At 38.8% G+C, this 134,898-nt stretch overlaps 1 protein-coding gene across 7 annotated transcripts; it reads left to right on the forward strand.

Moving 5' to 3' along the window:
• Positions 1 to 65,517: 65,517 nt before the first annotated feature.
• SFSWAP (splicing factor SWAP) lies at positions 65,518 to 112,942 on the forward strand. Of its 7 annotated transcripts, XM_075770208.1 has the most exons (19): positions 65,518 to 65,944; positions 68,408 to 68,577; positions 69,105 to 69,242; positions 72,337 to 72,422; positions 76,489 to 76,714; positions 77,088 to 77,203; positions 78,059 to 78,194; positions 80,894 to 81,131; positions 81,491 to 81,622; positions 81,987 to 82,080; positions 84,363 to 84,537; positions 87,719 to 87,952; positions 89,479 to 89,669; positions 100,281 to 100,546; positions 104,000 to 104,155; positions 105,544 to 105,669; positions 109,327 to 109,497; positions 110,078 to 110,150; positions 112,524 to 112,942. In XM_075770208.1, exons 1-19 carry the CDS (start codon positions 65,682 to 65,684, stop codon positions 112,587 to 112,589), a joined length of 3,057 nt encoding a protein of 1,018 aa, XP_075626323.1. In that variant the 5' UTR covers positions 65,518 to 65,681; the 3' UTR covers positions 112,590 to 112,942. The 7 variants fall into 7 exon arrangements, with proteins under 7 accessions (XP_075626323.1, XP_075626317.1, XP_075626319.1 ...); XM_075770202.1 differs by lacking the exon at positions 104,000 to 104,155 and having other exon boundaries at positions 65,522 to 65,944; XM_075770204.1 differs by lacking the exon at positions 104,000 to 104,155 and having other exon boundaries at positions 65,801 to 68,029; positions 68,408 to 68,530.
• The last annotated feature ends 21,956 nt before the right edge of the window (positions 112,943 to 134,898 follow it).

Genomic DNA, 134,898 nt, shown 5'->3' on the forward strand with positions numbered 1-134,898 from the left:
GCAGTCTAAGATTGAATACAATACTCTTGGGCTCAATTCCAGCCTCTAGAAGATTTCTGGGGACAAAATTCATTTATGCACAGACAGCTGTCATGAAGCATACACACCTTTTACATTCCTACATAAATGAAAAAAAAGAGTTACATGATGCATTGGCCAACTGCCCTGTACACTGAGGGCAAAACTTTGCCCGGGGTGTTGATAGCCTGTGCTTCTGCTCCCCCTGCCCAACTATAAGCATGGTATCAAGATAGATAGCCTGACATTCTGTGGGATACATTGCAGATCGTTGAAGGGGATCAGTGAGTGTGCAACCAAGAGCAATGTAATGTAATGAAACCAAGAAAAAGACAGAAATCTTTAAGCTGAATTTCAGGAAAAATTGTCTAAGGTCCATATGACTATGAAACAGACCCCAGGAGAAAACAGTGGGAAGTCTCCATCACTATTTAATTAACAGGACAAAGCAACAGGAAAAAAAAACTCACTAGGAATAATGCTTCATGCAGAAGGGAATAAATAATTTGACTCAATTCCTTCTTCCATCTCTGCTCTCCTATGTTTGACAGAGCTGGTAGCCCTGGTGCTGAGGCATTTCTCACTATGCCTGTTAGGTAGCTACCTGCAAGGAGGGACAGCCCTGAAGTGCTCTGTCCAATTAACTGCAAGTTTGCAGAAGCAATCAAGGTAGTAGTGGGCAAAGTGGTGCTGCTTCTGTCCAAGCCTGGGGGGGGAAAACTGCTCATTGCCAGCCAGGCGACAATGCAACGTGAGTAAGAGGTTGCCTGCAAATCCCAGGCTGGGGAAGGAAGGAAGGAAGGAAGGAAGGAAGGAAGGAAGGAAGGAAGGAAGGAAGGAAGGAAGGAAGGAAGGAAGGAAGGAAGGAAGGAAGGAAGGAAGGAAGGAAGGAAGGAAGGAAGGAAGGAAGGAAGGAAGGAAGGAAGGAAGGAAGGAAGGAAGGGACTTCTTTAATTTATAAACCCCAGCTGTAAGTTTCTAGTCATATATGCATATTCACAGCAACTCTTTAAAGGCAACATGATAATGCAAATAGTTTTAAATATTACTAATACATGACATGTACACACCTAATGATATCAGCTAGTTAGAGAAAACCAAGAAGTCTCTTCCTAGCAGATGTCCTTGAAATTTCCTCACATGCTTAAACTCCATTCTAATAGTTTATCTTATCAACTCTGTCTCACAGAGCAAAGAAATGCATTTTTCAAAGATTATTGACGTGCTGTAGAATAGAAATCTAAAGGGGATACTGTCAAATTCATATGGTTAGAAATAAATAGGGTAATCTTCATAATGCTGAAGTCACTGAAACAGATGTGATACTTTTATCTGTGGCCACATATATATACAGTTTATCAGTGCAATTACAGGTAGGGAAGATTATGTTTATCTTTACTTTCCTGTGAATTGGAAAAAAAAGAAATTATTTGTCTTCTAAAAGACTTGAATTGAGTGGAAATTGGAGACCTACCTGTTGTGATAAATAAACTATTTTTTTCTCTGAACTATCAAGAGAGGAATGGTAAACAAACAGCTACAAATTATATCATTAAACTATGCAAATCAAATGCATTTAAAAATAAATAAATCCAAACATATTTAGGTATTAATTCTTTTTTAATTCAGACAATAAAAATGAACATATTTCTAGTGCTTAGTAAAGTATTCAGCCATTGCCTTTTCCAAAATTCTGCTAACACAAATGACTTACAATTGTGCGCCAGGGCAAGAAAGGAAGTTTGTCCCTTACCAACCTGACAGCAACTGCAGCTGGCCACTAGCAACTTTGATATTGCTAGCTTGTTTTAGCCACTGCCTTGAGACCACTTCTCATTCCAGAAGAGCCATCTGTCAGTATAACCTACCCACCTCTATAGCCAAACAGGCTACATCATGTTCTCTTCTTTTAGAGGTCAGCATAAAATTTGTGGAGAGCTGTTAGGGGAAATGTTGCATTCCCAGTTCACTGCACATCAATATATTGGATGCTAAGGTCTACTTCTTTGAGTAAGTGGTTCTTCTTCCATCAGAAAAGCCTGCAGACTTGCTGCTTTCTGCTGGCCAGTGTCTCCTTTGCCATAACACATCTATTCTCCTCATTATGATCATTCTTCTCTGCATTATTTTCAAAGATTACAATACCTGCATTTCTTCCCCTCTTCCAAGTGGATATATGTGGATAAAACTTATGTGGGAGAAACTATACCACTGAGGCACTATGAGATTCATCTTCCTGGTAAGGATAGCATAATCGAAGAACAGAAAGCCCAGAGGAAGATGAGAAAGAAAAATTAGTCTTTGTATCTGATGGATAGACTACTAATCTTGCTGTGTCTATACGTAGGGGCATCATATAGGTCTGCCGTATGTGTAATCAAATAGATCCATCAGGCTCTTCAGTTTATTCCACAAAGCATTAATGGCACTTTTCAGATGAAGGTTGCTCATCAGCTCTTGCAAATGTGCGTTTATTCATGCAACCTAATGCCAAAACAAATACCATTATTGTGTGCTTAAATCCAGCAAAATCAACACTGAGTTTTTACAACTGACTTCACCAGATAACAAAAGATCACAAACCTGTTAGGAAAACCATGTGAAAGAGAAATTCTCCAAGGACCTCTGGGAAAAATAGTGGTGAATACGAGGTGTCTACAATGGAAATATTTCAGCAGGGATGTTGATGTCAGAAATGGTGGTAGCTGTGTGGCATACGCTTTCCCACCATTCAAAGGTAAACAGAGCAGGTGATCAGACTGATCAGTCACTTCCTTAAGTTTTCAGGCATCTGCTCATATGAATTGCAAAAGCAATGCCCAAATGTTTTTAGATATCCTTTCAACTCCTTTTAGTAATGGAAGTGATATGTTAATTTATGGCATGATTTTATAAAGCATGTTATTCAACCAGGTTTTTAGAGTGCTTTAAATAGCTTTTATCAAAGAATTGCTAGCCTAATAAAAAGACCTAAGAGCCACAAGTGTTTCAGTGTAAATACTTTTCACCTTCCCTGCTTGCATCAGAAGAGTCATGTAAGGCTCTGTGAGTTTGGTGTGTCAGTCTGCAAAACCTCAGCACATAGGTAATGCATTTGTTTACCATTCTTGTTTCTTTCGAAGTCAGTCATTCCGTGGCTTCCCTGCTATTATATATATTGTAGGTTTTGTCCAAATGCATTTAGGAGTCAACTTGCAAAGACAAATGCTTTCTGCAGGCGACTTGCATTATGTATTCCTTTATAAACTGTTTTTTTAAGAAGTTCTTGAAGCTGGCGTTAGCCAGGGATTCTGAACTCAGTCTCAGAGACTCCCTTCAGGATTTCCTCACAATGACCTTCTTCAATATACCTGAAATTCATGACTATGTACACAGGGTTGCCTGAGGTTCAGACTTAAAAGGTGACTCCTTCTTTGATGCCTGAGGTTAGACAGCTTGGGACGAAACCTTAAAAGATCTCCAGATTTCAAGGCATTCTGGGGTTCTACTTGTTTATAACAATTAAGTGACCAGATTTTCAAGTAAGTTTACAAGGTCAAATGATCACAACAAGATAAAGGAATCTAGATCGAAGCTTATGAGCTTAACTGCACGGGGTTTTAGGACAGTCCTATGCAGAGGGAGCAGTGTTCATACCACTGAGAATTTGTGAAACGGTACATTGGGCACGTTTGTGAAAGGTACATGCTAGAAAGGATTTGGGGCTTTCAGCTGTTGTACATAGGAATGGTCATGCACCAGACACTCTAGAGAGGCTTTTGAGCTAGGAGATGGGAAACTTGCATAAAAACATGTCAGGCACGGATAACTTAGGAAATTCCTGTGATATATAAGTTGCCCTATGTTTCTAATCAGTATGACTCAGGACTGTTGCAAAACTTGAAATCTAGCTAATGGGAAAGAAGAATAATACAGAAAGGGATTGTTCCACTTCCCTGGAATGCTTTCTGTGAGGGTGGCAGCAGAGATGTATGTTCATGGCATCACTTTTAAGTGTCAGAAGTTGATGCTATTGAAGAAGTTTGCTTCTACACCAGTACATTATTAATCTCCTGGATATTCAAGATTTGTTTGCCCCTTGAGCGCACTTGAGGGAAATATGACTGATGGCAATAAAACTACTTGCAGAAATGTGTTATTGCCAGCAGACAGTAACAGAGTTGCCTATCTCCCCACAGACATTTGCCATATATATCAAGATGTTTGTTATGAGCAACTGACTTCTCTAGAGGAGCCTAAATTCTTTCTGTAGTCCTGTCGGGAGATGTTCTGCCATACCAAGAAAACTGACACACACGCTAACAGACCTCATTTTAGAGAATCACAGAACAGTGGAGGTCGGAAGGGACCTCTGGAGATCATCTACTGCAATCCCCCTGTTCAAAGCATGGTTGAACAGAGTGGCTCACTCAGGACATTGTCCAGCCTCTGGCAGGGATCACTTGCCCTTTGATCTTAGGTTTAGCTCATTGTTCTATTTCTCCATACAGAATCTCTGCCTGGAAATCTTTATGGTGAGACAGCTTACAACTTCCCAGTGCTGGTCCAGCACCGGGTTATGCATCTGCTGCAGTCCCCTGTAGGGAATAAGTGGAAGAAAGCCCTGAATATACTTGGAGGTGGAGAACGAGAGAGGCTAATAAAGCATTCACAAGTGAGACGTTTCAGTGGTCTGTCCTGACAATATGCACTAGAAGGTGCCCAGTGGGATCACCTTAGAAGACTGATTTTATTGCTCTGATCACCGGAGGGCTAACCATGACTCGGTAAAACCTTTTCCCCTTCTACAGGAATTATGTGCTGTTCAGGCAGGGGTATCCACACATCATTGGTTTTATATTCTTCACTCAAGCTGACTGCATAATTCCCACTGAACAAATTTCTAGCATGTCTCTCACTCTCCCTCTGCCCCAATACTTACAGATTTTATTTGGTTTCTTATTGTCATGTTTAATTCCACGCTGTCAGATTTATTTTGTCTTAATTTCCAGGGATTTCTATGCAGATATCTTCACTGCACCCTTCAGTTTGGGATGTGCCATTTTAAAAGTGATTTTTGTCTGTGTAGTAGTTATTTACATCAAACCTGCTATAGGATATATCTTGTAAAGGGGTAGAAGACTTCACACTGAAAATTAGTTGCTACACATTCACACGAGACAAAACTCTAAAATGATAATCAGAATATTTAAAATTAAAATAGCTGAAGCACAAGAATACTTAAAATGTTCATTTCAGTAAAGAAAATTTATTCAAAGTAGGTTTGTATCTATATGATCCACTCTAATTTTATAGCTGACACAGCCTTCATACACCCATACAAAAGTCTTTTATGAAAAAAGTATCCTTCTGGTACACTGTCATATTTCTGGGCCAAATTATCAGCTGGTGTTGGCAAAGGAAACTCCTTTAACTTCAGTGCTTAAGTATGATTTCAGTGGAGACACTAATTTACATTATTTGAGACTAGAGCAAGAGACCACCCATTAGTCCACATCCAGCAACAGAATTGCAGTGGATAAGAGATTGCTGCAGGCTCTGACAAGCATTAATTACACTGTGATGTCTGGACCAGGTCAGATCAAAGCCCCACTTAGCCTAGGATTCTGTCTCCAGCAGTGAATGCCTAAGGAAGTCTAGGAGAACAAGGTACATACCTCACGATACTTATCTCAGCCTTCACTGATCTGCAGCCCAGGCAGTTCCGAGGTCAGAGGTGTTATCTTTGGTTTTAACAACCTCAGATGAATTTTTTTTTCCATAATTTTTTCTCATTCATTGATTACACTTTGTATTTCCTAGATAACTTCTAGCCTGTAGCCAAAGTTACCTAGAATACTTCTAAGCATCCTCTGGAAGGGATACTCTTATTTTACAGGTTAGTAAATGGAGGTCCAACCAGGAAGAGAGCTTGAATTTCAGAACTATGATCACCAGGAAATCCTACTGTTTGTGAACAGATGCAAAACAAAACAACAACAGAAACTAAACCATAACCAACACAAGCAAGGTGGGCAGAATTCAGATTCCAGCCTCCTTCACACCAAGCATGTGCTGAGGCTGACAGTGTTAGATCATGCTTAAAGTTACCAACTAATCACAACCAAACTTGTTCATGAAAACAAATCTATTCAACACGTTTTTCAACTCACATGTGTCATTTAAAACCAAACTCAACCCTTGAGAGAGGGAGGCTTTTGGATCCTCAGTGGGTCTTCCTTACTATAGGAAGGGTTGAAGAATCACACTCATGCTAAAAAGGGGTTCTGCAGTGAGTGTCCCTCTAGTCTTCTCGAATAGATTTCCCATCGGTATTTAATTATATTTGAGCGCAGACACTTGAAATTAATATGCCTTATTTACGATTAAAGTACTTTTTCAACCGGCAGTCTTCGTAAACAATATATTAATATTAATTTCTAAACTTACTTCTAGATCAGTTAAGCTGCATCAACAAATTTGACATTAATGGTAGCAGATCTATGAAATACATGTGTTGAATATTTTATAATGTTGATATAATATCTGGAAATTAAAGAAAATGAGTTAAGCTGTGACTGGGTATAGAAGTAGGCCATATCCTGTATATTTTTAACTCATTTTCCACTAATTAGAGCAGAGGGTATGCTTAGTTAGGCATATAATTAAGCAATAATACCCTAGTGGTTCAGTAAGCACTATTGGTAGTTTGTTAATTAACAACTTCATGAAATCTAATAGTAGTTCTCTTATCACTTTGATCAATGAGTTGTTGATCTTATAACAATATGAACATATTTGAAGAGATAACTGTCACCAACTGCACTCATATAACCTCATTTCAAACAGAGCCTAATCATTGTTTTTCTGTAAGAGAAACTTAGTATTTTTTTATATAGCATTTTCAACTATATATAGCAGTGTATAATTCTGTCACATTATAGTTAAGGTTCTGAAAAGTGGCATCAAGACAGACAATCTGCAAAAGCAAAAAGCAAGAATACTAACCTAAATTTATTCTTTTTGGAAACCTTCCATTCAAAGAGTAAGAGATTTAAAAGGCCTATTATATCAACCAGATTCTCACCTAATCAATAAAAACATTACACACTATGCAGGATTAAGTCAGATGAGTATTGATGCTTACTCCTGTTTCTGGAGCTAGACTATCTTTTAGGTACTGTGCAGAATTGAGTTTCTTGGGGGGTTTTGTATGTTTATAAAAGCTGTCCAAGAAAATACAAACAAAATGGGAATACTCAGCAAATCTGCCCCTCAGTGCTGACACAGCTCCTAACTCATCCTATACCTGAAGGCAGTGAACAGTGAGCATTACAAGTTTTCCTGATAACAAGACAAAAATTAACAATGACAGTACAATTTCCTTTATAATTATTCCAGTAGCAGAAATAAATACAAGTCAGACATCTCTCAGGATGAGATTGATGCACTTGATTTTGAACAATAATTTAGTTTCAGTTAATGAAGCCTGTAATATTTAAATAGTACTCTTCTTTGCTACATTAAGTGGTGCAAAAAGTCTAATGCGTGATTAATTTTTTAAAATTATAATGGTTCCAGAATATTTCATCATTGAATGATTCATTGGACAATGCCAGATTTAAATATCTGGCAAAGATTCCTTCTTATAAAGGATTACACTCTACTAAACCCTGAATATAGCAGGCCAAAGATGACCATTAATTTTTTTCTTCAGTTTCAAAGTGATTTGTCATTAAATATTAATCTCTACCCCAGAGGAAACAAAGTGCACGGCCTTAGGCATTGAAGCAAAAGAAGTGATCCTTGTGATTGTTTTCAAGACCTGGGCAATCTCCAAGGGTTGAAAGGAAAGTAAGGAAAGTCTCTATTATCCTCTCTTGCCAGCCTTGTTAATGAAAACCCCATTTTGTCCAACACAAAATCCCTTCTCCAGTGTCTTTGTCACAATACACAGCTGTGGAGTTTTCAGAGGAGCGATGCCATACGCAAGTGCAGCACATCAACGCTGGACTGCAAAACCTACAAACCCTTTGCGCCCAGGGAAAGCCTCCACGCTTCCCGAAGAGCAATTACTTCCTCCTGCCTCAGTTTAATCTTAAAACTTTGCTTTTGCATTCTGCCCAGCCAGCTCAGATCGAGCCTTCATCTTTCCATCCACACAGCCTCAATCCAATCATATATTTCTGCCTAGGGAATTCTAATAACTCTCTTATCAGTCTTTTCAACCAAAGGAATCCCTTCAGATCCCAAATGGATTATTCGAACAAGCCATGTATTCCACCAAGACAAGTCAAATATTTATTTTTTATTATTTTAGCATTTTTCTTTTTTCCAGGGCGCAGCCTCTAGCTTCCTATCAGTGCTTTCCCACCACATATTGCTCCATATTTTACCAAACTATCTCTTTCTTATCCCTGGGCTGCACAACTTGGTTTTACCAATCACTGCGTGAAAGTTCACCAGAACAGAAACAGCTTTAAAATATTCTTCCTGAGGAAGCAAATACCCTGAATTTTTCCAGAAGTGCTGAAGGAATTGTTCTCACACCTTTATGAAAAAGAGTAGCAGACCTTATTTCCAGCAGGATGTTTGTGTCTAACCAGTCCTCTTCCTCAAGCCAAACTTCAGAAGATGAAAAACTAATGCCTGCTTCTGGAAGAGCCATGTTCAGGGGTGCAAAGGCAAATTGCGCATTAGGGAGAGGGCAGCAGAGAACAAATGCCCTGTCCTGCAACACATTCACATTGTTCCTTCATGTATATGTTAAGGTAAACAGCAGAAACATAGCCAGTTTCTGGGTTTGTGTCTGCAATATAAAACAAAAGCAGCGGAATTTCTCTTGCATGCTTAAGAGAAAAATCAACCACCCATCCTAAGTACCTGGAACTACTGGGGCTTAAGTGTGGTGATGATGCCCAGTTCATAAAGTTCATAGGTGAATTGGACCGTGAAGAGGAATTTCCTCATTTATGTTTGAAAGATCACCTTATGTCCATAACAAAAGAGTAGTTTTCTCTTAATATGCATAGGGGGATAATGGTATAAATTTCATACATCCAGAGAGAGATGTAATTCACACTGCCATTTCATAACCATATCAAAGACCAGCTACAGCTAGCAACATGCATAAAAATGAAGAAAACACCACAGTAAAGGTGGTGAGCTGAATTACAAAGCACTGTATTCCCTGCTCTGAGTGGAAGGCGGCATGCTAAAAATTAAAAGGGAATGCAGCTGCTATGGTCCATTTATTCCTCCATCCTTCTGAGACAGCAAACTAGCTGGCTGTGTGCAGCACCAACCCACTTACAGAAACAAATAAGAGTGAGCACAACCCTAACTGAGGAGTGGACCAGCAACTAAAAGATTAAATACTCCACAGCGTGTTAGCGGCTGTGTAAATAACCCACTCCTAAATAATTGGTTAAGAGGCAGTTTAAAGACCTTTTGGGTAATTACTGTATTTGGTTCCAGGATCAACATAGCCTCTTGCTAATGAATTACTTGTATTAGGAGTTAGATCCTGTATTCTTCAGCCTGCTGTAAAAGAAAGTAAATTATATTGCATCTAAAGATTGCAAAGAAAAACAGTTAGGTGGCCATATGTTGAGCTTTAGACTGTGCAAATCCCAGCAATGATGCTACAAATTTTAGGTTGGTTAAATTATCCAAAGAGACGAGCATCATGAAATGTTGTTTCTTCTTTCTTCTCCCTAAATCCAAATGGTAAAAAATAGCAAAGGATGTTGCAGGAAATTGTTAAAAGCTGACAGTTTCAGCCCAATTAAGGGGATCATTTAAGTCTGGCCAAGGACAGTTAATTCTAAGGCCACATCTAAAAATCAGGAAGAACTGGAACAAAAGCAACCATAATTATCTTAAAAGTGCCTCATTAATGTAGTGTTAAGCATCAGAATATTGTAAGGAGGGGAGGGTGCAAGAATTAATAGTTTTATTGTAAAAATTAATTGCTCTGTCGTCCTTCTTTTTGTATTTCTATCTAAAGCTTCCACTAGTAATTGAGCTAGCTAAATATATCCTTTGTTGGATGAAAATGTGGCCAGGCTGTTAGCTCCCTTTTCATCTGACAGCTTAATAGAGTAAAGCTCGCCTTAGAAAAATGAATACTGCAAAGGAAAATTAAGTTGGAAAAATTTACTAGGGATCACACCATGTTACTTTTTAAGGCAAGTCCTTTTTAATGGAGTTCAATCAGTGCTACTGTTTCTTTTGGTTTTAATAGAATCCATATATTTATATATTACGTATAAAATCATGATGATGGGATTCCTTGTACAGAGTACATTAAATTTATCACTGACACACAATGAAATTGATAAAATGTGCTGTGGCTCTGTTGTAACATGTGGCTGATTTTGTAATGACTGGTGTAAGAGAAAAGTAATTGGATAGTATATTCCTCCTCAGTGATCTTTTTTATGTGTTGTAGACACTGACCATTTATGATACTTTACTGCACTGCTTTGTAAAGTTGAAAAAAGATATGTATTATACATGCTAAGGGTTGATTATTTTTCTACATCAATGCTGATCAGTACCCTACTTTCATGATGTTGTAGGTACAATAAAGACATTGCCCCAAGCACGCAACGGACTACACAAATCTCAAGAAATTCACCCAATACAAACCACATTCTGTAAAGCACATGCTGGCTGAGAATATTCAGTCCCAAGTCCTCTGCCTGCTGTGTTGTTATGCACATTTGTCAAAAAAAGCCTGTTTCAAATGCTAAGCACTGAAGTCAAGCACAGAATTTCCCACCTGCTCTAAAAAAACTCTTTCTTTTGTGGTTGATGTTCCCTTTTTGGGTTGAGAGGTAGAACTAAGAAAGGGATAAGTTGCAGGGATTCTCGTTATACCAGTGGCAACAGATGAAGACCTGTGAGTGGTAAATACCTCTGCTCTAATACACAAGACGATGAAATTTGCCTTCTCCGTGCAAAGACGCGCCATACACATTTATAGAAAATAGATGTCAGCACTGAAGAAGACCTGCAGGTGCTAAAAGTTCTTTGTAGATCCAAGTTACCTTGACCCATCCCACTGAGGGATCAGCATCTTGGGTTGCAGTGGAAGTTTTCTTCGGAAGACCTATAATGGGGGTAGGGGGGTGTAAAGAAGAGCAACTCCCCCCAGTGTAAAGTTATGCTGATGACCACATGTTTCCTTCTGAAATGAGCAAAGAAAGCAAGCCTAGCAGCAACATACAGAGATTTAAAGACAAATAAACATGCACTTTGGGATTGATCTATTTTGCATTTTAAATAAAGTGCATTCTCTCCGCAAAGACACCAGAGCCCCATTCTCACTTCTAAACCTGAATGTGACGATAAATATTTTTAGCCTAATACTAAATAATTTAAGTTTATACTTGAACCATCATTACCTGCACCAGGACTAATACTAAGTCCTTGTCTGTCAGACAGAGCCTGTCATGAATCCAGTGAAAGGCACTGACTGTACTTTTCAGTTGTTTCACATTTGTGTTAGATATAGTCTAACATGGCTAGCAAGCTCCACAAAAGCTTTCAGGTCTCCCTTCATCCTTAATGGACACAGCAAGAGAAAGCAATACACTGGAACAAATTCCAAAAGAGCTTTCATGGAAAAAGTCTTCCTTATGCCATATAATTAACAGTTTTCTGATAAACCTCATCACATGTGCTTTACTTTAAGTGAGCATGGAATGTTAATGGAGTCAATGGAATTACTTAGAACCTAAAATACTGGTGCATGCTCAAGCAGTCTACTAAATCAAGGCTTTCATCAGTTAGAAGTCTATGCTTTACTACTTCTCGGAGTCAAAATGAAGAGGGAGCTTTTACAGCTTTTATATTTTCCTCTTTTATATAATAGTAAGTCCTTATGTCACCTAATTCGGCACTTCTTCCAAGAAGCAGGAGTTATTTATATGCTGTGTATTAAGAGCATTTTCTTCATTGACTTTTGAATTTGTCATCTTCAATTTGGCTCAAAGTCTCCTGACTCTGTATTGGGACAAAGGTGTATAATATGGTGCAAATATGGGGTCTACCAGTGCCCCTGAATATTACTCTGCTTTCTAGAACACTTGCAGTCTCTTCAGTCTTTCCTCAATTCATGTCACTACATGCCTGTAAGCATTAATTGAAATTACATTAAATGAAATAACTGTGTGCAATGGAATTGAGCCAGAACACAGGGAACAGCGTGTATAAAGTACATGGAATAAAGTGTATATGCTATATAAAGTGCATGGAATTTTCAGTGTATATGCTGACATAAACCACGATTCTGTCTATCAACAGAAACAAATGTCCTGTAACTTATTATTGAGACGGTGGCTGAGTTCTGACCTCAAGGACGAAATATTTGCAGAATGATTTGAAGGAGTGGGGGAGGAATCGGTCCCACTTGGCACACAGAATCTGCCTCTTCTTCCAAACAGGGACCAAGAAACATTTTCAGGTAACCATCCACAATCACCTGGCAATGCCACAAGGTTTCTAAGCAGAACAGATGTAACAAGGCTCCTCTTTAGGATAGCCCACATAATGACAAATGTGAGCTATATATCCTGCATGTTCAGTGTCAGGTAAATGTGCATTACTAACAGACTCCTTTCCTATCCTGCCATAAGAAAAGTCACTGGCTGTGTTCTCCACCAGAGAAGAAGCTGCCACATTGGAAATGTGATACCTGGTACCTCTTCACACACACAATGGCTCATTCTGCACCGAAACAGCAGCTGCTGCACTATGGTAAGCAGTTCTAGACAAGCAAAAGGCACTTGAATTATTGTTCATATAAATTAATGTCATTGAAAAATTATTCATCCCAGTCACTCACTATGGAAATTGGAAGACATGACTGTGATTTAGACACAAAATCTGACTAACTTCCTGAATGCTTAGTCTGAATTACACCACGCAACTTGCCACACCATCGTCTCTGCACATCTCACAGGTTTAGAAAGTGTTTATTCTTTCACAGAAAAATGTGAAAAGAATTTTTTTCCATGTCAGTGTTAGAAATATGGGACTGATCCCCATGAAACCCAGTTGCTATTCTAAAGTTATGAGAAATCTGTTGGAGACTTGAGACTCTTTCTCCCAAGCTGTATTCCTGTGCTCTAAGCTTTGGGCTATTCTCTCTCTGCCTCACGTTTGCAGGTAAACCCTTTCAGCAATTCAGGACCACAATGATCCCTTTGCTTTCAATTTGCTACATAACTTTACACATTTCAAACTTTCTTGTTCAGCTCAGCTTGTTTCTCTGTTTCATCTTCAAGGCTTGTGAAAGATGAAGATAAACTCAAAGTGAGGTGGAGGAACAGAACCCCAGTGTCAGTGTTCAGGAGTTCAGCCCTGCCAGGTACCAAACACTCAGGAGCTGCTCAATGTCTTGCAGAGACACAGCTTCACCTTCTTTGACTTCATCCATACGTTGTTATTTTTAGACTTGTTACTGCCTGTCTGCTGCAGTGTCATGACGATGCAGTCTCTCTAGGCTCTCTCTCTTCAATTCCTACCCTAACACAATGGCACTATCAAGAAAAGAAGCATTTTTAATCATCTTTTGATTCTGAGCTGTCTTTTCCATTGCTAATAATGTTTCCTATTTCTCTGTGACTAGAGCAAAAGAAAATTATATATATGTGTGTGTCTGTATATATATACTAACAATCATGCAGAAAACTGCACATACAATCATTCACATTTCTTATTCATTATTGACAAGAATTTTAACTGGCTAATTTTCAGTTTTATCAAAACACTAAATTACAACTGCAACGACTTCATTGATTTTCAAGGCAATTTTTTCCCCCAGAGAGATGGTTTGCTTTCAACAAACCATGAAAATTCATGTATTTCAGAACCAAGTCTAACAATTGATATCTTCCTATTGTTACCTTGCAATTGGAGCTCTGTAGTTTACTCCTCGCCATTTGAATAGTGATTAACATAATAATTAGATTTCTACATAAAACCTTGATCATCCCAAAGGAACTGCAGATATTTAGCTAAATATGAGCTATTCAATTCTTCTTTTAAAGAAAGGACAGAATTTACAAGTAGCTGTATTAGGTCAGCTGATTTGGTTGGACAAATCAAAAAATCTTCTAGTAACACAAGTTTTTCTTAACATCCCTTGTCCAGACATAAGACTCATTTCTCCCACTTCATCACCTGGTCTATTAAAAGATTTTAACTCTGTTACAACCTTCTTTCTTCCTGTATTTTTAAACAAAGAAAATGTCTAGTGCCATTTCCATAACCTGAAAACTAGACTCCAGACTCTTCACAGTAGATTTTCTACATATTTATTTCATGTGATGACTCTTTCTTTAAAAAGACTTCTAAAAAATGCATGGTGATGTAAGGAATTGTAGAGAAACTATTAACAGCATCAAGCCATATTGCAGTGGAGCAATGTGACTGCCTGTCTGCACAGCTCTTGACAAGGAGAGGTTTTACTGAGTTCTATGAAGAGTTCTGGAAATCCAGGATTTCAGAGAGATTAGGAAAATCCTCCCAAGATAGATTTTAGGGGATAAGGGCAGACACAGTCTCCCCAAAGCCTCATCATTTGCGATGATGTAATCCTCACAAGAGATTTGGAACTGTACTCATCTATCTTGTTTGATAGAGTGAACGTTGAACGCCTGAAACAAAAACATTGGGAAAAAAGTTTTCAAGCGTTTATCACCAGTGCAGCTTTCAAGACGTGGTAAGTTCAAAGACTGCCATGTTGATCTAGCTACTCCTAAGCAATTATTCAATAGCTAGTGTCACTACGCAGACCTCTTGTTTATCTGCAATTAATTCAAAGAAGAAAAACTGGTATCCTTAGAATAAAATACACATAAAATCCTTGTATGTCAAGGTAGGAAGAGAACCTGGGCTCATGTTCTGGAGAGAGAGTGAATTAGAAGAACAGCTCTGTTTGGGAATAGTAAATTTAATGCTTTATCACTGAATTTCTTCAATGCTTTAAGCAGCAAATATTAGCACTGTCAATGCAGCAGATCAGTACTCTACATGACACAGTACTGACTGCAGAATAAATCATACTTCTGATAAAAGCAGTGATGTCCCAATGAAGTCAATGGCAAAGATCTCTAAGGTCTACTTTCATTTCTTTCCTGTCCACATTTGTGTAAATAATTTGATAGATGGCTAATAACCTAGAATTTGTCCATTTGAATGGTCAAAGTAAGAGAACTCTTGTTATTTTTCCTTCCTATATTAAGATTTTAATGAAGACATGACTATACCATTTTGAATTATTCAGTGGGATAATGTAAGAAATAGAAATCAACACAGCCTTACTCAGTGCAAAAGTTTAATTTTTCTCTTTTTCCTGAACAACACCAAAAAGCACATGAAAATGGCAGAAAAAGTTTAGCAAAGTTACTAACCTTATTGCTATTTGTACTGTAGCTAATAACACTTTCCTACCTTACTTTCAAACTATAATGAGTTACCTTGAACATTTGGTCAAAGGAGTATTTTGGATGACAACTTTCGTGGGAATTAATTAATCTGAAACTTGCTCCTGGGTAGCTATTAATTACTTATGCTAATTAGAAAGAAAAGCTTGAATGGCTGTTGCAGTTACAGTGTGATGTCTCGAAACATGTTTAACTACATCATTGCAGTTTTAATAACTGTTTCCCCTCTTTCCTGACCTAATGAAATGACAGCAAAATAAGCTGAGGCTGAAGGAAAGGGTAGCATAGAGGGAAGGAGACAACAATTGGAAAACCTGGGAGACGAAGGAGGTGTTAAATCTTTGCAGATATTCCTAGTTAGTCTGTTGGCATTGCTGTTGATCTCGCTATGAGAAAATTGTAGATATAGATATTCTGAGCAACTGGTAGGGAGAAGGACTTCATCTTCCTAGTCTCACTTTGGATGGATTCAGTGGGGAACCTTGGCAAGATTGGTGGCAGCACCATGTCCTAGGGAACAAAATGCCTCACCACGGTTCATGAGAACTGTTATTGCAGTAGAAAAAAGTACCAACTATAAATTATTTTACTAGTTGGCAGGCTATCCTGACATGGAAATTGAAATAAAAGCCAATGACAAGAGTACACTAAAGAAACATGGTTGATATGGTTGGAAACATAGGAAGGAGGTTAAGTAAAGTTGAAAAAACCAGTTCATCATCCAGGGAAACCACGTCAAATGTAAAACTCAATGGATGAGATGCAGGGAAAGCTGTTCCAGTGAAAGAAATGCAAGAGCATAAAAAGACAGCAAATTAGATACAACATTCAGTTACACAACAACAGAAAATATTGAAAGAATTTAGGGCTACAGAGTGAGGTTTCAGTCACATCACTTCCCTCTCTCTCCAGCCTGCTGTAGAGAGTTTCATTATCATCATTATCATTATTATTATTCATCACCACAGAGGTGCTGAAAGACTGTAAGCAGTTCAGGAAACAGAAAAAAAAAATTACAGGGGACTGAAGGAAATTCATTTTTGAGCAATGAAGTAGTGTTTATGGGGATAAAAGGCTTTATTAATTGAAAGTAAACATCAAAGAGAACAAATAATTATTTACTATGAAGCACAAAGCAATATGGACAAATTAATGTATGGAAAGAATAGCATGAATAAAATGGAACACCTCTAACACCTTCACTGTGTCTATTCCCCTCAAGAATTTGTAGAGACTCTGTTATATTGTTATTTTACCTGAAGATCAGGTATTGGGCTTGCCCTCAAGTGCATCACTGCTTATTATCTAGCTACTGATCTCCTCTCGACAGCAGAGATGGTAGAAGGAGTGATTCGTTCTGCTAGTGAAACAACCAGCCAGGGAAACATTAAAGGGAGATCACAAATAGCTGAAGAGGAGGGCATGAGATGCTTGCCTTCGCCAACCATTCTCATTGTCAACAAATAACTCCTGAAGCAAGCACCCACCTGGGGAATTCACTCATTGAGGTGGTTGCAGCCAGCAGCCCTGGGCCAAACGCGTGACCAGGGGCTGCCCCGTGTCCCCTGTAGGCACAGTGCCACTTGCCTTTCCCACCAGGGAGGCCCAGCCACAGATCTTCACTGTTCCCTCGATGGTACAGGAGGGGGGCTGCAGAAGTGCCTCATTCAGCAATCTGTGCCAAGCTTCACCACAATGTGATCCTGGACAGTGGGCAAAAGAGCTGTTGGGCAGCTCTCCTGGAAAAATATACCACCTTATATGGAGGTCAATATGGCATTATTTATTATCTGGAGCTATAGGCTATTTGGAAGGTGTACAAAGCACTGACTGGTGTTTTCATACTGGTTCCTCCTCACTGCTCCACAAAATCAGGCAGATGGTATTTAAATTGATTTTTTAAAAACGTAAATAGAAGATGCTCAGTCATTTTCTGGTTAATGTTCAGTGTTTATGTTTTAAAGTGATTATGAGTTTAGGTTGAATGTAGCTTTCACTTGAAACTAAATCCCATCTCTGTGTATGATTAAGTTATTTAATAACTTTTGCACAGGACCCAATTATCTTTGCTTTGTTCTAAAATACTCCCAACTCTGTGCTTTTTTTACAAAAATTGGCTCAACTTCCTGCCCTGTCATCTATTGTCCTCACAATTTCATTAAAAATTGAATTTAGTTTTAATGCCAAAAAACATTTGTGTTGTGTGTCATCTCTTTAATCTTAAAAAGCCTGTGTACCCCTGTGATATCTTTGGAATCCCTGCCCAAAAACCTAGCTTCAATGAGCTGGTGAATCTGATGCTGTAGTAATTTCCTAGCAGCCAAGTCTTGTCAGCTCCCACTTCAGAGTCATCTACTGTGATGAAGCATGTGATTTTGGTTAATTCTCTTTTATGCCAGAGACTTCTGACTAGCAATAGCTGTCATTCAAATACCCCAGATAAGGAACAGGGATTATGTTGAAGCTTCAGGACACGTTCATCTCTCCTGCCTTTTGCTAGCTGTTTTCGGTGTACCTCTCCATCCATGAATCCTCGAGGAAGAATTAGCAGAGGAAAAACAAGACCCACAAAGACAGCTGCTATTTTCAGAGCACAGAGGATAAGAAGGAGAGAAACCTCCTTCCCTATGGTGTCCAGGAAAAAGAACAGCACACACCAATGGAGGCTGACATAGCTGGATTACAGGTAAGACTTCACAGGCTAAGCAATACCTGTAACAAGCACATATCTTTAATGTGGGACAGAAACAAGCCACCCTTTTATCCTTACTTCTGGGACTAGACTACTGAGAGCCACAAGAGAGCTTTCTTCACTGTGAAACTAAATGGGATGCTATGTGGAATAAACCATTAATGTAATGGAAAGAAAAAAAAATATTCCCCAGTTAACACACATGAAAAGCCTAGTGGTATGTTCTAGAAGTAAAAAAAACCCAAACCTCTCAACCTTCTACAACCAATCCAGCTGACCCTAATCTTGAAAACACATCCTTGTCTTTGGTGATGGATTTTAAATATATTCATGATGTACTTCATGTAGAAGTAATTAGCATTTGTTTTCGTGATGAGACTAGAGCAGCACAACATCCTTTCTATCATTCTACTATTGACAGAGGTTTTTTGAAAGATCAGAAGCAGCTGAATGCAGAAAAAGCCTCCAGAGACATGAAAGCAGCCACATGACTTTCATTCCAGGGTCCACAGTTAAAGTGAATCAAATGTCTGAGGTGTGCACAGCTGCCTGTGTCAGGCTGAAGATGGATGTGAGAAGTTCTCATGCATATGCAGTTGTCCAAAACCTCCTTCTCTCTCCTCAGGGTGCTTTATGTTATTTTGACATCACATTCACAGCAAAAACAGAACAAGAGCTGGTGATTCATATGTCAACATGTAATAATAATCTTTCTGACAAACTGACATTTGCCTTATACTCCCCAGCTACCTGTGTTCCCACTTACACACCCACAATGGAGTCCTCAAAACCGACCAGGAGGTCAGTGGAAGGTGGGCAACTCACCATACAGAAGCCCTGCTGTACTGCATTTAGACCACAACAGTCTGGATCATCTGTGCACACTTGGTGCCCGGGGGATAGGATGGACTTTTTATCCAATGTTGTGGTCAGCAGAGATTCCTCCATCCACAGCAGACACTAAAAGGGAGAGAAAGAGGGACTTGCCAGTCAAGCAAAAGCACAACACTTCCCAACACTGAATTGCACGGACATGCCCCTTCAGTTTTGGCTGAAGAAAATTCTGTTTTTCTTCCCCTTTGCCTGCATCCCTATATTCAAGAAGCTGGGTGGTGCAAGCCAGCAATGAGGCCTGCAACTGGATCTTGCAAACTGTAGTTGAAAGAACTTGAGAAGACTAACGGCAGAGATTGCATGTCAAAAAAACCCCAAAAAAGCATGTCATTGAAGATTCATAGCTTGAACTGATCCTTACTTTATTTTCAGGGAGTTATTCACACTGTCCTTGTCAAACTCAGAGTAGAATTTACTTTAAGAAGTAATGATTTTACTAATACTATAATTTGTATCAGAGTAGTTCAAGCCCTCACTCCCATTAAACCAAATAAAAAATGGTCCCAGCCCCTAAGATCCTACAGTTGGATCATTTGTTTCTATCACCAAGCCCTTAGGAAGGTTGTTAGCTCTTTATCATAGGAAACACTCTCAAAGCAAATTGATCTTCCCAAGCTTGCTACCAGCGTTTTCCTTTCTTCGAGTGCTGCTATTTTTAAGCTATTATTTTGCACAAAACTTACAGAGTTTGATAAATCTTTGGATGCTATTCAAGAACAGTCATGAGCCTGTGTGGGCACATTTCTCTCTTAACCCTCTCCTAAGAAAGGTCTTCCTTTTTTTTTTTTTTTTTTTTTTAATTTTTCCTTTTCTTCTATTTTAAAATCTTTTTGTTGTTTGGAGGAGCAAGCATGAGTAGTAATCATCATCCCTGTAACTTGCATTTTGTGCTTAGAGGGACCCAATATCAACCACCTAATACCTGCAAGGAGGTCATCAAGAAGACAGAGACAGGCTCTTCACAGTATTACATGGTAAGGAGGACAAGAAACAATGGACATAAATTTAAACAAGACAAGTTCAAATAGGATAGAAAGAAAAGTTTTTTCATGACCAGGACATTCAAGCAATAGAACAAGTTGCTCAGAGAGGAGGTATGGTCTCCATCCTTGGGGGTTTTTAAGATCAGACTACCTAAAACCCTGTGTAACCCGGTCTGACCTCACAGCCGACAATGCTTTGAGCAGAAGGTTGGACTAGAGACGTCCTGAGGTCCCTCCTAACCTGAATTATCCTATGATTCTATACCTCATTCTCCACATCCCTTTCTAACTGAAGCTTTTGTCCAACCTTCTCACCTCCACATGCATCAGATCCTAAACATGTTTTCAGCATTTTGACTAAGGGATTCCAAGACCTTTTCAAATAGTTACTGAAAGCATTTCAAAACAAACAGAAATAATTTATTTTATAATGATTTGGAAGACAGGATTTTTTATCTCTTGTTAACATTCATACATGGAAAAAGTGACCCTCAAAGGTTAATCTTTTCCTGAATTAAATTATGGCACTTTGGGAGTTAAATATAACTACTCACAGCCATTTCATACATAAATGGACTAAATTATAGACAGAAATTTTAAAATAGCGAGGATCACTTACTGCCAAATGAAATTTAGGAGCATAGTGGGAAGCAAAACAGAAAATGAAAATCCAGTAATAGTCCAGGCTTTTTCAGGTACAGCTAGAAGAAGCAGTACCCATTACTAGGCAACACTTTCAATTAATTTGCTTCAAGAAGAGTGAGGAAGACAGCCAGGGAGAGTCATATTATGCAAAATGGGTTTTCAGCTAAGTTGGTTGCCCTCTGTTTGTTCAGTATGTTCCAGGCTGGCTCAAGATACATGCTGTAAAAACATTCTCTAAGGCAGATTTCATATATAATATACAAATGTCTCCTCCTGTGGGACCCAGGCTACATAATCAGACATTTTCCTAAACAATATAAAATGATCAGTCAAAAATATCCACTCTAGAAGCAAGCAGTAGTCACAGTGTGAGCAGCACAGATCAGAAAATTATATTATCATTAACTTAACAAGAAACAGTTTCCCATAAACTAAAGTTAGAGCTAATGTCTCAGTAAAATGGAACATCTTTTACCTGAAGAATTACAGAACAAAACACAAAAAATCAGTAGAGTGCTAATTCTATGCATTCACTGGAGTTTCTTACAGATGTATTTTTTACACTATCCCCCTTCCCTCCTCAAAATGAGAAATTCTATTAACAGCGTTATTAGCTCTCCTTTAAATAGCTAATTACACCTAACTCCAGTCATAATGTCTAATTACTGGTCTATTCACTCTGAGTGGTTTATAACATGATGAGAAATTACTGAGATTAAATTAGATCAAAGGGTAACATAAATGTATTTGCGTTTCAAACTGCCTTCAAAGGCAGAGGTGGAGCTGGAGGGGGGTTGGGGTGGTGGAAGAGAAACAGCAGGATGAAGGTACAGCTACATTTCCACGAGCATCCAGCATCTGTTCCCTTCAGAGCCCTTCTTCATCCATGTTCACGTATGCCTGTGTGCTGTATACCTTGGAGAAACATGCCAGGCCAAAGCAGTGAGAGCATTTACTAGGGCTTCAGAGATGGATGCAATTACTGTTATTGCCTTTAGAAGATCACAAAAGGAAACCTGAAGCAAAAGGCTGCAGGAGAATCATGGGGAGCTACATTAAACCAAGCCAATCCTGCAGTTTTCAAGGGCCTCTGTAGTGTTACCATAATAAATCTCTGGTACCCAAAATGTATGTACAACAGATGGATAATAAGTTTTACCTCATTATCTCACTTAAATTGTTTGTCAATCTATATGGGAGCTGATGGTGGAATAAGGATGGAAACGGTATTATGTCAGGAGATGGGTGGGGTGGAGGGGTTTCATAAGGCACTAGTTTAAAAGTCTGAGGAGCCTTGAAATAAAACAGGGGAAAAAGCATTCCTCATAAACCTCTCCCATCAATACTTTCTCACAGTGTTCTCATTTGCAGTCATACTAAGTGACAAGTTTTCCTTTTTACAATTACCAAAGTTGTATAAAAAGCATCTCATCAGCAATGAAGTAACTTCAACCCAAAATTATTTTCTATCTTGGTTGAAAGGATAACATGAACATAGCTCAATTGTTCATTATTTCAGAGTGGTATGCAATGTTAATTCATGTCACTGAGAAGATTCCAGCAAAATTCTGTGCTGTTTTTAAAGCCAGGTAGGTTAAAAAGTGATTTACCTTAGTTCAGAAAGACAATGCTCTTAGTCTTCTGCAAAGACTTTTGTCTCCTTCAGCAGCATGGGATGTTTAATGCGAATACTTGTTACACCAGATTGCACTTTCATAGGAAGACTGACTTAAGAACCAACTCCATTCTAATCAAGACTCTGATAACATCTTGAAGGCAATTGCTTATGCAAGCAGTATCTCTTTTGTTCATGATTTAAAACAAGGGAGACATTGCACAATAGTTTAAGAACATTTTGCTCATCTCATTCTTTGTCACAGCGTACAACATCCTCATCCTTCGTATCTCTGTCCTTTCAAAGACACATCAGTATAAACACTTTTTCAATGACTGATAGGAAACAGGGGAGTTGAACTTCATGCATGATGGCATCAAATTAACAGAGACAGGTCATGAATTATACAGTTAGTTTTTCATTTGTTTCCTTTAGACTGTACAGCTAATTAAGAGCTGTATTTTTCATATGAATTCTGTACTCTGACATACAATAACCAAGCATCCCTGGCTAGTATTGTGCTCCATTACAGAGTAAAAGTTAATGGTGGCCTGTGGTTCTGTCTTTAGTGTGAACCATAAAAACTAATAGCTGAAACTCCTTGTTATTGGTGATCCTCTTCTGTGACCTCTTGCTTACATTTGTTAAAAACACACATTCCTTTGTGAGAAAGAATGAGTCCATTTGAAAGAAAGTCCCATCTCATGGCTAGTTGGGAAGGCCATTTCGTCAAAAAAAATCCTTTTGCCTATTAAAAAAATATGCAGACAAACTGCAGAAACAAACCTACCGATCTGAGACCTTAGATTGTTCACCTCCCCTCACGTTTGAGCATCTCACAGTGTTGTAGGTATGTTTACTACATTATAGACAGGAAGCATAGAGTAGTTATAAACATATAAACAGAAAGAGTTATATCGTGGCCCATTGCACCCTATAGTCATCAACTATGTCAATGACTATTAATTAACCCTCCACTGCACAAACAAAACAATGCCCTTAAGACAAAAGACTGAAGGGCTGAGGTACAGATATAGTGTAAGAGAAGCAGGATTTAGGCTGGAACACTTTTTTCTAACACAAGTGACATGTATCAGAACCGCTTTTCCTTTATTTTTTCCAAAATTATTAGAGGAATTACTGAAGAAGGAAAAGCTTACTTCCCCTCTATCACTACTTCTCTGTTAAAAAGATTGCTATTGCTCTATCAAAATAAAATTTAACTTTGTTTCATGCATGAATGAGGGATTTCAGGACCTGAGCTGCAAGAAGTCACATGGGACTATATCTCATCCTAATTCATGAGTTATAAGCACGAATATTGAGCTGATAACATTATCAGTATGATGTCAATACAATAACTGAGGAAAAATAGTTCTCTTTTGTGTGTTTGTAGTTTCTGGGCCCTCTACACGTTACTAGTATATAAACATTGAGAAAACACAAAACCCCAGAAGTTGCCCAACAAGATTTTGCTGGGAAGCTGCTGAATGCAGGGCTTAAAGAGGCAGAGACAACATCAAAAACTGGAATTTTTTTTCTCAGTTGTCTTCAGCATAAAACCATTGAACTGATCCTCTGCAATTGTACCTGTTCCTTTTACCAAGCTGTGACTGCTCACAGAGATGTGTAGATGTAGAGAGAAAAACTTTACACTCATAATCTCTATTTATCCAAATAAATGAGTCCATCTGAAAGGATTATAGACAAATTAAGAGTGGAACTGTTTTTTGCTAACACATATTATATATTTTTTATATCTACAACTGAGAAAAAGAAAGCAAGGAATCTAAGTGCGTAAATTACACCATTTATTTCTTAATCTCCCTTTTAAAAATTTATTTCCGAGTCAGTTATATCTCAGTATCGCTTTTTCTCTAACATGGATCAGTCACTTTAAGAGAGGACACAGGAAGAAAAGGAGAAAATTGTAAGGTGAGGAGATGGAGATGTATGTTTCTCATTTGACCTTCTAGACAAAGATAAGGCAGAATCTATTAAGCACCTCTACAAAACATCCCTTATTCTTTTCACCACTCTTTCCCATCTCTCTCATTTTTGTGTGGAAGAAGATTTGCTGCTCTCCCACAAATCATTATCTCTCCTTGACACACTCTGGCCTAAGCTCTGCTGTGACTTTCAATAACCATCTGCATTCTACTGGAGCGTAGACTTTTGGGGACAGCGGGAAGGAACTGCACATCATTGCCACCTAATGTCCAAAGTAATGTCAAATTGTTCGAGGCTTTTCATATTTTGATGATTCTTTCCTATTTTCTGGCTTTTCCTCAATGTGGCCACCAAATCCTCCTTCTCTTTGAGAAATTATGACTATGACCTTAATTTCTCAGACCTAGGTGTAAAGCCAGATTCACAAATATTTTGCCAAGGACTGTACACACACCACTGTATTAGAGATAATAACACCTCAGCACACTGTTACTATTAAATTTACACAAAAACATTATATTGCATATGGAAACATCTCTCACGTATGTAGGAAAAGTGGGACAAGGAATATCAAAATATATCCATATTTTGGCCTTTCTAATTGTTTACTATCAGTTCTGCCTGCACAATTTTCCCACGGTTGCACGGAAAGATGCCACTTCCTTTGTGTCAAAGAAGGACACAGGCTGTTTGTTGCCTAGCTTTATTTATTAGCTGAAAGACAGACATTTGATAATTGTCACAAGACAGAGCAAATGGGAGTTTCAAAGAAGCCTAAGGGAATTGCTGTCCCTGTCCATCATCCACCGACTTTCAAATAGAACTAGGCATCTGATTCTTTAAGTATCTTAAGAAAAAAAAAAAGTGAAAATTTCAAGAAATGGCTAAATCACATAAAGAAGCACCATCACTTACACTTGTGCTCAATGGCTAGCACTGAGTGCTATGGTTGAGCAAACAAGTGCAAACAAAAGAGGAACTGATTCAGACAGAACACTCACAATATTCTGCATTATTTAGGTTCTACTAGCTTTTAATAGGCAAATTACTTAACTACAAAATAGTTTTCAAACTTTGGGAGTTGATTGGAGTCTTTTTTCTACTTCATGTATCATGAAGGACACTAGCAGTCTCCTCTCTTTGTGCATAATTTATCTCAAAAAGATGAGTTCTTAGACAATATAGAAGCAGCAACAGATCTGATTAATGCCTCTGTCACCTTATGCATTGCTGGTATTCCTCTAGTTGTTAGTATCCCTAGAAAAACTCCTCAGAAGATGTAATTAGTTCCAGGTGCTATATCCTATGTAGCAATTACACCAACAGGGCATACAGACCTCACTTCACTGTATTTGAAGGGAGCTGCCTATCACATATAGTTACACTAATTGAACAGGTCAATCGTAACTGCTCTGCAGTCAGCGTGAAAATCCACATCCAAGCAAAGATGTCAGTAAATGGTAGGATGAAGACATTGCTTCTCTCTTCAGATCATATGTGTGAGACCTTTAGGATAAACAGCCAACTTTTACTGTGTTCATACAAAATTTTCCACAGTATAATTTAAACTGATATTTAAATCCCTGGTCTTTGCTATAGTGCAAGCAACAATCCATCATGATCACTAGTAGGGAAAGCAAGCATCTCAGGTGTGCATTTATGATCCTGATGATCAGCTCTGTTTGCTGTGGTGCCATACAGTCAGAGCTAGCTCTCCTGCCTGGGAGGTGGCAGAGCAGAAATCAGCAGTAACAAGTCATTTAGACACACTAAGGACCATGCTCAGGCTAAGGAAAGTCATACTCTGTATGACCTTGAGCCACTCACCTCATGCTCGCACCCCTCTGGGCCTTAGCTCCCAAACACAACATGGAGATAAAACTCATTTCAGGTCATAAGAACAGTGTGCAAATTAACCTTTCCAAAATACAGCAAAAGCTTCTAATATACTGCTAGGTTTCTTTAGAAATACAGTCTCATAGCTATTGCTGTTTAAGAATGGGTGGGCTTTTTTTGGCTGTTCTGCTTGTTAATAAGGAAAAAAGGCGAGGTGAAATTAGAAACAATTTGCTATTCATTTCACTTATTGCCTTCTATCCCTTCCTCTGTTGACTGCTTCTCATTACTCAACTTCCATCAGTGAATATGATCTCCTATCATTGCTCTTTGGCGCTGTGACGATTCACCTACCCCTTTAATCTATTTTTGGAGGCTGTCAGTTTTGATTTCTTGCCTCAAAATGTCATCTTCATCTTTGGTGTTCTGTCATTCTTAATTCGCAGTGAATTTAAACATACCATTCTGGAAAGCATGCTTCAATTTTAAAATAAGCAACCATTATTTTATGTTACAGTCTCACTCCCACAGGACAACTGATTAATCCAGACTCGCAGATAAGAAGTCTTCATGGTGAGCATTTAGCAGTCCATCACAACCAACCCACAAGGCAGGTAGTATGATGCACATAGGGCTTGAAACAAAACTGGCATAACATGCATATTGCCTGAGAGCCCAAGGGCTTCACATGACTGTACAAACTGCTGTCTTAGTTGATTTGACATACATCTAGTAGCCTGACTGCCAAGGAAGTAGAAAGACAGTTAATCAAAACACTGATCATGAGTACATCCCAGGATTCTGGAGGATAATTTCATTCCCCAATGTATTTCTTCTGTGCATGTAAGAAGGAAGCACATCAGACATTTGAACAGAGAATCATCAGAGAGGAAAAAATAGCTGTTGTAACATACAGCCCAATGTGAAGAGGAATCAGCAGTTTGGGAGACCTAATCTGGGCTCCTAATTGGCAACAGAAGCTGCAAAATGTTCAAGGAAGTTGTGAGGCAGGAGCAATCTGTTCATGATTCATTTGGTTGGCATAATACAAGCAAGGTGGCTGATGGCCTGACCTTTCTTCATGGAGAGTTGATAGACACTGTCTCTTCATTTGAAACAATTCCCTGGAAAGGTAGAAGAGAAGTGATAGTGCATCTTTAACTAGATATTGCTTCTTATCAAAGAGCTGCACCTTTTACTTTAACAAAGATTACGAAAAAAAGGACATACTACTTCAGTAATGAGAACAGAAGGCTCTTAAAGTGTCTACATTCCCTCTTTCCCCCATTAATAAAAGCTTTAGTTAATAACTTAGCCTATCTGTTGTTTCAAGGGCAAAACAGCAGTCATGTTTTCAGGTGTGTAGACAATGATGAATTTTGGGAAGTTCCTATGAATAAACTTTTTCAGCCCTTGCCATATTCTCCTTTTCAGATTTTCCTAGTATCCTTTCTAGTCTCTCTTTTTAAGATAAAAGCCTTTGCTAGAAAACAGGAGAGCACAGTGACTTTCAGAGTGCCTGTCCAATTCTAGATACCAGCTTAGAAACAGCATGGAAAGACAATTTTTGTAGATTAGATGGTCTATGCTTTCAAAGTACCTGAATTGGAGTACCACAGAGTCAGCAATCACACTTGAACGTCTTGTCTGCAGTCCCCCATTTCCCACTGTTTTGTCTCTTTATGTCATCATTTACTGTTCTATGAATGGTACTGTGCATGATATGATGTTGAAATATCCACGGCTTGGAATACTCCAGCATCTTGGGGCAGATAATCATTTAAAGTGGAAGAGAGAAACTTGCGCATGAAATTAAGCAAAGGAGGAAGCAAAGTAGCAGCAGAGGCCTGTTTCAGCACAGTCCTAATAAACAGTCCCTGTGAGATGGATGCATTCCTCGGAATGGAAGAGAGCAGCTGTACTGAATCTTTACTTGGAATAATTTTTTTTCACACGAGATTCCTACCACCTACTCCTCTTACCTACCAGATATAACTGACATCACGGCTCAAAGATTAGCCTTCTTGCTCAGTCAAAGAAATGAACACAGAAAACCATTGCAAGTTTTAACCTTTTTCTTCCTCCTTGTGCCCTTCAGAAGATGAAGTCAAATAAGAGAGAACAGTGAGCACTAAAAGGATGAAATTTCTTGTGTCTTTGTCCTAGTATAGCTCAGCAGTGTAGGGTAATGACTGCAAGGTTACCTTCTGAGCACACGGTTAAGGACTAAGAAGTCTTAACAAGAGTTGTGTCCTTTTGGCAGGTAACAGTTATTCTCCAATGTTTCAGAAGTGTCCGTTGACTCGAAAGGCACGTACCGCAAAACTACTGACAAATCAAAATAGTTTCCAAGACAGCCTAGAAGTCGTTAAGTGTTCTTATTTCTAGAAGGTGTCAGCAATCCAACGGCAGGTTTTATACCATGGAATATAACATATGAAGACTGTAAATAAGAACACCTCTACGGCTGGCATTTTACACTGCAGAAGAGAGGACTATTGCATCGGCAAGAAAGGTTTTACCTGGTGTGTTCTATTTAATCTCTGTGGAAAATTTTCTTACAGGTTTTCACAGACATACATTGACATCAATTTTCTCCTCCATAATCCATCCAGGCCTCAGCCACAGGTGAATTAATTGATTTGCAAGAAATCTTGTGTTGCCAACATATCATCACGTGTCAATGGCCAAATGAGAACAAGAACACAAGAACTTCCTGTGTCAGACCTGTACATTATTTATTGTTCCTCTCATGGCAAGTTGATGTCCAAAACACAGGTTTAAAAAGTTGATAAGGCTTGCTAGCCCCAGGGAGATCTAAGCTCTCATGGAAGAGCAAACACATTTGGTAGCACTCCACATACACCGAGGAATTGTTGAGTATATGTTTTCAGGATGACACACCATTTGTCAAAGTCAGTTAGGAGAATATTAGCAAAGACTGATTCTTTCACTGCATTTTGGAAATGTTGTCTCGTGATGTGAGCAAACTGAGCAAAGAAGCCAGGTGGGATACTGAGTTATTCATCCCTGAATTCTATGATCTGTGTATTAAAAAAATATATATATACAGAGCAGCTGTATATCTGTGGCATGCATTTCTCTGATATTTCTATCATATCAATGCAGTGTCAAATCACTCTGCTTCCAGTGTGTTGGGTATAAGGAAGCAGAAGACAGGTGGTGTGCCTTGTACTTTTTGCAGAGATTTTTGCATGACTGTTCCAGTCAAATTTTGAAGTCAGAACTGCTTTATGGTCAGGTAGATATTTCACAGATGGGTTAAATGAATTCCATTTTTCTCTCCTATTGTTCACCTGAATTTAAAAGGTTTTACCTGATTAGATCATGTGATGGGCTATATTTAAAACTAGAGCTCTCGGTGTGATGTCGACACAGGATCAAGATATCCTTTTAAATTGAGAGTGGAAAGGGTCGCTTTCTGGAAGGTAAAAAATTCTATCACAGAGCATGTGTTAACTTCAGGCACAAGGGAAAATCATACAGGGGAAATGAAAAAGAGAGATGGAAATGCTAACCAAAATCAGATTATTTCTGTTGACCTTCTGCATTACCCAGAGCACGTCCCTGTATTTCTTAGGCAGAGAGGCACTTCAGTAGGGGCGGAAGAAGTTAGCTGTTATACAGACATACATGCAAAGGAGCTTGCAAGAGTGTTATTAAAGTAAAAAAGCCAAGCATTCAGGCATTGGGAAATGCCAGAACCAATGCTATTTATGCAACCTTAGTTAAATCATCTTGTACAAATGCATTATGTCAGTGCCTCTAGTTATGTGACCACTTACTGCTTCTCCACAGCACTCCAGCCTCATTCAGTGCACAGAATGGGCGGCAGCATTCAGTTTGACTGACATGCAATGTTTGTTTTATTGCCTAGTATTTAACCTTTCTTCCTGCACCACAGGTAAATCCTAGTTTGAAGACAAAATTCTGTTTCTTTGTCACCTTTTCAGTAGCACTTCTTACAAGATTTTGTGAAGTTAAATCTACAGTGCTGACAGGAGGTAAGAGGTAGTGCTATTCCCATTTCACAGATGGGGAATGCCAGCACAGAGGCAATGCTAAATTTAGCAAAATGTGAGTCACTTAAGTTACAAGCTTTTTTTAGTATATGTATTATTCACACAACACTTAACTATGCACAAAGACTAAGGCATCGCATTGAAGTTTCGGCCATTTACAGAAGTTTGCTTTGAATGATTTCCCATTAAATGTTTCTAAACTGCAAGTTTCTGATGGAAAACTGTGTCTGGTTTCCCACAGGAAATGAAACATATACAGTTGTGCCATCTGCCCATTCATGTGCTGTTAATACTCCTTCCACCTCATTTCTGAACCTTTTGGCTGGTTTCAAACAAAATTGGCAGAGGAAAAGGTCTCTAAGTGAATGCCTCTAGGCCTAATAAAAACTGGCAGCTAACAGGGAGTGAGCCCCAAATTACAGCCTCCATTGCGAGAAACGAGGTTACACATGTCCCTCATCCCTGTCCTGCCAGACAGTGACAGACTCCGACTTGGCACACACAGCTTTCAACTACCTGCTTGCTAGGGGACTCTGGGCACAAATGCGTGGCACTACTATCCATGTTCCCTTTTAAGAAGCTATGTTCTCATCTGGTAATACAAAACAGAGAAGTGAAAGAGACTAAAATCATCTCCAAGATACACAGTAATGAGCACATCTCTGTAATGATCGCTCACCGCAGGCTGTGCTGTGCTGCCAGCCAAATGTCGCCCTCTTCTATCACTGCCAGAAGAGGCGCTTGGGTCAAGCACAGTTTTCACTTCCAGAAATGCCAGCACACTTTTCAAAGGATGCTCTGATGCTCATCTGACAGGACACTAGCATAAAGATTTGGCATTGCTTAGCCAAGAATAAAATGGACCTGCCTCAAAAGAGAAGCCACGTCCCAGTCCTTTCCAAAAGCCAACCAAATACACTGCAGGGAGGTGAAAGAAACTAGTTTTGGGAAAGCAGCTGTTGAGCACAGCACAGCTTTCAAATAAACAGAAGGCTGTGCCATCTCTATTAGCACTGCTATTCCCAAATTTCCTTCAGCCAACCCTCACTTGAAAAACAGGCACTCACCATTATCTCCTTCCCCTCAGTCTGCCTTGGTCTCAAGACAGTCATCACCATGTCTTACTCCTCCTGACCTCTTTATGACAGCCAGCAATTCCCCCCATGCCTTCCATCCCTTTCTTTGAGACCCTGCCTGTAGTGACCTACAGTCGTAGACTCCGTGCTACTCATCTCATCAGCAAGTAGTGAGATTGTAGGGGAATAATGAGGTGACATTGACCTTGTAATGCAAATTGTGCTGAGGTTTTCCTGTGCAGTCTGCTCAGGGAATGTGTACCATGTGTACCTGGCATGGCATTTACAAACCAGACAATGAAAGAGATACCATTTTCATCAGCTTAGAGGTGTTTATGTCATACTAAATGCACTTTTATAGAAAATATAACTGCAAGCAGAGGAAGAATTGGCTGCTTTTACCATAAAGCATTCCTAGATAGGGTGATGCAAGTGTTTGTGGCATGGAAAATTAAAGAAAGACACATCAAAAAAATAAATGGTAATGGTGCAGCTGTAAATTCACCCACTCTCACCTATAGATAGCTTCACAGCTCTCTAGCAACTGTACAGAAAGTGGAACCTACAGAACAGCCAAGAAGATGCCAGCCGTAAAACCAGTCACATGCTGATTACTGCTGCTAGAAACCTGCCCTCATTGCAATTCATTTGGCATTCCCCACATTGGAGGAGCAAATGAAAGGAGATCCCAGGCTGGTGTGTCTTATGCTTCTGTCTCTTTCTTTACCACCACCACATGACTGGGATTAAAAGGACTGAGCCCATTGCTTCGTTCAACAGTTTCTTCCACACAGACCAATGACTGCGTACAAGCACACTGTACCCCGTAGTGACAGGAGTTTCATGGGCCTGATCTTCCCATTTGGTCGATGAAAGTTGTGCTCTTGGTTACAATCGTGAAAGAGTGAGCACAGAGAAGGAAAAGTTGGGCCAGTGAAGGCATAAGAAAGTACTCAGAAAAATCTTGGTTTACAAGAAGCAAAGGCATTTCAGAGGGATGGGGTTTGCTTTCCAACAATTTCCTCAGGTGACAGCTGCTTGCGCTGTGCAGCTCTGCAAATGCCGCTATGTCTGTGAATTCATCTGTGTGGGCTAAATCGAGAGGGCTGTCAGATAAATCTAGTAAAAAAAAAAAAAAACCCAAAAAACAAAAAAACCCTTGGTGCTTTCCTTCCCAAAATAAATAGCATTCAGAGCAGGAAGTCAAACCTGCTTTGAACAGAAGCGTGGAGACTCCAGCTGGGCAGTTCGTCTCTCAGGATAGGTCTCCAAAGAGATAAATACTAGCAGTCCCAGGAGGTTATAACTGCAAGTATTAGCGTAATCATCTCTGCTCTGCCTTCTTGTTATACCATTTAGAAGAGAAACAAAACAAAATACTTAAAATGGGGTCCACAGAAAAACACTAAAACTGCTTCTAGCTGGGCTTTCTAACTGGCAAGTTGTTCATGGTGGATGCTGCAGCAGCTGGCTCTGTTTCCAAAGCAATATGAAAAAGTTAACTGAGGTTCAGTTCCACATGGTGGTCAACTGGAAGGCATAACACAGCATATTATAGAATAAATGCAATTGGAAAGGGAGGGGGAAACAATACAAACTGAAGAAGTCAAATTCAGATGTGAATCTGACTTCTCCACACTCAGAATTCCAGTTTGGTTCATAAAAAATACTAGCATAAACCCCAGAGCATAGATCATTTGGTCCATCAGGAAAAATTCCAGCAATAACTAACTTCTCCCCATCTTATAATGATGGTCTAGGCTAGAAATTCACACTGAAAAAAAATGTACAATCCTAGGTTTCCATTTTATTTTCTTCCAAAAATTCAGTTCAAATTTGGCAAAGTATCTTCTGACCTGTAAGCTATGTGACAGTCATACAAAGTCAGATGAGAACTTGGCTTGAACAGCAGTTTTGTTTCCTAAGGTGAGTGGAGGTCTTGAAATAAAAACAAAAGTTATGCTACATTTACACCATCTACAGTTAATGAAAATTTTAAGGAGATGATTACAGAGCGGAATTTGGGCAGTGAACTGTCTGTCACTGTTAGGCATCTGAAACAGGTAACCCACAGTGACTGCCTAGTCCTAAGGTCAGTGTTGGAAGACAGGTAATCAGAAAAAAAAAAAAAAAAAAGCTGATATTTTCGTATTTTATATTTAACTCTCTGCTTCCTTTTGTGTGTTGAAGAGATGATAGGAATCTCATTTTATTTAGTGCTAGAAGAACATATTTTGATGGGCAACTTCTGAAAGAACTGAGAGGGAGACATCAAGATCTGCTTGAATATGTACTCTCTTCTGCAGTGAGCACTTGCATGGACTTCAGTTTTGCCAGTTAAAATATGTTTCAGCAGCAGGTACCCATCTGAATTCTATTCTGAAATAACATAAAAATTACTGCAACACTTCTAAATGTACTGGTACACACATTAGTTAATATTCTGCTGCTTTATATCTCACCATAATAGTTGAGAAATAATGGAGAAAGACTTTGGCTATTTTACAAGTAATGAAGTACCGAGATCAAGAAAAATGTTCTATATATCCTTGACTCGTAGATCAAATGGGCTTTAATAAAAACTGAAATTAGCTGGTTATCCAATAATCTGAGGGTGTGATCCTCTTAGTTTTATTTTCCATGTTGTTCAGCTTCCTGACTATTTTCTCATTCCTTCCCTCCTCCCCTTCTGCTGCTACCTGTCTCACTAGGAGGCTGAGGTTCTGGTCAAGCCCTTGAAGAATTCAGTGCTCTGAAACAAAGGAAATCATGTCATAATCATCTTAGAAAAATATATACGCATGAAAAAGTATCCCCTATAGAAACAGCCATTATTGAATATTACACAAAGCTGGGCATTTTAAGGCATTGTTTAATTTAATTGCTAGTACTCATTTTAATTAGCAGGAGTTATATTTCTACCATAATGAGCAATAGCTTAGGATAACAATGTGGGAAATTTGAAGAAGAATTTTTTCCACTTTCTTGAAACAATTGAATATATCTGGCTTCTTCAAGAGCTGCACACTTTGCCTAGGAATGTGACAACAGATTACAGCATGGTATCAAACCAAATGTCCCACCATAATGCCCCTGCTTATAGCCTCTACAGAACACTAAGTCCTCCAGGACAGGAACTGCATCTGCAATGCCTTTCGTGACATAGCTTTGATCTGAAGTGGAAAATATAGGGCTAAATTCATAATAATATATCTGTGACTTTATTAAAGTTTTCCTATGTTAACATTAGGCTTAGCACAATGGTAAAGGATTTAAAAAAAAAAAAAAAGAGAGAAGGGTATAAGAAATTGTGGAGAGAAGTTATGGAACATTGCTTTAGTGGATATGCACAGTATGTAAGCAGCAGTGGCAGGTACTTCAAAATGAACAACAGCAGAGAGAAGCTGAATTTTCATGTAAGGGTACTCCTACCATTTCATACATCAAGGCCCATTAATGTTAAATTTTAAGTCTCATGCATGCATGAGACAGACCGATCTTCACCATTTTCTAGCCCTTTCCTGAAATCCTAGATGTGGATTTGGATAGTCTGCATAGGCACTGAATATCCAGTCCCAGAGTCCAGGGGACCTGATCCCTCAGAGCTGTAAACCACAAGTACACTGCTTGTACGGGCCCCAAACCTGGCTCCTGAAACAGGTATCATTACAGGGGCCATTCCTTGGGTTCTGCAACTGTTAAGTTAGAGGGTTTCCTCTACCTGCCTGCTCCATTTCTACTCTCTCTGTCCTCATACTTTTAGCCTGTCCTTTAGGGTTGCTACTAGTTCATATTTGCTCAACAGTTCAGTATGGTAAGTAGGAGGAGGGGTAAGTAAAGGGCAGCTGGTTGCATTAGGATGGGCAGACTGCGAAAGCTGATTTGCTCTACAACAGACCCAGGAGCCCTATATGCAGCAGCAGTTGATACACCTGCTAGAAACAGCCAGCAAACTACTCTCCAGTCTCATGTCCAGACCTGCAAAAAATATTCAATGACAGAAATGGTCTGACCATGCAAGCAAGCCTGTACATGCAAGTGATAAAGGCTGGACGTACTGGATTTCGCTTTATAGAGCAAGGCCTCCGCCGATTAAAGCAGCTTGCACCTGTGACAAAGGGGACATAAATCTATTTTTTCCTACCCATAGTGATTAAAAATTATTTTCTACTACTTCAAACACACAAAATAGATCAACATAAGCAGCATGAACCAGTAAATGTAATTCTTCCTGCCCTCATGACAAGTGGCTCTCCTTAGAAACATTTCTATGTCTCCATAGGAAAGTTCCTCCATTATGCACAAGGAGAAACATCTGCTTCTGACAGTGCATAAACAGTGATGTTTGTATCTCTGATGGCTGAAGGCTAATAAGAGCAAACCAGATTCGGCTCAGAACATTAACGGTGCCAAGAAAAATGACGTCTGTGCAAGCTGTTTTGGCTTGCGTGTCCAGAGCCCAGCGGGACTGTGAGCTGGCAGACAATAGTTCACACCGGTTTTGCATTGGAGTGCTGGTGGTTTTTTTTGTTTTGCAGCACACCTTGCATACAAAGCTTTCCACACAAAGTCAAAGAAAACAAAGTCTCAGTGAATGCTACAAAAAGCCAAATTTTGCTTTGAACACAAGAGAAAAACATAGTGAATAGCTGCGATGATAGTCTCCCTCACCATCATTATTCACCAACACAACAAAATGGAGACCTTGACCATATTTGCCAATCATTTTCCTTTTCAAGTCATGTTTAGGGATCTTGGATAAACTCCAGCTGGTTTATAAATTAATTATATTGCCTCTTCAGGTCAACATTATATTTTTCCTCACCCCCTCCTGGGTCTAGTGAGGACTTGCTCTTTTGCTCTGTTTCAGACCTTTGTTTCAAGGACTTTTACAAGTTTTCTGGAGGTGCTGGGGAAGAGGACGTAGACTACGTGGGCCGGATGGGCAAACTGCAGAGAGTTAATTTTATTGCTCTTTGGTCCCACAAGATAATGAAACAAGTCAAAACTGGAAAAGCTCAGTTGAAGTCAATGGACCAACGTTGAGAGAGCTGCAATGCAACCGAAACGCCTTTTGTGCCTGCTGTAGTCAGCCTAACGGGCCTGGGGGTGAGGATTTGACCCTTTACATTGTAGGAAGAAAGCACTAATTACTTTGAAAGTAAAAAGAGCTTGTCCTTTAAGTTACACAACCCATGTTGCTGCTGTCCTACATAACTACAGGGGACTAAATAATATGTAATTGAATGAAAGATGCAATGCTGGGATGGAAAAATTTGCTGAAATAATTAATACCACCAGTCAATTATATTGATTTATATATTCAGTATTTCCAGACAGAGCTGGCCACTGTAGGTTATTATCCTCAGGAGTCAATGTATTCAACTGCTATGCAAAAACAAAGGGGAAAAGTCAAAGAATATAATTCGTAACATTTGCAGCTGAAAAAAAAGGAGATAATGCACAGTGTGTACTGCATAAGGAAAAGTCATGCTGCAAAATGAATGGAGAAAGAAAGAGAAGCAGACATGAAGCATACAGCATACAATGCTTAGCATACAGCCAAAAGTATAATGCAATACTAACTCCTTCAATGTGTTGTTATTTGCACATTCCTTTTATTTTGTCTCTCTGGTATTATTCAAAATCCAAAGGTAGCGTTTCTACTGCATATGACTGTGTAGATACATATAAAAACATACACGCACATACACATATACATATATAAAACAACTTTACAAGAATGACTATTGGGTCTCAGAGGACTTCAAAGTATGAAGTGATACAATTTCTATCTGTACGTCAAGTTATCATGGTAACAATATTGTCAGTTAAGGACAAAATAACAATTTGCATTATTATCCACTGTAATACAAATTGTTATTTTTACCAGCAAATATGTCTGGCTTTAGCCTCAGTGGCAGGATGAATGTTAAATCAGAGCTGATGAATAATTCATAGATCTTATATAATGCAATGGCTCATTCTAGGATTCATGTTTGAAGAACGACTTCTCCTGGTTACACGGTGTTTGGATTCTGGGCCAGTGACACCCTGGCATGACCTGCCTGCAATGAGATAATGATCTGCTGATGAAAGGGTTGTTTTGTTGTCTGGGGTTTTTTTTAAACCATTAAAATTTTATTGAGTTTTCATTACACAGACATATCTACAGAAGACCGAAATAAGCAAATACAGAAATTCAGCAAGCACATTCCACTCACTAAGTGGATTGCAGAGTTAACAACTGTGTGAAGTAAATTAAAGGCCGGTTCACATCACATACTATGCAAAATGTAGTGCAGTGGGGAGAACACTGCATTTGGCATTAGGAAATCTGGGTCCTTTCCCAGCTCTGCCAGGTGCCTGGGACATGACAGAAACACAGGGAAGTGATTTCCCTCCATGCTTGCGTGGCAAAAAGGGAAGGAATGAAGACTGTAACCCTCAGAGGACAGGGACCAAGCCTTGGTGGTGTTACAACTAGACCATGTACTTGACTGAGATGGCCTCTCCAAGGTAGCTAAAACAAAGACACTTGGCATTTACCAAAGGTGGGGAGGGAGCAATGAGGATAAAGGGTCTGTGATCCTTCACCTACGCTGTTCCAGTATCATGAAAGAGTATTATTCACAAATATAAAAGGAGTAGAAATCCCAAAGCTTTGCGAAATTTAGCATAACTGATTATACATTTTTATAAATGCCATGGGAGCTTGTTTGAACATTTCATTTAAAAAACAAAACTTGCAAGAACATATTTTTCTCTAGTACACAATGCATTTTTGTTGTTTTGAGGGGTTTTTTTAGGGGGGTTGCTGTGGTTTAGTTTGGTTTTTTACATTCCTCTCCCACGTGTTATAAATAGCTCTACTAATTTAAAAGGTCAAAAAAAAAAAAAAAAAGAATGGAGGAAAAGCTCAACAGGATTGTAAAATGCTGCTCTGGATGTTCTTGTAACTAAATATATGCTCAGACAGCATCACACATTACAAAACAAATAACATTAAACACATCTTCTCAAAGGAGTTTTGGATAGACAATTAGTTCATACGTCTCAGTGAAAAAAAAACAAATTGTAATTGATATGGGCTGAAGGGTTGTATACTTCTTGATCCAGGTTACTCCATGATGAGCTGTTATACTCATTTTCACGTACCATTCTTCCATACCGTCTGCTATTGAACACGTTATTGATCTAGAGGTCTAAACAATACGACAGTCCCAGCACCCTTATTTCTGTGTGGGCTATATCTGTCAATGGGATGTATAGAATACTACATGGCAATTTGTGTGCTCTCCATGCAGGTGAAGGTGCAGTTCAGAGTCCTGGCTCTAATTTATTACAGGGTCTGTCAGGAACCTCCACAGCCCTATTCTCATGTCCACAAAACAGCATATTTCCAGTCTCTGTTCCACACTGCATGGTTTAAGCGGCCAGTGTTGAAATGACAGGATTTCTCATTTGAAGAGATTACTCATAACAGGAGCTGAAGTAATTTTCTCTAACCTTCGTGATGACCATGAAAATATATATAATTCCTTAGAGTTTGTGCATTTCTCTTATTCAAAAGAATTAAGAAAGTGATACACACAGCAAGGAACTAATTTACAAATGCCTCACACCTCTGGGAACTGATTTACAACCATCATTGTCTTTAATAAATTCTGACTCCCTGTAGTTGTTAGTTCCCAAGAGAACTTGATAAAAGCCAAAGCGTCAAAAGGAAGGCTAACACCTTGCTGCCCATATCTCTCCAACTGCTCCTAAAAATGAGTATAAATGAGAATTGTTCTGCTAAATTTAAAATTCATTTGCCACTCAGAGAATTAGTAAAAGGATCCGTTCCTCTGAGGCTCCCACCTGGGGTTCTGTAACGACCACTGAGGCAGCTCTCAAACCAGCCTGCGCAGCCCAGAACAGCAGCATGCAGAAACCCCAGCCTGGCACCCGAAAGCATCGCATGGTGTTAGTAGGTGAAAACAGGGGGCCCGCAGCAGGAGGAATACAGCCAGAAGCAGCAGCTGTGGTGCTACTGCTCTGAGCTACATCCTTCAGCATTGCCGTGCTAGACTACTCATCCTTCAGACATGCAAGCACTAGGCTAAGAGATAAGGCTGAGTAAGGAGTGCTATGGGGTGGAAGCATCCCTGGACCTTCCCAGAGAAGGAACAGTCACCAACTTGCTCAAACACCATTGTGGAGGGTGTGACTGCTGTCCAGATATTCCAGGTAAATGTCACAACAGATGCAGACAGCACACACATCAGTGCAAGCTAGTGCCTGGAGTTATTCCTGCAATACCTTCACTTTATGTTGCCTAAACTAGCTGAATTATACTTAGACCAGGTCCATTACATGTGTTGCTGCAATTTGATCAGTGCTCTGTAAGGTTCAGATCAAAATAGGGATTTCTAGTTTGGCTCTTAACTTACTCTGATGAAAGTCCTTTAGCTATTAAGTGCATGCTTGTAAGCCTCCTAGTTTTGTGAGGGATTATGATTAGCTGACGGCATGTTTTTGTTGAGATATGCTGCCACCTAAGAATAAATAGGGCATGAGTGTAAAATAACTACTCATTAAAAAAAATAAATCCAGCCTAAACTTGCTATTGATGCTGTGCTGTCTCCAGTTACACAAGAGACTGCAGCATACCTTCAGCCCAAGGAATCCTTTGCTTTGTGAGTAGCAAGTTGTTTCACGATTTGCATACAAGTTAGATCCCTTGCAATATGCTCTCCACATGTGAGCAAGCAGCTGCTCTGCTGCTGTTGCTCTAGAGACAGGGGAGGGAAAGGAAGATTGCAGATGGATATGGTTATGAGATGAAAAGCACATTGGTTAGGTTCAGCAATACTGAAACATACATAGTGCTGTCATTTGTACACAATGCTCTTTTCTATTTAACCACAATGACAAAATGATAACTGCCTACGAATGTGTCCATTTAAAAAGGTATATAAAGTGACAACCAGGGAGAAAAAAAAATATTCCTTTCTAGAAAATCAGAGACCAATTTGTTTAAACCATGCAGCTTACTACTGAGAGTAACAAATCACTCAGACCTCCCCACTAAGCAGAGTTAGACAATACATACCACTGTATAGGTAGGAGACTCCTACAATACACCTAAAGCACTTTCTGGAACTGATCACCCATGAAGCTGGTAAAATTACTTGCCATCCAAGCCTGGTTATTCTGTATATTGTGCTAATGATGCTGTTTCCCATTGAATGGGATACTTGTGATGCCCATTATAGATCTCAAATTACTTTCACCAATAATAGACCCATCAAGCCAAGTACTCCATGAAGAGATTTATATAGATGTATGCAACAGCACAAACAGTGACATTTAAGTTCATCATAATGTACAACTTCCTTCTAGCATGATCTTAAGTTTCTAATTAAGAAATTTACCTGCTTCTTTTCTGTCCACTTCTCTTCTGTATGCAAGCAGCTGTGCTAGCTGCTGTATGGCACTTTTATAGTACTGCTAAAAGCAGCTAAGTAGCTGTCAAGTTTTGCTTGACAAGTGACAGCAGTTGGATAGCAAAGTCATCACCTCTATATTCTTAAAGTGCAGAAAGTGTTTTGGGAATCCTTAAGAAGAAAGCAGGCTGGTATAGACCACAAAATCTGTGAATGATTAACTCACTTAACTAGTCACGAGGGTGGTGCTCTTTCTGAGTCCGTTCTACCCTTGTTTGTGAATATGTGTAGGTGTCAGCATACAGAGTCCCAATGCAATACCTCTTGGACATCGATACTGTAACAACTGGAATTTGTCTGTATATTATGTTCACATGAATTCAATTACAACCACTGCAGCAAAGAAGGTGTTAAACCAGCATAAACTGTGTGTAGGTAAAATCAAAGGTCTGACTGAGGCTGCAGCTCTGGCAGGACACCTGCATCTTTGTTACCACGTGGGCACTTTTTCCTGCTGTGTATAATGCAGCGTGGTGCCGAGATCCCCCAGCCTTGCTGGATGAACCGCCTGCTTCTAAACTAACTGGAGCAGGGTCGCTTGTCTTGGGCCACAGCTCTGCATTTGCTCCTGCTATTTTGAGGACCTGAGCTGTACAGCATTGCACCACCCCAGCCTGCCTGGAGTTACTTCAGCGATGCATTGTAGCATGCAACTTTGGCCTTGGCTGTGCTTATACAGCTAGTCAGGGTGGTCTTCAAGCCCAGACCTATCTACCAGCTACATCCTGAAAGCTTCAAATTCTAATCGCTAGTCATATGCTGGCCCATCTCTTCAGAAGCGTTAGTGAACATCAGAATTTGAAGCCAAGCCTACCCCTGCTAATTTTCAAGTCTTGTCCCTTCTGGAGTGGCACTGCAAAAATAAGCAGAGGGAGCCTTTCAGTTATCTCTCTTCCCTTGGCTTTCTGCTTTCTTGCCTTTTTTTAAAAAAAAAAAAAAACAACTTGAAAAGTAGCCTTATTTCTGTAGTCTTTTTACAGAGAAAACCCACACAGCTATGTGGAGTTAACACAGGTCTCAAGATAAGGTACGGATAAGGAAAGGACTACTCAGATGGCTCAGCTGATCCTACACAATCTTTGCCCAGATCAGCTCTCGATGACATCCAGTGAGAAAGCATTCCAGTGCAGTAGGGCAGGACAGTGTTCATACTCCAATTCATCTCGTAGCCTACTTCCCAATAGCTTCTCCCCTGTGAATAGGCTCAGGTAAAGCTTACAAAGTCCTTCAAATATATAACTGCTGAGTATCACAATTACATTTTTAGTGGACCTGATCTATTTCCCCCACCGTGGCAAAGAAATAATGGAGTGTCTCAGCTGCTATATTCTCCCTTCCATGTTTTCACATGCCCATTAATATTTTTTTTTTATCTTTTAGAAGCATCACCCTGGCATAGAGCACAAAGACGTAGCCATCAAAACTGAACCATAGTGATTATAACACAAATGCTGCTTCAAAGCTGAAAGCATTAATCACTCCTGCAAATAAAGGACTATTTACTAACACTTTTATCTGAGCTCAGAGAAAACACTTGTAAAATAGCCCTTTGTTTGCACCTCAAACTAAAGGGCAAAATGTTACTGTGGGTCTGCAATTTGTCATCTAGAAACATATAACGAGCATCTGAGGTGACATGCACGGTCCTGATTCTGCTGCTTTTATTACAAGGCACTCTGCAATATCAACCAGCTCTCCTGTTTTCTCAACTGCTCTTACTTTTTAAACTGTGGCTTTTTCAGTTACAGTCCTAGGAGAATACAGCAGGTAAGCTAACACTGCAGACTTACAGCATACCAATATGAGCAATTCATTATAATATATGATATTTGGCAAAAAACAGGCAAGTGAGAAGGAGATTAGAGATATCACCTAATTAACAGCAGATGAAGATATAAATCCAACTGACCTCTTTCATATGTACAAGATGCAAGAAACAAACAGGTTTTTGAGGAGAAAAAGGACTCCAGCTGTAGGGATCGTAATATTTACTTGTTGAACTCATCTTGCTATTTCTGTTCATTTATTTCAAGAACGCTTATTCCAAGGATATCATTCAAAGTGTGGTGGTTTGGTTGTTTTGGGTTTTTTACCCAGATAAATTTATTTATGCTGCGCTCAAATATGATGTCATTTCTTTTGCTGTTGAAAATCACTCCATACTTTGCCCAAGAACAAGCTATGAAGCCAAAGGGTAGCAAGACAGAAAATTCACTTTACAGAAATAAAACTACAAAAGTTAATGCTACAAAACTTGTGTGAATTTTTTGATGCTGCTTTTCTGGATCTCTTTTATTTGAGTACTATATACGGATGTGGACAGCTCAGCTAATAATTACTCTGTAGATAATACGGGCACCTCAAAGTAGAACAGGTCTACCACTGACTCTGGGAGAGCTGTGAAGTTTAAGTGCCTTAATGAAATTTCAGTTTTGTTCATATTTGTGTTAATTTGTGGCACTCCGTGTGCCTGTTCAATAGCTCTTCCTGCTGCAGCTAGTAATAGGCTTGGTACAAATCTAGCTAAATCAAGTTACTATAAGACAGGGAAATTAATAGTTTTAAAATTCAATTCATTTCTGTCTATATTTTAAGATTTCACTGCCAGGTTTTAACATACTCATTTCCTGAATGCTGACAAGCAGAACAACTTGCATTGATTCGCAGTACTCACCCTCCATATGACATCACTGACAGCTTCATTACATGGTATGCTAATTTTTTTCCATGTGGTCACCCTTAATGAGATTAAATATAGTTTGTATTTTCAAGCCATTTATTTGGAAGGAACTGTGATTGGATTGTCATCACATCAAGGTTATTTAACCTAATATACAGTAGAAAGAAAAAAAAAACAAACAAGCACTTCTGAAAGAGAGGTCATCAACCGATGTTATTTAGAAAGTATATGACTCAAGTAATTTTTGCGAGATATTAAAGAGGTATTTTATTTGCAATCCTATGCCATTCAAGTTATTCAGAGGTACTTTGCATATTTATAGTACACGCACTTAGGACAACTCATTTCCTATTTGGAATCAGAATTCAGGTCCCACTTAAGTCAATGGGAATTTTGCCATCAACTTTAATGAAATCAGGATTTGGTTCTTACTAACTCAAATAGCTTTGAACTGCTCCAAAATACTGGCATAAATTATGACTGATTTTTGCCTGTTGTAGAATTGTTAACAAAATAATCAGGCTGGAGGTGTAAAAGCAGCAGCAGAGAGAGACTACAATTGTGAAAGAGGGTCACAGTAGCACTGCACCATATAAATACTGTGTCATCCACGTTACGGTGTTAATCTGCATGAGTTTGCGGATTAATACGTCTTCTCTAAGTCATTTAACATGTAACCTGCAGGTATAGAATAATATTTTGCTGCAGATAAACATGCTGCTATAATCAGCATATTTTCAGGCGATTCATACATAAGAAATGTCACTGTTACATGAATGTATAATGCATACAAAGAAACAGATTACTCCTGTCGCAAAGGCTTTTCTTTAAGCTGACATAAAATTCTGTATCTATCTCAACTGGTACTTCAAACAATGAAATCTTTTCCTGATCCACCACATAAAACAGTTATGCTAATTTCTACTAGTCCTCTGTTTCTGTAATGCTTATGACTGAGAGTTTGACATGATCATAATTTGTCTGACTGGGAGATTGTAAAAGAGGCACAAATAAAGCATTGTGCCAAACAAAAAATCCATAGCTAGTAAGCAATACAATGTTCATTAATAGCTGCTTCCTCCCAAAGGACTCCCACCCGCCGGCAGAGAATCTCACGCTCTCATTTCCAAGGAGTGGTATGTGGCTGATGCAGACTCAAACTTTCTCAGTTAATTCTGTTTCACATAACTCAAGCATTTCAATGGTGACTGCTAGCTAATCTCCTTCAGCTCATCCTCTTACAGACATGTAATATGGACCACATGAGCATTTATCACATGTCTCTCACAAACATTATGCAAGCAAACCTAATAGATGTTGTCGGCCTAAGCAGGAAAGCACACTGCAGTCCATGTGCAGTAATTTCCACCCACATATCTCACATCTGTAAATGGGACCGGACTCAGTCCTCTGAAAATTTAATGGTGTCACTGTGAAAATTTCTCTATACAGGTGTCTAGTGAAAGTAGGATTTTGCATTGTTAAGGAGACTCTATCCTAACGTTAACGTGGTTTTTACTGTCCAGCTGCCGGTAATTCTAAATAAGCATCTGCTTCCAGTCTCTTTCAGTACTGTTGGCTTGAAGGCTTATGTTTCATTTTCCATCCAGTGCTTACTGAGGAGAGGAGGTGATAAAGGATGCAAAACTCAGGCGTCACAGGACTTCCTTTTTAGGGATCAAAAAATGGAAAGATACTAGTTTCTACAATGACTCTTTCTGAACTTCTGTTCAAGCTGTTTGTATCTTTCTCTGCTTCTCAGAAAATAGCTGCCATTACATGGCAGAGAGACATCAAAGTTGTCTCCAACACCAGCCAATTCTGTCATACAAGGAAGATAAGGATCACATCACTAATAAATAAAGCCGTAGCAATGGTGGGAAGGAGTCAAAGTGCACTTAAGTACGAAGGTGCTACAAACGGTCCCAGGGAGCTAAGGCACCTCCTCTGCCTTGCACAGACCAGGTGGGTCAGTGCAGATATGAATTTGGCCAAAGAGTTCTGCATATTGCAAGCAGTGCTCAATAACTTCTGTTATTTTACTTATCTTGTAATCTGCACAATCTGCATTATCCAGATGCTTTTTTAAAAAAAAAGAGCACAGTTCAAAAGTCAGTTACCTATGCCATAGAGTCATCAGGATAAAAATAATGACATCGATAACTGGTTCTGTTCAAGCCTTTAGTTCATCTAAAAGCAAAACTTCTGAAACAACCATAAAGATCATCCCTCCTACACAATAAGCAGAAGACCAATGCCCTCCTCACTTTGATGTGAACGGATGCAACTGATTCTTTCTTTTAATGATCATTAACATGCATAGAAAACCTGCTAATGACTTTTCACCTCGTCTACAAAAACTAACCATCCTTCCTAATTCCCTCCTCAGGTATCCAAGCAATTAGAATGTGTTTCTGCCAAAACCAGACAAGTGGCACGTCCCCCAGCCTCCTCTCTAGCTACAAAGCCTAGTTAGCGATTACACCCACAGCGGCTGGGGAATGGGAGAGAGGGAAGCCACTCACATCAGTGACAATAAAAAAAATTATTCTGTCAGATGCCCACTGGTTTTGTACACTTGCACCTTATAATAATAGCTGTAAAATGAGGACACTGGTGCTCCTAAGTGTGCATCCGTTTTTGCGTTTCTTATTGAAACAAAATCAACTGTACTGTGAGTTCTCTAAGTAGTTGGAACAGATGATCAATGTCAAAATTGCTCTCAGCAGTCCCTCCTTTTTCCCACTGCATTTCCCAGCTTCCCCTGCCAGGTCTCTTCTTGGCATGTAAGGTCTCTGGGACAGTTTTCTCTCTTTGTTCTCTGTCCCTTCACACACCTACTGGCAATTAAAGCAGTACAATTACAGAAAATCAGTGGCATATTTTCTACTCTATTCCATTTAGTAGAATAGAATAGAATTCCAAACTATTACTGGGGGAAATAAATAAGGTGCCTATGAACTCAGGGTTTTTTAAATACTAGAACTGAACTGAAAGAAGAAAGGGAGAGGGGGAAAAAGGACATCACTAGTGATGTGCTGAAACTCCCAAACTGTTTAGAAAACATTTCAGAGAGGTAGATACATAAGAATACAGATGCGAATGCACTGCAAAAAATCCTCTGCTGAAACCCTGCAAAAGCAGAGGTATTCCTCGAGAGCACCTATAAAGCCAGTCTCATTCGGCCACTTCTATACCTCCAGAAGCCACCGTGCTGCACTGAGTGGTTGATGTAAAGCAAGACATAGTTACAAATAGCAGTGATGGCACAAGTAGTTGAAGTCATCAGACTTCTGGCCTCCAGTCCTGTGATTTAGTCACAAATTATGCTATCCTTTTAGTTGCAATATGCAGGCATCTGTACAGTTCCTTAGCAGTACAGACTAATGGGAGTGGGTACACGTGCCTGTGTTCCTGGCTAGAGAGATTATATATTGTTCTGTCCCTCAAAAGAGCCTTGTAAACTCAGTCCTACAAATCACTGAGCTCAATGTGTGCCTCATTTTAAGTAAACTCAGAACAACGTCAAGCATGCCTGATGCTCACACGTATATGTTGCAGGATGAAGGAGAGTAAGGTGAGTAGACTAGCTTTTAGGTTGATTTGTTTTGGGGGTGGGCTGGTTTTGGCTGGGATAGAGTTCATTTTCTTTGTAATAGCTAGTATGGAGCTATGTTTTGGATTTGTGCTGAAAACAGTGTTGATAACACAGGGATGCTTTTGTTACTGCTGAGCAGTGCTTACACAGAGCCAAGGCCTTTGCTGCTCCTCACACCACCCCACCAGCAAGTAGCTGGGGGTGCACAAGGAGTTGGGAGGGGAGACAGCCGGCACAGCTGACCTCAACTCACCATGGGATATTCCATACCATATGATGTCATGTTCAGCTTATAAAGCTGAGGGAAAAAGGAGGAAGGGAGGGGATGTTTGGAGTGATGGTGTTTGTCTTCCCAAGTCACCGTTATGCGTGATGGAGCCCTGCTTTCCTGGAGATGGCTGAACACCTGCCCACGATGGGAAGTGCGGAATGAATTCCTTGGTTTGCTTTGCTTGCATGCACAGCTTTTGCTTTACCTATTAAACTCTTTATCTCAACCCATGAGTGTTGTCATTTTTCCTCTTCCAATTCTCTCCCCATCTCCCTGTGGGGGAGTGAGCGAGCGACTCCGTGGTGCTTAGTTGCTGGCTGGGGTTAAACAATGACAGAGGATATCTGCAAACTAGGTGATTTAAAGAGAAAATAAGTAGGTTCTCAACAGATTTGCAAGGTTCACACCTTGTTATTAGAAGCAGCATTACCTTGCTCAGCAGAGAACTCCCCTGCCCTTTGAAGATCAAGCAAAAAATCTCTTACAGGCTCTGGTGTGTCTGCTCCTCCACTGGTGCATTAAAAACAAAGTGCAGAAATGAACTGACGGCTTTTCATTTCTTTCCCTAATTACCAATCACAGCAGCTGCTTGGTGGAAGAAAAACAAGCTTCCTTCTTTTCTTTTTTTTTTTTTTTTTTCCTTTTCTTTTCCTCATTTGAGCAAAATCCTAGTCTTGTTTGGTGCTTATTTTTGTGCTTTTTTTCTCACAACACTACTACTTGCTGCTGTCAAGAGCTGATTCTGGTTTAGTGTTTTAGCTAAGGAAACTAAGGCAATACAATAAATAGGAGATAATTGGATACATCTGTCCGGCATTATTAGTTACTGCTGACATACCTAAGAATAGGCCTGGATGTCAGTGCCCTTAGGCTGGAAGTCATACAGCATCTAGCTCTTTTGACCTGAAGAGATGCTATTCCTCAGTACTGCAGTATATACTGCCCAAGGAACAAGAAACCTCTAAGGCAGAAAACTATCCCATAATACCTATCCCTGACTTACTGTTTAAGCAAAATAACGACTAAAATAATTAATAACTACTGGGGCAAGACTCAAGTGAATACAGCAATCTGTTCTTCACAACTAACCATCACCTACTTGGTAAAGCCCTTATAACTAATCTGCCTCAGTACATTTTTTACAAGGGCTTAATCCCCACAATTGGTGCTGTATCAATGAAACAAACCTTAAAAGAAATTAGGTGCTTCAGCTATAGGGAAATTTGGTTTTTATAGAAGACTACAACACATTCATAAGTGGCTCAAACCATACATTATTGCTATATGAAGAACAAAACAGCACGCAACCAAAGATGCATCTGGCCACGTAGTAAGGCTGCTACTATCTATCACTTAAATAGATGAGAAAAGTTGCCAGTAAGTGCTGTCAACTGCTGCTCTAATAAACAATATTTCTCTCAACAGAAAGCCAGCACCATGTGCTGATTTATAGTAAGTGTGCCATTCTTTCCCTGTGCTATCAGCACTGAAGACAATAACAAGTAGCTCAGAGTACAAGAATACATTTTTATAAAAACAAAACAATGCGTGTTGGCACAGCACCTTATCTGCTATATGTGAGCATAGAAGCATTTCAATTGCCCCACTGGACACTCTAAGATCCTTTATTGCATTTTTTGCTGTTGGTTTCTTGAACACAGCTTTGAAAACGAAGACCAATAAATTGTCAGTGAATACCGTTCAGCAATATATTTGACACATTTGGGTCTATGGGCAGGTAAGTCGCATCAAAGGCTGAGAAGAGGCAGCAGAGGTTACGCCCCGTTACGGAGGTGAGTCATATGTATACTCTGAATTAGCCTGAACACATAACCAGCCAAAGTTAAGAGTTGAGCAAATGCTCTGGTTCACAGATAAATCTGCAAAAATTCCTTATGCGTCTTCCAAATGCCTGCCGTTCAATTACCACCACTCGTAAAGGGAAAAGGAGCCTCTAGAACAGTACGATCCCTCTTCATCATTAACGGCTGATGGGAAACATCGTGTTCTGGAGACTGCATTAGCTTACACAAGTGTGAAGCTGCAATATTCCCATCTCCCATCATGTTCAAGATGTTTTCACAGTAGGTTATTAGCCTGGTAGCTGTACTAACACTATTTCTGCATGGTGTGCAATATGTACATTGCTCAGCCTCCCCCAAATGCTCTTCGATTAGCTATTTCCACATACACAATATCATCCTGGGGCCCATCACAATTTTCCATTCACATTTTACTCAAATCTAATATGAAATATGCTCTTCATTCGGAATCGTGTGTCTGCCTAACGCCACGCTCTGTAACTCCACTCCCAGCCCCGCTGGAGGCAGTTGCGCTCCATCCTGAGCCAGGAGGTCTAATCAAATGGCTTTATGGAAAAGTATCACTCTTAGACCTAGTGCAGTTATTTACATTTGACTAAAGCTTAGCACATATTTAGCAAAGTTGATCTTCCAAAAAGATACTTAAGCTCAGTTCAAAGGCATTTCAGGGCAGAGAACTACAGATTTATTGCAGCAGTTGTGATGTATGTCTAATGTTTTTAAATTGGCATATGTCTGGCTCCAGTTTCCATCTGCCGATTCTTACAAAAGTACTATTGAGGACCCAATACTTCTTTTCCCATAATAATACTACTTCTTTGTAACTGAAACCTCTCTCATCTCTTTAATAACTACATACACTAAAAACTGAAAAGCTCAGCCCATTTCCAGTTACACTTGCAATCTTGGCTATGCACATTTCGAAATCATTCTCCTGCCCCAAATTTGGATTATGCAAATATGTTTTGTTTTGCTTTAATTTCCCCAAACAGCAAAGTTTCAACTCGTGCTTTGGAGCATCCACTGCAACCTTCCAACAATTACTCTTGTGACTGGAGACAAAAAAGAGTGCTCCCTAACTGGAGGGTGTTTGATTGATCAGATCCTGCTTAGAGCCATCGTCATCTTTACAGGTCACGACAGGGATGGTGCTGCTTGGCAGCATTTACTGCTCTGGCAGACACTGGAAGAAATTTCAGGGAAACCTTCAATTCTTTATGTATGTTTAAAGCTGCCCAGAGACAAAGACAGAGTGGTTTCAAAATAACTACTGATTAGTCCACCCTTTTTTCATTGACAAACATATGGAGGGAGTAAGAGCACATTAAATGTATTTTGAAGAGAGATATTTTGTCCTAGAAATTCCCATGCAGAGAATGGGGCAGAACACTACAGACCACCCACCAGACAGGGCTACTTTCAGCAATCTGGTAGCTGAATACCAGCCTGAGTGAGGTCAGCAGCTCGCAGTGGTGAGGCTTGTAAACCCATTTATGTCTCGAAGCTCTGTGTTGTGGACTTGTGCTGAATCTCTGCACAATGGCCAGTGCTTCTGTAGTTAGCGAACACTAAAAAGGAGGCTTTTAGAAAGACAAGGAATAATGTTCACATATTGCATTTGAAAGGAAGTATTCCTCAAAACCAGAAGCTTTTTACATCACATTGTCAAGAGGGAGGTTCTGCCTTTTTAGTTAAGGCTTTTATATTATTCAAACACAAACGAGTATTTAATTACAGGACAGTTCTAAAATAACACTCTAAGGAGAAACTTAGATGAAATTCAGTTCTATTCATCCAAAATCAGAAAAGGCCACAACTGTTTAATAAACTACTTCTTCCTCCTAGCTGGGAACTTTTACCTACTGTCTTAAGACTTTTTAAGCAGACAAGTGACTACAACATGCACACGTTGAAGTGTAATCATGAAAATATTTGTTATACAAATGTTAATTTGTTTGAAAACACATTTGTGTCTGTCCTTAAGTTTATATTTAATGACAAAGACTTCAAAGAATGAAGTAACTAATTACAGGGACACATGTTTGTTTCAGACCTACCCAAACAGCTAACAGATCTGGGCAGAGAAACACAGGATCCTTTAAGTGAACAGTAAAATGCTGTAAATTAAGTTATTTTCCTGGTATTTTCTGTGCATTTCTTGGGTTGGTTTTTGGGTTTTGTTTGTTATAGGGGTTTTTGTCCGGTTTGGGTTTTTCGTGGTTTGGTGGGGGAGGAATGGCGTTAACTTTTGGTGCAATCCTGACCAACGCTGTCCATTATCTTACAGAGCTGATTGCACAAAAAGTTTTTAAAACAGCTGCATGCTCCGGTGGCAGGGAAGTTGGATCAAACTGGCCCCTCTTAAGCATCAATGATTAGCCAACAATCAAGGCAGACTCATTTAACCCTCTAAGTTAGGAGCTTTCTCCACATCTGAAAAAGCAGCTGGTGAGTTCAGAAGAAAAAGGTTTCAGACATTTTTAGATATCTAAGGTCTGGATAAGAGGATAAAAGAGTCTACATAGCCCAGAAATCAAGCAGGCTGCTGAAAACTCCACCAAAACAGAAAAACAATGGCAAGCTCTTACATACTTAACCTTGTGACACAGAGAAAAGCTTTCTTTAATAGCTTTCCTCCTTCTGCAGTAAAAGTTACGATTATATTCTAGAAGAGTGAATGGGTGCTACTTAAGAGCTTTCTTTTTTAAAAACTGTTAAAAAAAAAATCTAAGCACTAACTGATTCCTTGATACAGGGAAAACACTCTGCTAACAGTATTTTCTTTATACTGAAGACTACAATAACTTTACCCTTTGTGACATAGAAACTGCTGCTCTTGTAAAAGTTGAGTAACTTTCACTTGGGAAACAAAGAAGGAAAGAGAGGGGGGAAAAAACTCTACTCTCATTTTGTCTAGGGCTTTTGCCTTTCTTCTGATATTATTTCAGAAAAAAAATACATCTGGAGTGTTCTTATATTGAAACCAATAAAATACTTTTCAAACCTAGGCTTTTGGCAAAGGCAGATGAGGAGAAGAACTTAGGCAATCAGATGTAATGTGGAAAGTTATCAAAAAAGGACAATAGATTGAATATTCTTTTTAAATGGTAGAGTTTAGTAAACAAATGTGGCACTTTTTTTTTTTTTTTCTTTCTGCTGTTAAGTTGAAAGCAAAACACATCTTTTCAATGGCCTTTTTGGCCAAGGCTAAAATGAAGACCTACTGACGACTTCTGTAAATAATCCTACATAAAGGACTACTGAATTACAACAGCATTTCTCTAACATAATGGTTTGAGGGAAAAAAAAAATCTGTTAACAGTTGGCAGCTACTGTACATGGCTTCCCATTTTTCTGGAAATCCAGCCAAGTTTTCCTCCTGCCCACACGGGATTAAAGCCATCATGCTAGAAAGCATGTGTTACCAAATATTTAGGAAGAAACAAACATTCTTAGGATTTCTATGCTAAATGCAGAATATTTACTAAAACCAAGTATTTGTTTCACATGGGGAATGTAGATAATCAATATGAAAGTTTAAACTTTGTTGTTGTTGTTCAGCTAATTACGGAGCAGTTTTCCCAGTGAACTTTAGAAAGGACAAGGCATCACATTTCAGAAAATACAGTGAATTTGCGAGAACCATCTTAGAGATTCAAACTTACAGGTTCTTTTTCAAATTCCATATACTTTTCCTCTTCCCAAATATCTAACTTCTGCCTTTCTTTACTTAGGAAAGAGAAATGTAAATCCCAGAGTTCAATGTGCAATGTATATATTAATTCTGTTTGGCTGCTAAGAAAGTTCTTTTGCCAAGAAGGCATAAATAAAGTCTCAGGAATATTGCAGCCTGCTCTCCAGACCAGCAGAACTTTCTGGGCACATAGCATGTGAAGAATAGCATAGGAGAACTAAATTATACTTTTGAACACAGGAGAAACTATGATAGAGGATAATCCCTTTTCCATAGTCTTAGAAGACACATTTTTCCTTCTGCACCAAACACGAAACCATCAGTGCCATTGATCATCTCATTAGCTTGTGCTGTTAGCTCTGAATGCTGTCCAGCATCAAATTATTCTGTAACAGATCTAAATGTGCAATATATTCCAATTACAGGACTTCACCGAGCTGTTCAGTCCTTCTGAAATCACTGAGCTTCACTGCCCTTGTTTTAAAGTCAGGCAAGAGGAGTATCATGGAGTTTATTTTCCCTGTAGCCTGGAGTGGGGCACTGGCACATGATAGAGGCTCACAGAATGTTCAGGCAATTTGGCCAACAGGTGCTTTTCAGAGGCTTCTAACACCAAGAATGGATGAATTTCACAGCAAAACATTTCACCATTTTCAAGCACAACTGCCAAATTCTAAATTGTGCTTCTTCCAAAACCTAGGGGTATTACTACCTAAAAAAACCCAATTTAATATATTAAAAAAAAAAAAAAAAAAAAAAAAAGGTGCCAAAATATGCCCCATGCCCCTATCTAAACCTCTTTTCTGGTAACAAAGGTTGAAAATTTATGCAGGAGTGGAAAATTTTATGACCAACAGTTAATTGATAGTGTTACAGTTTTGGAAGCTGAAAGTTATTTTTCAGGAGAAATTTTTAGGCAGCCTTAAAAAGGAAGAGTTATAAGGCCAATTTAACACTTTTTAATTGTTTTGAAATTTTGGCCAAATCTGAAGTTATTTATACTGAGGCTGTACTCAGTCTTCTCTCAGTAATGTCTCAATAACATCAGAGATTTTTGCCTAAGGAAGGAACAAGGTAAAAATACCAGAATAATTGCACAGAAAATAAACCCCACACTGCAGTGGGTTATACTGGATTTGCAGCAGAGCACAAAGTCCAGCAAAGGAAAGATGTATTTTAAGACTTCCCCCCCTCACCCCCTCCAGTAAACTGCTCATAAAGAAAGACTAAGATAACGTGCAATGTGGAACTAATGTTGGAAGCGGGATAAAAAGGTTATAATTTTCTGTGTCTTGCGACATTATCAGGTCTCAGAGAAAGAATAAACTTAGCAGACTTCAAAAAAGTGGTTAGAAAATATTATCACACACAAGAAAGTCACAGAGTGGTGTAATTTCTGGCATTGCATTTCTGGCAGCCTGAATTTTCAGACTCATAACAGAAAAAAAGTCTTCCCTTGGGATAACAAAACCTATTTTTTTACTGAGCATAAACCTTTGAAAAAAGAAGTAGTGAACTTTGGGGAAGTTATATCAAGAACAGGTTGCTGGGGAGAAAGGAAAGTGCTTCTTCACTAGCTGGCCATGACAGAAGCATCCCAGGAGAAAGTCAGCTTTAAATAATCCTGCTCAGAGTACACATTTGGGAAAGGTTTGTGTGGTCAGATCCTCTTTAATGACAGAACTCCGTGCAATGGTTTCTGAGATAAAGAATTTCTGCAGACAACCATTCATTTGAGAACAGAATGGTATCTGCTTCTTGCATTTCTGAAACACAGTGTTAGCCCTTCTCAAGCTTCTTATTGCAGTAACAGTGCCCACGGGAAACAACAAGGAAAACAACACTGAAGTGCTCCAAGTGAGTATTTCTGATATGGTTGAAAGTCTGAGTTCCTTCTTTTAATAAGCACTGTTTCTTTGTCCAAACAATCCAGCAGTAACTAGGTAGGAACAAGAGAGTCACCTATAGATTTTTTGTAGTTCTGAGGACTAACACTGCAAACAAAGCAGTCTATTCCTAGAATATATTTCAAAACCCCACTGACATTTTGCAGATACAATTAGGCCAATAATTACTTAATTAATGTAGCATGATCCAGAAACAAATCTTATAAAGACAGCAGGTCATCAGGGGTCACCCAGATAATAAACAACCAAAAAAGCAAGAAGTGCCCTGCTACAGTACAAAGATGATCCCATTCCGTCTCTGTTAAATCATGTAGCTTTTCTGAGCAGAGTAAATTTGGGTTCCTTCAGCTTTGCTAAGAAAATGCTAGGTATGACAGCATGAAGGTCTTTTTCCAGTGTGGGTTCACTGGTGTCTGAGCTCAAAATGCAGATTTTACCTTTGGAGGAGTTCCAGGATTTCTCTAGTCCTGATGTCCTGTTTACACAAATTGATATAAACTTATGTTTGAGACATTTACTCTGCTGTCAAAGTTTCCCACAGAGGCTTTCAAAGCTTTTTAGTTAGTCTCTGTGTTTTAAAAGAAAATATTTTCTAAGTCTTCAGTTTAATGTTTGCATCTTGCTTAAAGTTTGCATCTAGTAGTTCTGTGCTGTGCCTGGTTCGTGCCTCTAACTCTCAGTTCAATGATCAAGGCCATCTGATGTTCATTTAGCTCAAACGCGGTCCGTTCCCTAGTCTCCACACTTGAACAGAAATCAAAGACAAGTCAAACACAGTCAATATTTAATGCAGTGTAATCCCCGACAGCCTTCCTTTAGCACTCCTTGTCAAGGTCCTTTAAGTCTGCTCTCAGATTATGAGACAAAACCAGAAATTCAAGGAAGTAAGTGCTCTTCATTCTCCTGTTGCTAGCAAGGCAGTCACACCCTCATGTACACGCAGCTACACACCCATACATACTACTGAAAATTAAAAGCTTTTCATTGATCCCCTTCTTGGCAGAAGAGTATAAGTGTGATTCACATAGCTGTATTATTGTCTGTCTTGCTCAACAAAATACCACTAGTCTTTTGAAGACTGTCATCTCATCCGCTGGCAAGTGTGAGTTCCCAGGAAACGCAACAGGGAAAGAGTAACAAACTGCACTGAAAAGATAGAAAAAAATTAGGACCTTTCAGCAGTGGCAGCTTCCTGCATGACATGTAATTTAAGAAGCCTTGATAATCAAGAGCAACATAACCCAAGCCAAAATGCTGGAGAACAAGTGGAAAAGGGGCTAGAGAGGAAAACATAAAAGTGAAAAAAATCCACGTTTTGATTTTATAGCAGCATAGTCCCCACTCTCCACCCATCACTGCCTGCATCCCTAAAGGTGAGACAGACCCTCTTGAAACAGATGGGATCATCTGTTCCTCACACGGGGTACATATCAGTGGAAGAGATGTATGGATTCACAGGATCATTCAGATTAGAAAGGACCTCAGGAGGGGTCATGAGTCCAACTTCCTGTTCGAAGCAGGGTCACTATGAAGTTAGACCAGGTTACTCAAGGCTTAAGCTAAATCCTTGGGCTGGAAATTGTATGTCTTTCAGATTGTTTTATGTTATACTCTTCTGATGATACTTCCCCTTCTGTATCCCAGGCTGCATCAAAAGCAGTGTGACCAGCAGGTCGAGGGAGGTGATTCTCTCCCTCTCTTCTGCTCTCATGAGACCTCCCCCCCAGAGTACTGCGTCCAGCTCTGGGGTCCCCAGTATGGGACAGACATGGAGCTGTTGGAGCGAGTCCAGAGGAGGCCACGAAGATGATCAGAGGGCTGGAGCACCTCTCCTGTGAAGACAGATTGAGAGAGATGGGATTGTTCAGCCTGGAAGACATAAAGTAGGTTCACAATATAGTGTGTTATGTGCCTAATTAACATTCTCATTTTGGTTTGCATGTTATTGTTGTCCATCCTAACTTGAGTTCCCATCAACAAAATACTGCTGCTTATGCCATAAATTAGATCTCTAAGACATTAATTCTATTTCCCAAGACGTATCAAAAACCTATATGATGCTATTGCTTTATTTTCCTTTGAAACATGAACCAGCTGTCTGATCCAATATTTCAAACTCTTAAGCTCTTAAACAGAAGTCACCAAGGTATTGAACATAAATTACTTCTACTGGAAGGAACTTCAGGAATGACGACTGACTGCTGAGCAGCATTTATTTCCTTTCCATGTTAATACATTTAAGTGTGCTCTCCTTCAGTCTGACACTTTTTTTAAGACAGTAAGATACGACCAAGATTGTGCAGATCAGAACAGAAGCAATACAACAACAGTGTTGAGTCTTTCTGCCTCAGGTCCATAGCAGTAGAAACCCTTGGGCTTACTGTAGAGCTTAGCATGTGTTCTTTAACACACCTATTGCTTGTAAACTTTTTCTTTGACCCATCAGACTATTCAAGAACCACAATGCCAGTACAATTGAGTTATTCTGAGATATGATTTAATGTCTTTAGCACGAGTGTGATGCCATACAAAATATGAATGAATAAACATTTAGGATTGGAAACAGTAGCAAGCCAAGAAGAAAACATTACTAAAGGTCTCATCCTACAACTAGATCAGCACAGGCACACAGACATGCCTGAGCAGCTGTACTGATACACAGATCATTTTGGCTGCGTAGAGGCAGATACTAGGCTGAGATCTTTGTCTTTGAAGTTTTCCTATATTATAAAGCCTACAAAAATAGCAAAAACATCACAAGTCTCGGATTGCTTGTATGCTGAGACTTCAGCTTATCATGCTGATCAATATTGTCTCCTTACTGTGTATGCTTTCCGTTTATGTCAAAATTGCACACAGTATGGAGATGGCAAATATGCTTTGTCTGTGTGTCTTTACTAATCATAGCAGATTTTATTAACTTACCCAACACTACAAAGCATTTGTTTTGGCTTCTCTTGTACAGGCAAGTCTTATTAACTGAAATGTCTTACGCAGTTCAGACTTTCAAGCTAAGAAAACCGTAACGATTGCATCAGGCAGAGAGGCATCTTTATGAAGCATCAAGAGATCGTGGAGCAGTTTGCTTCCAGGTTTGGTAGCTCAGGTTTTTCCCCTCAGAACAATAACATTCTGAGCCTTGCACATAGAATTCTGTATTACAAAAAGCAGAATAAAAAAAAAAAAAAAAAAAAAAAAGCTGTGGGAATTGACACCAATAGAGGAAGACAGCACAACAGGTACAACTCTGAAAAAAAGTCAATGAATTTTAGAATAACAAACTCTAGTACAGGATGTCTCTTTCATCACTTAATTAGCATTTTCTACTCAGATTGAATTATTTGAAAGAAATCATTGCATTCAAGTACATGCTATTAAGCACAGGTATTTTTTCCAACTTCATCCACCTTCAGAAATTGATGTTATCACAATCATTTATTTAAGGTATTTAAGCCCACTTCAATGAAAAGTGGCACTGAGGGGTTTGGTGTTTTGTTTTGTTTTTTTAATTTTAGATTCAAATCTTAGATACTGCCATCATGGGAACACTAACAATTTATACCCAACAGGTCAATCATGAAAGTAAAACAGCTCCACTGGCTTCCCATATTCCTCACTTGATCCCAGCCAAAGTGTGAATAGGAAAGACAAGAATTTTGCAAGGGATGATGGCAAGTTGCACTAGAGAAAAAACACATGAAGAAAGTGGTAAATTACATACAGCTTTACACTGACTGATTTGAAGCCGCAGTGTGTAGCACACTGAAAGCACCAACTGTTGAGTATGAAACACTTGACACTGCTGAGATATTTGGAAGCCAAACATCGAACACTGAAAGAGAAACTTAGGGATTTTTCATCCAAGAAAATTTGAAGCCTTTGGGGTAAGAATTAACTGGATTTGATTACTCAAACTGGCAATACCAATATGAGGGCAGTTCAGCCTTCTTATTTGGCAACTCTTTGAATCATGTAGCCTTACAAAAGACAGTGTTGCTGGAGGTCTTTGCATAACAGTCAACTACAAGACACAGAGGGCCATAAGCAACAGCGTGCAGTCTATTGTCCCACTGTGTCACCTGGCATCGGGTTAATGGTGACTGCTTTCACACTCCTGACAAGCTACTATTCAGCTACATAACTGATAGGTCAATTGGCATCTGCTCTTACTTGTAAGTTGCCTGCGCAAAAGTTACCATTTTTTAAAGTTACATTCTGCTTCAAAGAAATATTTATTTCAAGAAGCACTTTTCAAATGTTTTACGCTTACAGATTTCACTGCAGTAAGATCTAATAAAAAAGCATGTATGAAATATCAGAGTTACAGCAGTTGCTTATTAAGGACCTCACACAAATAAACTTTTACTTCTAAGTCCATATGATTACATCATTTCATGCACACTATCAAGGGCTTGATACCAATGTTTCTGCCTGCAGGCTTGTTAGACAAACTATCCGTGTACCTGTTGTTCTTGCAGTCCAGGCAGACTGCATCAGCAATTCTGAATGTAAACCTTTCAGAAGACCACTTCTCTCCTCTTCACCCACACAAAGGTGCAGACATGTTGATTTCTATTTGACAACAATCAACATTACAGCTGAAACTAGCCAACTTTAATTTTCCATCAAACCTAAGCAAATCATAATTGTATTCACAGCTCACATCCTACAATATGGACTGAACGTTCTACTTTCCATTACAGATCAACAAAACTCCCGTGATATGAATGGCAGTCTAGCAAGCAGATGACTTGCTGCACAGATGGATTAATAGATTTAAGAAATTGCTATTTGTGAACATTCACAGGAATTAGAAAGTAATTGTGAGACAAACAACAACTAAAAAATCAAAACTAAAAGATAGTAAAGCATATTCCAATCTGTTCACAAACAGTATGCCAACAAAGGGGGGAAAATAACTTTTGGTGGTTTATTTTATCTTTTTACATGTTTCCATGTCTCTTCTTATGGATTAAATAAACCAATGAACTAAGTTTATTGACATTAAACTACCATCATTAAAAGCAAAACAAGATCACCACCCAGTATAGCCTCCAACATGGGAGGCTTAAGAGCTCTTCTGATGTCTCTTACCTATAAAACTTTTCAACATGTTATCTTGAGTGACTAATCCTTGATAAAACATTTAAAAATTGAGCGCAAATAAAATGAAAATCTTAAAAAAAAAAATACTCTGTAGAACAGAAGATCACAGAACATTAAAGAAGCTAAATAAACAATACAAACTCTTGCTGCTCCACCTTTTTCCTCTAGGAATGAGTAGTAGTCTACCCAGCCCAAATCTTTAGTAATTATTTCCACACAGGAGTGCAGTATTGATTTCTCTAAAGCACACAGAGGGCCAGGAGTGCTTTAGCATCATTTGAGAGAGAAGCATTTGAGAGAAAAAAGCAGTTGCTGCTGAAGAACTTTTACTTCATTTGGGGGGAAAAAAAAACAAACAAAAAAACCCCAAAAGCCCACAAAAAAACCAAACCCCAAACAAACAAAAAACCCCCAAACCCAACCAAACAAAAAAACCCCAGCCACACAAAAATGGATTGCTAGAGCCATGAAGTTTGCAAGTAAGCCTTTCCCTAGCTTCTACATTTGTGTTATCATATAAAATGACAGCCATTAATAATGTGCATTTCCTTGTTGTTGTAAGTAATAAATACAGCCTCACAATCCATCAAAGCTAATGAATCTGTCCTGGGTTCTTTAAGCATGCTACTATTATAAAGAAATATCAGCGGTTTAATACAAGGGCAGACTTTGACCTTTTGCTATCTGTATATTCCCAATGATGTAATGTACAAAAAACCCCTCCCAAAAATGCAGAAAGAATTTATTTATGTGTGTATCACATGGGGTTCTCTTCAAGCAGCAGATCAATGATCATCAAGGTTTAGTTAGGAATGCTATCACACCGTTAGACAAATGGTACCACTCATAGGAAAAGTTTATTTTCTGTATGCAGTAAACCTGCTCAGCTATGACCTTCTCTTCTTTTGCTGAGAGGATTTCTCTTAATGGCTTTGAGGAGATTAAATACAATTGGCCAGACTGTAACACAGAGTTGGCTGCTTTGTTGCATGAAGAATTTAGTGTAAAACCTCCCCACATAAGACAGATACACTATCAACTTTGAGGGTTGCTCTTAAACACATCAGTGCTGTTTACAAAGTAGCAATTCATTTTGATTACTTTATCTGCAAGAGGGAACCTTACTTAGAAAACAAAAAACAAAACAATTTAAGTTACTATCCAATGATACTATGCTTTGCAAACAAAACCACAACACATTCCTTATGGAACTTGTGTCATGCGTTTCCACAGTAACAACAAAAGCAAATCTATGATGAAAGCTGAATATAAATAATTTAGTTCATTATAAACTAATCATATTTTAAGACTATTTCATTTTATCTATGAATCTTTTCTACAATAACAGAAATTGCTTGTTGCACACTTTAACTGAAAATGTCTCATACACAAGCATTTTTATTTGGGAAAAACTGTAAGAAAACAGAGCTACTGCTATAAGACAATTCAAGAGTAAACCCAACATTGATTGTTAGGGCTACTCATAAGCTTTAATTTACCCTTTTCAAGCACACAGTAATAAAATGCCTTATAAAATACAACAGTGAAGGTGAGTTTGAATAAAGAAAAGAGAAAGCAAAGGGAAAGGAAAAAGGACAAGCTATGTGTACTGTTTTCTGTTTATATTTAAGTGCATCTTTGCTTCTTGCAACCACCCACAAGAAAGGAGTCCTCTGGCCTAAAGACCGTAACCAAATAAATTAGTCCTAGAAACTGGCAGGCTGTGAAATACACACACATACACAAAACCCCCAAGCAAAACAAAAAAACCCTACCAAAGGATACATGACATATCTGTGTAACTTGTCAGCATAAGAAAGGTGATCAATAGATAAAAACGCTGCTAAAAAGAAGAGAGGGGGGTTTACCTCATTTTTTTTAAGAGAGAGGTAAACAGCATCTTTATACAATTCATACAAGAGTTAAGTAACTCTCTGGATATAAAATGAGCAACAAAGCTATGAATTACAGCAAGCTTATGATTAAAAAGAGCTGGAAATCCTTCACCACTACTCTGCACCCAGTCATTAATGCAGCCAGTTACATACTGCAGTCATTAACATATCCATAAATTGTTTACCTAGCCACTGTTATACAGCAATTCTGTATTTAAAATGTGATTCCAATTCAATTGAATTGGAATTACCGTATGTTTTATATGTGGTTCCTACAGTAATAGCAAAAGTAACAATAAAATCTGCTCAAAAAGTCATGATAATTTAGAGAATATCTTCTTTGAGAGAATAATTACGTACAATTTCAGTGTTCAAGGAAACCTTGCAGGTTCTGTGCATCCTTCCCTAAAGAACTCGGCAGCTCTTTTGTTACAAGACACTGCTGAGATAGAATAAAGAAGTCCGATGGCAGTGAGGGTTCATGCCAAGTTCCATAACAAACAAATGATGACCAAAAAACCCAAACCATTAGATCTTGGCTCTAGCCTGACTAAGCAGAGCATTTTCTACAAAAATAAAAAACCTACTTCAATAGTTTGAGAGCACCAATGTCAAGATTAATATAGTCATATGTAAGTTTTCTATTTTTACTATAAAAAATTATGCTCATGTTGATCAACAAAATCCTTTATGGTAGCTTTCTCATATACAGTTTTGTCCCCTTATAACCACTATAGAAGACTACAAGCCTGTTCTTTGAATATATACCAAATCCCATTTCCAAGTTATAGCTTCTTAATTACTGAAAAACTGCACGTCTTTTTGTATGGAACTGCTTACCTATCCTGTGCTTTGTTTTCTGCAGGGTCTCTAACCCCAGAGCTTCAGATTTCATATCTCCCCTGTGCTTGGAATAACATTTGATGCATTCTTTTGGTATGCTGAAAATTCCTTTATATTGCTGAAATGTGATATAAATGGTATTTTTCTTTAGAATTAGCACAACATACTTTTCTTTCAAACCTACTTCAGAACTAAAAATTAATGTGCTATTATACACTTTTAGCTAAACTGCAAAACTATACTAGATGACTACACTTCCATTACGATAGGGAAAAAAAGACTGGTATCAGCCTAGGAAAGAAAGGCTTGGTTTTTACTTGCTTTATTCTTGCTTTCCTACAAATAGCAAAATGAAAATAGAAAAAGTGAGAGGGAGAGAGATTAATTTTGTAAATTTTTCCTCTTACAGCTATCCTCTCTTCATCACAGCCAGAACAGCTGGGACTAATCAAGGGTCTGAATGAAATAACATGGGCATCCTACCATATAAAGACTTTAAACCAGAAGCCTATAGTAATTTCAGAGTATCTTATTAGTAGATATTAAAGTTGTTTTTCCTTCCTGAGTATAATGTACAGTAAAAAACATCCAAAAAATGGGGAAAAAAGGAAGGGGGTGCTTTTTTATAACAATGCAAATTCATAATGTGCTATGACATGCTTTCTTAAATACATTAAAGATCCCTGTACATAGCCTGCTCGTGTTGCTACTTCTTTTCCTCGGGTACTCAATAATCTGAAAATAACTGTTGTGCTGTAGTCCTGTTCTTCCAGAAACCTCTCTCAGTCTCTCTTGTGTTTACAGGCAAATTACATGTAAACAAATAGCCTAGAACACCACATGCTGTAAGAAACAGCAAGATGCTGCCCCAGGCCTCAGGTTTCATTTTGTCCCCTTTCTCAAAAATAGACATGTGGTTCCCCCTTTCCATTTCTTTACATTATTTTCAAATCACCAGACTAACACAAACGAGTTTTTAAAGTCTTATCCCCCCTGGTTCTTAACAATTCAGTGGCAACATTATCAACACCTGGTGCTTTATTGTTCCTGGGTTTTCTGGTCACCTCTTGGTTCTTCTACAAATGGCTCAGCTGGCTGGAAAATTGCTGTTTGTTCGCCTTTATCCATTTCACCATTAAAGAGATCATTAAAATACTCCCTCCATCTTTCTGTAATTGCATTCTTTGTAACTAAGGTTTCCATTTTTGTCCTTTATCTGACTCATGCACAGTTCATGTCCTTGTCTCAAATGCTGATACCCCAGTAAAATGGTCTGAAGTTATCTTATTACACTGCCACTTCAACCGCAGAGCCATTTTTGTGCCATACTATCTTTTTGCTGAATCATTTGCATTACCAGAAGACTTATGGAAGTCACAAAATCCTGGCCACATATCAATGTTCAATTGCTTTCTTATACTCCCCATCAAAACCTGTTTATTTTTTCCTTGGAGTTCTATCATTTTCTACTGCTCTTTTCTTTACTCCAAATGTTTCCCAGCTGGTATATAGTTGTTGCACAATGTTCAAGCATGTTTCCACCTGTCTCCTTGGCGTTCAGGTCTGTGTTTTCTTTCTCAAAGATGAGTGTTATACTTAGAACTTCTCTCTTCATTTAAACAACTCGAGAGCTTCTCTCTTCATTAAAACTCCTCAGTCATTATTTTTATAAAACAGTAAGATGCATCTGAAGCATCTACCTTTCACAGATTTGTTCACTGATAGCTTTGAAGTATCAATTACTGGTAACTTCCACGTGCTCATTGTGAAGGACACAGATGTTAACTTCAGTAGATTTTTAACTGTCTTTTCTAGGACATGGAATGGAAGGTGGAACTGTGTATGTGTCACAATTGCCTAAAAGCAGCATTATAAAGTTTAGCCACATTCCATAATTCACTTTGAGATACTGTGGAAACCCCACATACTGTTTTTAATTTAATGACTATAGATGAATAAAGAGGCATCCAAGGAAGTGTCTAGATTCCTCCTTCAGTAAGTTTAGATGGTAGCAAGTATTTCTAAATGCTGACACAAGCTATCCATCTCTCTTCCCATGCTTGTGCATTGCTTTTCCTCACGCATTTTTACATATTTCATTCCTTTGTGTACAGTGACATCAGGAAGTTGTTCACACAGGAAAACCCCAGCAGTTCTGTCTGTATTTGTGGGCATCCAGAACTTCTTGTAACAAAGGCTATGGATTAACTCCCACTGTGAACTGCAAAACACTACTAAATTTTATTGTACGCAAAACAATGTGTTTCTTCATACTTCTTGAAGAACGACAGAAATAATAATTCCGAGGTAAAAAAATATTGAAAATTTCAGCAAAAATAGTCTATTTTTTTAAAAAAAAAAACGTTCCTCAGTGCCACAGCCCACTTTCCCCTCGAAGTCCTCACGCAGCCTGAGGTGAATCCCGCTCCCCACAGCTCTGCCCCTGTGAGAGTCGCCCGCCCCGCCACTCGCTCCTGCAGCCCGCGTCCCTCAGCCTCTCCGTTTCCTTTCGGCACTATCGCTGCCCTTGTCGCCGATAACTCCCCTATCGCTGCCTTTCTCGGCGATAACTCCCCGTCGTCAGTCCCCTACGGGGCTTCTCAGCTGCGTGACAGACACGGGGAGACACGGCTCCCTGCCCCGTGCAGAGCCTCCGCGACCTCCCTCGGTCTCTTTTTAAACGCTTTGTACAGATTTCAGCTGCGGGATACCACCACAGCGTCCCAGCCCGCCCCGCCAGCCTCCGGGTCGCGGCAGGACCCAACAGCCCCGCCGAAACACGCCCAGCGCCTCAGAAGAGCGGAACCGCCCCTCCTGCCGCTCCTCCCCCTCCCTTCGTTCCGCACTTTCGTCACGCCCGTGGCGTCACAGTCCTCGCCTGGCAACCGGCCGTTATCGCTGGACGCTGCGCTGTCCTGGCGGCACCGCGGAGCCGCGCCGCGCTGCTTTTTCCTTCCAGTCCGCACTCGGGCTGCCCAAACCGACGGCGAATCTGCCTCCAGCCGGAAGCCAGGCTAGGCTCTGCTCTGCCAGCGGAAGCGGAAGAATCGCCATTTTGTTTCGGGTGATGGCGACTGTGGTGCTCTGGAGCTGGGGAGTTTAGTGCGGGCCCGGCTTTCTAAGGGACTCGCTTCTCGGACAGTCGTTGTTACTGCGAGTTTCCTCCTCCTCGCTGCATCCCCTGATGATGTACGGAGGGGTCGGAGGTTCTCGACGAACTGCAGAAGAAGCAGGCCCGCCGCCCCTAATGTTGTTGTCAGGCGGGGGAGCGGTCCCCGGGCCCCCCGGAGGAGGTGGAGGAGGAGGTGGAGGTGGGAGTAGCCGTGTGGAGCTGCTGGTGTTCGGCTATGCCTGCAAGCTGTTTCGAGATGATGAGAAGGCTCAGTACCAGGAGCAGGGGCGACACCTTATTCCTTGGATGGGAGACCCCAAGATCATGATCGATAGGTCGGTGTAACACAACCCCCAGACTCTGCTGCGAGCTCTCCTGTTATAGCCTCTGTCTGTACCTCCCCTTATGCTGTGGGCAAGTGAGGGCGGGGGATGAACAAAGGGCTCACTCTGGTAGACGTGTGGGGATCCTCACTGGCAGAGTTGGAGAGCAGCTCCTCCTGGAAGAGTGCTTCGAGTGCTGCTTTTGTAACGCTGCAGGGCCGCCCCCCCTGGCAGCGAGAACTTGGGGTTCCCCGCTCTGGCAGTGTTGGGAGGTTCCCCTCCTTCTGACAGCGTGCGTTGGGTCTTTCTGATCCACTTGTTAGGGTAGAGTTTACAGGGCGGAGAGTGGGAATGGTCTCTTTCTTTTCAATGCAAACCACAAACATCATCTTTTCTCACTTGGAAACCAAGGGGGCCTTATTGCATGGGAGTACTTCTCAGGCACTTTATATGTTCTCTAAGTGAGAAGACTGCAGTGTGGGGAGTGGAAAGGTATTTATTCACCTTAGGGGAAATGGGGTTTTCTTATTTCTCCTACGTAATCCAGCCACAGGCTGTTGTGGCCAAAAGCAATACTTGGCCTAATTACTTTTTCTTTGTGCCATGATGCAGCGTATTAGGCAGGATGGCTTTGATTTTGTGTGCTTGATTTTCAAATTTTATGTCAGGGTGGCTTTTTTTTGGTTGTTTTGCAGTAGCTACAGGCTCATGGCCAGAGAAGGTAACAGAATCTGCTTGGATGTTTCTTCTGGTCTCTAAGTTGTTTCAGCAGTGCAGGGTGGGATTTAGAAATAAATTCATTTAGAATGAGTTTTCTGAATATTTTCTGGGGAGAGGGAAAAATGGGAGGTCAGGTGGGGTGTATTTGAGTGGAGCACTGAAAGTACAATTTAAGAGTTGTGGCTGACCCTGAAAACCTCAGTGGGAAAGATGGAAGGATTTTGGTTTGAAAAGGATCACATGACATACTATAGATATTTGTTCCCTCAATTTCATCATTGCTTTGGTGCTATACATGATTTTTCTCAATTTCATGTAACAACTGTATTTGGCTTGGAAAAATATCGGTAAGGGAAGGTCTTTGAATTTCTTTCCACAAGACTGGAGAACAAAGAAATACCCTTGCACTATGTTGGGGTTTACACCATTAATGATTTTTATGATTGAAATTAATTTGTTAAATTGGAATAAACATAAAGACATGAAAAAAAACCAACCATAAATGTTTGTAGCTATGTTAGATATCTTACTTAAATGAGAATAGAAGTGTTATGATGCACACTTCTAATGCAGATCACTTTTGTGACAAGTTTCATTAGTAGGTAGAGGCCATTTTTGTGGTCCCGTGCAACAGTAACCCAGTTTACAGGCGTTACAGAAATTGTTGGGAGCAAAAACTAAGTATGTGCATGTATGTACATATAATACCAAAAAATCTAAATAACATACATTTGTAAGTTAAGGTAGCTTGCAATTACTAATCTTATAAACTCCTTTGGAAGCTTAGATTCTTTTTATCTCCAGCAGCAGGAAGTCTTCATTTTCACCATTTTGAGAAAAGCACATTGCTATGAGAAGACATGGGTTGAAGTTTGCCTGTGGACAGAGCTTGATTAACCAGACCTATGTGTTTCATTAACTTTTTGCTATAAGAATATTTACTTTCTTTGTTTTTGGTCTAGCAAGTTGGCACAAGTCAAGAGTTGTGTGTGGGAAGACACCTCAGCGGAGTCGAGTTTACTGTCATTTTATTTTTCAATCAGTTTCTCTTACTGAAGCATAAACATTATCCCAATGCAGTGCTTTTCCTGCAAATACATTATTTCTGCTTAGTAGAAAGGAACTGTACGTCATTGATCTTTGCCGTTTTTACGGTGAACCTCCTTAAATTGCATGTATATGTTACTGTTCCTATGTATGTGTGTCTCTCTATCACATAACCCAGAACTTATTTCCTCAGCCAAATGGCTAGGGGCCGAGCCTAGCCATGATTTTACCTCCAATGGACGCAAGTTTCTATGGTGAAGATATCTCCTGAGAGTTCGGGACTAGCAGAAAGAAGCGAGGAAATTTCGACCGTTTGGTTCTTACGGATAGGTATTTATGTATTCGGGTTTGTGTGAATGTAAGCTATTTGACTTTCCAGAAAAACGTATTTTGCAAGTGACATTGATTGGTTGGTTGAAGCACGTACGGTAAGAGCTGTTAAGGAAATGGATCCCACTTAAACTATTAAAGGATACCTTTGCCTTTAATTGTAATAATTTATTAGTTTCTTTGAGAGGAATTTAGATTATTAAACAAATTTTCAATAGTTGGTGACAAATGATTATCAAAATTAAACGTAACTTCTAAAAGGAAATATGCTTTAACGTATAAGTATTTTTTTTTTCATTTTTAATGGGTAAGTATTTAAGTAGTCGCATAAACCCAAGCCCTAAGTTTTTTGCATTGACCAGCTGTTTCATCTTGCAGGTACGATGGGCGTGGTCACCTACATGACCTCTCTGAATATGATGCTGAATATTCCACGTGGAACAGAGATTATCAATTGTCAGAAGAGGAAGCTAGAATAGAAGCCCTCTGTGATGAAGAGAGGTATTTAGCCTTGCATACGGACTTGCTTGAGGAGGAGGCGAGGCAAGGTATTGCTCAAGGAAACTTCCTGAGTTTAGCACATGTTTAAATAAATCATTAGGAAATTAAATTTACTTCTAATTTTATACTCTCTTTTTCTGACATTATCTTGACAGTACCCAGTGGATTCGAAAAACGGGAATCTTTGCATATGTGAGAGGACCTCGGGATAGTTTAAATATAGATCCACACAGAAATTGCCCAGGTTCTGAGGGCACACTGGGATTTCAGACTCAAAAAAACTCAAAATAAGCACGTTCTGCTCCATTTTTAGTGTTGCATAAATGAAATTCTGTGGTTTTGTATGCATAATTACAGTAGAATCTTTTAACCCCCAGCCTTTATCTCTTCAGGAGGAACTAAATGGTCAGCATATATACACACTATGTTTTTCTGTTCAGTTTTTAATGAAAGCTAAAATGCTTAGGTGAAAACTTCTCATTTGAAAACTAAAGTAAGAAATATTACTTTTTTTTTTAAAAGAAATTAGCTTTTAAGTATGTTCTAATGATTGGTAATTGCATTTTTGTTCAAGAGGAGGAATATAAAAGACTGAGTGAAGCTTTGGCAGAGGATGGTACTTACAATGCAGTGGGATTCCGTTATGGCAGTGATTATTATGACCCTTCAGAACCCACTGAGGAGGAGGAGCATCAGCCTGCAAAACAAAGAGGTAAGGGGCAAGGACAGCAAGGATTAATTGAGAGGAAGAACATAGCACCTCTGTGTGTCTCACTTGCAGTTGAAGGTTGAAAATGTGTGTTTCGTTAAAATGCAAGTGAGAAATGGCAAAGCATTTCAGCAAAGTCTTCATGGAACTGTGTCACTGAGTTTTTGCAAATTTCACTCTTGATGTGCTTAAATGTTTTCCTGCTGTGGCACTGTCAATACTACAGTAGTCAGGATAGAAAATTTAATTCTGCTGTCTTGCATATTCTTATTTAGAAAAAAACTAGTAATTCATCACATGACTTTGTTAACACTTGGTCAAGAAGGGAAAGCGTTACAAACATTGACAGAATAGTAATTAACGAGAATATATTTTTTTAAGTTTAGATTTTGTCATCTTAATAACAGACTATAAACAAGTCTGTCTTCAACATAGTGTGCCCCTCTCTGTAATCTTAAAAAATGCAGTATTCAGGTTCTCATGTTCCCATCTTTAATTACCATAACTTTGCATTTTTAACATTAAGTCTTAAGGAGGCTTTCAAGTGTTATTGAACTATGTCTTAGTAAAGTTAGGATTGTTTAATTAACAATTGGCTTGTTTAACTACCTTATTGGTCAGTTACCACGGTATGAGATGTACTTTTTTTACCAAAGTGCATGCTACAATGCAGAATCATTTTAGGTGCTAAAGCTTATTTAGTGGTTTTTGCTGCTTTGTGTGAGGGGTTGTGTCAGTGCAGTGTCCATGCCACTTGCAATCTACGAATGATTTCTCCTGTACTCTTCAGTACTGATGCTGAATTGTTTTGTTTTTTCTGGGCTTTATTTCGTTTGTTTTATTCCCATTTGTCTGGTAGATTCCACAACCAAATAATTTCTAAGTTCTCTTTACACAGAGTTTTGAAGTATTTCTTTGTCATAGGGGTGTTTTTCATGTTGTGTGAATCTGTGTATATATAGGGATAAGCCTATTGAAAAATTGGAGGTGGTAGAGAACATGTTTGTAGTTTGGCTCCCCCATCTTCCTCTGCTGCATAGAGATTGAAAAGGTGAATGTCCTCTCTCTATTGGTCACTAAAAAGGGCATCTGCTGAACCCTGTAGGGTGTCTGTATTGCAGGAGGCCTTTGCAGAACTGCATGAAAATGTGCCATGTTGCAGAATCTACCTTTAATCAAGTGTACAAGGAATAAATAAAAATTCCAGTTTCATTTGCAAAGACAGCTGTTGTGAGTTCAAGTTGTGTCTGGATTGCTCCACATTTTTTTTTTCTTTCCTGGAATGATGAGATATCTGGAATAATGTCTTTCAGCCTTAATGAAGTCATATTTTTAGGAATAATGCTAAAATGCGACAACTTAGTCATTGTCAAAGAGAAATATAGCTACCCAGTCTTCCAACAAGTTAATATTTAGTTAATTAATATTTGATGCAGCATGGAAGTGTCATGCTAAGCTATTACAAAATCTTGTGGTGAAGCTATTACAAAATCTTGTGGTGTAATGTGAGAATTCTTGGTGCTGCTGGCAAGAAGTAGAGATCCTCGTGGCAGGCCATTGGAGCATTGTGTCAGTTGTGAGCTTTCTTACCAAACTTCTTTATCTTCTAGAAACTTTTTAGTAATGATGGATAACAAAGGGGCATTTTCTAGTAACACTTGGTAGTACTTGGGGCAAAAGTGAGACAGAGACATTGGTATTATGTTTTGCTGTAGTTGAACTGTACAGACTTTTAATAGATTGCTATATGATAACAATTTCCAATAATACAGGATAATAAATTCTTAACATTCATTTTTTATAAATCATAGTAGAGTAAAATCCAGTATTGGAAGATGCAGATAACAGTAATGTGAATTGCAGGCTTGTAACTCTGAACACTTCAAGTGTTAGCTGGAGCTGCTGCCAAAAGAAACAGTCCTATTCTGCTTTGTCTGCTGCTTCTTCCTGCTCTCCTTGATGCTGAAATTTCTGTGTGCAGTTGTGGAGTTGAACTATTTTAGTTCACTTAAAAAAAAAAAACAAAACAAAAAACCAACCTGCCAGACAGCAACAAAAAAGTTAACTCTTTCTTGCATGGGTAAAAGCTTGTATGTAGTAATTGCTGTTACATCTCACGCATGATTAGGCTGTTCTGCTGTCTGTCTCCATAGTTCCCGTAGTCAGGTTTTCAGGCAGTTGGTGCTATCTAAAACTGGCATACATTTTCTCTTAAAGTTAGTAGAATAGATAATACTAAAAGTTACTTTTAAAAGTAAACGTTCCACTTCAGTTGTTATAAATATTTGTAAAGCAAAATATTTTCAGAGGAATGTTTCTGGTATACCAGATAACATAATGTAATACAAATTGGCCTGTGTAAAAGAATAACTATTTTAGATAACTAGTTCATGTGATAAATCTGTTACATGTGTTAATATAAAAGGAACCATACCAACTTTAGACTGAACTCACAGATGAGTGGCAACGTTTATTTTCATCAATTATTAAGGCAACTACTGGTTTATCTCTGTAGGTGATGAAAGTGGATTTTAGCCTCCTCATTGCATTCCCATACAACTTTCATTGGGGTGCTGATGAAAGTACCTGGGGTTGTTTGCATAGGCTGAAATGGTGGATTAACAGGGAACTGAATTCAGACAGACCAGATGTATGGGTCTTAACAGCTTTAGAGATATTTGATATCTGTAATAGGCTAATCATTGTTAGGGAAGGATTCACCCACTGCATTGAAAATGGCTCCCCTTAATTTTGTGTGGGTTTTCTTGTGAAAAAGTAATATTCATGAAAATGATGTTTTCTAGTGATTTGACACTTGTCTTCAGCACTGTAGTCAGGGCTAAGGTTTATAGGGTTTTAGTCTTCCTAATATCTCTATTAAGACATAATTTATGGAATCTTAAATAAAGTACGCATAACACCCAGGAGAGGAATGGTATTTAAATGTATTCAGTGCAAATGCTGGTTATAGTTTCATTTGATAAATTTTTTGATTGCACATTCTTTTAGATAAACTTTATTTTAATATTTTTTTGTTAATGTTTGGGTACTTTGACATATTTTGTCCTATAGTATTTTATTCTGTCATTTCTTGTAGAAACAGCTCAGACAGAAAATGTAGAAGAAAATGAAGAACCTTTTGTTGCCCCTCCGGGACTGAATGTACCTTCTGACGTGGAACTGGTATGTGTGTACATTTAATGCAACCTACATTTCTGTCAATTTTCAAGGAGTTTATGGTGCTCTACTGATTTTTTTCCATTACCTTTAGTGTAGTACATTGTAAATTACTCTAAAATAGTAGCTTAATTTCAGATGTTCTTTTTCTAATTCTTGAGTTCTATCAACTCTCTTGAATCTTCTTTTCACACTGAAATTATTGCAGTGCTTATGCTAAGTGCATTTAGTATTACTTGTGAAGTTATTTTAGATAATGCCAAAAAAAGGCAGTTGTTCTTGGAATGGTTACTTACTGAGATGTCAAGGTTGACATTCCAAATGTAAAGGACCAATTAAACCGAAATATTGTTTCTGCTCAAGACTTTTTTCTGGATTCTTTTTAATGGTGTGGTAGGAAGTGATCAAATATTAAGGCTGTTTATATTATATATAAACATTATATTTAATAGCCTATTCAAGGAGAAAAACAATAGTTTATTTCTAGCAAATTCTGAAATAACTTGAAAGTATTAGCAAGTATCTTTCCTTCCTGTGATGTTACTGGGGTTTGCTACATAGTAAACTGTAAACTTAATTGCAACATATGTATCTTTACTGAAGGGAGCTGAACAGTCACGTGCTTGAGTACAGTTGTAACCCTGAGGATTTTCAATTTATTTCAAGTTTCATAAAAGATACTGGGAAGTCAAATAATATTCTTTCTCCCATACTGTGGTCATGAAAGTGTTAACTTGTATTTGGGCTGCCTTCTCAACCTGATAACCTTGGCCAGTAAACATTTAAAGCACGCTGTTAGAATAACTAATAGTGAACACAGTATTTGTTTAAGAGTGTTTTTCCTACTTCATTAGCTTTTAATTGAAAATTTTTATTCTGTTCTGTTTTTTTATATTAAATAAGAGCTATTTAACAAATCTAATGTACAACTTGTTCTGAATTTACTTCCTCTACTTTTCTTTACAATGTTATAATACATTTTGTCAGTAGAGTGCTTACAAATATACTTCTGAGTTCAGAGAAGATTTTTATATGTTGTTGCCTTTAAATTATGAGTTATACTTTAGTCTTAGAATAAGAATGTTGAGTTCTCAGTGAGAAGCTGCGTATTTAGCATTTGGATACTGTTTCCAAAAAGTAGCTGCTGGTGAAAGAATGTTTGCTGTTTTAGATGGCTGTTTTGCTTGAATTTTGTTCTGAAACTAAGACGTATTTTACATTTAAGTTGCAGAATGCAGTGTGGGGCTTACTGAAGGAATTTCTCAGCTATTCAACTCTAGTATATTCAAATGAACAGAAAACAAATGTGGGCATACTTGGTTTTGATTAAGAAAAACCCCAACCCAAGATGTGTAGACAGCAGCTCTGAAAACAATGTATATATGACAATGGGTTGGGAATTATGAGAATTTTTTTTTTTGTAAACCTTGATTATTTGTTGGTTTTGTTCCAGTGAAGTCATTCAGTTTCACCATTGAATGTATTTATTCTGTAGATTTTCATTCAATTGCTGTGAAGGATAGAAGCCTGGCAAATTATTGGTGGGGTTTTACAGGCATGTTTAAAAAATACTTCTCGCTCTATCCTGTTCCCATTAAAAGAGAGGAGAAAAAAAAAAAAAAAGAGAGAGAAACACATCATAAATTCCACTGCCATTATGTTGATTCACAAGTGATTGGAAAAGGTGTACAGATACACTGCTGGTTTGTGGAAATGACAGAGTGGTGTTATAGTCTTTCCTGAGTTTACTGCTAATTAACATTCAAGTTAAAAGACGTGGTACTTGTTGATGGTCACAGCAGGGGAAGGACACTTGTAACCTTTGAATCATTTTGGGGAGGAAATTGTAGTGCTTGGAAATAAGATAAAATTTGAGAATCCGCTTGCTAACGTGGAGACTCGTTCACAATCCGCAAGATGCAGTTCAGTAAAAACAGATATGAAATAGTTCCTGTAATACAGAGCATCCAAAGTGCAAATGTTAAATGAAGACTAAGTAGTTAGGCATTGCTACTGCAGAAAACATCCAGAGGCTGTAGTAAGCTGTTCAGTGTTCAGCACATGGCAACTCCAACTGCAGCAGTAATGTCATTCTGGAAATTAAAACAGAAGAGTTGTGTCGAGGATGCAGGACATCTTCCAATGCTTAAAACTGTTGATGTCAGGGTTATGGGCAAAGATGACTTTTCTTGACCATTGCATTTTAAGCAGTGTGTGGATGCTATGGAAGTGGGCCAAATTATCAGTGAAACTTATGAGCAGAGATTGAAAAGTGCTTTGTTTTCTCCACATGAGAATATTGAGAGGCAACAGAAGACTTAAAATTATTTTCCAGGCTTACTGAAGATTGGAGGGTAGTTGCTTAACTTTCAGTAAGGGAGACTCATTCATGAAAACCCTTTAATTACAATACTAATTAAAGATTGGAACAGAATATCTGACTTAGACGATAGCACTTACGTGTTTTTCAGAAGGGTTTTTTGTCTGCTCTGGCAAATACTCTTACTTCACAAGTTTTAACAGTTCTCAGTTTAAATGTTTAGTCTTTTTATTAAATGTAATAGCAAACTAGAATGTTTCTATGATATCAGCATCTCTGTTTGCCATTTAGTGTTTTTTCACTTTGTAATGTTTCTAAAGTTTTGTAGATCGGTGGTGTTCGTAATCTTAGAAGTCAATTAAAAGCATATTAATATTCATAGTGCCTGTTTTCCAGAGCTTATAGTGGTACCAGTTTCAAATTTAAGACCAGATAGTAATTTCAGATATAATTTTTTTTGAGCTTCCTTGCTGATTTGCAACTTTGTTTATGAATCTCTTGGCCTTAAGTGTATTTTGTATTTCTGCTTAAGAAACGCAGAAATAGAGAAACTTGATCTATGATCACATAGTGAAATTGGCAGTGCACAAAATGTTATCGGTTTGTTGAGAACTTCATTGTCTTTAATTAATCTTTGGTATTGTTTTAGAGGGACAGTAAAACTTGAAACAACTAATTATTTTCCATATTGAACATGTCGTTCTAGTAAAGGATCCAATCAGCTGAAAATAGTTTCTAAAAAGGTACTGTTTGATCACACTCAGACTTTTTTCCCTAGAGTGCCACTGTCTCATGTGCTTCCAATCTTCTGAAAAAGATCTAGACCAATAAAAACGCAAAGCTAAAACGAATCATTAATGTGACGTTTCAGTCTTTATAGGCACACAGAGTATGTATTTCTACAGTTTATTGAGCACAAGACAAACTAGAGCTATCTGAGTGTGAAATTAAAGACAGTGAATGGTGAAATTGATTCATTCTTTAACTATATTCTTGTTCTTTTCACTTCTTGGGTTTGGTATGGCAGTACTCCTTAGATGGGATTTCAGGAGTGGAAATGCATGGATGCTGCTTAACTTTATTAATTTTGTTTTTTCTTTCATTGTTAAAGTGTTCAATGACTCTTTATGGGAATGTGACAACAGATAGGAATTGCAATTCTTACGATGGTCTTAAGATACAACATGTTCCTTCCAAGCAAATACATAGTAACAAGCTTTTGTAGTTAGGGAACAATATTTGCACTTTCATTGATAACAGAATAAAGAACAACTGTTGGGAAGAAGACCATACATGTTGAGTCTTCAAAGCACCTGGTGATATTGGAAGGTAGGGCCACTTTAAGTTGGCGCTGTTGTGTCAGGAAATACATCTGTCTCCTGTCCTGTGCCAGCAGAAGTGTCTGTATCGCTGTGGAATGTGCCTGGCTTAAAAGAATTTTTTTGCTACATCAAACTCAACCAGGATTTATTTCCCTCTTCAGTTTGGTGGGCAATGGCAAAAATACTTGTGCTGACAGAAGGAGAGGATCTTGCAAAAGGAAATGAATGAGCAGCTAGGGAAAATTTGGACTGGTTTTTTTTTCAGTGCTGATATGTTTTCACTAGTTGAAAGTGATTATGAAACTGAATTGCTAGAGAAAGCTATGAAGAGGGGCAGGGAACTACTGCTCTTTCTAATTCCCTCTGGAGCTCTAACACACTTTACAAGCTGCTTATGAAAATACCAATATATGTTATTTTATTCCCACAGCCACCAACAGCAAAAATGCATGCGATTATAGAACGAACTGCAAACTTTGTCTGCAAGCAGGGAGCACAGTTTGAGATTATGCTAAAAGCCAAGCAAGCACGCAACTCCCAGTTTGACTTCCTGCGATTTGATCACTACCTCAATCCCTACTACAAATTCATTCAGAAGGCTATGAAAGAGGGACGATATGCTGCTCCTTCTGAAAATAAAGCAGACGAGAAAAAACGTAAGTTGTTGCTTGTCAAATGGATGCCTTCAGGATGTGAATCATTCAAACATCCACTGGTCTTTTTTAGTAAAACAGCCACAACTTTTTGGTGCGTTGCAGCGTCAATACTGTTATCCTGCAATTGAGATTGATGTGATGATTCAAAATTTTGCTTAAATTGGAGGAGATTCTTAAAAGAAGAGATTGTTTTGGCATTTAGGTTTTAGTTTTATTGATGGCTAGCAATATCTTCTTGTATCTATGTTTTTGTGAATAAGTAGATTTATGAAAACGGTAGTTTCTTGAGGACACGTGCTTGTCCTATACCATCTTTCTCCCAATATAAACCCATAGCAAACACAGATAAAATTCAGACATTACTTTTATTTAGACTCGAGAGCCAAATCTGAGGAAGAAGACGATGATGACGACGACGATGATGGAAATTATCTGCATCCGAGTCTCTTTGCATCTAAAAAATGCAGTAGGCTTGAAGAGCTCATGAAGGTACTTGACACTCTTAAAATTACTTTCTATCTTGTAAAAATCTGATTCATGGGCACAAAAATTCTAATATGCACATGTTAAGATCTTTTGTTAATAAAGATTTTTAGTTTTTCCAGACCGTGTCTTAGTAATTTAGGTCTATTTTGGTAAACTTTGAAGTTACCTTTTCTCTAGTACCTAAATTGTTGTTTTTCCATTTGAAAGGAATTATATTTCTATTTTTGATGCCCTTTCGTATTGAGGGCATCACTCAAGGATTTATCCCACAGAACCTGTGTTGAAGCTGAAAAGATGAAGATATTTAATGCCTTCTGTATATTAAGTTGAGAGAGAATGTTTGCTTTTTAGATTTTAGTAGATAAAATGTTGACATGAAGTAATAGTTTCTGTGAATAATATTTCAGTAGAACGTACTAATTAAATTTAAATTTTACTGGATGTGTTATTTTTATATTCTGAGTTTGGTGATGGAATAATGGGAATGACAGATGGTTGTACACATTTGAGGCTTTCAGAGGAATGGCAGTGGTGCTGTCTGATATTTAGACAAGTCAGATTCTGTGTCTTATCCCAGCTTTGGCAGCAAATGAGGAAGAGTAATACCCACTTTTTATGTCATGGATTTCTGTTCATGTTACTTTAAAGTATCTTTTGTTTTGTTTTCCACTAATTTTCAAAAAAGAAGTTGATTCTGATGTGAGAGCTACAAAAACAGTAACTTCAGTGTTTGGACAATATTATTGATGTCTATTAACTTAGATAAATTTGCTTTCCACTTTAGGTTGATGCTATCTTACTTTAAATATGTACTTCAAATTTTAAATTTTTTTTTTCCTGTTCTCAAAATTTTTTCAGCCTTTGAAGGTGGTAGACCCTGATCATCCACTTGCAGCACTGGTGCGCAAAGCACAATCAGATAATAACTCGTCTACACCGCAGTCAACAGATGGGGCAGCTGTACAGACATCACAAGCAGAATATTCTTCTGATTGTAAGTGCATTGTGATTAGGCAGCTGGTGGTGTGTCTTGATGAATTGTATGTGGGTGCTGGTGGGAAGAAAACACGTTAGCTTCATGCTTGATCATTCATAACTGATGTTCTTTTTCAATCTCCTGAATCTTTGAAGCTGCATTCTTCCACTGAGTATCTGTTGAATTTTTCCCTGCTTAGGAAAAACAGAAATGGGGTGGAGGGGGGTGGGCAAGCAGGAGGCCAAGTCTCCTGTCTGTTAGCATAACACCCTTAATGTTTTTTGATAACTTCAATCAATTTCTGTTAATGAAGCCTAATGAGTGAGTGCCTTCACTGTTGAACATAAAACTGTCCTAAAAAGTAGTTAACGAGATTCCTATTAAAAAAAGTTTACTATATTAAGTAAAATGCAGATGGTAAATCTACTTTGAACAGTTTTGCTGGAGTGTCTAACACTGAGAAAAATCTGCAAAGGTAAAATCATGTAAATTGAAGGATCCCACTGAAGTGATAAAACTAGGTGTTAGTATAGTATTCTGTTCTGAAGTTGGAAGTAGTTTCATGGTAAATAAATACAGTCAATTGCTATAATTTTTCATCATTTTACCTTTTATTCTCTGCACTGGTGCACTGTTATATGTAATAAAGTTCAGGAATATGCAAGATTCAAACTTAAAAATTGATCTTTTAAATTATATTTCTCATTACAACATCCGAGAGAGACTACTAACTTTTAAGTTCCATAGCTACAGAGGGCATCCTTGAATAAAGTAGATACTCTATTTTTTTCTTTTGTTTTCTCAAAAAAACAACAAAAGCAATGATATATTTAAATTGTAAGTGAGCAGTGTGGAAAGTTGTGTGTCCAAATGCTTTTTCTGTGCCTGATATTGAAATACCAAGACTTTTTCCTATCTCCAAATTCTTATTAAATCTTAGATTGGTCTTGAACTATTTCAGATAAAATGTAAATACTGTCTTGTCTACAACCTCTTTTAAGAATCAAATTTTCTGTTAATTTTTTAGCAACATTATCTTAACTTCTCTATATGCGTCTGGTTTCCATTATCTTTGAAGCCGCTTAATGCAGGCCTTGTATAAAGCTCCTGCAAATTTTGTAAATTCTGATGCTCAAAAAGATGAAGTCAAACTTCCTTGGGTTTATGTGCCTATTAATTTTTTCCAGACTTCAGAATTCTGAAAGTCCTTGATTCCTTAAACATGGAAATGAAACTTACCCTTTCCTTTATGGGACTTATCATTTCACACTACTGAGAAAAGAAAGTTTATATTGCAGCCTTCAGTACAGTAGTGTTTCATGATGTTATAAATTTGTAGGTAATGAGTAATGTTACTTCAGGTTGTTGGTGGTGATGGAGTTCTTGGTTTTTTTAGTAAAGTTGTTGCAAATAAGTATCACCATAATGATCTGTGTGGATTTCAATGTTGTTATATGTTCAGAACCCCCCAAAGGATTACAGGTGTTGTCAGAGTGTAATATATGGAGAGGAATATGCATGGAAATAATTTTTATTTAAAACTATACCTTCAGAGAATCTTAATAAAACTGAAATAAGATTTCTGTGGAGAGTTTGAAAGTTACTGTTGTTTCAAGAAAGACTAAAATCAGAATAAGTATCTCTGTAGAATAAGGCTTGTCAGTTTTCTGATTACTTTCCTGTCAGGCTTGAATCTGAATGTATATGATGCAAACTGGGAGATGAACATTTACTAGCAATACAAGTTAAGTTTGCAACTCCTCTCCCTGCCTTTGATACTTAACAGATCTTTATTCTGCTCTCCTGATAGATAACTTATTCTTTGAAGCAAGTAAATAGTGTCACACAGGAATGTTTATGAAACTTATAAGAGGATAATTCATTATAATTTCATATATTGATTAAACTTTGCCTCCAGAAATGTAAACTCTTACTGTAAATCCTTTGAAATATTTTATCTGAATACTTTCCGTTTACACATCTTTCTGCAGAAAATCTTTAGATCTACAAGAAGTAACTGCCATTTAAAAGTGTTAAGCTAATTAAAGCATTATAAAATATTGTCCTTAAAGAAAGAAATAAATCCATAAGCCTTTGCACTCCCAAGAAATAAATATTTAGAATTGGAGAAGTCTCTAGTGTGGAAAACTTGCTCAAATAGGTTGTTCATTGTATTGGTGTTAAATTGCAAAATCTGTCTACTTGTTCAGGTTTCAGTAAGTAGGTGTGTGCCTGTATATAAAGATATAGTGATTTAATATAAATATAGTGATACTAATGGTTTAATTTCTCAATGTTAGTTTTGAATATATGCATATTTCTTTCTTAATGCATACATAGTTTTAACTGAGTTAAACTGCCAGAAGTGAATTAGATTAGGAAGAATGATTTAACATTAGGTAGTTTTGTAATAGGCCTTCTCTGGTTCACTTCTTTATTCATACCTATTTGGCTTCCCGCTGACTTCAGTATGTTCTGATTCTGTCCCTTTAATCTCCATATTTCTTAGTCATCCTAAGTGTGTTAATATGAGCATTCTTTTTTCCTTTTTTTTTTTCCCCCACAAGAAATTAGATAGCATTTCTTAGTGTGTTTTGTGAATCTAGATTCTCCATGTGTTTGTACTGATGCAATAATGTAGGGTTGTTTTGTTTTTTTTTTTAATTGGGTGTTTTCCTTGTAATTTGAACATTGTTCTTAAATATGTCTTTTTCTAGCAACTGTGGCAGCCATGTATTATAGTTACTATATGCTACCCGATGGAACCTATTGCCTTGCACCTCCACCTCCAGGAATAGATGTTGCCACCTACTACAATGCATTGCCAGCAGGCGTGACTGTATCAAGCACTACAGGGGTAGCAACAGTACCTCCACCCCCTGGTACAACACCTCCACCTCCCCCAGACACAACCGATAGCAGCAGTGCGTTGACTTCTACCACAACATCTACAAGGTACTACATACAGATTTGCTTGTTGGTTGGTGGGTCTCTTTGCAGTGCTTCAATATGAAGTATTTAGTAAGGGCTCTATTACTGATGATTCCTCAGTAACATTCACCAGTGTTTATACAGCTTTGACTACCTCCACTTTGGTCTTTGATATTGTATGTTGTTATTGTTACTCAGCTACTATGAAGTTTTTGCGTGATGGAAAATCAATTTATTTTCACTGCATTATGAACCTGGAGAGCAAACCTCTGTGTAATGGTTTGGGGTTTTTTGTTTGGTGGTTTGTTTTTTTTTGCTAAAGCAAGAGTCTGAAAGATATTTATGTTCTATTTATAAAAATGTTGTACTTTTGATGTTTTCAGCACAATTGCTCCAGTGGTTGCCATTATACCTCCACCCCCAGATATCCAACCTGTTATTGATAAGCTAGCTGAGTATGTTGCTAGGAATGGGATAAAATTTGAAACCAGTGTTCGTGCCAAGAATGATCTCAGGTAAGAGAAAACGTTATTTTAACTTATAAATCTATTACCAGGACATGTGGGTCTCAAGAAGAAGAGTACTACCTCTCTCTCTCTCTTTTTTTTTTTTTTTTTTTTTTTTTTAAATTGAAATTCAGGGGCCTACTTAAAGGTAATGCCAAAGCATTATTGCCCCAATCCTCAGAACAATCAACCTAACAAAAATGTCTCTAGAAAACGTGCTTTGAATGTGTATCATCTGGAAGTTTAGGCATAAGTTACAGTGCTTCCAAACATCAAATAGCATTCCATCTGCTAGACAAAATTAGATGGCAAAGGATTGCTGTTATTTACTATGTTCATGTGCATTTTCACATACTCAGTTTTCTTTTAACAGATTTGAGTTCCTGCAACCGTGGCACCAGTATAATGCTTATTATGAATTTAAAAAACAATTCTTCCTTCAAAAAGAGAGCAGTGACAACTGTCAGGTACGTGTGGTTTTGTATATACGTATGTTAAAAATGCAATGTAAGTGAGAAAAGGACTTGCTTATCTGTTGTATTACCATGAGACATTTTAAAAATGGAAAACTGAGTTATGGAGAAATTGTTCAGCAAAGGATGTGATTGGGGTTTTTTTTGTGGTTGCTTTTTAGTTTTGCATAGCATTTAAATAAGGATATGTGAGGTGGTGTGATATTTAGTTCTTGCTTTTTAATATAAGCAACCACCCAGTGTGCTTGTAATATAAAATGGCAATCTGAAAATCTTTCGGCTTTCTATACAAGGAAATTTATGCTTTGTGGAGGTTTAGAGCTTTGTAGGATTGGGATTAGTGTTCTGTTGTCAGAAACGTTAGTTGTAGTTTTTTAACAACCATCCTCTCTTGTATGGCTCATGGTTCTTTGTAGAACAGTAGCACTGTAGCTAAACTACTTTTCTGACATGCTTTTTTCTGAGGGAGCTTTTGTTAAAGAAGAGTTGACTGAAACATTATTGGAGCTTCAAAATCTCACATGAGTTTCCTACTTGCTTTGCTGCTTCTAGGCCATGTTATTAGAAGATGATACCCAGACTTGGTATCCTTGTTTTTAACTATTCTCATGTTAGCTAATCTCATTAGATTGTTCTCTTACTGAAAAAAAAATTGCAAATAGTATCAGAAATACGTTATCTGATGTTAACTTTTCATGGGAAAGAGCTATTTTTTTTTTAGGCCCTATGTCATTTGTCATCTCAAGGCTTAGATTGGGGAGCCTTAAGCTGAAGAAGGTAGGCCGGTGGGTAAACTCAAAATCGCTTTGTGGAAAATGAAGAAATTCAATGCCAGTTGCTGTTTGAAACCCTTGTGTCTAATATGTTGGTTTAATAGTGAAAAATGTTTTGAAAACAGTTTTTAAAGATAAGCTGATAAATTACATGCAAGATTGTCCTGTACTGCAATGCTGACTGTTATTCTAGAATTTCTTATTTGCAAACCAGTGGGTTGAATGCATAATACTTACATAATTAATAAGGACTTGTTAGCATTTATTTTGGGGGGAGATTGTGCACTAACCAAAGTGTAATAATAAAGGATTCATTTTAAGTGTTCAAATGAGTACGGCTAAGAAGCAAGCAGAAACTGGTTTAAGTCCCTTGAGGTCGTGTGTAGCAATGCATATTTTCCTACTGCATGGTTTTGTAGATAATGCCATTCTCTTTAATTTTTTAGAATAATGATTTCAATATTATCTTTATGCTTTAGTAATGTATGTATAGGCAACTAATACAATTGATTGTTCTCCTTTTGGCCATTAAAGTTAATAAGAAATTGTACTACTGGCTTCAGTAAATACAGGATGAAGTCCTTGATTTCCTTGTGTTTTTCCCCTCTGAGGATTTTCAGAAATTAGTTCTATTGGTCAGGGAATGGCTGTGGGGAGCACTGGAAGGATCTCTTCAGTATCTGGTATTTCAACATTAAGTATACTTAGCAGCAGCCAGTGGAAAGCAACTGAACTATTTATTGAGAGGCTCATGTAAATGTTAAATTAGTTAATGTCATCCCTTGACTCACTATGTAAATATTTTTAATGTTCTACAATATCCATCTTAAAATTTTTATACTGTAAATTTAGAGGTTGTCTTGAATGATTCGATCATGTCATAGTAGAACCAGTTATTCTTTACTTTTTTGAAAATCTCAGCACATCTCATCTGTATCAATTCAGTGCCACAAAAAAACATTGATAGGCCCAGTGTTCTTCAGCAAAATGTTGGAACAAATCAAACATGTTAACCTGTGTTGATCCGTGTAAAACTTGATTTTGTAAAGAATATATCACTCAGTTGTACAGTATGAAAAAATGTCATAAGCTTTCTTTCTGCCACTGTGAATTAACTTTAATGGATTTTTGTCCCGGACTCTGGAGATAATACCTAAAAGAATATACTTTGGGGAAAAAGTATATGCTTTTAGGGTCTAATTTTAAAAACAGTTGTTGGCAAAAGCGTACCAGTTGAAGAACATTTTTTTTCGCTGTAAAATAACTCCACCTTCTCACTGTAGGTCTGTAGTTTTTGCAGCCTGGGGGTTTACAAGAAGCAGTGCATTATTTATAAGAAGCAAACTTTTGGTCATGAGTGCTTATTAATGTAAAATTAGCTGTTGTGTCATTAGCTGATAATGTAATTTTTTTAATGGCTGGCAAAATTGCAGCTCCACAGACACAACATTAATTCTTTCATGAACTACCCAGTTAGTAAGTTTGGACCTTTCTTTTGAAAAGGGAGTATCTTCATCTGAAGATGTTCCAGCAGATTCTGCCGGTGATACACCAAGTGAGACTCAATTTGCAGATGAACATGCACCTGAAGATGCATCCGAGCCAAGTGCTAAGGGAGTTCCAGGAACTAAAAAGGATGTTCCTCCTAAAACTGTCAGTGATGGTAAATTGGTGAAAGGTATGTTAGCATGATTTGTTGGGCGTGAAAATATTTGTTAGCAATAGTTGGAACTCGATAATCTGTAAGGTCCCTTCCAACCCAAACAATTCTATGATATACTTAAGAGAAAACAAAAACAAAAAGCGAGGGGAGAGGCAGGGGGAAACTAGGGAGAAGAATTTTATCATGTGGAAAATATTTTCACTGAAAACATCAAAAAAAGGACTGAAATAACTTGATTGCTTTCATATTTCTTTCTTATCAGACTATCAGGTATTTATGGTTTGACAGAATAAATTGTTTATTTCGGTTTTATGCAAAGTTGAAGGCTTTCATCAGTGACCCCAGTAGAATCTTATTTTTGACGTTTTAAACTTGACAGTTACAAGCTCTGTGCAAGAAAAGTTATTCCTTCCGAATAAAAGCAGTGGTCTTACTTGAAACCATACATGTGGAGGAAGTACACTAGGCTTATTACTCAGTTCCTTAGTCTTCCTGTGTTGGACATTAGTCATGCTGGAAAAAAGACATGAGAAGGCTCTTAAGTGGAATGTTTTTCCTCTTGCAGTCATAGTAGCAGAAGGACAAAATGGGCAGATCTCCTGGAAGCCAAACAAAGTCAGCTAACACACTATTAGTGTCCTGAGTTGGAAAAGCAATTATTTATACCTGGGAACTGATTTCCTGGCCTATCAGGAAAAGAGATCTTAAAATTTCTTCTTTTCAGTAAAACCTAGAAACTTAAATCTTTTAAGTAGAAGTGAAAGCCACTGAAAAAAATACAAAACAGGAAAAACACTCTTGACCTGTGTTCCCATGGATGTGTACTGTCTTCCTGCTGCTTCAGTGGCTTTCTTAATTGCCGATACATTTATCTGCTCCTTGTCGTCCCTTGGAATTTTTCTCTCTTCCTGCTCCTCACTGTAATTTCTTTCCCCGCTGTGGGCTGCAAGCTCCAAGCTCTTTGCCATGGTTGTCTGGCTGTCCGTACTCTGCAGGTTCTTCTCTGGGCAGGTTGAGTACCTTCCCCAGGTGTTGTGGTTTAACCCCAGCTGGTAACTGAGCACCACGCAGCTGCTCCCTCACTCCTCCCCCTCAAGGGCATGGAGAGGAGAATGGAAAAAAAAAAAAACTTGTGGGTTGAGATAAAGACAATTCAGTAGGATAACAAAGGAAGAGAATAGTAATAACAACAGTAGTAGTAGTAACAAGAATAATAAGTGATGCATAAATGAATTGCTCATCACATGCAGAAAGAAAAAAAAACCAACCTGGTGCCCAGTCTGTTTCCGAGCAGCGATTCCACCTCCCAGCTCGCTTCCCCAGGTATATCCTGAGCATGACGTTCTATGGCAGGAAATATCCCTCTGGCCAGTCTGGGTCAGCTGTCCTGGCTGTGCTCTCCCAGCTTCTTGTCCACCTGGCAGGGCCTGGGAAGCTGGAAAGTACTTGACTTAGTGTAGACACCAGAACTACCTAGCAACAACTAAAACTATCAGTTCTCATACTAAATCCAAAACACAGCACTATACCAGCTACTAGAAAGAAAATTAAAACTGTCTCATCCAAAAACAGGACACCAGGGAAGGAGCACTCTTCTTCGTCTTCAAAGATGCCCTATGAAGAGACTGTAATATACAACAGAAAATTATAGTTTCTTGTTGTTGTGTTATTAATAAATGACAAACTGGAGCCTGTGCTTTAATAATCCGCTCAAATTTAGATGATGGAGTGTAATCAGTGAGTCATTTCATGACAATCTTATTCTTATAAACTTATTTTCATTTCCTCTAATATGGTACAAATCCCACTTTCTTCTAACCTAAATACAGTACTTGGCTGCAAGACAGACATAACATCCACACTAGATTTTTCTTCTGCCTCTGAGGGAGTAAAATCCCATTTTAGGATTTGTTCTGTTGTATGAACAAGTTGGAAAATCACTGTTATAGTATCTCTTCTCTTGGAATTCTTGAGTTCTTTATTTCTGAGCCTGTTTCTTTACCCCAGAATTACAAGGTGCAAAGCTTATATTTTATAAACCTTGGTGTGTAATTTAATTATTGTATTTAAATTTCCCTAATTGAAATCTTACAGGATATATATGCAAAAGGCATCCTGAGAAAGATAAATATTGCAGCAGACCATATGTAGTAGGTTGCTTTGCTTGAGATGTGTGAGAAATTCCATTCTTTATTCTTAGAAGTTGCGTTTTGGATAAATGCTTTAGAGATTAATACTGTAATTTTTTTCAGAAAATGGTTCTCAAAAAATGTTCCAAGGAAAATGCAAAAGGATTAGTTCAGACTTAGATATAGTTACATATTAGCTATGCTTAATATTTTTTGAAAATCCATTAATACAACCTAGCTTGAAATGATCTGCAATTTCCTTTTTATTGTGGTACTCCATGTTTTTTACAGGCTTTTTTTTTTCCTTTGAGTATGTTGGCATGAGTGTGTTGTGCTGTCCTTTTGTATTGGAGTGGTAGGGGCTGCTTAAAAGGAATAGTTGACCACCAATCTTGCAACAGCAAGCTAGCTAAGACATTTGGGAAAAGTACTTAGCTTTTGTGTTTGTATCTCCTGTAATGAAACGTTGTTAACTCCCCAAAGTAATTAATTTTCATATAGATGGAAATAAGTCTTTAAATACTGTTCTGTGAGCCTGCCAAATGCTATTGTTGTGCAAACCATCCATTTAGTGTGAAGGAAACATAAGGGACCCTATCATACTGTAGTGTGTCAGATAGAAGCCTGAGCACAGAGTGTTTTCATCTTAAACCTGAAAGAATAGATTGTTCATTTGGGAAAAGAAGTAGTACTGAAACGAAAATTTATTTGGGACATTATTGGAAATTATTTATCTCATCTCAGAAAATGTAATTCCTGAGATGGTTTAGAGTACCTTTCTTTTTCCCTGCTGCTACTGAAATATTAGAAAAGGACTTTGAGAGAGATCTTTACAGGACAAATGAAGTTTCCAACATTTGGTTTAAAAAAAAAAAAAAAATTAAAAAATTGTGTTGTCTTTTCCCCACAATAATTAGTATAACGTAAGGATGATACAAGTTTTTCTTTTTTTTTTTTTTTTGTGTGTGTGTGGTGTAGTCTGCATGAGTAATGGATAAAGTCAAGAAATTCAACCTGCTTTCTACTGTAGTCTAATGATGTGTAAAATCTTACCAATTCCTTCACAGCATCATTTGCTCCAATAAGTTTTGCAATCAAGGCCAAAGAAAATGACCTACTTCCTTTGGAGAAAAACCGTGTTAAATTAGATGATGACAGTGATGAGGAGGAAGAAGAGGGCAAGGAAGGCCAAGAGAATGCTAATAGTGCTTCAAACCATACTCCAGCTGTTACCACGCCTTGTACTGCTGCTGAAGAGAAAAAACCTCAACTTACACAGGAGGAGCTGGAAGCTAAACAAGGTATCCCATGTTACACTGAAAACAAAATGAAAGATTGAGTCCTTCAGGCAAACTGCAAACCTGTCATATGAATAAGTATGGCATTTTAGGTATTTTGAATCTTCCCTATGTCATGTTAACAAGAATCAGAATTCTTTTCTTTTCCCACAGTATCCTGCTTATTGTTAAGAATGATGTCTTCATTGTCTGCTCAGCTAAAATCAAACTGTAACATACTGGAGTTGCGTACTTTGCCCTAATGTACGATCTTTCAGAATTTTATTTTGTTTTTCCATTACAATCTCCAAGTAAAACTCTAAGCTTCTAGTTTCCAGATTGCATTAACAGAGCCCAGAAAAAGGCATGTCCGTTTCTCATTTCCTTCAGAGAACAATGAAATGCTTCAAGCTATTTTTCAGTTACATAGCACTCCATACAGACTAATATCACCTTGTTGATGTTTTGTTACTCTTATAATGCAATGCCATTAAGTCTTTGTATGGGTTTTTCCTGTTACTGTGTTTATGTATGTAAGGACAGAAGGGTATGCTGTGTGAATTTGAATGAAATGATCTTTTAAAGGGATCAAATTTCCCCCATTCCTCCCCAAGGCTGTTTCACAGCAGAGATTGTTTAATAAAGTGGAGATGCTGTCAGTGTTTACTAGCTTAAAAACCTAATATTTCTCTTACAACTATGAGTATGCCACAGGAATTTAATTTTTCATTTTCAGAGTGGTTTTTTGCTCCTAAGTAGCAGTTCCTTTCTCAGAGAGTATGATATGGTGATACATATCTAAAGCAAATATGAAATATTTTGTATGATAATAAAAATGAAACGTAAAACATGTTTGGAAAAAGTTGTGTGTTGGAAAAACTGCAGTTGAACAAAAAACCCAGTCATCTTGTACATGCACAGAACATAAAAGTGGAAGTGTAAGACAAAAAAGGTTAGACAAAATATCCATTAGGTGCATAGTTAAGTAAATTGGCTTATTCTCTTTCTGTAATCACATAACAATAACTGTTGGTTGTAACAGTGGTGAAACAGTTTCTGAAAAATTCTGGAGCAGCCCTTTGTGTAAACATTTTAAGATGTATGTAAATAGGGCTGGAAAATGTAAGGTAAAGATTGGATCTGTGGAAAGAGCAAAATGGAGAGTTTGCATCGCTTTAACAAATACAGGAAAAAGCTTTTGAATTTACAGTACTACTTTTTTTAGATAGCTTTTGTAAATAGAAAAGCACAAGTATCCTGAATTTTTAGGATTGGATTTTCATGTCATTTTCTTTAAGCTTAAAAATTATTATTTCACCTGTGCTGCTTTTCATCAAGCAAATGCTATATCTATGAATTAAGATGCTTGGAATTTCATAATTTCAAGCTGATATGTCCTTAAGTTTTTGAATGGATGTATTAGAAAGGTTTGAGAATGGTTGGAGGGGCTGTTTGGTTGTTTGTGTTGTGGGGTGTGGGTTTGTTTCAAGGAAACCTAAGTTCCTCAAGTGTGACTCACTCTACACTTAATGCTTAATTGTCTTCCTTAGCAAAGCAGAAACTAGAGGATAGATTAGCAGCTGCAGCAAGAGAGAAGCTTGCACAGGCCTCCAAAGAATCAAAAGAAAAGCAGCTACAAGCAGAGCGCAAAAGGAAAGCTGCACTGTTCTTGCAGACCCTGAAGAACCCTCTGGCAGAGGCAGAAACTGAGAAAATTGAAGAGAATTCCTTCAGTAATGAGGTAAGCAGGAAATAAATTTCTCTTTACCATAAAGCTAGCAGAAAGCTTACCTATCGAGTGTGAATCTGACAGTGTGTTATGAAGTTGACTGGAGAGAGATAGAAGCTTTTCTAAATGGGGAGAAATTTGAATTTTAAATACTCAATCTTTTTCAGTTATCTTGCATATGTGTCTCAGCTGTCATTAAAGAACTGGTAGAGAAATACGATGCATAATTCAGAGGTCAGTTAACCAGTTACAGAAAGGAAAATGAGTTTGCAAGTTTAACTCTGTACCAGTGGACCATGCATTAGAATGCTTACTTTTCAAGAGTATTTGGGTATCTGTTGTGATATTTACTTATTTAATGTATATTTTGATGTGAGTAGACATCTTCAAGTTTAGAAACAGTTCACAGGCAACTGAGCTTACTTTGAGACTCATTTTCCATCTGTTCCTGGGTTTTGTTGTTTGATTTTTATTAAATTAACTGGCATGAAACTGAGATGAATAGTTAGTGAACTGATCTATGTGATTTAAGGTTTCTAGCTGGGACATCCTTAAATGAGGAAACAAATACATAGGTGGGAGAAAACCTAAGCTATATAATGGTTGTTCTTCGTCATCTCTGTGTTAGTTGAGTATTTTGTGTAAACTCTTTAAAAGCTTAGAATACTAGGATGTTTTTCTCTCTTTTTTAGGTCTAAGTTCAGTGTGGCAGTTATAAAAGATTTTGTTTTATTATAAGGATATGATTTTTAAAATCTAAATTTACGGATAGTGGCACAAAATTCAAACAAATATATCTATGCATGTTATTCACTGGGCACAGTCAAAGAAAAGTCAAAACAACAAACGATGAAATAATTGAGGAGGCTAATCATTCTGCTAGCTATCTTCTGGAGAACCGGAAGTAGCTCCACTGCCTGTGCCTACTTGATTATGAATTTGTTCAGCAGAATCTCTTATTTTGGAGAGTAGAAGCAAGCATCTTTCTGTAGCAAATCAGTTTGGAGTGTTAGTATCCAGTGCTTCTTACAAAGAACAATTTTTGATAGTTGTGTTAGAAATTTGAACCCTTTGCCTGTTTCTACAAAACTACTAGGAAATAGACATGTGGCAGAGGCAGACTGCTTTCCATCTTCTGTCTTGTAATTCTCTTGTCTGTTTGTGCCCGTTTTCATTGTTCGGATAGTCCAACCACAATAGATAATACTAGGGTAATGTCAGTTTGAGGGCTTTTAGAAGCTCTGTTTTGGGTAGGTCATCATGATTTTGCACTCTTAGGTGAAATCTAAGAGTAACCTGGATATTGACAAAGACTTAATATTAGGTTTTAGGAACACAGTAAAGTTGCTAATAAGTTCCCTTGCCATTTGGCTGTTTGGACTGTTGTTTCCAAAGGAAATTAAAAGCTGATTTCTTATCGCCATATGTTAGATTACTAGAATTTATCGCAAAGATGAAAAAGAGGATTTATCATGCAGAAGTAACGGCTACTCAGTTAGTTGGCATTATCTTCTGCAGCAAACAGAACTATTACCAGTCAATCTGTTGATGAGTAGTTATAATAAAAATGTATTTTTAGGTAGAGCCTCTAGAAATCAGTTTTATAAGACTTAGTATTTTTGAGTAGGCAGGATTAAAGAGGAATCTTGGGCCAAAAGACTTTAGTAATGAAACAGTAATGAAATATAAAACCAAACTTTAAAACCCTGTATTGATCACTTGCTTTTTTCCTACTAATAAACAGAGAATGCTGTTTAAAATAGCTAAGAAATAATGTGTTTCGCATAAACCCTTTCTGATTTCAGTAAAATAACTATAATTTTAAAAGCCTAAATGACAGATTTGAATTTATTATATAGGAAAATCCTTCAAGTATTGATTTGTTCATGCATCGTAGCACTGTCCTGAAGCTTTTCTCTCCATCTGCAGGTTTTGGCAGCAGAGCTGCGCTCTCTGTTGAGGAGTCACTCTTGCATTTACATTGTATATATTCCATTTAGGTTCCAACTGTTTCACTGAGCCACTCTTTCTTTCTGCCAGTATAGTGCTTATCTTAGCTTAAGTGATAATTTTACTTCCAGGAGTGTCACCCATTTTTATTCAGCCCAAGCATCATTTTATCATCAGCACATCCCAATCCAGTGTGATCTGATGCATGCTTGCTAAAAGACAGGGGAGTCTGTGTTTCCAGCACCTGTACAAACACCTCCAACAAGTCCAGACAATCTCTTTTCTTAATGGAAGAAAAACTGTCAAAATCAATTTTCAACAAAGTCACCTTAGACCTATGTCTTCGCTGACATAGCTGTAAACAGCTGTGGGGAAAAAGTACGAGTAGGATTTCGTGTAGACTATGTAGTTTCCTGGAACTTAACCTAAACAGAGCTGGAAATTTATGCGCTTAGGGTATTGTTGCAGGATCCTACATAAGCCAGATTGAAATTCCTGTGTTTGTCTATTTATGCTGCAGTCAGACCTTCCTTGCACATTGCAAACACAAATGTTGGGAAGTAGAACCTCAGTTTCCTGGTTTTGGAATTACATAGCTTCCAGAATATCCAGTAAACTGCTCTTGGTTGCGCTAATTGAGGAAAACTTCATATCTGGATACCGGGAGAAAATTTCATATATTGATTGTGACAGACTGATGACAAGAATGAATGACATGGCTTTCCATCGTTTCCTTTCCCACAGAAAGAATTCCAGTACCTAACAAGTAGTTCATTGCCCAGTTCTTGATTTTTGCCAAATAAATCATCGATTACACCTCAAAACATTTTCAAGAGAACAGACAATTAAAAGAGACGTACCTGCAGTTTAGATGATCGATATCGGCATAGAGCAGTAGATTTGTGAATTGAGTGTGGTCATGTCCCAAGAGAGACCCTGTTTGGGATTCTCATTGCTACTACTAACAATTTTTCCCTGACTGGCACAAGTGTTCAGTACATTTTTCCACATATCTTGAAGAGTGAATGCAAAGAGGCAATGACAATGCAAAACTCCCCAGACTTGCAGTTCTCCTCTCCTTCTCAAGGGGATTTGTCAAGGACGTAGATATTTCTAAGCTAAGATTCTTTTGATATTTTTCTTTAAGAGAATGCCTGAAATAACCAGTAACTCTTCAATAACAGCTGACTCTTTTTCAGAAGAGCAGATGAGTGTCCTCACTCATATCTAAACTTACTGAAGTTCTAAGCTGAACTTACTAAAAAGCAAGTGAACTTTTCAACAAAATACTGCACCCTAATCCCACTTCTCAGTAAACTGATTTGCTAAAAACTTCTTTTTCCTTCTCCCACATATGTACAGTTTCAGAGAAGGCATCTCTCTTTCTCTCACAAAAAAATCCAGTATATTTAATAGTTTTAAGGACCAGTTTCACTGCGTCTTACCAATAGAAATGCTTTGAAGATGTTTTCTTTATAAAAGGGTTTATTTAGAATTTCAAATATATGTTTAAATGTTACTGATGTGACCTTGCTTTTTGAAATGAAATTGACTCCTGTATTGGGAATGCTAGTACTGTGCTCACGAACAGTCTAAAAATGCCTTGATGTCTTTGGAAATAATATTCCTATGAAGTGTAGTTTGCTTATTGGCATGCTTGTATATGTTTGTATAGATATATGCATATAGATATAAAAGTTGGTTTGGAAATCTGAATGTTTTCCAAGCTGTTGTCTTTCCATTTGCCACATTTGAAAAAGCTTCCATCTACATTCTTTCCAAAGTGTAATCTGCCTTTTGCTCTACTTGCCTGGTTTGCCTATTGGTAACAGCCCATTTGATTCAGGAAATTTTATTGGAAAAAGATAAGTGAAATCATGTTGCGGACTTGTTAACCTCTGTTGTATACTGAGAATCCAGTAAGCTGCATCATGATGTCTGAATCAGTTTATAAATAAATACCTAGTGCAAGGGGATTTTAAGCTTTTTCAGTTGTTTCAGAAGCAAAAAGCTGTATGTAAAAACACCGACTGCAAAAGTAACAAGAAGTAACTACAGTGACTGTGATTTTAAAAAAAAAAAAGTGTATAAAAAAGGTTGAGAGAGAGAGAGAGAGATGTGTAAAATTAGTTTTGTGGTTTGGTCAGTGGAACTAATTGGGGAAACTTCAGAAAATTAAGAAAAAATAAATAAGTATTTAAGTCCACCAAAAACGTGACTTAACATATTTCATCTCCTGCTTTGAGAGAAGGAGCACCCAATGAGGAGTCCTCGAAACAAAGATTGATATGCAGTGGTCATAGAGTTAATGTAGTGGAATGATTTTTGTAGCTTAAAATGTGTCTCAAAAAAAAAAAAGGAGTAGTGACTGAGGTGCATAATAAAGCATGAAGAGGAGTTGAGAATGTCCATGGGAGATACATAATTCCCATGAGATTGCCCCTGCCTAATAACTGTATAAAAACTAGTAATGCTATTTGTGTGTATACACAGTGTATGTTTGTGCTGAAAACCTGCTTATCACACTGTGTAGAAATGCATTAAATGAGCAAAGCTTTTTCACCTCTGTCAGATTTTCTTGATACCTAGTATTTCTTGAAAGAAATGCTGGTACTGACTATATGTTATACCTTTGAACAAAATTGATTCTACGAACTGCATGTAAAGGACAGTTGATAGCACAGAACATAGTGCTTTTAAGCTGCTTTTTTTGGCTTCAGTTGAATCTTAAAAATAGCCAGATCTACTTTTTCTGTAGCTGAATTATTTCTTTTATATGGTTTCTTGTTTTTCCTTAAAGTGAAATCAAGCAAGAGGAACAAAAGGCTGAAAAATGAGTTTGAGCAATGAAGCATCACAGCTTTTCACAAATGGCTCCTCACCATTCTTGCATGCATTGCAACAGTATAGTTACGCATAACATTTCCTCGAACCGGTACTTGAAAAACATGTAGTATAGCTCAGTTTCCAAACTGATTAGCTTCCAGTAGTGTTGTAGCTAGGGAAGCCTTTACCCTTTTTCAGGATATGGGTAAACAGTAACTGGGTGGCATCTCCTTCTTGTGTTTACGTGTATAATTCATATAGACACTTTTGTAATGAGAAAACCACACCAACTGGCACATCTGTCAGGTGGTGTCAGTAGAGAGAAGTTGCAATCATTCTGCAAGGAACATAGGGTCTTTGGCCTACATCAGCAACCAACCTGTATTTTTCACAGCTGCAGTACTTCTAGATATGCAGAGCTGGAGTATGCCAGGTTGTCTGGAGTGCTATGTTGAAGTGCTTTTTTTATTTTTAAGCAAATAAAGCAAGGTGTTTAATAATCTGAAATGCCAACCTTATTCCAAAATTATTAAAATAAATTTAAATTTTAAAAATTAAAATCACATATTTATATTATATATAAAGTTCTACTTATAAGTAGAATAAACGCTAGCTGTGCACCTTTCTATATATATTTACCAAACCCTGAATAAAGTAGATTAGGCATTGGGAGAGCTCACATTAAGATGGTATGCTTGGTTTTGTTTATTATTATTCAACGTAATAAAGCAAATATGCTGGCTATTGGCATGAGTTGAATTCTGAATACAAGTGTCGCCCTTGGTAGTAGGCCTTGGTACAGTACACTTGGTATAGTGGGCCTATAATGTTTTTGCCACCTTTTTCTGGGGTTAAAGTGCTGTTTATCTGCAAATGTGCAAATTCAAAACTTTGGATATTCCCTAACCCTCCCTTCTAGTGGAGGGTGTCCCTGCCCGCAGCAGGGGGGTTGGAACTAGATAATCTTTGACGTCCCTTCCAACCCAAACCATTCTATGATCTGAGCAGCATTGTTCCTAGGTGCATCTGGGAGCAAAAGGTTGAAAAAGAGAAAGGAAAAGAATCTGTTACGGAGCTGTAGTTCTCCATCTGTGTGCAGCCAAGCCTCACAGAAGAAAATCAGCATGGTTCAGTGTCTTTCTGGTGAATGCTTGCTTAATGTTTCTGTTAACAGTGGATGATAATGGTAGCAGGTTATAGGAGTCTTGCAGAGGGGAAAATCTAAGCTGCCAAATCATTGCTTCCAGGAAAAAGTTTTTTGGTGTGTAGGTAAAGTCTTCTCCCTGCTTTCCCTGTCAAAGGCAGGCCTGCAAACCTGCATTCTTTGTCAAAGAAATCGGTTGTAAGTGCCCATTAAAGTAATTTAATTGATAAAGTGTCTCCCAGAATCTACTGATGCTGGTAATACCTGACAAAAATAGGAGAAGGGGCCAGCACTGGTGGCTGGCTGGACAAAGGTATAGTATATATGTTGTCTTCAAAGAAGTTATTTGATGTAGTGACAGGTGTTCTGCAAGTGTAATGCAGTCTGATTTTTGTCTACAGGGCATGATTTAACTAATAGTTTGTCTGATGGGTTTCTAATACAGATTATTCTGCTAATCTCTCATATTTTATCCTATGTCAGAGATACTTTAGGGGTGATAGTACTTTGATATGCATGTAAGACAGTTGGTTATACCCAAACAGCATAAACCTTAGTACGCAATTTAAACAAGGAGAGAAATCCACAACCATAATGCTGCAAAAACAGAGAAGCACAGGATTTGAAAGTAACTCTATTTTAATGGTTTGTCCCAAATGTCATCTGCCATTGTGCTTTTGAATATAAAGATTCTATAGCACAAAGCAAAACTTCTTTTGGCTCTTTCATCTTCCCCGTTTTGAAGCTGTTTTATCATTTGTTTCTTTAGATGGCTTATCCTTACTTTTGTCCTGTATGTAACAATATTTTTTTTTTCTTTCCTGTGGAAAGTAGTCTGTTTACAAATGAAATAGAAGTTTTCCATGTTTAAAAATAAGATGCTATTCAAGTTTTGCCAAGTATGACAGGGTTATCAACAACTGCAGATAGTGTATGTCTTTCCTACTTACTGCTGTAGTTGATCCTACTTTTTTGGCAATGGACTGCGGATAATACTGCATGCCTCTTTGGAATAATAATGTATAACATAATTTTTTGTTTGCATATTTTCTTAATGTTTATTTGTAAGCAAAAAGTAATTGTCTAATGAAAATCATCCAATAAGTATTTTTAAAATGCTTTAGAATATTTCAGGGCCATTCATTTCTCTTTTTTTTTCCCAGAATCTAGGTATCTAATCTTCTGTTTAGCATGGAAGGGGGTTGTGTGTAAATTGTCCTTAATCTTGCTTTTTCAAAAGGATAGATAAAAACATAAACCAAAATGTCACATACTAATGTGGCATTGGGGGGTGGATAGCTTGCTGGCACTTGGAACTTTTTTTTATTGCAAGAACCTATCAAAAACTATATGAAAGTTGTAATTCCTCATACTGTAAATAATTTAATTAATATTTAATAGGAGTGAAAAAAGGTAAATATGAGGAACTGTCATCTTAATTAAGATAGATGAGGGAGCTAAGAATCTTCTATGCCTTGATTTTTAGTCTTCACAGTATTCAAGATACAAAGGGGTATTGATCCATCCAGCAAACAGATTCACAGCCACTAATTTCTTTACAGTTGGTTCTTCAGAATTGAGAATGCAAAATTCTGTCTGTTTTTGCAGAACTTATCACAGTCCGTGTACTGTTAATACATGTTTCAGTGCAGCAGCTAAACCCTGATGAAACTGTTGAGTCTTTTGAGTATTGAGTATTTAATTTGTTCTATAGGAAATGTTTTTATCACTTCTATTTAATCATTTTGGGTGAATTTATTGAGGCTAGGACTGACAAACTCTTCTAAAAGCTGTAACTGCTCACTTTGATGCACAGAGCAATCATACACTTCCATTGCTGGTAGACAGTTGCTTATTAATTCTCAGGGAATAGTCACCATAAGCTTTGGGGAATGTGCAGTAAAAAAGGTACAGAAAAGAATCTGGAGGTTTTTTCACATTTTAATGAAGTGAAAGAATTCTTGATTAACTCTTCACAGTTCTGACATTCTTCACTCTTTCCAATTTTGATCTAACATAGGATTCAAATTACTGCAAAATTCAACTGTTCAGAACAGAAGAAATATTAGCCAGGTAACCACTTTGTTGCCATGCTTTCCAAAACTGTGTTCTGCTGGCCTGCAGATCTGTGGAGCCTGGTCAGTAAAACAGAGTGTTTCTGTATTTTTGGAAATGCTGAATAACCTCCCACTGTCTGTGCTTGCTTTGGTATTTATTTTTTTCTGCATTTGTGCCTCAACTTTTAGTTCCCATTACCTTGGTTTGCCTAAATCAGTTTTCCCTAGTAAAAGCACAAACCACTGTCAGCTGCTTCTGTTTGCCAGACACTAAGACTTTTTTTTTTCCCCCCAAACATTTTTATTCAGCAGCATTATTTATAAACCTAGAAATATTCTTAGTGGCCTGGCAACTTGCTGACGTTAAGTTCTTTCACTGAGCTCTATGTTCTGCTCTAATGGTGAATGAGGTCATTTTGCTGGTAATGTTTTTTTCTTGAAGGCAACCAGAGTTGCCACTGAAGGAATCGGCACTTTTGTTCACAGTTGATCGTGCTGTTGTGACCTGACAACTATCACCTCATCTCCTGGTCGCAGTATTGTGTTGTGTAGGTTTGGGCGCGTAGGTGACCTCCCTGTGTGTTAGCTTTTGTCTTGCACTCTAGACCCTACATAGTCACCTGGGGATAGCTAAAGTTACTTCTGTATGGCTTTCCAAACATGATTCTTTATTAACCTGAAGCAGTGGTGTCTGAACCTACAGCCAGCCAGCCTGCAGCTGTGCTTTTCTTGGAGATGTTTAGTGTAAGCATCCTGAAAGTCAAGGAGAGCCCACTGTTTCAGCATCCTGTGCTTTTGGTGGATACATAAAGGTGCTTAGCATTTTGGGGTTCTTCATCTTGATGGCTCAGACAGTCTCTGCATGTGAGCTAAAAGTAAACATGACATTCGTTTATTAACTTCCTTTTTGGCAGTGGTACGATACCTTGATTTTTATGTTGCCAAATGAACTTGGGCGCTGAAAACAGTTGGGTGGGGTTTTTTTTTTTTCCTCTCTCTTGTTTTCCTCTTAACTTTACTTTGCCTGCAGCTATTTTGTTTCAAGCTATTAGAGGTGTCTACTTCAAGGCAAACTAGTCTATTGCATATTCAGTAGTGTTCAAAGTGAAGACTAGGATGCTTTATAGAGAGATGAATAACGTTGTCAAGGAACAAAAGTAGGCTGCGGTGGTCTCAAACTCTGAAATTTGGAGATGAGGTGTCTGCAATTACATGTGGATTGTGAAGTTAGTGACATTGGAAATGGGCCGCTGGTAAACCAGTCACTCAAATGATTAAGCTATAAAATGTTTATAATCCTTGAAGCAAACTACTTTAGTACTACTTCATTGCTATTTTTGTAAATATTGTGATAGCAGTTACCAGTTAAAGCTCAGAAAAGTGTCATGGCTCTCTAACTTGAAGCAAAGCTGGATTTCTCATTATTCAAATGTGGTCAATTATTGCCTTGATATATTCACAGTAGAAGGGTAAAAAGAAAGGAAAAGATCATCTGTTTCTAATTTGGTTATTTCAGGTTTTAATTTATTACTTTTTATTCCAATCACGGTAAGCATCCTTGTATCAAACAGTGAAAGTGACAGACCAGGTGGAGCAGAAATTATGACAGAGGGAAACTGATTTCTCCAGTTGCCTTGAAATGGCAGCTGGGGGAATGACAGGCTTTGAAATGAGGAGCATATCTATAGTGCCTGATGTGAATTGTTCTAAACAAGGTATTGAGCAGAATCTCTGAGGTACAAGCTGATAATTTGAAAATTTCTTGGACTGTGGTCTGTTTTGCATAACTGACTGCAGTCATAATTACTCACTGAGCATGAATTGTGCATGGACCTCTTCTATCTTTGAGATTAATAATTTTTGTTATCTTCCCAGCCCTTTACATGTAAAACATCTATTTCACAAGGTACAGAAATAAATTTTATCAACACTAATTCGTTTTGCTGTTTTCCTTGAGGTTGTAATCTAAACAGCACAGTTCAGTGATGAAAGTGACACTAAAACTTAACTTTGAATGTCGGTAGTTCCCGAATGTATTTTCAGGTTTATCCTTTTTTAATAAAAATTTCTTCTAAAAAGTAAAGCTGAAAACTTCAGAACTATGTCCTAGTTAAGCTGACAGTCTTAGCATGCGTATCCCAGCTTGCGTATGCATCTTCAGGGAACTGTATAGGCCGCCGTTAAATGTTACTAGATGCATGTTTTTGAAGATGTCAGCCTTACTTATACACACTTTACATAATACTGATGCAGCACTGTGAGGTTTTAAAGCATTTGTGGGAGGTTAGATTGTTATTGATTTAACTACTTTCTTAAGATGGATGTATATCTCACACACTTACATGAGTCAAAAAACATAAGGTGATTGTTAGTTATTATTTTCCTTGCTGTTATACTCGTTATCCAGCATTTCTGCAAAAAAACCTTATATCGTATATTGGCAGGAATACCAAGCAGGATATCTTAAGTTTCTTTGCCAGAATGTGCATGTATGTGGCGTGCACAGGAGTAGATAATAGCCCTCCGTTTAGTGTAAAGGACTAGAGATGCTTATGTGTTGTCCACAGTTACAGAACTTTCTCAAATTAAAAATTCGCCTGCAACTTTGAATACTGAACACTGTTCTTTGTTTACCTTTGATTTCAGAGTGTCAATAGTATACCATGTCCTGTGACTGCAATCAGAACTTTACCCACCTTAGAAGTTAAACAAGCAGAAAGGGCTTCAAGCAAAACCAGAGATCCTCCAAGGGATGAAGAAAAAGAAAAGAAAAGGAAAAAACACAAGAAGAGATCTCGGACAAGATCCCGATCACCATTGAAGTATCATTCATCATCTAAATCCAGGTCTAGATCACATTCAAAAGCAAAGCACTCACTTCCCACTGCCTATAGAACTGTCAGGCATTCAAGGTGGGTTTGGAAACCAAACGTATTCTTTAGCGTTCTGTATGGGCTAACACTTAAAACATTTTTGCATTTCATCCATTATATAAGTGTCTTTGTACCCATTACAAAGGGTATAGTCACCTTGAAGACAGTAAATAAATACTATCAAATGTGGAAGGTCTTTGAAACTAAAGAAATAATGAATCATTAATTTCTAATTACATAGTGCAAAATTTGTACAAGTAAATGCTTTTTCATTCTCATCTGTGAAACACCTGGTGGTAATACATAGGAATGAGATTATAGCAGGAAGAGAACTTGCTAATAAGTCTGTGGCTGTTGTTACATAGAAATAGAGGTAGAGAACCAGATGGTTGAACGGCAAAGCTCAGAAGGAAAACAAGCAGTTGGGTAGCATGTGAAAAAATAGAATGGGATGAATGGCAGGAGAGATACGACAGGAATCCAAGAAGGGTGAGAACAGAGTTGATGAGGAAGGGAGACCATAGAAGAATGTAGCCTAGTGCGTTAACTCTATATTTAATCATTAATGATATTAAATTCCCTATATTAATTATCCAGCTATAAGATTATATGTATTGTCTTATATTAATACTGTTAATTACATCTAAGACATTTGAGTCTAGGCACCTTTAAAGTTTACTGTCTGTAAAATTTGTTGTCTCTGTATACCCTGCCACATAGCAGTTATTGTGCTCAGTAGGAAGGGCTTATTCTTGAGGTTGCTTTCTCTGGATCATGCTACAGGACAGTGTTAAAGTAACTTGTAGTTCAAACAGATTGTGCATATAAATACTACTGCAGCTGTATAGCTATGTGATGCATGCAAAATCATACATTCCTTTGTGGCCATGCCTCTGACATATGCTTCTTCCTGAAAAGCAGCTTCTAGCCCTTTGCGGTGGTGTGACAAATCTTCTCATCTTACATATTTCTTGTGCATTTTTTTGTTTGTTCAACAAAGTTTCTAACTACAGTAATATGAGTAAGGGTTAACACATTACACCTTTTTATTTTATATTAGATTTTTTCAGGTTCAATGCAATATTTGGAAGACATCTTTGCTATTCAGAGATGCAAGGAATTAAATGAACATAATTTGGGCTGAAACGATCAGTCTGATATGCTGCTTATTTGACTGCCTTCGACAATAGGTGGTCATGATGCTCTGTGCTATAAGGCACATTGCAAAATACTGTGTGCCATTTCATTTTGAGATTTTGTTGCCTTATTCTGTTCAAAAATGTATATTCTAACCTACAAATTTCATTATGAAGTGATTATTGATGCTTCATTTTACCTTAAGAGTGGACTGAAAAAAGCTGGAATTTTCCTTTTCTGTAGTAATTACTGCTCCAGTTCCTGTTAATCAAATAATTTAGAATAACAATCTTAACAAACTTTCATAACTTAGAGAGTAGCTTATTAGATTTGAAGTATCTACACAGTGAAAATAAATATTTTGGATTTGAAGTTATTTAAACAATATTTAAATTAACCTTGACAACCAAAAGAGGAGCTATGCTTATTGCATAATTTTTCATTATTTTCAGATCATTTTTTCAGATTTTATTCAGGTGATAATGAATTGTAATCTCTAAATTGTAATAACGACCACTCAACATATGCCCTGTATTTGGGGAATGGTCTTAAAGCCTTAAATTTTGTGAGGTTCCATATAGATGTTAGTTGAGCTTCTGTTTAAAACCACTTTGAGCAATTACTGTTTAATGGTATAAGTTGTTTCAAAAAGATTAAAGATCACCTTTACCATATAACTTATTGTGACAAGTTCATAGGAAATGAGATATAGGAATTGAAGTTAAACACAGAAATTTGCAGTAACTTTCTTTGCTCATTACTGAAGTGATGTTCAGTATACTTTTCAAGCTCTTCTTTTCGGGTTTGTTTATTTTTTTTTTTCCAAGATGCATGTTGCTAATGCAATTGCTAACAGCAATTCTCTGTATAAATGCATGTTATTTTCTGGAACAAAATGTCTCTACTAAAATTAGTCCCATAAAGCTCCTGGTATTGTACAGTCTTAATTCTAGACCAACATGACAGATTAAAGTTAAACAAAAGTCATGCAAACAGTAAACCATGTCCAAAAGTGCTGTAAGGTATTGCAGTGGGGATTGCTTTGTAGCTGTTCATCCCAAAGAGATAATTAGTTATTACAAATAAGTACTTAATGCCAAAGATGGGGCACATTTGTTAAATCTGTCTTGGAAAACAAACAGCCTTTGGTACCTTTCGGTCATCTGTAGTAAATGCTTCATTACTGTCTTTTTTTCTAATTGACTTCAAAGCACCATTAAAAAGTTTGATGTGAAATGTACCTGACAGTGGTGCTCTTTCGAGCAGTGTAGGTCACAGGGTTTTTCCGTGTGCTGACAGTGGTGCTCTTTCGAGCAGTGTAGGTCACTGGGTTTATCCGTGTGCTGTTCTGGCTGAGAAGTTAAGTTTCACAGCTGGTTGGCAGTAAGTGTAAATAATGACCATGTTCATCTGAATCTCTGTTTCCTACCAATAGATCTTTATAGTATAGGATCTAAGCTAATGATGTACATGTGAGCGTGGTTTGTCTGTGTATGTGAGAGGAGAGGAAGGGAGACAGAGGCACTTGCTACGTACTGAATGATGTAGTGATTTGATTAGATGAAATTTGGATCTTCATTTTGAACTAGAGTAAAGATGGAAAGTCTAAACTTATCTTTGATATTGATCATTTTTCTTTATACTGTCTAGTAACAAAGTAGTACTAAGCCACATAATTTATACAGGTAATGAGCTATAAACAGTAATTAGTAGTGGCATACTTTAACAGGTTACTTTTCAGTAAGTTTGGATAGATTACACCTCTGTGTGTGTGTGTTTATGTGAGACTTTTTGCCTCAAAGTTAGGAATTTGAGACTTGGAAGTAGCTGTTCTTTGTAAAAAAGGTTGGTTGGTTGTTTATTGTTTTAGCTTTTTTTCTCCTTCCAAGCTGATTTTCTTGTTACTGAGGCAGTGTCTATTCACGTAGTTTAATTCCTAATTTGTAATGAGACATGCCAAGCTTCATAACCCTTTGAACTTTTAGGACCCTGCTAAACACAAGTGATACTGACTTTAAAGGAATAGAATGCCTTTTGAAATAACAGTCTAATGAAAGTAATAATTGATGTATTGCAGTAAAACTGTTAAGCTGTTAATTGTTTGAAGCTAATGGCCTAAGTTCTTAACATTTGGTGATTGGAAGAATGTTGTAGAACCACAAACGTCAGTTCATAAAAATGAAGCTAATGCCTTTTCCTTTCTGATTGTTTGGACTTTTTTTAGGCTGGTCCATAGAGGCATGTTTCACTAAGGTTCAGCTTTTGTTTAAGGGACTGAGCCTTTTCAGGATTCTAGTTAATGCCAAAACTAGCACTTTTTATTCTGAATGTGAAGTGTGTGCCTCCGTATCACAGACTCACAGCATCCACAGGGACACTGAGCATGGAGCCGAGTCTGAGCAGCTCATCAATGGCAGCAGCAACAGAGTGGGAAAATTATCAGGCAACTTCGACAACGAAAAGATTTGACTGCTGGAGCTTTTTTGAGGGAAATCCTGGTAAAACGTCAAGGTGTCTGACTGACCCCCAAACTTTATAATCTGTTGGGTTTTTTTTCCTTTTTTTAATCCTTCTGAATGGCCTGGTAAAGATCAGATTTCTAAGTCACAAAGCAGTTAATTTGCAACACTTAACTGCCATTGCGATTACTTTTTTTTTCATTTTCAGTTGATCTCTTTTGTTGTAGATGTAAGAGAAATGGCTCAGGAGTGTGTGTGTATATATTATATGGTATTATATGGTGTGAGTCTGCAGATCAGTGATTTCACAAATGGCTTGTCTTTTAGCCACTGCAAATTAGGCATTTCCAAGAACATGAACGTTTGGTATATGTGGAATGACATACCTTTAGTAAACAAATAAGAGAGGCTTTAAAATAAATAAGCAAATAGAAGTAAAATTATTAGAACTATATATTTTAATGAGAATAAAACTAACTTACTATCTGGAATTTTGGGTGGATTTGCGGTTTGTTTTTTTTCTTTCTTTTTTCCAAGCTGGATCCCTGAATTGCCCCCTTCTCCAACTTCCCCCCTCCCCTCCATCTCTCAGTACTTTTCTCATTCCATTTATTTTGTTATTAAGAAATACTCAGGTTTTACTTGCACATGCACTTATATTCCAAATCATAGAGAAAAAGAGTTAAGCACTTAAGTTGATCTCTGATCTTAACTGGGCATGCTTTCTTTTTTCTTTTCTAAGCTCTTAAGTTGATCTTTGATCATAACTTAGCATGCTTTCTTTTTTCCCTCTTGATCTCTTTCTCTCTCTCACTTTTCTAGGAAAAATATCTCAAGTCAAAGTGCTAGTGCCAAACAACACTGATCATGGGTTGTTGGTCACTTGCACAGGTGAAAATATTGGCTGTGCTAGAATTATTCTGCAGCATCAGGGACAGAATTTCCTGGACTTGTCAATGTTGGAGATGCACTGAAAACAAAAACTTATATTTATCTCTGTGATGCAGCAGTTCTAAAAACATACTACTAATTTGCGAAGACAAGATCAGGCCTGATAAGCCCAGGCTTTGAGCCAAATTGGACTTCTGCATGCCAATGTTAGTAAACTCTGTTGCCACAAAAGGTAACTGGGCTAAAGTAAAACTTTCCCACCTACTAATAGAGCAGTTGACAGTAGCACACAATACCAAAAAATCATTGCTTTTTTGTCCCCCCCTGTTGGGAGTGAAAAGCAATGGATAACTACATCCTAAATATCTTGGATGGGTAAGAAGTTTTTATGCAGCTGACAAGTCTTGGAGACTAAATACGCCATGTTGGTATAAAATGGGCATTTGAAGGCTGTTATATTTGCGTTTGGTGACAGCACAGTTCCACTGAAATAAAAGTAATGAAATAAGTAACAAAAAGCAAACTTTTGGATGTGTTTTTCCTGCTCAGGTCACGATCAAGGTCACCTAGGAGAAGGGCTCACACACCAGAAAGGCGGAGAGATGAAAGAAGTGTTCCAACAGCTTATCGCATTAGTAATAGTCCTGGAAATAGTAGGAAACGCCCACGTTCCAAGTAAGTGTACCCAGACTTGGAGAAGGTTATATCCTGGCATCGTAAGAGACTTTAAACGTTGCCTGATGTATTGTATACTTCCTAGGTAGAACTTAGGGTTTTATTTTCTGGACCTTTATTTTAATAGACAGATACTTCTATGGAGAAAAAAAAATAATAGCAGCACTCATTCTTCTTCCCCCATTCTTGCATATGTTTGAACACCCAAACATACAACCAAATCAGTGAATGTTAATGCGCTACTATCTCCTAGCTGTGAGAGTTCATATTTTATTTGGACCCCATATTTCCTTCTTGTTGGGTCATTTTCTTGTGCTCTGCTTGTGCAAGCTATATGACCTCTGCACAGTCATCATATAGTGGTATTATGTTATTCCTACTGATATTGCTTGACATCTTATCGTATCTGCACAAATAAGGGGAAACTCCAGTTTAGCAAACGATATGCTTTATGTTTAGCAATTATTTTGCTGGCAGAGAGGAATGTGAAATATGACTCAGGAGATGCCCTTTTTGAGAGCACCTTGCATGTAGTCTCTCTGCACCTATTATAATCAAAATGGCATTATTTCAGCTCGCCAATTGCAGAAGAAAAACATCTGGAAAATGCATGCCCAGAAGGCTTTGAAATGTTTCGTGTCTCTAATGTTTTGTGGCACGTTGTGTCTTCAACATGCAAGGAAGTGAAAATTTTTCATGCCTGTATATGTACACCTCAAATGTACACGAAACCCAACACATTGAAGTTACTAAACTGAGCATGCAGAATTTTTCTTCTCATTGGTGAAGATTTAGTCTTTAACCTGTTTTTCATACCTCTTGTGGAATAAGCAGCAAAGAGATCACTTTCAACTTCAAGATTATTAAAAAGTTTCTATTGTTTCTTAAGATAACTTTCCATCTCTTGACAGCCTCTAATTAATTGATGTGCAATATGTATAATTGAGAACTTCATCAGTATACTTCAGCTGATTCAGTTTTCACATTCATCAGCTCGAGATAATAGAGGCTTCTGTGGAATTCAGCATGCAAATTTGGTTAAGCAGAAAATATATGGAAGCTTAAATATTTTTCTTCTTATAAACACACACAAGCATTTTTTACAGCCCTGTGCTATTTTTAATGCAGTTTTGGTGTGTCTGCTGCTTGACCATTCAGCACTTTAAGCTATAATTTATGTTTAGAGCTATGCCATTCCAAGTGGCAAATGATGATGACAGTTGTGAAACAAACTAGATTCCTTTTTGAACAGTATTGCTTATAGAGGTGGATATCGTAAACTTTTGTTAGACCTCAAAGTGGAAAACAGAACACTACACAATAAAATATGGCACTATGTGCAAAAAATGTAAGCTGCAGAAAGACTATTGTAGTTAAACACAGATGAAGATGTTTTGCAGCTCTAATGGCAGAAAGCCTACTGTTTCAGCCATGTTAGGGCAGATATGTTAAATTTTCGATTAAAAATGTAGATGCTGTGATGGACCAGTTTTCATCTTCAGTTATGGAGTAGATTCTTTGCAGTGGTGTAATGGAAGTAAGATTTAGGTTCAAGGTCTGTTAAAAGCTAATTAGTTTACTTGGACTTTCTACAAGTGAGCAATGTATATTTTGCCTGATAGCTGAGGGCAGGCTTCAATCTTACATGGCAGCAGTCATCTTGAGTGGTTGCGCTCAGAAGCAGGCAAGCTTTAGAATCCAGTACTGTCAGAGGACTGAAAATTAGAATTAATACTGCAGTGTTTTAAACTTGCTCAGGGTATTAATCTGATATCAGTCATGATGCTGAATAGCTAGCATTGCTTGTAAATTTTTAGGTATATTTCCATAAGAAAATATTTTAAAACTAGGAAGCTATGCTTTACTTTGTCATGTTTGGGAATTACTGGCTCACTGCTTGTAGAAGGAGGTGTACTTCAGAATAAATATAACAATTGTTTTTTCTTCTGCTTATCCTGTACCTCACTTGCCATCATAGTCACTTTAAAAAGAAGTTGAATGTAAATTAGTGTTTTAATCTGACTGCGGTGAATTACTTTCCACAGAGAATATGCATGGTTATTTTATGCTAGTTTTTGTACCTAGAAAAATATTAAAAAAATAAGCCTAGTTTTAGCAAATGGACGGTTCTAAAAATAGAAAATTGATAGACACGTTCATTCAGCTGTTATGATGTTTGTTCATCATAATCAGAGATGAAAAATACCAAAAAGGCTTACTATAAAATACTCTTCTTGCATGATGAATGTTTGCTGAGATTTTCAAGAGTTAAATATGAAATATGTTCACAGCTTGATTACTTTATGATGTTTCAAGAAACTGAGCAATTGCAATATTTAATTAGCTAGTCAAGGAATAACTGACTTTGTAGCTGATGTTTTTTGTATAGTGAAAATGGTGGAGGCCAGCAGACCTGTGGGTTTTTTCTTCTGCCACTTAATGATCATTTATGCAAGAAAAGTGTAAGGAGGCTTTGCAATTTTAAGTCTTGAATGTTACATTCTATATAAAAATTGGATATTTGTATGATAAATTCTAAGCATCAGAGGTGTACAGTACTTATATAGGAATTTAATATGTTGTAGTGTGGCTGCTTTTAAAGTAGAAAATTCCTAAGAAAATCAAAATAAAGGAACCAATGATGGGGTACTTAAAAGATGGCTCGAAGTTTTACAGTGTTTTAAGATGTTCTAGAAGCTTCAGCAACATTCTTCTGAATAGACTTCTAGCAGTGCATGCTAGAGGGAGATGCCTACAATGAGGTATTGCCTAACTCTAATTAAGGCATTATTCTAGTAATGCATATTACAGTAATATCAATACTTGTATGTAAATCATACAGACATAAATTCATAACCACATATAAAGATTTTGATAGTTCCTTCTCTAGTATATTACTAATTGAATTCTCTTTGAGCTTAATATTGCCTATGAGGACACTACTTCTGTTCTCCCCTTCTGTCAATATTGAACACATTAGGTACCTGTAAGTCCTTTGTTCCAGCTCTCATTGTGACAAACATTTGTGTATCTAATTTCCAAGTCATAAACAGTTTGCACTTGAAACGTGTTGCTAGGTTTAGGTTTGTTTGAGTGGCATACAAGAGCTTGTTTATAATTTTAACCCTGTGGCATTATAGATTAGATCACGTAATTTCTTTCAAAAAGCAAACAAACAAACCGTGGATTTGCCTTGTAGATCTTTGCATAGCTATGATTCCATCATTTGTTCACTTATAAGCTAGGAAAATTGTAAATGACATTTCTCATTATATTCTAAGTGTCTGATGTTTGGGAAGGAACTTCCTGCTAGCAAAGTTATTCTGGAAATCTCCAATGAAAGACTTTTCACTGTAATCCTTCAAACTATCAAATACTGGCCAGTAATTCCTGTGTACCCATGAAGCAGCATTCCAAGTGAGAACCATGGGTAATAGTAGTAGCATAATGTAATATGTTGAAAAGAGCTTCTGAGAAAGTATTTTGCACAACCATAGAAGTGTAGTATTGGGGTAAGACTTTAATGCTCGCTGAATGCATGAGAAGTATCCTGTGGAAGACGGCTACATAAGCTTTTAGAAGTGTGAAAAGTAACTGCAACTGAGATAGTGTAATAATGCTTTAAATATCCTTCAATAAAATATTTTCTTCGCACAGAAGTCCCCATGAAAAGAAGAAGAAGAGGCGGTCTAGATCACGTACCAAGTCCAAAGCTAGATCTCCTTCACCATCCATGTCACCAGGAAAACCATCCACACAAAAAAATTCTGTACATTCAACTAGTGTCTCTCCTGTGGAGAGCAGGGAATCCAGCCAGGAACGCTCCAGGTAATATGCTCTTTTACTGTAATACTGATGTCTCTTGACTGTGAATGTGTCTTTTGACCTAACTTGCATGCTGAACAGCTCTGTGTGTGTGTAATGTGTGCATATTAAAAGCAGAAATCACTGAGAGGACAGCACTATGTGCATCAGTCTGATGAAGCCATTGGATCTCTGTTGCCTACTGGAGTAAACATCTCGACTTACTCTTACAGTAAAACTGGTACAGAAAATTCTGCAGCCTAATTCTGAGTTAGAAATTGGAAACTCTGACTAAATGGAATAACGCTTTGAAGTAGAATTTTAATAGAGTGGTTTGAATTGTAACATGTGTGCAAGATTCATAATTAAATTATTTCTACAGAATATAGAACAGTCCTGTTAATTCCTAGGCTGCTGTTCAGATTTCTCTGTATCAGATGTATGAGTGACTCTTCTGGCTGTAACTTATGGCTTCTAGTTGAATGAGAGAACTGTTGAATAACATATGAGAGACTTGTACAAGAAAACCCAAAATCATGACGGTGAGTGAAATGCATTTTAAAAACATTTACTATAAATTTCTAATTCTAATTTTATTTTTTAGGGGAGTTTCTCAGGAAAAAGATGGCCAAATCTCTTCAGCAATTGTGTCTTCAGTGCAGAGTAAAATCACTCAGGTACAAATTAACAAATTCAGAGTACGTTGCCTAATTAAGTGTGTCGATCATATTGTTTCTTCTCTTACTACCTTGTACAATTCTGAGCTTTGCATATGATGTAGAGACATGTTCGTTGTCATTCTTAATCTGTTTGCTTATGAGAAAAACAATTTTGTTCCTTCTCTAGCTACTGTCCTTTCAAGTTTAATCAAGCCTCTAAAGACCAAGCTAAATTCATGATGCTGCAGTATTTCCACTGTTAAGATATGAAAGTCCATATCATGCTACAGTACCCCAGTTACCAATAGCAGGTATTACTGAGAGCCCATCTTAACATGCAGTGCTCGTAACAAGTTTTGTGGAAGAAAGAAGGAAGGAGAAATACCTTGGCAAAGGCTAAGTTTGTAGTGTTGGCAGTAGAGGGAAAAATATGTCCTCTTCCGAACTGAAGATATGCTTTGCATGAAGCAGTATCTTCAGCTCACTTGTCTTACCCTCATTGCTGTTTATGTCTCTGAACTATTATTGTTATGACTACGTTGATATATTCAAGTTTGCCGTGAATCATGGCATATGTGCCTCTGTATGCTGTGCAATAATCTAAATGCATTCAGCTTCCCTAACACAGTTTTAAGATACCCAACCTCCATCAAAATAATTCCATTCCTTTTTTAAAAACTACTGCATGGTATCACTCTTTAAAAATTTTAATTTCACTCATCCTCTTAGAGTCTTCATGCATATTTAACTTTCTTTCAATTGAATATGCCAAGTTTAGGGGAGGAAAGCTCTTAATTATGCTTTGGAAAATTTACAATATATAATCAGAGTTGCTTTTTATATTCTCATTTTTTTCCAATGGATAGATTATTGCTTCAATAAATTAATATTGTTCAAAGATTTAGTTCCGCTAGGGAAATACTGGTAGTTGGGAATTAATACTAATAGACTAGAACCTTATATACCATATTTGATCTGGGGTTTTTTTATGAGAAATGCAAAACAAGAATGTTCAGGAAAATAGCAAGTATAGGCACCAGAGAAAGAAAATGGAGTACTAATGCCATAGCACTTCTTAGATTGCCAAACAAATGCATGAAAATTTCTGATATGAGAAATGCGATACGAACTACATCACAGTCCTCAAAGTAGAGTAAACCTCCCACCCTTTAAAAACATATACCCTTCAGCCAAAGGTAATTGGTTAATGCGTTTCTTGGGTTAAACACTATTTACGGCATGGCATTTGCCAGTTTAATATTAGTCTGCTTACTTGAAGTGCAGCTATAAGAGAAGGAAAGATTACTGTATTAAAATACAGTTCTTAGTATTTACAAAAAGTAAAAAAGAGGAATGAAACTTTTGTAAATCTGCAAGATATTTCCCAACGCAGATTAGTTTAGCATCTTTTTAAGGGCCCAAAGAAATGTAATTTACCTAATTATTAGTAAGATTATTTTGCTGCCAATGTGCTGCCTGACCCTGACCAATTCAGTATCTTTTCTTTTCAAATCCTTCCATCTGTAAAGTGGAATAATGATGCTGAATTCCCCTATGAAGTGTTTTGAGAGCTTCAGATGAAAAGTGCTTTAAAAGAACTAAGGATTTTCATTCATTTGTATTGCATTTGTGAAGAAATGTTTTCAGAAACTTCAGTTCATTACTGATACTCACTCTTTATTTTGTGATAATTTTTAGCAACCCAATTATTCAATGCTATTTACATGAAATTTCATTTCCTTTTGTAACGTTGTTCCCACTGTGTACTCAGACAAGACTGAGAGTTGCTATTTGGTTTCACAACAGTCCTAATATTTCAGTCACTGTCATGTGAAAATACTGCTGCTATCTAAATTTTTCATTCAAGTTTACAAAAAAAGCAAAAAAAACTTTCTGTTATAGAGTAATTGTTAGCACTCTCTTCTTACCAGCTTTCTCTTTTTTTCTTTTTTTTCTTTCTTTTTTTTTTTCTTGTTTAAACCTTCACTGGTTAGTAGCGGTGTGTTCATTATGGGTTTTGTGAAGATATGGTCATAGTTTCTTTCCATTTCAGTTGATGTGATTTCTGTGTTTTGTTGTATAGAAACTGCTCTAAGTATTTACATAGCTACATATGCTAATACTTAGCTAATATTTACATAGCTAAGTATTTACAATGCTACATATTGGTAGTATTGTAGTAAAACCAGACTTCAGTTGCTGTCATAGGAACTTTCTCCAGAGTATTTCACTCATTTAGCCTAGGGACTGTTAACATCTGATGGTCCTGAGTCTAAATAGTCTATGTGACGGAGCATAAGCTAACCCTTCATGCAGGTTTTTGCAATCACATGCTTTAGCTCTGTTCAAAGCCCAGAAATGTCTGATCATTTTCCTTTTATTTTTCTACAGGATCTTATGGCCAAAGTGAGAGCAATGCTTGCAGCTTCCAAAAACATACAAACTAGTGCCTCCTGAGACCTGTTGAACTGACCATCAAGAAATTGTGTGGAAAAGAACAATATTAAAATAAACTGCCTCATCTCAAATGTACAGCTGAGCTTAGCTCACTTGGTTCACAACTTGTCTAATATTACCAGAACTTGAGGAGCTAAAACCTATCTTTCTGTACAGAAGCGTCTCCTTGAAATTTCATTAAACTTTTTCAGCCAGAATATCTTTGGAAAGTTTTTGGTTTTTGTAAATTGATTTTTTTGACTAATTCTTCAGTAACATTTTATGATCAGCAGTCTATATGTGTATATTTGTAAATACCATGTTTCTGTGAAAGAAGTATTACACAATAATAAAGAAGGAAACATCTTTCATTAGCTAGAGTTTTTGTGGAGTCCTTAATTGTTTGCAGTTGACTTTGGTTACAAATTAATTTTCTTTTTCTTTAGTACTTTCTGCTTTTTGAAATAACAACTGTCTAGCCTGCCTGACCACCTTAAGGTGAGAAATACTTTTGATCTTCCTTTGTGCATGAAATGATCTAAGGAGAATGCCTGTTTGCTTGGATGTTGGTAGTGGACAGTTTTTGGACAAGGGACATGATTTTCTGTCCATCATTTAGAAAGATCGCTGAGCCTCCATTGGAGGAAGTCAATAACTAATGGTCAGTAGCCCTTGGTCTTAATGTGCCTTGTTCTCTCTAGTTAGCTACAGAAAAGACAGTGTATTTTTGTGGTCATTCAGCAGGCATACTTTACAGAAATCCAGCATTCTTCTGATTTAACATCTTCCATATGGTTGAGAGATGCTTACTAACTTATGTTTTACTGACATATAGCAATTAACACTTTTCAGAAAGCTTGTGACCTCATTATAATTGCACATTTGTTTATTATGTGTTCTTGTACACTGAGACTATTTTTTTAATTGAAATACTCTTAAAATGAGTACAAAAAGGCATGTGTGAATTTTCCCCCAAGCCTGCTTTAACTGTGAGGTTTTGTAATAGTTGGTGTATTTAAAAGGTGCCCTTATTGGCAGTTATCTGATTCCAGAAAGAGTGGCATCGGGGCTTTTAATGATCCCAAAAACCGTCTCTGATCTGTAATCAGAAAGATTGTGGTTATAGTGACTCATGTCCTAATTTTCTCAAATTTTATAGAGAGTAGGTAGAGGTTGGAGATGGATTAGAGAAATGAATGTGGTAAAGTTTACGCTTACTCACAGACTAGTTGGTAAGTTAGCTACATAGAACTACACAGATTAATAACTCCAATGCAAAAGCTTTTTGTTCAAAGCAGGGGGAGAAGAAACAATGTGTTGATATAATTCAAGCTTTGAGCAGCATGATGGTCAAAATGGTAGTTGGTGTGCCACTTGCTGGTGCTCACTTGGCATGAGAGAACGATATTTAAAGCATTGGAAACAATAATCAGTCAGGTTTCTTTTTAATATTTGGTCAGTAACTATTAGCAGAATTTACACTCCTACAAACAATATAAAATGCTGTGTCCGATGGAGAGAAATTTCATTATGCACATAAATTGTGATGAAACAGAGCCATCTACATGGTAATGTAGAATCATGTTATCTACCATTTACCTAATTATGTCAAAGTTATTTGTAATGTTTTGACTAGGACAAAAATAACTTTCAACCAGTGTGAGAGAGATAACATTTTCTCTGTATGAGTTGATGAACCAGTACTAGTAGAGGCAGAGATAAAAAAGGACATAAAGTAAATTTCCTAGGCAGCTGTTGTAGATTGTTGTGCAGTGTTAAATTTACAGCAGCTTTATTTTTCCCTCATAAATGGAGTTTAAAGTCTCACCATGGTTAAATAATTGGCAGCTTGGATGCCAGTTGTTTGTCATGTAATAGGAAAAAAGCCCAACTCTTTGATAAAATAGACTGGGCAGCTTGTTTTGCTGCTGCTTTGCAGATTTATTCTCTTTGGAAAGGTTGTTGCTTTAATGACTACTTAAAATATTTTCCCTCCCTGTGAGCAAGTCTTTTTTTGTTGTGGTTTTTTTTTTTGTTTTGTTTTGTTGTTCTTTTTCTTTGGGTTTTTTTTTGTGGGGTGTTTTTTTTTTTTTGCTTATTCCCTGTTGTGGTATGAAATGAGATGGAGTGTTTAGCTCCAGGAAAATTTAGATTAAACTGCATTTTTATACACTCTTTATTGTTTACTGAGGTTTGTTTGCATTTAGCACTCTCTCATGGGTAGTTGTATTCTCCAGAATTTAAAAAGTAGTAGTGTTTTTATTGTGTTATTTTTTCTCTTTCCAACCAGAATGGACATTTTCACCACATTAAAGGGGCTTGAACTGCTTTACCAGTATAATTCCTTCGTATGTATTCACATTTAGAAATCGATGCTGCTTTTTTGGTCTGTCTTCACAAGCACTAGCTGTGTTGTAACCACTGTAAATACAGCGTGGAGCTTGTGATACAATCAGTACAACTTCTGGCATCTGGTATATCAGAAGAACCTGTAAGCCATATCAGGAAAGCGTCTTAAGAACTTCAAACTGCAAAATTTTCAAATTTCTCTTTTCCAGGTACGGATTTTCAGTGCAACCCCCAGAAGAGACTTCTCTGGACCCGGTTATAGGACCCTGCCTCAGCATCTGGGTCCACAGGCAGCAGGTCTGGGATTTGCAGAGTCAGCATCTCACACCCCACCTCTCATCCAGGAAAACTGTACATAATTCCTTGCGACGTGGCCAGGCACCAAGGGGCCTGAAGAGCCCCCCGTATCACCTGGCTGTATTGCCAGAATCTCGTTTCTGATGGGAAATGCGTGAGGTTGCTGCAACAGGGAGTTAAGAAATTGGGAGAGCTTCAGTTGGAGGACAGTGGGCTTTGAGTAGTCATGAGGAAGGCACTGTGGTAGCTCTGAGTTGTCAGCAGCTGGTTTTAATTTTTCAAGTTTTTCAGTTTTGTGGAAACAGTATAACATGAGATCGCTTTGCTTTAAATTTGGTCAGAGTTTAAGCAACTCATTAGCTGTAGGTATTTTGATTTCCTCTGCATGTGTGTAACAGACCAGAAGGATGTAGAATATTAATGCTGGCTTTCCAAAGCACTTTGGAAGGGCCAGCACTAGCCAGTCTTTCCTTGTCTTAGGAGTTCCAGGTCATAGTTTTGAAGATAATTTTTTTTTTTTTTAATTTTCAGTTTGTACGAAAAAACTTTATTCTCTGTATTCATGCAGAGTAGCCTTCTCTCAAAAAAATAATAAAAAGAAATATTTCCACAGAGAGACAGTAGGAGCTGCTCAAGAAGTATCTTTCTCTGTGGAGATTCAACTGAGATAGCAAAACAGTACTTGCAACTTTGTTAAGTTTTGAACCACTAAATCATTTGCAGACTTGGGTATTTGTAGGTGTTACAGATGTACTTTCTCAGTGATGGGTAGCTTTATGAAACAAAGCTAATAGGACAAAGGCATTGCTACGGCAAAGGTAGTGCGTGGCCTTGAGTTCTCCACCTTTGTCAAATGTAGGTGAAATAGGTAAGTGTTGGGTGCTCGTATACATCTCTCCTCCAGTCCCCATTACCAGTTTCCTTCAGAGCATATTTCTCAGTACAGACAGTCTGAAGAATGGCTTCTACTTCATCAGCTTTGCTCAACCTGCCTGTCTAGGTATCATCTTCACACTTCAAGAGGTGGATTCATAATAACTTGTCTTAAAGATGCTCTAATTTGAATTAATTGGATGTGTTCAACAGCTTTCTATTTGGTTCTTCAGTCAGCTGGTAGTTAACCTGTTAATAATAAAAATGTTAAAATCATTTGGCCATCTCAGTATATACTTCTTGGTTTTCTACAGGGGAAGAGACCTTGCTTCCCCATGCAGGGCAGCTTCTATCAAACTGAGTTAATGGTTTGGCATCAAACAATTTGGCTCTGTCAAGAAGCTGACAGCCATTGGGATGTAGCTGCGGTCTCTTGGCATTGATCATGATTTCACAACTATTGTCACTTGTCACTCTTTGTATCATAACATTTTGTTTGACACCAATTATTTTGGAACGTACACATTCTCACTTGTAAACTTCATGCATTAGAGGCAATCAAAACCGTACTCTCAATTTTTCAATAGGGCAACAAATTATAACATTCAGAATTCATGTTTTCTTGGATTTAAGGCTATCTTTTTGTGAAGAAACTTTATTGGGAAATTATATTTAATTAAATTTCTACTTAAATAAATTGCTCTTATCATCTATTCCTCTTTTTGCATCCCTATACAGCAGCTAATTATATGAAGCAAAGAAGTAAAAGACCTGTGGATTGAGGTTAGTAAAAATGTTAAAGCATCTTTTTTTACTAATTTTTCTTTTGCCTCATGATCTGAAAGCATGAAATACAGTATTATGCTGATCTAACATCCTTATTTTCATATCTTAAATTAACTTGGCTATAACTTTATGAGAATTTGTTTGAAATTCTCCTAAATGCAGCCCTTAAAACTTGAAAGCTCAGTGTTTGGATTTTTTTCTGATGTGATTTAAATATGAACATGTTTTGAATATTTTGTTTGGCTTTTAGACTGATCCTTTCAGCACCAGAAGTGTAGTTCAGTTAAGCATTATGTGCAGCTTGATTGGAAACTAATACCTGCCTGCACGCTAATTAGGTTTCAGTCTTTCTGGCGGCCAGCTGGTGTGGTATTGCTTTAGTTATTCTGTTTGAACCATCGAAGGATTCTTGATAATTCTTGATGCAAAGCATGTCTTTGATTTTTGTCTTAATTTTCCCCACTCTGGAATACAGAGGAGGGGAATATAGGTATGGGACTACCCTGCTGGATTTTGTAAAATAAAGGAAGCCCTGACTGTTTATAACAAATCCACTTTTACCTTCCAGTGAACTTGAAGCTTCAGTGGTATTAATTTAATATCTTTAATTTGAATGAAGATGCTAATCTTTCAGCAACAATTAATCCTGAACATGTAGCATGACAAACATTATAAAAAGCTCTGCCAGACCATTTTAAAAGCAGTGGTGATAATTTGCCATGCCTGGATCACTGCCATACTCTCCTCGGGAGACGTGCTATGACTTGTTTTTTCCAATAAGGACAAAATGGCTGCACATCTAGATGCAGGCTGACAAACTCATTTTTCTCTTTAGACTGAGTATTAAACTGTTGATCTTTAAATAGAAAGTGCGATGACTTCTTGATGATATTTGACAGTGTTATAAATACAGCTGCCTGGTAGGGTAAGAGAAGTCCCAGTATGCAAGACTGCAGAAGGGCAGATGCCGACTTTCCCAGACAACCTAGAGTGGCAGATAAAGTACGTTACTTCAGTGAAACTGGTGTAATTTGGGGATCCAAGCTTTTCCTTGTCCCGTTTCTTGTAAAATAAATTCTGAGGAGGTATTCTTCCGGAAGAAGTCATATCTATGCTCATATTTCCTCTATTAAAAAGTAGGAGGATTTGGGGTTTCTTGTTAAAATGCAATCCAAAGATGTTTATCTGCAACTTTGTTAGAATATGGTAGTCTTGGTGATTATAGGACTGTTAAATTATTGCTCTCGCTTGTTATAACAGCTTTTTTCCTTCAGAAATGCCAAAGCTTGGGGAAAAAAACAAAACAAAACAAAACAAAAAAAACCCCAAAAAACCAAAAAACCAAAACCTTAACTCTGATCAAGAAACAGGTCAGAGGGTTTGGCATCACAAGGAAGGAAAAAAAAAGTAATCTGTAATCTCTGCTCCTCCTTTCTGAAGCTCTAATAATCTATTTCATTTTCTAAGGAAAAATGGAAAGGAAAAATTCATTTTGTAAGGACTGATGAAAAGATGAGTATTTTTCCACCTTGAGTCGAGTAAATGTGAGAAGATATTTCAGCCTTAAGCTGTTGAGACAATCAAAAGTACACTGTCCGCGGGACTTTGAGTGCCCTAGCTTATGCACAGTGAAGATTATAAATCACCAAGGACAATGATTGAAAAAGGTGGGATGGGTGAAGCCTGTGTTGCAACAGCGTTATTACAGTCCGTTTTCAGTAAGCTGACTATGCTGCAAGAGAGGACAGAAAGCTATATGACCTTGACCTCACCTAGAAACCTTCTCCCAGTGAATACTCCACACAGAGTGAAAAGGCAACTACTCCAGAGGTGTATTTGTAGCAGGAAACCTCTTTTTCTTGCAATACCAAGCACAACTACAGGCTGGGCGGAGAATGGATTGAGAGCAGCCCTGAGGAGAAGGACTTGGGGGTATTGATTGATGAAAAGCTCAACAAGAGCTGGCAATGTGCTCTTGCAGCCCAGAAAGCCAACTGTCTCCTGGGCTGCATCAAAAGCAGTGTGACGAGCAGGTTAAGGGAGAGGATTCTCCCCTTCTACTCCACGCTCATGAGACCCCACCTGGAGTACAGAGTCCAGCTCTGGGGTCCCCAGGACAAGACAGACATGGAGCTGTTGGAGAGAGTCCAGAGGAGGGCCATGAAGAGGGCTGGAGCACCTCTCCTATGAAGACAGCCTGGGAGAGTTGGGGTTGTTCAGCCTGGAGAAGAGAAGGCTCCGAGGAGACCTTACAGCAGCCTTCCAGCAGCGAAGGGGGCCTGCAAGAAAGCTGGAGAGGGACTGTTTACAAGGGCAGGGAGTGACAGAACAAGGGGGAATGGCCTAAGATGAAGGAGAGAAGATTTAGATTAGATATTAAGAAGAATTTTTTTACAATGAGGGCAGTAAAGCACTGGCACAGGTTGCCCAGAGAGGCTGTGGATGCCCCATCCCTGGCAGTGTTCAAGGCCAGGTTGGATGGGGCTTTGGGCAACCTGGTGTAGTGGAGGGTGTCCTGCCTATGGCAGGGGGGTTGAAACTAGATGGGCTTTGAGGTGCCTTCCAACCCAAACCATTCTGTGATTCTATGATTCCCTTGGATTCTTATGGTAAAATACATGGGATTTAAGTGTGATGGTATAATAGTGACAGAGGAATAGAGGTTCTTTAGATGCCCCAATCTATTGTTTTATATTCCCAGAACAAAACATTTCATGTATTTGCATAATAAGAAGCCGCCAGTTTACTCAGTTGAATCATGAATTGTGAAAGCCTTTGAGTTTGTAAGTTAATAGTTTTCTCAGAATTGCCATTGCAAAGAGAGAATAGACGATCATTATTCTTTTGTGCAGGTCCCTTATCTGTTTGGGTTCACACTGTCCCTGTGAGTTGTGCTGCAATTTATCAGTGGGAAGATATTTCCAGCTCATTTGTGTTCTTTCTGTCAGTGCCCTGAACGCAGCAATAGACATTAATGGTCCTTACCAGTCTCACATGGGACCTTCACCCACAGCCTCTGACTGGAGACTACCCTTCAGCTCAGCACCTTCACTCTCTGCTAAGCAGGTTGTAGGTCTGTCCATCTCCAGGTCCATCACAGCTATGTCTGTGCCTGGCTGTGGACCCTGTTGACCTGAACCTTGTCCCACAGGCTGACTTCCTGGCTTGACCTCAGAGCTGCCTTGTCACCACGTGCCTGTCTGGTGATGTGGACTCTGGGCTGATCCCAGCTGCCATGCCTGGGCTTGCATTGCTCGCTTGGGTACCATGGAGCTCTGCCTGGGCTGGTGAGGTCCCTGCCCTGCCACCCGCACTGTCATGCTGAGCTCCCAGCTCCCATCCTTCAGAGAGCAGTGGGCCCTCCCTACTCCCTGCCCCTCTCTGCTCAAATCTAACTCACTGGCTGTTGTCATTGTCCAGAGAGGTTGTGGAGTCTCCATCCCTGGAGATGGTCAAAACCTGACTGCACGTGCTCCTAGGCACCCTGCTTATCTTGCTTTGAGACGAGGGCTCAGATGAGATGATGTCCAGAGGCCTCTGCCAGCCTCAGCTATTCTGTGGTTCATGTGCGCTAACACTCCAAGACCGGCTATCTTAATCAGGATGGAAACGACCAGTTTTGCTTCCGCTCTGCATATTCTAGGTGATGCAGTCCTCTGTGTTTCTGGAATAGCTTTGCAGAGGTGTATTGAATCCAAAGGTGAACACCCTCTGCCGTACCACAATAGGCAATAGAAATTGTCTCAAAGACTGAAAAAAACCAGTATAATAAAGTACCTTTATTGAACTCCTCCTGCTTCAGAAAAGATACATTTAAAAATATGATAATATGCTATGTAATCTGAGAGACCTCATAGCTGAACATTGGCAGCTTCATCATCCCATTAGAACACTCCCTGAACCCGCACATCCCATTGCCAAAAACTTCCTATGTGTTAAAACTTTGTGCATCACGCAACAATTTGTCTTCAGTTGCATCTTCTGTTTGTGCTTCTTGAATGGGTGTAAGCTTGTCTGATATTTTTTAATCAGAAAATGGTAGAGTTGACAGCCTCAAGCTGTCATCGCACACAAAAACGTTATGAGACACATATCTATTAATCCTGCAGAAGGAGCACATTAAATTCCCACTGTTCGTAATCTCCCGTTGGAACCAATATTGGCTAATGACTTTAATGGTATCACACTTGGCAAAAATTAAACACATCTTTTATCCTTTCCTAAAGCTATTTCTGTTTTAAGGCATTGTAGATAAGGAGACACAGTGGACAAAGAGTGATATTAGATGTTGAATTTAAGAGAATACTGTAAAAATGAGTGAGCTATGCTGGCAGATCTGATGGCATTTGTCCAGTGTTTCTTAACTGGCAAAGAGACATTCACTGAGTTCTGACAACCTAATGATTTTGATGACACTGTGATAGTTTTTTGAGCGTGAGTACAATAAGTGGTGTTGAAAAGTTGTTGTTCTCATACTGTGACAGTGAAAATTTGCTGGATTTTAAGGCCAGTGCAACTTTGCCAACAAATGAAGTCTCAAATCTTTAGAGGCAGAAGCGATTTTGTGTTTCCTTCCCAGGATAATGACTACTTTACATGGAGCCGCGGATAACAGGCAGTGTGCAGTCAGAAATGATTGAGCTACCGGCCTTCAAAGTCATTGAACTTGCTTCCTCTCTTTGACAATCCTCGAAGCCCAAAGCAGAAGTTATGATTTAAGAAAGCCAAGAGTATGCTTTCTGTAACATCTAACTTAGGTAGGTCCTTTTTTGCAGAGGGCAAATGGGTTGAATGCTGTTTTGAAAGTGGGGGGTTGGGTTAATTGTCCGTGTTTCTTTCTGAAACAATAACCAGTTTACTTGTCCTATGGATAAGTGTGTGACATCTCACAGAGACAGAAATAGAAACAGCTATTGAGGATGTGCATGTGTGAGAGACCTCTGCTCTGTGGACTGGCTGCTCGTGATGAAGCAGCGGAGTACTTACATTCCCCAGCTGCTCAGCTGACAGAGTCACGGGCCTGCTGCGTTCAGTGTGCTGAAGTTCGCACTGTCAGAGGCACTCTGAAAGGTCACTGGAAGTTAGGTTTGGTATCTTGCTAACTTCTCGGTATTTTCTTGTGACAGTGCAGAAGAGTATGAATGTGATGGTCTTATTCACGCCACAAGCAAACACAAGATATCACCTGTTCTATAAAGAAAGAATCATCTTTGCCCTTATGCTTTGAGAATATGCAGATACAGTAAATACTGCTATTTATCCTTAAATAATGGTTATGCTGTGGGAAGTCTTTTTCCGTCAGTGGCCTGTCTACATGGGAAGAGAGAATAGAATATATTCTAAATATCGATTAAAATAGTGTACTGAGTTAAAAATGGCAAGAATAGATTCAAATGGGTGTTACAGATCGTGTGTGGAGACTTGTTCAGGTTCAAGCAACTATGGGTTAGATCCCACAGCTGGTATCATTTGGTAAGTCAGACAGATAAAATTGAACCAAGTAGGATGATGTCCAATTTCAACTACAGTTTTATTCCACTACTGGGCTTTTTCTTTATTTTCTTTTATTGTAAAAGCAAGGTCAGTGTCTAACAATAGAAGATGTAGTTCTGTATTCCATTGTGTTTGGCTCAGACTTACTGGTGTTCTTTCTCATTTGGGAGAAGCGAAGGGTCTGATTTAATGTCTTCACAGATTCAAGAACCGAGTCGTGAAAAACTGAGTTGTAAGAAATTAACAGCTTGGCTGAGACATCATCTAAACAATGACAGGTGATTCACAAGGGATTGAAACGTCAAACCAAGCCTTTATGTACTCTGTACATCTAAAACTAGTGGCAGGTGCATGGGTGAGAGCCCACCTAGGGAGCTATCCCTGCGTTGCCAAAGCCCACAGTGCCAGTCTGTAGCTATGGCTGAAGGTGATGCACTTGGCTGCTACTTGTCATGCTTCCCAGTTGTCCCTTCCCGTTTCACCATGCTAGAGATCTGGAGAACATCTTGTGAAGTCTGGAAATAATGACAAGTTTGGGCAGCCATCAATTAATTTGATCCTCTCGGGGAAATACTTTGTTGGCCCCTTAAAAGGCTGGTGGTGGCCAAGTATCTCCATGCAGTCTCTCTAATTTATTGTTCTGTTTGTGAATAGATCTCCGCTGGATGAAAGCGCCTAGTCCCCAGATGCTTATAAGCACTTTTTTCCTTGTTGTACATGCTTTCTGCTTTGCTAGTGACTCACTTATGACTGGTCCAGCTTCACCCTGGGCCTCTTGAAATCCCTTTCTCATGCCAGAAGTCACAGCATTCTCTTAGGAAAGAAGTAAGCAGCTGTCACCCTTACGTAGTACCCTGTGCTGAATTTTTGTGTTTCTAATAATGAATACCTCAAAGCTCAGTTCTAAGTTTGAGCTTGACAGCCCATTGAACTCCCCTTCCCCTCCCCCCCCGCCCCCCCCAGGTCTCTCATCATCTTAACACTGGAACTTTCAAGACAAAATCTTACAGCTTTTAGCCCTTTGCTCGTAATGAGTTTTACACCTTCATAAAAGCTCCAGCAAAGTAGGATCTATCTGCAATTTCTTTAAAGTCACTGAAGAGCTACTGACTTCATTCAGGCATTGTCAGCAGTACAAAAGCAGCTTCTTAACAGTCTTCTATAAATGAACTGTTACCTTAAGAAACAGTTTTCCATTACTTGTTCTTGTATAGTTACTTTTTTCCATCCATATCACATAGTTTGAGTTCAACTGAAATCTTGTTCACCCTGTTATGAAAAGCTTTCAATACCATCTCTATTGCCTAGACAGAAATTAGCACTGGGGAGGTTTCACAGAACCTCCCCAAAAATGCATGATCTTTGCAGAATGGGCTGCTTGTAAAAAGCCTTCCACATCCTTCTGTTGTTCGTACCACAGAGGCCAGGACTGTGAATGATCTGCCAATACACGAAAATGGCATGTCAATCACACTTGCTTTTCTCCACCTTCTTAGAGGGGTATTTCAGCATTCGGCATACAGCTGAACTCTCCGAAAAGCGTTCCAAGTGATCACTCATTGTGTCAAATTATGCTGCATTCTGTGGATAGGTGGCTATTTGCTGGTATGCAGCTGTAATTCCAGTTACACATCTGGGTTTATGAGGCACGGCTTCAGACAATGGCAGGGAAAGAGGGAAGTATTCCATATTTAACATCCAAAGCAGTATGAAAATAACAGTGAAGAAGTGCCAGCTGGGGACGGGGCCGCTCGCCGCCCTGCCACAGGGCTGGGGAGACAGGGACGCGGTGCGGTGCTGTCCCGCTGGCAAGATGCATTATCCGAGACCTCGCCTCCTGCTAGCAACGCTACTCGAGCACGTCTGCTGGCTCACGCTGGCACTGAGCTCTTACATGACTGATGGGACAAATAACTTCAGGATTGTTTTGAGAAAGTGGTGCTGACAACCAAAAGATTCAGGAGACTTGAATTCTTTTAAGAGGGGAAGGAGAGGTAAGAGTTAAACCTTAAAATACTTAAGCCTAGTTCGAATGTGTGACTGTAACCGCAGCTATACGGAAACCTGTTTTTATGAAGAAAAGGAAACACTGTCATTGCGATGTAAAAATGTTCCTTTCAAAAAAAGTCAGCAGCCTGTAAATGGAGATGAAGTCAGCCTCATGAACAACAAATCAAATTGCATGGTTTTTATTCTGCCAACTGTTGATGTCATGAAATAACAAGGAAAAATGCTGTAAACAGTGCTGTATTGAAACACTGAATCACCAAATCTAACTTTTCTTTTAATTGGACTGTCTGGAGGATGAGCCGTTGCAGTGTCTAGAAGTACCCATGAAAACTTAAAAGGGAGAAAAGGAATATATTAAAGCAGCTAATTTGTAGCACGGTGCCAGTCTGCCCTTTCCATACTCCCTATCAACAGAAATCATAACAGGCTAATTCCTTGCTGTAAGATGTTCTTTGTTATTTGTACATCTGAAGCTAATGGCATGCTGCACCGAGTGGGAAACGGGGAGAGGGGCTGGTGCTATCAGAGAAAATAATCATCTCATTCCCTTGGAGCAGCACTGAAAGGTGTTCTGTGAAAAAGCTCACCCTCACCAAAAGGAAAAGCTCTCTGCTCCCGCATGAAAAGCAGAGGAATTTGCCTTTTCTATTTAATATTACAAAGTATATTGCTTAGAGTTTTGGTAACAAAATCCGGTGAGAAAGCGGAGCTCTGAATTTCAGCATCTCCTATTATCATCCTGTGTTCATAGCAAAAATGCAGGAGCTTTATTGCGGGGGGAGCGTGGGCTCGAGGCAGTCCCTGCTGCCCAGGGACCGGGATTCCTGCGAGCGCTTCCCCTTACTCCCGGTGGGGCTGTAGGCTGCGTTGTCGACTGCAGTGAGAGGTGTTCAGCTATCTGTGTCCTTCAACCTATGTCCTGCAACCCCGTTGATGATGGAGGACCATTAAAGATCTGAGAAGTCAGCGTGTCCTTGCGGCAGCGCTGCTCCTGGCTGGAAGGTGTGTTGTGAAGCCGTAAGCAACAACAGGGGTGCATTAATTACAAGTAAAGACATGAAGAAGGGACATTTGGAGGTGTTCTGTCACTCCTGTGTTGGCTGCTACAAAATTTAGAAGTATTTCAAGTTTTGAGTTAAAGAAAAAAGGGGGGGGGGGGAAGGGAAAAAAAAAAAGAAAAAAGAAAATAAAAGTAACAAAGCAATCCTTCCACAACCAAAATATAACCTGAACCCCAGCAGCACACAGCTCTGCTGTCCCCAAATACTGCTGGTCAGAGAGATCTGCAGGAAGTGACTTTAAGAATCTGCTTCATAGCTTCAGTTTTAATTTATATTCATTGCTATTTTTATCTGTGCACAATTTAGCCTAGCATTGTGAATGTTATTAGCTGCTGGCTTTAATTGTCAGGATTTGTACAAAAACATTGCCATTTGACTAATTAAAGTCTGGCCAAGTGCACAACATGAGGCCTTGGGCTCTTCTGCTAATTGTGCTGAGCTTTCTACCTGTTAATTTATTGGGATAAATATTATCAAAAGGCTTTGATAATTAACAACTATCCATGAACTGTGCCTGTCACCGGTCACCATCCTCTCCGACTGCGTGTCTCCAGACCGGGAGGCTGAAGCGTTATCCCCTATACCAGCATATGAACGTGCCAAGCAGGGCATCCGAAAGAGGAGGCAGTGAAGCTGAAGATGTTGACTCCCCAGAAGGAAGGCAGAACCATGGCGTGGTCAGAGCACCGGGCTGGCGCTTGGCGGGAGCGTGTTCAGCTCTCAGCTCTCCAACTGTCTCCTTGCGTGATCTCGTATAGATCACTTCAGTTCTATGAGTTCAGTGAGAAAAATTGAGGTAATTTTACTTCTTTGCTTTGTTCAGTGGTGTGTAACCCTGGGCTTAAGGGCAGTGTGTTGTTGCTGAGACCTCTGAGCATAGCTCAGAGGTGACAAGAAAGAACAGCTTAAACTGAGCCCAAGAGCGAGAACAAAGTGTGGTGCTGCAGTTGTGATGTATGGTTGAAGACTGCTGCTCTCGACTACAAGCCCTGTATATTTGTTGTACTGTGCAATGAAGCTAAAATCCTCTGGAGACCACACTGTACTGCAGGTAGTGATCCTATACGGAGATGTCTGCACCTCTGTTCTGCGAGCACGATGTTCTGCGCACGCAGGTGTTTGATCAGAAATGCACTTCCAGTAGTCTAGAGATGAACTGGGATTTCCTAGTGCCAGAGCTGCTGTATGGGACCTCTCTACCTTTTTAAACTGCTTTTTTTCCCCCTTTTCTAGAGCTTAGAGCTTACTCAATTTTCAGTTGCATCACGGCATTAAAGTTGACTTTGGAGTTAATCTTAAATAGATTAAATTCTTGACTATTAGAATCTTAACAGTAAATGCACATGATCTAGCGTAGCAATTTTCTTCGGGTTTGCATCTTAAAAACCTTCACATAGATAAGGCAATACTTTGTACTTTTGTTTAAGAAAACAAGCTAGGTGTTGATGTACGAAGCGACTTTTCTTGCCTGTTCCTTCTGATGCGTGTGCTTTTTCTTCTGTTCAGCAGCAAGAGCACTGAAGACTTCCTGACTGATGGATTCATTCAGGACATCTCAGAGGTAGGTAGGGGAGATAACTATTGACTTAACAGATGATGGTGGTTGATGTGAACCAAAAAGATGAATGCATAGCTAAAAATGACATCTCAGATCTTGAAGCATGGAGTTTTCTGGGCTGTAAATAGTGTCTATTTAATATGAGAAAAGTAAAGCTGAACCTTAGTAATAATTCTTGCTTCAGAGCAATCAGTCTGTGCTGGGATATTTTTATAATCCTAGCTATTGATCTTCTGAAGAGCTGTTGTGTTTGAAATAATTATTTCAAAGAAAGATTGAAGAAAAAGTAAGATCATCTTTGCACAAGAGGTTTTTTTTCATTACTTAAATATATTCATTGTAGAAATATCTCCCTCAAAAGAGGTGAAGATTATTCTCAGCATCCAGGGCTACTTGCTTTCTGCTCCATCTGCCAGAAGTTTTGCAGCTGCCACAATTCATTAATTCTGTTCAATCTGTGTTCTCTTAAACCAGCAAGGAACTTGATAATCAGCGTGCTGGGTTTTGAACATACGGTTTGCTCTTTACTCTGAGCTGCTCATTAAGTATTACCATGCAACGTAACGGCTTTTTCCAGTGCTTTCTCCGGAGAGGCAGAGTGGAAACAGCAGCATATGGGTGGTGATGTTCCTCCATCTCCTTGGTAGGAAACTGGTTAGTGTTGGTGGAGCTCATCAGAACCTGGCACTGTGTAGCCGTTATTACTGACATCAGCACAGAACCTCTGCTTGTTCTCCAAGCTGCAAGTCCATCAGGTAAGTCAGCATGAGCAACGATGGTCTGTTTTTGCAGACTCTTGAGTCACGAGAAGCCCGTTAGCATCCAGAAAGCCGATCTTGGGAGGTACTGGCCCTAAGTGGTGATACAAGGAGGTGATGCTATGCTTGAGACTCTTGTTGAGCAATGAATTTGAGTGACCCAGCTCTGTTCCTGGCTGCTGGGTTTGGCTTTTGTTGATCAAATAGCACTGGGCACCAGTCCTATCACCTTCCTGAAAGGACAATGCTACGCTTGCCAAGATGGCCCAGGGCATCAGAGCAGACTGGGAAAGAAATTGAGAGGAGGGAAGAATTTGTAGCAGGACAGCTGGAGAGCCCAGGGACCGTGAATGGGGGTCCAGGGATGAGGAAGGGGTACGGGAGCAGTGGGAATGAGCAGGAATAGGGAAAAGTGACGAGTCCAAGGAGAGAAAAGCGCGTGCTAGGGAGAAGCCTGTATAAACTTGCATAGATGCAAGTGTGGATAGATGTAGACAGGGAAATGCAAGCATTTATGGCCATCTCCATGACACATTATACCATTGTTACAACCTTCAAAAACATACTGCCTACCTCTCCTTATTCTTCTGAAAATTATTGTTTCATGACAAAGCCCCAGTCCTACAAAAGCTCCTGATACATAATTCATGTAAGTACAGGATTCTGTGCTCTTTTTTTTTTTTTTTTTTTTTTTTGCCTTGCAGATCTTCCCGGAGTACTCCAGGGAGATCCATTTATCTGGTGCAAAGCAAAGCTTTGTTTTTTCCCTCTCCTCCTCAGCCAAAAGCTATCACTAGGTGCCAGTGTTCAGAGCAGCATTACAGTCTGAACGTGTACAGGACCCCATCGTACTGCCATATTCCTGTCAGCTTTCCCGTGAGTGACAAACTGCTGCCACCTTCCTCTCTCCATGTGTGTAATATTAACAGCCGATTTGTTGACCCTCGCATTTTCTTTAAATGTGTCTCGGTAGAATTGAAGCGATGCACACGATTTTTCCGGGAGAAATGACGGGTGACTAAATGGAGAAATCCACCCACTCCTTTGGTTACCCTGTACAAATATTTCTATAGCTGCTGGTGAATTCATATACGCTAATGAACTGAGAGCAGCTTGCCAGGACAGGAGCCCGATCCTGAAACCTTCAGCAGCCCAGGGCTTCCCACAGGGCAGCGTGTCTGGGGGTGCGATGGGGACTGCAAAGAAGGAGCTGTCGGTACACGGCCGTGCCTGTCAGCTCTGTCGTCCTTCTCTGCCCCATCCTCACTTACCCACAACACTGTGCACTCTCTGGGGAAACAGTTTTGAGTGTGGTCAAGACGAAGTGAAATCCTTGCCTCAAATCACTGCAGACATCTTGGTGATCTGTGCCTTGCACGGAAAGCCAGCAGGATGCCTTATCCACACTGCCCCATGATACTCTGATCCATCCCGCGCTGTGTCCTCCGCTGCTGCAGAAGAAGCCTCATAAGCACAGGAATTTTTACCGCGTTTATTTTCCCTGTGTCCTTTTCACATGCCCATGTCATTTTGTACAAGGCACAGAAAAACAAAAAGATTCCTTTAAATGATCATATTCTTTCCTAAATGTAGATTAGCTTTTTCAGATGGTTATCATTAAAAATCATACTATTTTACACTGCTAATGACAGGTTTAGTGGCATTCATGCAACTCTTACTGTCAATATAGTTTAAAAAATGACTGTATATGCGTTATTTCAGAAGCCAGCCCTACCGAGTTCAATTCACGGCCAACGGGTGCCGTTCTGTTGCCTTCATCGCCATTTCAGCTGCTCTTCAGCAGCCGGTTAAACCCATGTGTTGTTGGTGATTGTCTTGTTGCTACAGAACAATGGAAATCTGAATTCAGTTCTGAGGTTCAACCCCAATAAATTTCTTAAGCAACTTTGGGCAAAGCAACCTCTTTGCCCAGTCCCTGTTTGACAGAGGAGCATAGGCAATGGCCCCAGCACAAAGGACTGCGGGGGATTGACCCTGGCCAGAAGCTAAGCCCCACCAGCTCCCTTTTTTCCTCCCCCCGGGGGTTTTTTAATGCACAAAAGTACATTGATCAAATCTTCATTATTTAAATCCTTTTGATCAAGAGGCATTACCAAATGGGGCAGGACGCAGAGTACATCCTTTTTGTTGCTGGCTCTTGAACAATATGTCATGTTTGCACTTTTAAAATCCCAGATAATTAGCTCAATGTACCCAAGGAAACCCTGATTTATACAAAGTTGCTGTATAATTGTTACATTCATTTAAAATTAGCTGGATTGGAGCTTTTGCTGTTCTGCCTTTTGCTGATACCCTCTGGAAACGGTGGGGATCTGGCTGTTTGCTGAAGACAAGGACCTCTGAGACAGGTAAAACATGACCTTTATGCTGCTGGGGCACGTCCCCTCACCTCAGCACACTGGCAGTATCTGCATGAGAGGAAAGGGAGCTGGGGATAGAACATGGAAAGTTTTTGATCATATAATTGACTTCTTTCTCCTCTCCTCCCTCTGTGTGCTAAAACACCTGTAAAAGTATCTTACCTTCTGCTAAAAATAAATAAGAGAAGCAATCTCTAACACCCAATTATCTCAGACTGGGAGAAACAGTTGTGATTAAGGTTTTAAGGCAGCCTTCAAACAGGCATCTGAAAATATGTCCAAACTGCAAGCGCTGGCAGATGTAGGGTAGAAGGGAATGTGGGTAGCAGTCTTTGACTTGAGAGGTGCAGGGGATAATAAAAGAGGTGTTAGCAGATGGGAGATAAAAGCAAGGGATGTGGGAAGAGCAAAGCCTGTGAAGTAGCTGTTGATGGACGTGGAAAAGTGGGAAACTGCTTGAATGGAGATGTTTAGAGGAGTTGTCCAAGGCCACCAGCTTTTGAGCAGGAGGACGGGCATGTCTGGCTGTGAGAGCAGGTTTGCCCTCTCTTGGGGAGGGAGAGCAGGAAACGGGGTGGCTGAAAAACTGGTTTATGGAAAAATCAGGGTTTTCCAGATGTGTTCTTTTTTTCCCCTAGAGCAAAACCAAAACCTTTCTTGCAACCTCTGTGCTGTACTGTCGTAGAGGCAGCCCCACATCGTGCTGCCCTGGCTGCATCGGGGACGGATGGGCTCTGTGCTGGGACAGAGCGCTGTGCTCTGCCTGCCGGAGCTAGGTCCCATGGCGAAACCTTGGGGCTTGAGATACTTGGTGTAATTAAATATGCATTTGGTCAGGAAAAGGCTGATAATATCTTGGTGGTAAAGGTGTTCGTCTGACGGGCAGTAAACCTAGCCTGAGTGAGCAGGGGGCCCTAAACCTCCACCGCCTCCCTTACTGCCATCCTTCCCTGCAGCAACCCCCCATGGACAGTCTGCCAAGGCAGAATGGTTCATTCTTGTCAAAAATGTCTCAGGCAGCCCTTGCTGTGCTGCAGCAGAAGTGTCTTTGCTGTGTCCACACTGCGTGCTGAGATCTGAACCCAAACCTGTGTCTTTCCTTAGCTGCTCTGTATGTTGTTCCTCTCCAAAGCGCCCCAGGAGCTGGAGCGGAGGGGCCGAGATGGTTGTCCCCAGCCCGGGTCTGCCAGGGCTCACCCCTGAGCAGTCCGTCACGGGGCTGCCATTTCCCTGCAGGGATGAGCACTGGTCTTGGCCAAAGCCGTGGCCTCAGGCCTGGAGAGAAGTACACGCTGCGGAAGTAGTCTCAAGAGGTAACAACATACCCTTCTGCAAGCCCACTTTTTAACAGTCCTTTCCACAAAGTGCTCTGAAACCCTGAGCTCTAACTAAATCTAAGAGCCAAGAACTAATTTTTTTTTCCCTCTAGAAACCCCACTGTTGTCTCAGTGCCAATTTGCGCTGGTTTAAGCCTTCTCCAAAGGACTCCCTGCTTCTCAGAGGCTGAACAGGTGGAAAGACTAAATCAGTGTCCCCTCAATGCTTGTCATGACCTGACGTACCTGCTGGAGGCAACCAGGGCAGCTCAAGTCCCTTTTTATGACATTTACTTTTCTTGTGAAGGAAACGACATCTGACTCTTTTCTCAGTAACAAAACCCCCTCCAGAACTCAAGGGATTCGCTGAAATTGCCAACACGCTTTTGTCGAGCACCGAAATGCTCAGAGGGTGGAAGCCAGGTAGCGACGCGGCCGTGGTCCCCACCGGGCTCGGAGTTGTTGCTCCCCGCTAACATCCATCACGACACAGGCACCAAGCCCCGGAGACAGACGCTGAGTGAGAGCAGGGAGGGAGCAAAGATCTCCGCTCCTTTTCTGCGGATATTTTGCAGTCAGAACAGCCAGGATTTCTTTTTGGTAACATCAGATTTCAGACGTGTCGGGGAGACGGTGGTGCTTGCAGAGGACTCTGCCGCCTGTGCCAGCAATCAGAGCTGAGTTAAGGGACTGGACGCAGAGAGGGGACGAGGACACGGAGCCGATGTGCAATCTAACCCAATATGTCAAAGGGAGAGAGGGGCTTTGGTGCTGCCTAATGGACTGTCCTTTAGAAATACAGCGTTTGCTTCCGGGAATGACGCACTCACCCGACCGAACTGGGAGTGCTTGAAGTGAATTAGGCTGTATAATTTCAGGTTGCCTTTGAGTCAAAAAAAAGTTTTTGGAGATTCATTCTTTATTTATTGATGTGTTTTCTTTTGCTTCAGAGAAAGAAAAGGAAATTTCCCACAAGAAAAAAAGAATAAACCACTTTCCATCTTGCCTGAAAAAGTGCCTCAGGATTTTTATGAATTCCTTGTTACAAATTGCCAGCTAAGTTAATTGGAGGACTGGACAAAAACACAGATTATTTTTTTTGCTTTACATGAATTCTTGCCTTTGCTTTGCCTAAGTGCACTCAGTGCCTGTGATATTGAATGTGTCCATGTGCAGAATAAAAATGGATTGCTTCTGGAAAGTTTTTTAAAAAAAAAAAAAAAAAGGCAACAAAAAAACCAACCCTGAATTGCTCAGAATAATTCTTGCATTATATCTTGTTGGCTTAAGGCTGACAGTACCTCGGAGGTACAAAAAAAGATGAAGCAGCCCTCTTTTCTCTAACAAAGCAAATTGGAGCAATAAGCAAAGACAAGCTTTTGTTGTGCCCTCGGCCCCGGCTGCCGGCTGGGACTGAAGGCGCCCGATGTTTCATGCTTCCCTTTTGCTAATTAGGGTGGCCATTCCCAGGTGCCAGGGGTCTGTCCCGAGCCAGCACTGGGAAGCCCTGGTGCCTTTCAGAGCCTCCCGTGCCTCTTCATATAGCTGCATCTCCTCACAGATATGTGGTAAATTTATTAAACACCTCTGCTGGGAGACCACTAGTGGTTTTTTGCCTCTTTTTTTTTTTTTTTTTTTTTTGTCTGGATCTCGCAGCAGTGGAAGAAGCAATGATCCATGCTGAGAACAAACAGGAGGTAACAGGTTTCAACATGCTTTGCTGCACGGGAATTACAATGGCATGGCAGCTATTATCATTCATTTAGGGCCATGGAGGCTGACTCGATGGAAGTCAGCCACTAAGGTGAAATCTGCTCCATTATTTTCAATAAGAGATGTGCAGAGCATAAACAGGTTGGTATCTTCAACATGATCAGCAAAACAGGTCTGGATTAACTACTGTGTAATGCCCTGCTTTATTTACAGCAGCTCTGGATGTGCAGCCGTATGACAAATGTCCCCACGTTTAACAAGTGTCCCCACCTGCAGCGGGGCTGGTGGCCCCGAACTGCTCACGCTGCGGCTCGAGGACTGCAGCTAGGGCAGTAAATCGGCGTTATTCTTTGGGCTCCTTTCCTGGCTCAGTCCAAGGTTTGTGCAATTTATGTCATCCTTTGGCAAACAGCTTCCACACCGATAAACCAGGGTAAAAATAACTCCTCTCTCCTTCCTGCTGCCTGATTAAGGTTTTTAGGGTTAGGATTCTCTCTTAGTACCTGTGTCCTGTACCCGCTACTGTAGTCTGGTCTCAGTCAAGCCCTTTCAGGGCTGTTTTTGTACTGAGACATACAATCATGTGTAGGTTGGCTTGGGGCTGGATGGTGCCATTATATCCCCATCGCATTCCCGAATGGCAGCCAAGGTTCCCTGCCTGGTAAAGAAAATATATAGCAGCAAGTTTTACGGCTTACTGAGAGTACAGCAAAGGATGCAAGGTGGAAAGTCTTTCTTAGGGCGCGTTCATTTTCATGTGAGCGCACTGCATTTTAAAATAAAAAGGTTATCCATTTTCCGTACGCACTGGAAAGCACATAGGGTGTGTTTTCTAGCACAAGGGCCTCTCTTATCTGCTGCCGTGAACTTCACTGGTGGGGCTGACAGCTCACTGGCTTGGATCTGCAGTTCAGCAACCAGCCCCTGGTGATGCCCCCAGCTCGCCCCAGGTGCTCCTTGCTCGCCTCTGCAGCAGCGATGCTGGGGGCAGGTCCCGGGTGGGACCCTGGCACCCCCACGGAAAAATGCAGCTGGAGTGAGAGGAGAAAGAGCAGGAGGATGGGAAGGGGGAGGCGAAGGGCTGGGTACTGCAGTCCGGCAGAGGTGGGATTAACGCTCAGCTGCTTTTTGTCTTGCATGAAATACCGAAGGGATGAGGAGTTAAGGGAACCGAGCGGTGACTGTACAAGTGCGTACGCAGTACTGGCATAGTGAAGTCAATTGGGTCAGCAGTTTTTGACTGAGCATGACCTGAGCCGTCAGCCAGGCGCCAGCGAAGGGAAAGCAATGCGGGGCTGGTTCTGCCCCTCGCGATGCTGCCCCTCGCCCCTCTGCCCATGTGCGTGGGGAGAGGGAGCCGGGCGGTGGGTGACACTGCTGCGGGATGGGGTGGTACTGGCATGGCAGCTTCAGAGAGCGTGGGGACGTGACAGCTCAATAGCCAAAACCTTGTGGCAGGGAGCAAACCGACCTGTCTCCTGCACACTCTCAGGGAGGGCAGGTACCACCTGCCTTCGCCCACCTCGCACTGCGGATCGGAGTGGAGCTGCCTGGGTGCTGCTGGGTGCTGTCACCCTCTCCCCCCCACTCCACCCACTAATTATTATTTGGTTAAACAAAACCTTGCAGCACAATCTTCCATTTTTAAAAATTTTCTGGCTTCCTCTGCCCTTTAGCCTGGTGGGGAAGGAGAAATAGCAACACCCAACTTATCTCCCCTCTACCACCCACCAGC

The sequence above is a fragment of the Balearica regulorum genome, chromosome 17 (genome assembly GCF_011004875.1).
Source record: "Balearica regulorum gibbericeps isolate bBalReg1 chromosome 17, bBalReg1.pri, whole genome shotgun sequence".
NCBI lineage: Eukaryota > Metazoa > Chordata > Aves > Gruiformes > Gruidae > Balearica > Balearica regulorum.

Coding starts and splice junctions, on each gene's coding strand:
- SFSWAP (XM_075770208.1), top strand. CDS start 65,682: ATGATGTACGGAGGGGTCGGAGGTTCTCGACGAACTGCAGAAGAAGCA. Junction 87,953..89,478: donor GGAGCTGGAAGCTAAACAAG/GTATCCCATGTT, acceptor TGTCTTCCTTAG/CAAAGCAGAAACTAGAGGAT. Junction 110,151..112,523: donor TGCAGAGTAAAATCACTCAG/GTACAAATTAAC, acceptor ATTTTTCTACAG/GATCTTATGGCCAAAGTGAG.